General features: G+C 39.3%; 3 protein-coding genes across 5 annotated transcripts; 2 read left to right on the top strand and 1 right to left on the bottom strand.

Moving 5' to 3' along the window:
* The first annotated feature begins 28,377 nt into the window (after nt 1-28,377).
* Nucleotides 28,378-60,012, top strand: CCDC80 (coiled-coil domain containing 80). Of its 2 annotated transcripts, XM_080919024.1 has the most exons (9): nt 28,378-28,459; nt 29,005-29,330; nt 29,634-31,510; nt 37,612-37,768; nt 49,290-49,426; nt 51,029-51,177; nt 55,729-55,832; nt 58,301-58,381; nt 59,337-60,012. In XM_080919024.1, exons 3-9 carry the CDS (start codon nt 29,645-29,647, stop codon nt 59,678-59,680), a joined length of 2,838 nt encoding a protein of 945 aa, XP_080775150.1. In that variant the 5' UTR covers nt 28,378-28,459; nt 29,005-29,330; nt 29,634-29,644; the 3' UTR covers nt 59,681-60,012. The 2 variants fall into 2 exon arrangements, with proteins under 2 accessions (XP_080775150.1, XP_080775151.1); XM_080919025.1 differs by lacking the exon at nt 28,378-28,459 and having other exon boundaries at nt 28,586-29,122.
* Nucleotides 60,013-67,250: 7,238 nt separating this feature from the next.
* SLC35A5 (solute carrier family 35 member A5) lies at nt 67,251-87,444 on the bottom strand. Of its 2 annotated transcripts, none has more exons than XM_080919402.1 (7): nt 87,313-87,444; nt 86,397-86,582; nt 81,522-81,620; nt 80,348-80,481; nt 76,396-76,463; nt 69,921-70,701; nt 67,251-68,588 (listed from the first exon to the last, which is right to left on the bottom strand). In XM_080919402.1, the coding sequence occupies exons 2-7, from the start codon at nt 86,560-86,562 to the stop codon at nt 68,523-68,525; spliced, it is 1,314 nt and encodes a 437-aa protein (XP_080775528.1). In that variant the 5' UTR covers nt 86,563-86,582; nt 87,313-87,444; the 3' UTR covers nt 67,251-68,522. The 2 variants fall into 2 exon arrangements, with proteins under 2 accessions (XP_080775528.1, XP_080775529.1); XM_080919403.1 differs by having other exon boundaries at nt 69,921-70,542.
* A 208-nt stretch (nt 87,445-87,652) lies between these two features.
* On the top strand, nt 87,653-115,036 carry ATG3 (autophagy related 3). Its single transcript, XM_080919321.1, has 12 exons — nt 87,653-88,049; nt 91,376-91,417; nt 95,424-95,473; nt 98,244-98,314; nt 99,608-99,715; nt 101,979-102,028; nt 104,768-104,849; nt 109,396-109,430; nt 110,428-110,583; nt 111,249-111,376; nt 113,421-113,489; nt 114,800-115,036. Exons 1-12 carry the CDS (start codon nt 87,978-87,980, stop codon nt 114,879-114,881), a joined length of 945 nt encoding a protein of 314 aa, XP_080775447.1. The 5' UTR covers nt 87,653-87,977; the 3' UTR covers nt 114,882-115,036.
* Nucleotides 115,037-144,179: the final 29,143 nt, after the last annotated feature.

Raw genomic sequence — 144,179 nt, 5'->3', positions numbered from 1 at the left:
AGGTATGGCTTCCCAAATAAAAAATGTCTTTGTTTTTATGTCTGCTAAAACAATTGTATACAATAGAGGTATTCTAGGTAGAAATACATAGAGAGGGATCTGGAGAGATGGCTTCCTGGATCAGAGCATAGACTGTTCTTGTAGGAAACCTAGATTCAGTTCTCATTATTCATATGACTGCTAACTGCTGCCTATAACTTCAGGTCCAAAGGATTCAATGCCCTTATCTGGCTTTAACAAGGACTGAACACATATGATGAACAGATAAACATGCAAGCAAAACACATATCCATATATAATAAATAAATCTTTTAAAAAATCCATGAAGAATGCAGTTGACTGGTGATAGATAAGACATTGACTCCCATCTTCTCTGTCTCTGTATTACTCGTCTATCATTATACCATTTGTCTGGACATATTAAGTGGTATGAGATATAAGTGACTTCATTGGCAGAATGACACTCCTTGATTTAAGGGATCATGAAATATATAGATCACCAGTGCTGGCTCTGCACACCATTGTGAAGTATGACATGCTTTACCTTCAGTTCCTCGATCTCCTGACCCATATTATGGAGTTCAGGTTTGTCCAAATCTGCTTTGCAATGAGGCCATCAATCTGGTTTCTGTCCCATGACTTTGGTTCTGGAATAGGGTTCCCTAATTATGGTTTTTCTGTTCACTGTCCCAACTACAAAATTCTGTCCAAGTATCCTGATTCATTGATTGAGAAAAAGAATTCCCATGACAGTCTTGCAGGGGCAGTTGGGTTTAGAGAATTCTGAGAGACAGACAGGCAGAAATATTTTCTCAGATTACTGTATTTAAAATCACAAAGGTTTAACATATCCAGTAATGGAGTGAAATGGTGATTCTCACAGAAGGATCCATGGAGAACTATGTGACCATGTCTCTTCTCTCAAGATGATATGTAGACTGCAAATTGTAATTAGTATTAGGTATGATAGTGCTGAGACTGGAGGAGGGCTGTGGTTTGAAACCAACTGGGCTGCATAGGGATGCCTTTGCCAAACAAACTAAACTAAACACAAACACACACACAACACACAGAGAGGGGGTGCCAGGGGACAGGTAGAGACAGTGACAGGAAAAGAGACAGAGACAGATAGAGACACCATGACTGTTTCTCTGGTGAAGTGCTATAATCCTTAGAGTAGTACTTTGGAGACAATCCTGAAGAATGGATTAGGAACTACACTTACTGCTGGTATAAAAGAAAAGAAGAAACATAATATCTTATTAAAAATATAAATGCTTTCTGGCCCATATGATTTAGTAAAATATTGATAAGGATGATTCCCAAAAGAGTTAATACATTTAGGATGTTTTCACTGTATTTAATAATTGGTTTGGATTTCTCATGACAGGATAAGAAAAGTAGTATAGAGTCTGGCATTAAACAGTAAAGCAAAATACAAAGTACTCAATTAACAGTTTTATATATATAAGAAGCTACTACACAACTTTACTTAATGTTCTTCAATAAAATTCATTGTGTATATGTGATATATGTGTGATGTGTGTGTGAAGGTGTGGTGTGTGTGTGAGGGGGGTGCATATATAGAGGACAGATGACATCTGGTATCTCTTACCTGTTCTCTATCTTTTGAGGCAAGGTCTTTCATTGAACCTCAAATTTATGGCTTTTGTTAGACTAGCAGACCAGTGAAGCCCCACAATTCCTCTGTGTCAGCCTCCCAAAACTGACATTGCAGGTGCATGCCACCATGGAAGCTTTGTACATGTTGTTTGGGATCTGAACTCAGGTCCTCATGCTTTGCAATGATCACTTTAATCACGGATGAGTCTTCCCAGCCCGTCAAATGTTCATTGGAAGAGTCTTAAAAAAGAAGGTCAGGCATGGGTAGAAGCAAAGTGACTAATGGGGAAGAGAGTGCTTGCTCAGCTGCATTTCCCTAGCCATAGAACAATATGGGCTGATGTCAGAGCTCGGACGCAGCCAATGAGGGGTAAAACTCCCCTCAGAAATCATTCTCTAATAATTCTCTAATTCTGCTAATTGCAGTTACTAAGAAATCCAGGACCCTCCTCTTCCTAGGCCAGATAGAAAGACAGGTCTGAATGTAGGAAGGAGGTGGTGGGGTTCCTTTTGCTATCTCAGACTTTGACCAGAGTTAGGGCATTAAGTGGTACCTATGACTGCTGCATTTAATCATGACCAGTAGTAGCCTAGGTGGTGTTAGAGATATGCAATTTTAAAAATCCTGGTTTTTCATATAATTTTTTTTGTATACATCTTCTACCTAGATATAAATCCCCTTAATTGATTTTTAACTTAGAGTTAAATTTTTCAAAGTACAAGTTGAGTCAGGGAAGTAACATGAACCAAATATAGACATCACAACTCCGGTAGCCTCCTCCACCTGCCCGTCGCTGGGAAGGAGAAGCTGAGAAAGGAAAAGGGGTTCTGTGTGTTTGTGGGAAATGCCACGGGACACGGAAATGTGGCTGAAGTTTCTTGTTTCCATGTGCTGAAAGCCGAATCTCAGTCAGTTCCTTAGCAGGACCGTGATCTCACAGCTTGCCAATGGAGGAATTTACAGATTGGTCTATGGACCAGCATGTTCTATTTACTTATTTTATTTCCCCTCTCTCTGCAGAATCCAAACCCAGCTTTCAGCTTCCATGGCTTGGCTCAGACATTTCCTCAGGTAGCCTGAGATCATGGCTTGAACCGGATGCACCTGATGAGAACTGAGTGTACCAATTTATGAACAAATAGCTCCTAACCCACAATGTCCAGAAAATCCAGGACACAATGGGAAAACCACACCTAAGGATAATAGGAAGAGGGTGAAGAATATCAACTAAGAGGCACAGTGAATATCTTCAACAAAACCGTAGGAGAAAATTTTCCTAGCCTTAAGAATGAGATGACCATGAGCATAAAAGAAGCCTACAGAACTCCAAATAAAGTAGACAAGAAAAGAAATTCCTCCCGACACATAATAGTCAAAACGCCAAGTGCCCAAAGCAAAGAAAGAATACTAAAAGCAGTAAGGGAAAAGGTGAGGTAACATATAAAGGCAGACCAATCAGAATCACACCCATCTTCTCAACAGAGACTATGGAAGCTAGAAGATCCTGGACAGATATCATGGAGACCTTAAGAGAACACAACTGTCAGCCCAAGCTGCTATACCCAGAAAAACTCTCAATCATCATAGATGGAGAGACCAAGATATTCCAGGACAAAACTAAATTTACACATTATCTGACCACAAACCCAGCCCTACAACTAATTATAGGTGGAAAACCAAATACCAGGAGAAAAACTACATCCTAGTAAAAACAAGAAAATACCTAAGCAAGAAAACCAAAAGAAGAAAGACACACAGGCACAAATCTACCTCTAAAAGCAAAAATAGCAGGAAACAGCAACCACTATTCCTTGATACCTGTTACCATAAATGAACTCAGTTCCTCAATAAGAAGACATAGGCTATCAAACTGGATACATAAAAAGAATCCAGCATTTTGCTGCATACAGGAAACTCATCTCAGAGACAAAGATAGACACTATCTCAGAGTAAAAGGTTGGAAAAAAAAAGTTAAAAGCAAAAGGCCCCAACAAGCAACCTAGTGTGGCCATTCTAACATGGAATAAAGTAGATTTTCAACCAAAAGTTATCAAAAAGGATAAGGAAGGACACTTTTTACTCATTACAGGGAAAATTTGTCAGGAGAAACTCTCAATCCTTAACATATATGCTCCAAATACAAGAGCACCCCTATTCATTAAAAAAAAAAAATACCATGCTATAGCTGAAAAAATACATTGCAGCCCACACAATAATACTGGGAGACCTCAACACCCCACTCTCACCACAGGTCATGGAAACAGAAACTGAACAATGACACAATGAAACTAGTAGAGGTTATAAACCAATTGGAATTGATAGACATCGATAGAACATATTATCCTAAAACAAAAGAATACACCTGCTTCTCAGCACGTCACAACACCTTCTCCAAAACTGACCATATAATCTGTCACAAAACAAGCCTCAATAGATATAAGAAGATTAAAATACTCCCATGCATCCTATCAGATCAACATGGTCTAAGGCTGGTCTTTAATAACAACAAAAACAACAAAAAGCCCATATACACATGGAAACAAAACAATGCTCTATTAAATGATAGCATGGTCAAAGAAGAAATAAAGAAAGAAATTAAGAACTTTCTAGAATTAAATGAAAACAAAAACACAACATACTCAAACCTATAGGATGAAATGACAGAAGTAATGAGAGGAAAACACATAGCTCTGAACGCTTCCAAAAAGAAACTGGAGAGAGCATACACTAGCAACTTGACAGCACAGTTGAAAGCTCTAGAACAAAAGGAAGCAGATACACTCAAGAGGAGTAGACAGCAAGAAATAATTAAACTCAGAGCAGAAATTGACCAAATGGAAACAAAAAGAACCAGTCAAAGGATCAACAAAACCAAGAGCTGTTTTTCTGAGAAAATTAACAAGATTGATAAACCCTTAGCCAGACAAACTAGCGGGCAAAGAGAGAGTATCCTAATTTACAAAATCAGAAATGAAAGTGGAATCATAATTACTGAAACTGAGAAAATTCAAGAAATCACCAGATCCTACTACAAAAGCCTATACTCAACAGGGCTGGAAAATCTGGAGGAAATGGATGAATTCCTAGACAGATACCAGATACTAAAGTTAAACCAGGATGAGGTAAACCATCTAAATAATCCCATAACACCTAATGAAATAGAGTCAGTCATCAAAAGCCTCCCAAACCCCCCCCCCAAAAAAAAAAAAAAAAAAAAAAAAAGCCCAAGTCCATATGGGTTCAATGCAGAAATTTATCTGACATTTATTGATGACCTAATACCAATACTCTCCAAACTATTCACAAAACAGAGTCAGATGAAGCACTACCTAACTCATTTGTCGAGGCCACAATAATCTTTGCACAATAATGTAAACCACACAAAAACCCTACAAGGAAAGAGAACTTCAGACCAATCTCACTTATGAACATTGATGCAAAAATACTCAACAAAATCCTTGCAAACCAAATCCAAGAATACATCAAAACAATCATTTACCATGATCAAGTAGGCTTCATCCCTGGGATGCAGGGATAGTGTAATATACAGAAATCCATCAACATAATCAACCATATAAACAAACTCAAAGGAAAAAACCACATGGTCATCTCACTAGATGCTGAGAAAGCATTTGAAAAAATTCATCACCCCTTCATGTTAAAACTCTTGGAAAGAACAGGAACACAAGGCTCATAAGTAAACATAATAAAAGCAATATATAACAAATCAATAGCCAACAATATACTTAACGGTGAAAAACTTGAAGCAATCCCACTAATATCAGGGACTAGACAAGGCTGCCCACTCCCCCCACTACATATTCAACATATTACTGGAAGTCCTGGCTGGAGCAATTAGACAGCAAAAGTAAATCAAAGGGATTTAAATTGGAAAAGAAGAAGTAAAAACATCACTGTTTGCAGATGACATGATAGTGTACTTAAGTGACCCCATAAATTCAACCAGAGAACTCCTACAGCTGATAAACAAGTTCAGCAAAGTGGCTGCATACAAAATTAACTCAAACGAATCAGTAGCCTTCCTCTACTCAAAGGAAAAACATGTGGAGAAAGAAATTAGGGGAAAGATATCCTTCACAATAGTCACAAAAACTATGAAATGCCTTGGTGTGACTCTAACTAAGCAAGTGAAAGACCCGTATGATAAGAACGTCAAACCTCTAAAGAAGGAAATTGAGGAAGATCTCAGAAAATGGAAAGATCTTCCATGCTCATGTTTTGGAAGGATCAACATTGTAAAAATGGTCATCTTACCAACAGCAATCTACAGATTGAATGCAATACTCATCAAAATTCCAACCCAATTCTTCATAGAGTTGGAAAGATCAATGTGCAATTTCATCTGGAATAACAAAAAACCTAGAATAGCAAAATCTGTCCTCAACAACAAGAAATCATCTGCAGGAATTACTATCACTGACTTCAAGCTATGTTACAAGGCAATTGTGCTAAAAACTGCATGGTACTGGTACAGAAATAGGCATGTGGATCAATGGAATAGAATAGAAGATCCAGAAATGAGCCCTCACATATATGATCACTTGATTTTTGACAAAGGAGCTGTAAACATTCAATGGGAAAAGGACACCCTCTTCAACAAATTGTGTTGGTCCAACTGTCAACTCAGCATGCAGAAAAATCAAAATAGATCCTTTTTTATCTCCTTGTACAAAGCTCAAGTGCAAGTGGATTAAAAATCTCCACATTAAACCAGGCACACTGAAATTATTAGAAGAGAACATAGGGAAAACTTTAGAACACATAGGCACAGGAGAAATTTTCCTGAAGAGAATACCAATGGCTCATGCTCTAAGGTCAAATATTGACAAACGGGACTTAATGAGATTGCATACTTTCTGTAAGTCTAAGGACACTGTCAAGAAAATAAAACAGCAGCCAACATATTGGGAAAAGATCTTTACCAACCCCACATCTGATAGATGTCTAATATCCAAGGTATACAAAGAACTAAAGAAGTTAGACACTAGAGAATCAAACAACCCTATTAAAAAACGGGGTACAGAGCTAAACAAAAAGTTCTCAGTTAAGAAACATGGAATGGCTGAGAAGCATCTAAGGAAGTGATGGACATCCTTAGCCATCAGGGAAATGCAAATCAAAACAACCCTGAGATTCCACCTCACACCACCCAGAGTGGCTAAGATAAAAAATTCAGATGACAGCAGATGCTGGCAAGGATGTGGAGAAAGAGGACCATTTCTCCACTGTTGGTGGGGTTGTAAACTGGAAATCAGTCTGGAGGTTCCTCAGAAAATTGGACATAGTACTATCCGAAGACCCAGTTATTCTACTTCTGGGCATATACCCCAGAGAAGCTCCAACATACAACAAAGACACATGCACTACAAAGTTCATAGCAGCCCTATTTATAATAGCCAGAAGCTGGAAAGAACCCAGATGTCCTTCAGTCAATGAATGGATAAATTTGTGTTATATTTACACAATGAAGTACTACTCAGCATCAGAAACAATTTTATGAAATTCTTAAGAAAATGGGTGCATCTAGAGAATATCATCCATAGTGAGATATCCCAGTTACAAAAGAACGGACATAATATGCAGTCACTGATAATTGGATACTAACCCCAGAATGCTCTGAACACCGCAGAAACAACTCACAGTTTATATAAAGTTCAAGAAAAAACAAAGGCCAAAAAAAAAAAAAAAAAGAAAATGAAAAATCATTATGCTTAATCTTTACATACTAAGAAAACTTTGACTATTTCCAGGTTACATCTTGTTTTACATGTACTTTATGCTCATTGTAAGTAGTAAGATTTTAATGCATTCTATCAAACCTTTAAAAATATCAATTCCTGACAAAAATGTATACTTTTATGCAAAAATGCTTAAAATTTGTACATTTATTTTTGCTTTTTAAAATAAAGTTGTTCAATTAAAAAATAAAGTATTCATGATGATTCAAGAAAAAATTTAGTGGGTAAATGGGTGAAACTAACAAATAATCTATGATAGAGGTAACCCAGGTCCAGAAGACAAACACTATTTTTTCTCTCTTATGTGTAGAGCTTACCTCCAAACATTTAGGTTCCTGGGCTTATATGAGAGTGGATCTCTTTAGAAACCAGAAAGAAAAAAAAAAAAAAAGAACCATTGAGCACATGTAGGGAGTTTGGGGCGAGGGGGTTGTTCTTGGGGGATTATGAAGGAAAGGTAAGATGAAGATAGAGGGTGGACAGTAGGGGCACAAAATTTGAGAAAGTAATCTGAGAGGATATAGGGATCTGGTTTGATTCTGTTGTTGGGATAAAGCAGTCTGGACAAAATCACCTTAGAAAAGAGGGCTAATTTGGCTCACTGGTCTAGGCCACAGTTTGTCTTGTTGGAAATCACAGAATCTCAAGCTGGACCCTTAGCAGAAATCACAAAGGAAAATCCACCAAGCCTACAGACACAGTGAATATCAAACATGCACAGTTGACAGTGGTTACCAAGGGAAGATTCAGGTAAAGTTATAATATAAAGAGATGTTAGAAATAACATATGAAGAGATGTTGAGGGAAAGATGGCTGAGTGGGTAAGACCCTTCCCTGTTTAAGTATGAAGACCTGAAGAGATGTTGAGGGAAAGATGGCCGAGTGGGTAAGACCCTTCCCTGTTTAAGTATGAAGACCTGAGTTCCAATCCTGAGCATTCTTGCTGTGTAGCAGCAGATGTGCCTGCAGCTCCAGCAATGTCAGGGTGGAATGGACAGAGACAGGAGTGTCAGAGGGACTTGCTGGCCACTGGCCCAGTTCTAGGTTCAATGATGTTTTGAGACATGCTACCCTGCAATAGGAGTACCTCTGCCATGTAGATCCCGAGGATCCAGCCTTGGTAGTGAGCACCTTTGCCCACTTAACCATCTTGACAACCTTCAAAAAAAAAAAAAAAAAAAAAACACATTGTTAACAAGAATGAAAAATAAAAGTCAATATATTTAATTAACAACAACAAGTAGATGCTAAATGTTTAATTATTACTTTTAAATATTTTATTAACCAAACACAAAATTTCAAGTCTAGTGATTCAACAATCAACCACAATGTAAAGATACTACAAAAGAAGAAACAACAAAAGCAAAACCCCAAACAAACAAAAGAATATTTAAGGTACTAGAAGAGAGTATCTTTCTCCAAAGTTCACATAAGGAGACACAGAAAAGCTTAATAACTCAAAGAAAAAGAAAAAAAATTATTTGAGCTTTAATAGAAAAAAAGTAACATTTCCTTCGAATAAAAGAAGTGAGGTCCTTGATATGTCTTTTCTTCTTTATTTTTATTTTTGGAAAGCAGACCTCACATCATAACTTTGGCTGGCCTGGAACTCTTTCTGCTGTAGCCTCTATGCCTAGTTCCTTTTTAAAAAGAGGTTATCTATCTGTCTGTCTGTCTGTCTATGGGTATGCGTGATTTGACTACAGATAAGTAATTTACAAGCATTGTAAATGAACCTGCCTGGTGCCCAAGGAGGCCAGAAAGAGGAGCCCAGATTCCCTAGAACTGGAGTGAGTGGTGGCTGTGAGCCACCATGACAGTGCTGAGACCCAAGCCTGAGTCTTCTGAAAGACAGCAATCCATCTCTCCAGCTCCTGCTTAGTTCACCTTTAAAACAGGTGAGCCGTCTTGTCTGTCCTGTGTGTTCCTTCCCTTAGATAGAGTCTCGGTTTGACACAGTTGCTTTTCCTGCTCCTTTCGTTCCTTTAAATGAAATAGAAAACAATGTAACAATAGGTATTCTTCCAGGCAACTTAGCACAAAATAAAATTAAGGTGGAAACTATCTATTATCTACTCTTATGTCAAATAGTTGTTTCTTATAGAGGAAACCACTGCTTCTCCTACTGTACAACGAGACTCTTGGACATATCTTTGGTAATAAAAAAAAAAAAAAAACTACTCCTTTTTCAGTTGCTTGGGTGTCTGAAATGAACAGGGAGGAATATTTAGATTGATTTTTTAAAAAGTTTTGGAGGGTTTTGTTTGGGTTTTTTTTTTTTTTTACCTTTTATACATTTGTAGCAATTAGAGCTATACCCAACAAAATCAAAAGACAATTTAAAGCAATTGATGGGAATCTGATAATGTGATGGGAAAATGTGTGGTGTCTATGGCCCTGAGAGTGGGTTTTCATTTCATTCCAAGACACAGATAATATGTGTCTTGGAAACATCATTTTTAGTTGTGAAGTAAAAATACCTCTAGTAAAATTAAACTAGTTCACCGAGGCACTGGCTACTTTATAGCACTCGTGTGTGTGTGTGTGTGTGTGTGTGTGTGTGTGTCTGTCTGTCTGTCTGTCTCTCTGTCTGTATATGTGTGCATGTACATATATATTACTAGAAACATATAGAAATTATTTACTGGAAATATAACAGTAATTAATGAACATGGCTCCTTCTTCCATAGACTTTATCAGTACAACAGACAAGGCAAATGATTGTTTAAAGAGGAGCTACTTTCCCTTTTCTTCTCATTTTTTCATAGAAAGAATACCTTTTGTGGGAACTAATGATGACTATAGATCCACTCTGTAAATCTTCAGCTCTCTACCATTATTTACCGATGTGCTTATGAAAGGACTTACCAAGCACATACTACTTAGAAGAGTCCAAGGGATGTAGAAAGGTGACCTAGACAACTAGCCAAACCATGCCTGCCCAGGATGAGGAAGACAGGGAAATGAGGCACTACAACCCGTTCCTTCAGGTGAAAATACCAGCAAGTACTTCGAGGGAGGGATTGGAAAGGAATTGGAAATTTGGAGAAGGCCAAGAACGGCTCAGTTCAAAGTGTTCCCAGAGAAGGCTCTAAAGTAGCAGACACACACCTTTGACCTGGGTCTGGATGATCAAGGAGCCAGTGGAATTGAAATAAGTGAAGAGAAAAGGTGATGGTGACATTGTAGGAAAACAGTGAGTTTCTCAGCACTCACTTAGGAATAAAGCAAAACCACAGGCTATGCTGCAGGGGGCTCTGACAGCAGCAGTTGGCTATTGAACTCCAGAGGATCTTGAGTACTGAGTTACCAGTTAGAGTGTGAGATGTTTTCAATAGTGGTGAGCTGTACTGGTGACTCAGCAGGACAGTAGCCCAACTGACACTGTGGGTCAGGAAGAGGACTCTACTCCTGGGTGCTGGAGGGACTGCCATGGCTCCCACTGAAACCCTGGTGAAGAGTTTTCAGACAGTTCTGTACCTTGGTCCTCCTGTGAGCCAGGGGTCAGAAGCTGCCACAGTTGCTGTGGTCTAGGAAACATGAAGAACTTTTGAATTCAGGAGCGCTGAGGTATGCAGAAAATAAACTCCCTCCTCCAAATAGTATGAAACTCATAAGACAGATGCAAATAAATCACTTCCTTGGTGAAAAGAAATGAGTATTCACAGCCTCAGCACAGTTCACTTTATCTGTAATTTCAGATCACGGAAATAGGGAAGAGAAAAACAGTTTCTCTAAACACTAATCTGCTATGACTCAAAACCCCAACGAGTGCGAGCCAGACTCTCCTTTTCACCCACTCAGGGCTGGGCCTTTTACATTTGGTAACAGCTGACCAGAGCATCTTCATGTGACATTGGCCCTCCTGAAACTCCCAGGAGTTGGATACAACAAGCTGATCCAGACTCTTTCCTCATCCAGAACCAAAAGAGCTGTGGGAAAATGAGTGGCAGCCAGCGAGTCAGTGGACGAGTAGCTGACGGATTGCAGGTTTCAGTTATGACTCACAGAGAGGCAGAGAACGCCAAGTTGCCCTGCCCAGCTGTTCTAGAGCTTCAAGACTAAAAAGAGGAAAACCAGATGTTCACTTTAAAAAAAAAAGGAAATACCAACTACAAATGCAAAACATAATTTTGCTGCCCAAATGCATACCAAGGAGTACTTGTAGAATCAGAACAGATTTTTTGCTTGCCCTCACAGGGAGTCTGGAGGACAAGTATAGAGAAAAGGGAACATATTTCTCATCTCCCTTACATATGTGCTGCACTCCAGGGAGTATGAGACACTGTCTTGGTATGCCCTACAGGGCAGCAATTAGCTTGTGTTTCATCTGTTTAGAGCCAGGAGCAAACATAGGAACGACCCGCCTATTCCCAAGGCAAGGATACCAGTTAAGCAAGGGCAAGATAGGTAGCTAAAAACTTTGCCCTGTGACCTCAAAGAAAGGTTATCACATCAAAAAGCAAAACCAAGAACAAATGAAAAACCCATCTGGCATGAATTTACCAACATAGAGAAAAATGCTAAGATAGATAAGCTTTAGAAAAATACTAAAATTGTTTTTATTAAAATAAGCAATTGGCTCCTGGGGCTCCCCTTCTGGTATAAATGTTATAATGAAAGCAGCCAGAGGCTAAGCCCTTTCTCCCAATGCTGAATAAGTAACCAAGGAGCATGTACCTCCAGGCCCTTTCTTCAAAAGCTTTACTCTGATGCCTCAGCCTAACTGTAGGTGGTTTGGAGTCAAGATCTGAGTTCATGAATTCTATAAATGATAAAGAAGGTACTAGAAAGGTCCCAGTATCCAAGAATCACCTTTAGACCATATGCTGCACTTTGGCTCTGTCGTACCTGAACTGCATCCAAAATTTTCACCTCAATTATGAATGACTATTACCCTTCCCCATTCAGTCCAAGATTTCTTGACCCCCTGGTTCTTTCCTGGGATATCACTCTATGTATAGGGAAAGATTAATGGAGGCTGAGTGAGTCTAGGGCATCTTTCCTTGGTAATCCACTTTGAAGATTGCTGAGTGAGACTTATTTTAAGACAAATTTAAATGGGGTCTCTGAGGATTTCAGGGATGGACATGAACTCAGATAAGCCTTCAGGATGATGTACTATACTCCAAATTCTGGAAGTAGGTCAAGAGGCCAGGGTGAGAATTCATGGAACAGAGTGGAACAGAGTTCAGTCTCAAAGATGGAGCAGATATAGCTCAGAAGCAAACATCAGAATCTCGGTACATCAATTTTCCTAAAACTCTAACCCATTCTCATCCAAAAATAACAGTCAAAGTGACCAGTCTCCAATGAATGCTTACAAATCTGCAAAGGTTGCTTTGTGTTTAATCAAACAATCAAATTATCTTAGATTAATAAGATAAAAAAGCATACATTTTCTTTAGTTGGTATTTACTTATTTGCTCTTCTATGGGATTGTACAGATAATTTAAATAATTTCTTTAAAATTATTACTATAATTGAATAAAAACTAAATAAATAAAAGGAAAGGGCATGACTATTTCTAGGTATGGTAAAGAAGAAGGTTTATTGTAAATATGAGGAAGACCATAGCGGAGGCAGGGACATCTGGGAGGGTTCAGAGTGGATTTGACTAGACTGAGATGCTGTGTGAGCTGATTGGGGAGGGAAGTGGAAAGAGTCAGACCAAAAAGGCAGAAAGGTGAAGAGATGCCAGGTAACCAAAATGGCTGGATTATATAGGGCTGGGTGGCTGGAGGAAGGGCAGCCCCGCCCCTGGGCTGAAGAAGTTTGGGATGGGGGTAGAGTAGCACAGAGAGTCCTGTAACTGATAGGACTGAGGGATGCTGGGGAAACCTGGTAGCCAAGTGGCCATGGGTGGTACCTCCTGATTCCTACCATGTAATGCTATTTGCTGATGACTAAGTATTCAAACACAGGAGCCTATGCAAGGAGGGGGAATTCTTATTCAAAGTACCACACCTTGTGTCTTCTTTCTGGAGCTTATGGTTTCTGTGTTGTCTGTAGTCTGTCCATTATGTGTCTATTTATACCTGCCTGATGTGTGACTGTGGATATGACCGACTGTCCCTCACAAGAGGTTTTGCTCTGCATTCATTGAATAGAACAGAAAGCGCCATAGAGGGAAGAAATGAGGGATCCCTTACAGAAGTCGTTAACAGAGTTTTACAAAGGATTAAATTATTTACCCCAATGGACCCCGACATATCCATATTGGAAGCATATCTTTACCAGGCACATACGTACTCTACTTTCAACATTTATGGTAAATATCTGTTGTATAAGGTCACTTGACTTATTTGCTATTTCTTAAGAACACAGATGCATTACTCTCTCTAGGTCAATCATATAGGAGAGTGAACGATTTAAAATTAAAGGTGTACACAAATTTCAGATGTAGAAGTAAATTACATAGAAATCTGTGGTGGTAAATATTTAAAAATATATCCTCAAACCCTCACTATTGCTGGCTGGCATCGTCAAGCCATTTGGCATTAACAGGGTATATTCATCTCAGCAACAGCTGGTTCTAGAACACCACACCATGCTACCCACAGCTACTCTCTGGCCTGGGCAGTCTCTCCACCCCTATTGCTAGCCACCCTCTCTCCTGCCTGTCTCTCTGCCAGTCAGGAACTCTGCTCACAATCCCTGCAGCTCAGGAAAATCAAGACTCTAGAGGTCTCAGCAGTAGCTGGTCCCCCACAGCTATGAAACCTGCTCTGGTCCCAGCAGCGGATGCCCTCTCTTGGACTTTGCACACACTCCCAGCAACCGCTCCCTGAGGTCACTGTCACAACTCACACCAGCCCAACAAAATAAAAACTCCAGAAACTAGTAATTTAACAATCAGATTTATCTCAGTAATTTATCTCAGTGAATTTACACTCTACAAAACTTCCATATGATAAGCTTAGAGCCAATTGAAATGATACAATTTGCCCACCTAGACAAGACAAATGGTCCTATAATAATCTGTCTGTTATAAGATATTATATCTACCTGTTGCTAATTAAAGCCACGTGAAGATTGGTCCTCATTGTCCTCCACTATCTTCTCTCCTTCTCCTGGTTTCTTTCTCTTTTCAAAACTCTGTGCCTGTCTTACTGTTTCCTTGCCCAATCACAAGCTTTATCTTATCTTGTGCCTGCCCTCCTTGCATATCACAATAGAAATCCAAGGCAAGTAACGTTGGTTATTACGCTGTTCTGCTAAAACAGCAGTTCTCAACACGTGGGTCACTACTCCATTGGAGGGGTCACCTGACCCTTTCACAGGGATCTCCTAAGACTACCAGAAAATAAACATTTACATTATGATTCATAATAGTAGCAAAATTATAGTTATGAAGTTGCTATGAATTATGAAAATGATTTTATAGTAGGGGTCACCACAACATTAAGAACTATATAGAAGGGTCTCAGCATCAGGAATGTTGAGAGCCATGAACATATAGCAGCATATCTGATTGATTATATAGTCATAAATGACCTCCATGGATATTATTATCTGTGAGGGCCAGTGAAAGTTCCAGCCTCTTAGAATGTAAAATGTATTTTCACAAAAATAACATCAATACACCAGATCACCATGAATAGTTGCTCATATGTCCTGCCTTGAACAGTCATCTGTTTTGAGAAACTATCAAATAAAAAATAGAATTGAAGCCACAGTCTTTTCTAAATGAGTAAGTTATTTTGTTTTTAAAAATAGAAATTCAAACCACTATCTTCTTCCTGGCTGAAGAAAAAAAAATATTCATTCTTAAAAATGAACCAGGATCTTCTTCCTGCCTCAAACAAAGCAATGACACACAAGCTTTATGTATGGCATGTCATTTAGGACCAATGTGGCAATCACAGATCTTTTTACTCAATGTTATTGAGGTTTAGATTTAGGCAAAGGTTTTACATCATGTTGTTAAAAATTCTTTATCAATGGAATCGCTGCTGATGATACTTAGTTGCCAAATCATTCTAGTTTGCTCCCTAGTCTGTTTTCTCTTCATATGCAGGGATAGTCACTCTTCTATACTTCATATAGAAAATGAATTATAAAATGTCACATTCAATATGCATTTATGTTCTGATACAGCCTATAACTATACTTTGTAGTTTTAAAAATTATTACACAGTTGTTCGCTGTAGGAAATCTGAAGGATAGAAGAAGAGGTGAATATGGGTTTAAGAGAATTGGCTGGCTTTCCAGAGGTTTGGTTCTCAGCAACTATTATATCACAACATCTGGAACTCCAGTTCCCAGAGATTCATACTCTCCTCTGACCTCTGAGGGCACCAGGTATGCACATGGTAACCATGTACATGAAAAAAGAGTCATGCAAGACCCAGGAATAGACAATTAAAAAAAAAAAAAAAACAGGAAAAAACACATAATTGACCTCAGCTTCTGAATCTCACTTTCACAATTGTTTGGACTTGGCCATGTTAGTTTCTTAAACCCTTTATATAATCTATCTAACACACACATAATAAATCCCACCTGTAGATCTACACGGAGACAGGCATCTGCTGAGTGTTGACTGGAAGCTTCATTTCTCCATCTCAGGGAGCTCACTCTGGGGCTGTTGGCTTTCCTGGAGTGGTGGGCTGTTGGCTTCTTTGGGAGCAAATTATTTAAGAGAAGGAAATCCAGAGGTTTCAATGTCTTGTATTACATTGTTCTGCTCAGGAAATCACACCACTCCATTTTAAATATGCTTGGGTACATGATTAATGTTTGAAAGGCCTGGGTAAATGGCCACAGAGCAGAAAAGTATTTTGTAGGTATGCATTGAGGAGGAAAAATATTTCCTGAAAGTTTGAGAAAATCATTCAAGAATAACTGTGTGTGTATACATGCATGTACATGTGTGGTACATATAAGTATATTAGAGTGTATATGCATTTAAAATGTGAGTTACATAGACATAAAATATATTCAAATGAGACAGTTACACAAAATACCAATAGGTATAATCAGAGAGTCTTACAAATATATTAGATGGTTATAAATGACTGTTTAACCACTGCTTTCATTTTCTGATTAAAGTAGAAAACAAGTTACTTTTCATTCTGAAATATTGTTTTGAATGAGAAGCTTATGGATTTTTATGTTTTCCTTATATCATGCATTCATTCAGTAGGTTTAAATTGATACTTTACTGACCTAGTTCCTGAGGACATAGTCTTTGCTTTGTGCAGCTGCTTAGTGTTTGTGGTAAGGGGACAGACTGAAGACAGGATATACCAAAAAGTGGACCCTGAGTGTTTTCAAGCAGGTACAGAGAAAGGTTTCAACTTCAGTCTGGAGATGGGTCAAACAGTTATTTCAAACGTTATGGTATTATATTTGAGCAGAGTCTAGAGTGAGTTATAATACACAGGTGGGTGCAGGGAGAAGGGAGAGGGCCATTCCAGAGGACAGAATTAAGCAACCACAGATTCTGAGACATGAGAGAGGAGGATGCTATGTACTGCAAATGGTAAAGGCGCTAGTCATCAGGGTTGGCATGGGCGTAGAACAGATCCTGGAGGGCAAGCCTCACTTACAGGCTGAAATTTAACTTGTGGGCCATGAGAAAACTGCTAAGGAATTTATGGCAAGAATACAATACCGACATTTCAAGGAAAGTATGATAGTGACCATTTGGAGGAATGATTAGAAAGGATGGCTCTGGTGACCCCAAGAGCAATAACCACAAGGCAGTTAAAGTCACAGAGCTGAGAGCTAACACAGTGTGCGTCATCTGCTCTGTCACTGACTTAGGTGACAAATGGGCACTGCAGTACTTTGTAGGAGCATCTCTTGTTTTCTAACTATTCATCTTTGTGTTTGGTACTTAGCACCTCTGTCCGTCTCCCGCCTATCCCGTCTCTCAATGGTCTTTTGCTTCAGGCTGGTAGTGAGTGACGTCTCATGTGGCTCTTTCCCAAGCAGCTGAGTTTTTAGATGGTTGCAGGCCTATATTTCACACTGTGAACATAACCACTCCTGGTTAAATGCAAAGATACAGAAAGCAGCAGAGTTCTTATTGGGCACTGAGAGAATAGGAGAAGCAGGAAGGTCGTGTTTAGTGAGCACAGACCTTCAGCCTGTGAAAACGCAAACCTCTGGAGACAAACAGTAAGGATGGCCGCAGAGCCATGCCAGTGCACAGCGTGACACCGAACTGTGTGTGTGTGATGACTAAAAGGTATATTTTACATCGTCCTTGTTTTACTGTATTAAGGACAAAACAGAGCAGAACTATAGCAAATCTACACAGAACAATACAGAAGAGTGAAATGCTGAGTCAGGTGAACTGAAAATTTCCCGATCACTTACTTCAGTTAGCTGTGTTTTTTCCTGTTATTCAGACCCTGTGACACTCTAAGAAAACAACTTTAGTGGGGAAAAATGGCTCTACTAGTTTTTTTGTTTTGTTTTGTTTTTGTTTTGTTTTGTTTTTCCTTTCTTTGAGACTGAGGCTCACCATGTAACCCTGGCTGGATTCAAACCCATGATGATTTTTCTCCCTGGATTTCCCAAGTGCTGGGACTACAGACGTGCACCACTATACCTGGTGACAACATTATATTTTTAGGGAGGAATAAACTGAGAGTCAGGGATGTTGACAAACCGTATGCTACTTTCTCCCAGACAAAACAAATCCTGGCCGCTACATGAATAGATTCTCCAAATAGGGAAAGAATCTCCAAATATAGGGCAGGGGCTCTCTAGTTAGGGACTTGTGCTTTTTAGTATAATCTGTTTCTCTTGGTCTTTGGTAAAGTTATATACTTAATGTTTATTGGTTCCAACGCTGAATTTTTCTGATAGTTTATACATTCTGATGGTTATATTGTACTTGAAATCTTTGCAATAGACTCTTTGTTAAAAGCATTTCAAGTTAGAATATAATGTGGATTTTTAGTAGAACTTAATTGATGTGATTATTAGCCAGTGTGACCTTAGAAAAAGAGCAGAGCCCAACTTCAAAGCAGCCATCTAAAGAGACTGGAGATAGTGATGTTCAAAGTATTCACTTACTGGAACACTTATCCAGTGGCAGGAATTCAAAGCATACTTGAAATTCCTTCCAAACATTCTCTCCTATGCTAGTTAATGAACTATGCAGGAAACTTATTATTATGCAATCATATGGTGACCCCAAGCAGAACTAAACAATTTGACTATTTATAAATTTATAAATATATGAATTTCTGGCCAAATTCATAAAATTTGGCCTCCAGAGGTTTCAGACAATGACTCAAAATTTAAAGACCACACAACTAACGTAATTGAAGCTGTACCCAAAGATTTTCTTGCAAGCTAGACACCAGTCAGCTTCCCACCACTGGGGAACTACTCAAGACAATCAACCTATAAAAAAATGTTAAAGTTTAGTTGGTTCAGTCTTAGATGTTTCAACTTGTGGCTATTTGACCCCATTGCTTTGGGCCTGTGACCTGCAGAACATCATGGCAGGGAGTGTGGTAGAGCAAAGCTGTTCCCCTCCTCACGGCCCATCACAGCCAGCAAGCAAAGAGGCAGAAGAAAGATCTGAGGTCTCAGTATATTCTTCAGGGCACACCTCCTTTCGCCTGCCTCCTCTAACTGGACCCCACAGCCTAACGCTTCCACCAATTCCAAATAGTAATGTCAACTGGGATGGGCACTGGGGCACCACTTTTGGAAAGCATTAGAGATCTGAGCCACAACACGATGGATGTGTGTTCACAGGGGTAACCCTCCAGAGTATCTAATCCTGCCTATTCTTCTACTTGCTTTCACGTTTCCCTGTGTTGTGCTTGCTTTTCTTCAGAGTACTTATTGGTACCTGCCACAAACCACGCTCCCCCATTAAGAAATGTACTTACCTCAGAGCACAGCCTCCATCCACAAGTCTGTTTCTTTCTTTATAACACTAGAATGAGATCCACCTGTAGCCAGTCTTTGAATGAATAATGCATGGGTAAAATCAAAACTTACAGTACTTTCCTGAAGTGATTTGCCTCAGTTTCATAATTCTAGCATGTGATGAAAATATTTATTTTGGGGGTTGGGGAATTTTTACAGTGGTTCAGATTAGTGCCTGGTCATTCAGAGAACCAGGATTCCATTACCAGCACCCAACATAGTTCTTTACAATTCCATGTAACTCCATAGGATCTAAAATCCTCTTTTGGCCTTTGTAGAGAACAGACATAAACATTATAAACAGAAAGAAAGAAAGAAAGAAAGAAAGAAAGAAAGAAAGAAAGAAAGAAAACTTTATTTAAAATATTCACTCACAGTGGCAGCGGCACATGACTTCAATCCCAACACTCAGGAGGCAGAGGCAGGTGGATCTCCAAATTTGAGGCCATTCTAGTCTACAGAATGAGTTCCAAGATAGCCAGAGCTTCACAGAGAAACCCTGTCAATAAAAAAAAGGAAGAAAGGGAGGGAAGAAGGAAGAAAGGAAGAAAGGAAGGAAGGGAGGGAGGAAGAAAGGAAGAAAGGAAGGGAGGGAGGGAGGAAGTAAGGAAGAAAGAAAAGGAGGGAGAGAGGAAGGGAGGGAGAGAAAAGGGAAGAAAGAAAGGGAGGGAGGGAAGGAGGGAGAGAGGGAGGGAGGAAGGAAGGGAGGGAGGAAGGAAGGAAGGAAGGAAGGAAGGAAGGAAGGAAGGAAGGAAGGAAGGAGGAGAAAAAGGAAATGTTTGAAATGTTCACTTTAATGTTGATGATTGGCCATGCCACATCTTCTAATTTTGTTACTGTTGTTTAATATATATGGAGAAAAAGGGACCCTTTGTTTCATTAGCAGTACAGACTTTTTCTTCTCTTCAGTTTTTCTTTAAAGCGACCATTCACAGTTAGCTGGTCTTTTGGGGTTTGCTACGTTCTGCCAACTGCATTTGATTGTCATAGACTTAGAATTTTAATGCCAGTGCTCTGTGCTGGAGTAAGAAAAACAGAAGAGCTTCAGAAGCTCAATCTCTGCTGTTGAAGGACAAGAACTATAGTGGACAGATGGGGAGAGAGAGAGAGAGAGAGAGAGAGAGAGAGAGAGAATCATGTGGGTGTGCATTCTTAGAAACCCTTCTCTGAGAAGGAAGAGCACAGAGAAGAGCTTTTCGGAAATCCTGAGGGAAACTTATCCAGAGTCTAGACACAGATTAACTATGGGCCTCTTAGAACATCACATGCCCTGCCCCTTTTCCTGCCTCTTTTGATGCTCTGTGTTTCCCCTCATCATCTAACTGTGCCAAATAGAGGCCTGTCTACATGGCTACCTGTACTCATTCCTCAAATAGTGACTTTCTACTGTTGTGATTGAACTAGACCTCTAGATTTGTAATACTAGTTCCCCATCCTATTTGAACCCCTTGCTCCCTCTGTTGATTTAACATCTGTACCAAGCTTCTGACTAGAAATTCAAATATAGCATTTGTTTATTCTCTGTGCCCTAAAGTGTTCTTGTCAGCCTTGTCTACAAAATACATGTCACAGTAAGATGATTTTCTGTACATGCCTGCTATGAACACCCCCATTTAAACTACCATGTCTTTTTTTCCTTGTACTGATACAGCACCCTCCTATAGCTCTCCCAGAAGTCATTTTTACCTTCATCCTCATTTATAGCAAGCATCCATAGCATGCCTAAAAAATTGAATTATAGATTTGTCGTGTCTTTGATGTAAGCCTTCAGCTCATTCTTCTAGGACACTCTTACGACACACCCTCTGTCTTAGGATCTGTACAATTCTACATTCTCACCTAGAACATTCCTTCCCTTTCTACTACATGAGTAGATTGTTCCCACTATCTCTACGTGCATTATCTTTAGCCAATGATAATATTAGACCCTGAAATGTTTTCATATGCCTACACAGGTTTAATGTCTTTTCGAGATCAACTGAACATCTGTGTACAATTCCCAGACCTTCTGTAGTATGAGCATGAACTTTTCATTAGCATAAACCTTTTCCTCATAATTTCAAGAGGAATTGTTCTAACCACAGTCTTGTTCATCTTCATGTACATTAAAAAACAATGTATCATCCTAGTTTCTTCATTGCTGTGATGACATAGTGACCAAAAGCAACCTGGGGAGAAAAGGGATTATTTGGCTGAAACCTTAGAATCCATCTTTTGGGAAAGCCATGGTAGGCACTAAAAGCAGAGGTCACTGAGCTGAACCACTCAGCTTACTTTTCATGTAATCTCTGATTACCTGCCCAGGGGTGGCACTGCCCATAGTGGAATGGGCCTTCCCACGTCAATCATTGCTCAAGTATGTAGTTTAAACCCTACTTTTAATGATGGTTCTTCAATGTTTTAACCTCCCTTCTAGCTCACCACCCACCAGAGTTAGTGGAAAAGCAAGGATATGGAGTAAGTGGACTTTAAAAACTTTATTTTTAAACTTAGAAATGCTTCTTTGGAGCAAATCCCATCAGTGTCATCAGGAAATCAGCAGATCAGTTCACAGGTCAGAGGCAGCAGCTTGATCCACGTGCAAAGACTTCATGGGTACACCAGCAGTTCAGTTTGGTACAGCTGGGGTAGCAAACCTGTGACATAGAAGAAACAGCCAGGCCTCAGCCAGATGTGTAGGAGTCAGCAGGAGGGATTAGGACCAACGGGGACACCAGGAGAGGTCCTCGGCTGTGCCTGTCTCAGCAAGCAAAGATCCATGAAGACTCAAGACTAAGATCCGTGAAGATTAGAGTCCAAGAAGCATTGCACAGCTAGCTCTACAAGTAAGCCCCTTTCACAGTTCGCTGAGATCTTATACTCTCCCCAAACATCATGTGTCTTCCATGAGTCTTGCCTCACTATGTAAATGTCAGCACAGTTATCTGACTTAGCAAAACTTCATGTGAGTCTGTGTCAGCTGACATCACGTCACCAACCAGCCTGAAGAAGTGGCCAGAAGCTGCAGCACATCACCAGAAATGTTTTGGTGTGATTCTCTCTATGGAGTTCTGACAAATGGAACTCAACAACACTTGTCACTTGAACCAATACATGCTTGTCATTAGCAAAGAATCCTTCATCACAGGTCCTTTTATGTGTTTGCTTTAGCAAAACATTCTTTCATGTTTCATGAAGGAAAAGACTCTTTCATATGTTTGCCCAAGCAAAACACCATCCAACACAACTGGCTTTCCAAAGAACCCTTAAGTTTCCACTTCACAAGTCCATACCTTGATTAATATTTGCCCACAAGCCAATCTGATGGAAGCATTTTCTCAGTTGAGAGTCCCTATGCTCAAGTTGACAAAAACTAACCAGCATGTTTATTGAGTTGGGAAGATTCATCTTTCTGCCATATCTCAATAGCAGGTATCACTACCCAAGAAATCTGAGTGCGTTCAGTAAAATGTGAGTTATTTTAATGCAAGCATTGTGGGACCAAGAACATCACCACTGTGGCTCCAAAAAGGCTAGCATATGGCTTGGGAATATACTAGAAAAGGAAGTGATCCACCCTTAGGAAGGAAAGAGCTAGAGAGTATAAGACTTAAACCTATTACTCAGAATAAAATAGCATGGAATTTAAATAAAAATATAGCTTTATTTTTAAACTTCATTTTCCCATAGGCAATAGACTTTAGAAAGCAAAAGTTCTTGAAGGGAAGGCAACCACACTTACTTTTTTTTTTTTTTTTACTTCTTATTTTTTTGCTTTCATTATGTTTATTTCATTCTTATGAGCTGTTTGCCTCCACCAACATGTAAGCTCACACTTGTATTCCACAACAGTGCCCATGAAGAAGAAATGAACTGTGGTTTTGTTGGTTCCCAATTGCTGAGGAGATGACTATCTGAGGTCTTTTGATCAAAACTCGGAGGGTGTGATCAGTGCAGTGAAGTGACCAGAGGAAGGGTTGGGGGAGGGTCATCCTGCCTAGAAAAGCAGGGGTAGGAAGCAGAGCCTAGACCATAGGAATGAGGATGGAAGGATAAACAGGCATCCAACACAGCCTGCAGGAGTGTCTGGAGACTCATGCATTCTAAGACCAATAGGAGATTCCAAGCAAGATGGACCAGATGCTCTGTAATGTTCTCTGAATTCTCTGTGGAAAGCCTGTTTTAGGAAACAAAGAAGCAATGCCTGTCACAGGGGTGAACCCCATAATTGACCATAGCCACTATTGGTGTTGAGATTTACATGAGGAGGAAGTTGGCAGAAAAGCATGAAGACTATAGTGTGTGCCTATTGTCACACAGACAGAGCTTCTAGGAAAATATGCTATCTGGTTGATTGCTAAGTCTGATGCAAAAACTGCACTTTGGGCAAACACGTGAAAAAAAAAGGCAAAGAAAGAAAAGAAAAGAAAAAGAAATTGGATCTTTTCCATCTTGGCTATACCTATGGGACACAGGAAAAAAACAGCTAGAATGTTCTCCTTCAAATGTGATTGATAGAAATCTTGCATATGCATTAACTGGGTAATGGTAAAGGCTTTGAAACCACATCTCCTTAACCCAGGCATGGATCCTTCAAGCAGCTGATTCATATTTAGATAGGTTCATTCTTTTCTCTCAGAGCACTAAAGATTTAAAGTTTAGGTCACTGACCACAGGGATTTTAAAAGAGCCATTGGACTGGAGAGATTGCTTGGTGCTTAGAAACACTTGCTACTCTTGCAGAAGTTTCATATTTTTAGTTTCCAAGAGCCACAGGGCAGCTCATAATTGTCTGTAACTGCAATTCCAGGAGATCCATCTCCCCCTTCTGGACTTTGAAGTCACTCAGTCTGCATATGGTGCATATACATACACACATTCATACATGTCAAACAACAATGTTTCAGGCAACATTTAAAAAATATATTTTCCTATGTATTTTAAATTATATTTTAGGTTTTTAAAAATTAAATAATTTTTAAAATTTTAAATAAAATATATTGACATAATTTATCCATCCCCTTTTCTCCCCCCTCCAATCCTTCCCATGTAGCTGCCTTGATTTGTCTTAAGATCACAACCTCTTTTCCTTTAATTGTTATAATAAATGTGGGTATATCACACACACACACACACACACACACACACACACACCGAAATAAATACAAGTTTCTCAATTCATTTAGTGCTGAGTATCTAGGAGGTCAGAGCTGAACACTTGATATTAGATAATCAATTAGGGGTCTCATCCTTGGGAAAGGCCACCTCTACTCATTTCAGCATCCCTTGGTTGCATACAGTTCTTTGCCTAAGGGTAACGCACCATGAGGCCCCCCTTTCATATCAGACTGTCTATTGGTGGTATACTTCTTCAGGTCTTCTTTAGGCAGCCACTTTTTTTTTTTAGAGCACACACACTGTTTTCAAGTTTAATTTATGTATGTGGTATTTGGTTGGTAGTTTGAGATCAATTTCAAGTATTTATTTGCTTTGGGGTTATCTTTTCTGAAAACCTTTCTGGGCTTTCTTCAGCATCCTGAATTAATAGTCATAGTGGGGTTTCCCCTTGACCTTTGTATCTTTTTATTTCCCCTTTATCTCCTCCTGTACTGTGAATACCAAGAAAGGAGAGTTTATTTGTATGCTGAAGAACACAATTGTGGCTAAAGAAGACTGTCTGATTGAAGCCTGAGAATGGAAAGAGAAACCACAACCATGTCTACTGTGAGACTATTTGGTATGCACCTCAAGGTATGATCAAATAGCTCTGTCAGCCTTCCGGTTGGCAAGAAGAGAATCCTAAAGCAGGGGGAGGTGGCTTTCCTGTCCTAAGACATTGATATGCCAGGCTTTCTTTTTCTCTTTGTGCCTTGCCCCATAATGTTTAGATGCTGGGTTGTTTTCTTCCCTCTTTGTTTCTTGTTTCCTTCTAAGCAAACGATTTTCCAGGCAACAGAAGAGTGTTTTAAATTGAGTTCAGTGGCATCTGTAGAATGTTACTTTGTGCATAAAGGCTCTCTGCCGGTGATGGGAAGCCTGGGTTCTCTGCCTGGGATAGGACATTTCTATGAATGTGGGTTCAGTCAGCTAGTAGCCTCCTTTCTTGGTGTGTTTCTCTTGCTACCCACTTCTATTTTCATTTGATACCAACATCTGTCTTAGTTAGGGATTCATTGCTGTAAAGAGACAATGGCAACTCTTATAGAGAAAATCATTTTGTTGGAGCTGGCTTACAATCTCAGAGTTTAATCCATTACGTCATAACAAGAAGCATGGGGGCATGCAGGCAGACATGGTGCTGGAGAAGGAGCTGAGAGTTCTCCACCTGGATTTGCAGACAACAGTAAGATACTGAGACACATCTTCCAACAATGCCACACCTACTCCAAAAAGGCTACACCTTCTGACAGTGCCATGTTCTCTCACCCACCATAACCTCCTGCCCTCATTTTTCTAAAGCAAACCTCATCACCCTTTCCTTCCCTTCTATTCAATTACTGTGCAATCAAAACCAGGTAGTTTCCTGTCACAAACTCTCTAAGCTGGCATTTATAACATTTACAATTGGTAGAGGCATGGAGGGTGCACACCTTTAATTCTAGTACTTGGGAGGCAGAGATAGGCAGATCTCTGTGAGTTTGAAACCAGGATACCCAGGTCTATGTAAGGAGACACTGTCTCAAAAGACCAACCACCGAACTAAACAATCCCCCTAAGTTAATCTATGTATATAATTTTCCCTTTGGCCGAGTATGCATCACTCAGCCCCAGGATCTCCTCTGTATCTTCACACCCCTATACAATTCTTCCTTAGACATAGGAAAATGGACTAATCTAAATGAGAAAGTTTCAAAGCTAGAAATTCATATCCTTGTAAGCCACAAATCATTTTCGGTCTCCCCATAAAGGCGTAGATGTGAACTTGTTTTTTTTACATTGTTCTTCCTAGATGCCTGCATCCCAGATATCCCTAAAGGGCTTTTCTGAGGTCCCAGTTAGAGTTTAGACTGCAAGGTGTTAAACTGAAGAAGCAGAAGAAATCCCAATTGGCCCCTGGTTTGGGCAGATGCTAAAAGGTCTGCATGTGTGTATAGTGCACCACCTACTGACAGAGGGAGAGCCTGAAATACCAGGAAGAGAAAGGCAGCTCAGGGTTGTGGTGGCATCACAACTGTGTCTCAACTTTGTTCCCTCTCAGAGCATGGGTGTCTAGTGTTCACATGGGTTGGCTTCGTGGAATACACGAAAATTCAGGAAATAGGATGAGATTTTTTTTTTTAAGGATCTACTGAGAAAGGCAAAAGGTACATTGTCCAATTGTTTCAGAAAGCAGAGCTCTGAGAGGATACTTTTGTTCTAGTTGAACAAACCAACAAGAGATTCTTTGATGAAAATGGGAAGCACAAAGGAACTGGGAGCATATTTTTAAAGGAAGAGTGTGGGCAGAAAATGGAAAATGAAGGCAGGAAACCCTGCTGCAGGACACCACGTCTGAAAATCAGCCCCACCCCACCTAATCATTTGTGTGATAACAAGAAAGGTGTTGAAGCATCCCAAAACTCTGCCTAGGTATAAAATGGGGAGGGAGGGCATCATATTACTGCCCAGTTATGTTAAATAATCGTCCACAAAAATGCCATGCCCATGAAAATACTTAGTAAACTGGTATCTGTTGTCACTCAGTGAAGGCAGTGTAGAACATACCAAAAAATAACGAAAGTAACATTCAAGACTCTATGACTGGGCACGAGGCACTGGTGAACTTTACTGGGAAAGACGGAGCTGACTGAGGGATAGATGTAACTAGGGGTGAGGTTTCCACCCATGAGAGAAGCCATTTGCATGGCTTAGTTCATGGGGTTTTGGTGGACCCTGGATTGCCACAGTTGTTGACAGTTAATACTAATTTGGAGAGGGTGGGAGAAACACCCATGGAACCTGAGAGATCTTCTCTTCTCCCCTAAAGCTGAGTTCTTATGACAGACCCACAAGGTGGGTGGGAAAGCTGCCACAGTCTCTCCTGTAGAGCCTCATACAACTTTGTGTGAGCATGTTTGTGTGAGTGTGTGTTTTATGTGCATATTTTCGCGTGTGCACACAGGAGGTAGTGGAGCTCAAATGCTGACATCAGTTATATTTCTCAGTCACTACCTTATTTATTTAATGTGTATGAAAGCTTGCCCTTAACGTGTGTGTGTGTGTGTGTGTGTGTGTGTGTGTGTGTGTGTGTGTGTGTGCAATGCCTGGTGACTGCAGAAGTCAGAAGGGTCCTTATTGCCTGGAACTGTAGCTTTGGATGATTGTGGGCCACCATGTGGTTCTGGAAATCAAACTCAAGTCCACTTCAAAAGCAACAAATGCTCCAAACCAGTGAGTCTAACTACCCCTCCACCTTACTTTTTTGAGACAGGGGCTCTCACTGAACCTGGAGCTTGTCGATTCAGCTAGACAGGCTGGACAGTGGGCTCCAGAGATCCACCTGCCTCTGCTCCTTTTCCCTAGTGGTGGGGCTACAGCCTCATTGCCCAGTTTTTATTCTCATGCTTGAAAAGCGAAGACCTTATTAGCTGAGCCATCTTCCCAGTCAAGCAGAAAGCTACTTCTGGGGACTGACTACAGACTTTAGCTTCCTAAAGCATCTGGGGAGCTGAATATTGTAACTCACAGACATACACACACACACACAGAGAGAGAGAGAGAGAGAGAGAGAGAGAGAGAGAGAGAGAGAGAGAGAGAGAGAGGGAGAGGGAGAGGGAGAGGGAGAGGGAGAGGGAGAGAGAGAGGGAGTCTGGGAGTCAGAATGCTCATTCTCTGATGTTCAGTCTCCAGAGACAGCAGCCTTAGCCTGTATTGCTACCCTTTTACCAGCTTCCATCCATCCCAAGGAGAAGTAAGGACCAAGAACACAGTAACATGAGCCCCAATTAGCATAATATAAAAACAACTTAGTCATGTTTTCCATGGGCTTTTCCAACCCCAAACTCAAAAGCATAAAGCAGGCAGAACGAGATAAAAATACACACGTGGAACTATGAATAGACTCACACTGCCTCTGTTAGCAACGACAAGTTTTCTGGCCCAAATGAGCAGCTGTCTCTAGTAAACCCAGTCAGACGGAGCAATCTAAGGATTTTCCCCTTCCAAGCTATAGTGTGAGAATCTACAGGAAAAGAAGGCCCCGCCCTGTGGCTTGGTATGGAAGGGGTTAAGTCCTCCGTCATCCTATTCTGAAGTGATTTACGATGATGTGTAGAGTTTCAAAACTTTCCCCAGCCCAAGCACAGCTCTCTCCTTCCTCGCCAGGTTCACGGACTCTCCATGTACTGAAAGGGAAAGGAGGCGTGTTTTGCTGATCTGTTAAATTCTTAGTGAAATTGTCTTGATTTCCGTGGCTGCTGTTGTTTGAGTTTGGTTTGGAGCAAACCTGAAGTAGCCCTGACATTTCTGGGATGGAGTCCAGATGAGGAAGAAATAAAAGGAGAAGGGGGGGAAAGGAGAAAAGAAGGTGGGGAGAAATAAAGGGAGGAGAGACGGAAGGAAAGGGGGACTTGTCCCTTTTCACGTTTACCCTCCTCTGTTTTCCCTCAGCCTGGAAAACACATTAATCCCAGTGTTTTTAAGCTTGGAAACAAAGGGACTCAGCCAGACTGCGGGAGGGGAAGGGTGATAAGAAGTTCTGGGAAGTCCAGAGAAGGGAAGAGCGCAGCGGTTCAGAAAACACTAGGACTTCACTTTTAGGAAAATCCCCGTGGCAGCCAAGGACCGGCACACACAGATCCAGGAGGAGCTGCAGACAAATGGAGAAACAAACAGTCCCAAGGACAGCAACGTTCACCTCATCCCACTGGACCAGAAGGTAAAAGACCCAGCCAGAAAAGGGAAGCAGCCCAGGCTGGGCTCCCTGGGGCTGCTTTGCAGACAGGAGGGGCAGCCTTTTGTATTGCTCACACTCCACGAGGAGACAGAGGGCAGGAAGGAACGGATCTCACCTGGGTAACTGTCCTGAGGACCAACCTTCAAGTTTCTTCAGAAAGCCTCTGCATGCCATCTCCATGAACCACTGTGTAAGTGTGCAAACTTTGCTCTCTGGTGTTTGTTTCCTTGTTGCTTGATCGCAGGAATGAAGTGTGAATGGGGGGTCATAATTAGAATGCTCAGTTTACACGGTCTCTGGTGCATCCGGAGCACAGCCGAGGCAGAACAAGCGACAAGCGAGCCGTGCCCGCTGCCTGGGAAGCAAAGCTGCCCTGCTTATTTAATGCCCAGCTCTGCTTGCAATTAATGATTCTTTTCTTTTCTTTTTCTCCCTTCTCATTTTATTTTATTTTATTTTTATCTTTGTATTATACTCCCTCTGCGTCCCCAAGTGGATAACACAATGATGTGGAAAATGGGACCTCACTTCACCATGCTCTTGGCCATGTGGCTGGTGTGTGGATCAGCATCTCATTCTCCTGTCTTGGATAGCGATGGCCACACAGGATCGAAAGTACCTTTGGCTTCTCCAGTCAACAGTAAGTCAGCTCGATATCTGAGGCACACTGGGAGCTCTGGTGGAGTTGAGAAATCCACTCAGGAAGAATCAAATCTTCAGCCTTTCCAACGGAGGAAGACTGTACAAGTGTTGAGATTAGCTCACCCGACCGCGAGACCACAACACTCAGGTATCAGTGGCGGAGTCCCAGTCAGACCTGAGTTGAGGCCCATAGTTAGGGGCTCCGCGCGTGAGATGGTGCGAGATGAGGGGTCCTCTGCTCGGACAAGAATGCTGCGATTCCCCTCTGGATCCAGTTCTCCCAATATCCTGGCCAGCTTTGCAGGAAAGAACAGGGTGTGGGTCATCTCAGCTCCTCACGCCTCAGAGGGCTACTATCGCCTCATGATGAGCCTCCTGAAGGATGATGTGTATTGCGAGCTGGCAGAAAGGCACATCCAACAGATCGTGCTGTTCCACCAGGCAGGCGAGGAAGGGGGCAAGGTACGGAGGATCACCAGTGAGGGCCAGATCCTGGAGCAGCCTCTGGACCCTAATCTCATCCCGAAGCTGATGAGCTTCCTGAAACTGGAGAAGGGCAAGTTTAGCATGGTGCTGTTAAAAAAAACTCTGCAGGTGGAGGAGCGCTACCCTTACCCTGTCAGGCTGGAAGCCATGTATGAGGTTATTGATCAAGGCCCCATCCGCAGGATTGAGAAAATCAGGCAGAAGGGTTTTGTCCAAAAGTGTAAGGCCTCGGGCATAGAGGGCCACGTGGTCCAGGAAGGAAACAATGGTGGTGGAGGAGCAGGAAGTGAAAGCCAGGGCAATGACAAGAGGAAAGAGGAACCAAGGAGAACACAAGTCCACCCCACCAGAGAGCCTCCGAAAAAGCAGACCACCACCAAGGCAGCCACTCCTCAACCTCCCCCAACTCCAAGGGCCACCACCCTCCCTCCTGCCACAGTCACAACAGTCACTCGAGCCACATCCCGGGTGGTGACAGTAGCTGCAAGACCTACAACCACCACTGCCTATCCAGCCACCCAGAGGCCCTGGACATCCCGGCTGCATCCTTTCTCAGTCTCCCATAGGCCTCCTGCCACAGCTGAGGTGACCACTGTCAGGGGCCCCTCCGTCTCAGAGCAGCTATACCCTCTTCCTCGGAAGGAACAACACAGAGAGAAGCCACAGGCCACCAGGAGGCCCACCAAAGCCACCAACCATGGTAGTTTCACAGCCACCCCTCCTACCACCCTTTGGGAAGGCAGCACAAGAATTGTGGGCACAAGCCGTTTCCGGGACAACCGGACAGACAAACGAGATCATGGCCATCAGGACCCAGGTCCTCACAAGCCAGTAAAGGGGAAGCTGCCCAAAAAGAAGGACAAAATTCTCAGCAATGAATACGAAGCTAAGTACGACCTCAGCCGGCCCAACACTTCTCAGGGGGAGGAGGAGCTGCAGGTGGAAAACATTCCCTCCCAGAATGCCAAGGAGTCCAAAAAGCGTGAAAAGCTCGAGAAACCTGAGAAGGAGAAGAAAAAAAAGGGGAAGAGTGCAAAGCCAGACAAGCTGCTCAAGGGTGAAAAGCAAACGAAGAAAGCTGAGAAAAAGAGCAAGCAGGAGAAAGAAAAGAATAAGAAGAAAAAGGCAGGTAAGACAGAGCAGGATGACTATCAGAAGCCCACCGCAAAACATCTCCCTCCAACTCCCAGGAAGTCAGTGGCCGACCTGTTGGGGTCTTTCGAAGGCAGACGAAGACTCCTCGTAAGTAACCTGTTTGGCATTTTCCTCGGTGTGCTGTGGTGCGGGCATTGACGTGTTTGTTGTATATGTGAAATCATTCTTTGGACAACAGACTGGGGCAGAGTCTGCTTCATGTTCAAGAGGGTTGGGGGCAGGGTGTGGTGGCTTATGCCTTTGATACTAGCTCTTGGGAGGCAGAGGTGGATGGATTTCTGTGTGTTCAAAGTCAGTCTTGTCTACACAGTGAGTTGGTGGTTGTGAAACTCAGAGACACCTTTAAAGCCCTTGGGCAAGATATCTTTTCTGTAGGAAGGCTACCTCCTCCGTTACTGTCCCAATTACTAGAGAGAGTAGAAAGAATCTCAAGGTGACAGGCTGGGGTTATTTGCTCTGGTTTCTAGTCCCCCAGAGATTTGTATGAATTTGGAGTCAGATGTCAGTTTCTTCTGAGGCTGTATTGGAAATGAGCATGTGTGCCCAGGTTGGGGAAAGGAGATACTCAATCCTGAGTACCACTAATGCTGAGTGTGTGCATTCATCTCAGGAACCTCCTCTTTGAGCATTATTTGCCATTGTCTATGAAATAGTAATAGGATCTAGATAAATTGAAAGACAGAATTTAGCTGGGGCCAAGCCAATCCTAAAGTCTTTCCTCGTCAAAAGAAAAACCATAGCTTCATCTGTTTACTCCTTTTGCATGTACCCAGAACTCCAAGATTTCTACCCTAACCTTGGCTTCTTAACACCATGATATGAGCCCATGCTGCCAAGGAGAAGTTTAATATAGAATCATACTACATAACAAAAGATCAGCAAGTTCATATTGGGTGAGCCTTTCCTTAGATATTGGTTGAAGGAGCCATGTCAGGCCAATGGGACCACACCCATCCTTCTGAACACAGGAGCTGACTTCTGGCCTGCATCCATCTTGCAGGCCAGACAGGCTATGTTCTCTAGGGTGTTTCTCAACAGTCTTTGGTTTGTCCAGTGTGGCCTAAACTTGGATTAATGACTGAGTAGGGAGGCTCTGATGACTGTTTCTTCAGTGGCTACAAATTTAAATGCACATTTGAAATGTTAACCAGGGCAGATGCTTTTGTGAAATTTGTTCTGGGAGAAACATGTCCTATATTTTCTTTTAATTTCTACCAATAGTAATGTTAGAGATGAGAACAAAACCTAAGCTTTGGATGTGTGGTGGGGGGGTGGAGAAAGGGAGTCCTTTTGGTACTTTCTGTAGGTCGATGACATTTTAAATCTGATTTTTTCAAATGATGGTTAAAATATGATAAGTTATTTGTTAGTCATTTTATGGCCACTTGTCTATTCCCAGAATCCATAAACCAAAATGGAAATGTCCTAGCTAGTGGCATAGGAATCACTGATTTCAAAGCAGAACTCCAGCAGGTTCCTGAATGTTTGTCCGGGATCCATGGAGCCAAGCTGCTCCCTTAGGGGGCGTGGGAAAGCATTAACACTTGAGCTGTTCTACTCTCTGCGTACCTGGGATGTTGTCCAGCCCACTAAAGCACCCTCACACCCAATTCTGTCTATTTAGCCAACAACGCAGGCAGAGTGTTCCTCATAGCTAGGTTTTAAACAGAAAGAAGTAATTAAGGGTAAAATGTCAGGATTGTAACTGTGCACCCGCCTGACAAATGCCCTCACTGCTCCACACAGCTAAGTCAAAAGAAAGGGGTTTTCATACGTCACCCGTGATGTTAGCTGTGCCTCCAATTTCTTTTGCCTGTTCCCTGCTCTCTCTGTTAGAGATCGGAAGGCCCAGCTGGGGTTTCTCTGCTTTTAACAGTATCCATGGTCATAAATTGTTATCAAATAAAACTCAAAGGACAGCTTCTGCTGATGTCATAGGAAGCAAAACAGAAACCAGCTGGGGTTGCCTCTGCCTATGTTGGCTCTTTAGAACTAGCCAGAGAATCAGGTTTGTTATTAGAAAGAAAATCCCATCGGGAGAAGATTCAGTCTGTCAGGCCTGTGTGTGACCAGCTGATCATATCACTGGTGTGTTTTCTGGAACACTAATGATGTACGAGGAAAGAACGAAGTAGAAAAGGTGAGATGGAACTACCCGGATGTCAAGACAATGGTTCAGGGTGAAAGGCATCACCGGTGCACAACTCCCTCCCAACTCACTTTTTCCATCCAGCTCTGCCAATATCATCCAGGAAGTGTAGTGAGTTAATTAGCATTCATTAGGCTTAACAGTCTCAGAGCTGTTAAAACATTTACTTCTAGCCTCTGTTCAACCCGGTGTGCTCAGTTTATGAGTGGGGTTGCATTCCAAGAGATGGTGTACACTTTCTTCCTCATTTTTCCACCTTTTTAGTAACCAGATCCCTGACTCAAATTTATCATAAGACCCCTGGTGCTTTGTATTCATCCATACCATTCTTTAGCTGTGAAAACATCACATAGCTGTTATTTAACTGATTACTTGGAGAAACCCTAGCACCAACTATATAAGTTGTGGTAAGCAAATGGCTTCTTCTAGGCCTAGCTTTGATGTGATGAACTACATGAATTCAGACTCCCATCGTAACTTTCTTTGGCAATGAAATTGCCCATAATCCACGTGGGTTAATATTTCCAACAGTGCTTAGGAGATTTGGGTATAGAGATGACAATCTGCTTACTTGATTTAGTTTTAGCAAAGAATTTGAGGTTCTGTTTTACAAGGCAGAAAGCTAGTTTATGGAATCCTCTTAAAATGTTTTGGGCCTTACATACTACTTAGACTAAGCAAAAACTTAGTTTATTCCAAAACTTTCTCAGTATCTTCTGGTTCCTGTTTGCCCCCTTAACTTATGTAACCAGTCTTCATCCTCCTCTAAGACTCACTGATCCAACAATGTGAAACAGAAACACAAGTAAGATCTTGCACACATAAATAAATTCATGAGACATGTCCTGAGTTACTGCCATCAAACTAGCCAGAGGCCAAATGACAGGACCATTCACTGGGGAGTGCTGGGAACTCTTTCTAGGAAGAGGAAACTGGGAACAGTTACCATTTTTAGCACTGTTAGAAATGCTGCCAAGCTAGAAAATGGATGTGACAGAGATGTCAACACACAGGGAAAGGCTCTGATGTGTCAGGTGATCAGCTGCTCCCCTCTCCCTGTGCAAACTCCACCCATCAGCAGATCAAGTGTAAGGAAAAGGTTTTTCCATCTGGCTTCTGAGCTCTGCCTTGTCGTAGACAGGGATCCTCGTGTTTCTGAGTTTCCCATGCCTCTCATAGGGATGGACTGATTGAGGAATATGTGATCCTTGTGTGGATCACAGGACGGGGGCAGAGTCTGAGATCTCAGTGTAGGAAGGAACATGATGTCAACATCAAAAAAATGTATAAAAGAGATGCAAAAATCCCATGTGAAGTGTACAGATGACTAGAAGTGAAATTAAAAGCAGTGAGTGGTAGAGCTATGGTAGTAAGGAAAGTGTAGGAGGCTGGAGGACATGGAGGACTAGTCAAATGTACTTGGATGCCCGTACGAGTATCTACGTGCACTGCTCAATTCCTGAGACCATGAAGTTTGTGTAGAGGTTGTTCTGTGGCCAGGATGACAAAGGTGAGAGGCCACAAAACATCCGAAGGCTGAGCTAAGACAAAATGCTAGGTCTCCCACTTTGACGTCACCTTTTCCTCCATGACACTCTGCCTAAAGTTGCTTTTATTTCACAATTGAGATTAGTCTGATGACAAGGGTCAAGAGAGACTATAAACCCAGGGAGAGAGCCTACAAGGCCAGTACTCAGGAAGTGAATCGTGCAATGTGAGCATCACCTCCCTGATGAGTTAGAACATCCCTGGGCAAAAGCTCCAAGTTAAGATAAGCCTGGGAGAATTTTGTTTCTCTGAGTTTGCTTCTGGGCTCCCATGGCCTCGCACTGCCATATACATTTGTGAGAGAAGCTGCCATTCGGGGGAGAATGGGCAACTCCGAGATTACATATTGTCTGAAATTCTTAATTATACATGCCCCAGAGGAGAAGACTGGAGGAGACTTTGAGAACTTTTAAAGTATGGTCACGGAGCACAGGGCTCCATGACAAAGCATGAGACAGTGAAACGCCGCCTCTGTATGGATATGAGAGGACAGTAATTATCATTCGTCCAGTGTCTGTGCTTTCAGACTCTCTAGAATGTATTTTAAATATGGACTAGGAGTTCAAAATCATGAGCAGCCCGTCTTTTTATCTTTGTCTTCACTGTTTTATGTTGTCACTTAAGCAACATTTTGTTTATTCCAAATGATCTATTACAAGCAAAAGACAGGCCAAAAAGGAAAAAGTTCAAAATTCATCCTTCCCTATCAAAACATCTAGCTAACTAAAAACAAACTAACAACTAAAAATATGGTCAACATATTTTTTAGAACTACCCTAATTTTTTTTTCTTAAGGCTAAGTCATAATCAGTGAATATATTTTAGACGTGTGAAATTTTTATACTTTTTTATGCAGATTACATCTTTTAAAACATATTTCCTGGCCACTATGTCCATCTAAACAGGCATAAAATGGAAAGTCAAAATTAACAAGAACATATCTGGTTTAAATGATCAGCTAAGGAAAAAGAAACATTTTTAAAAGAAAAACCAAAAACCTTTGCTAATATTCCACTCATAGGCTTCCAGACGCATTTGAAATTCCCAGAGGGAGTATTTTGTCAAGCACAAAAATTTCATCAGGGAACTCTAGTAGACATCATAAACAACTCTGATAGAGAAAAATAAAGAGCAAGATAAATTCAGAGCCAAATTTACAGGCTATTTTTGATAAAATATTTGACAGAGATTAACAACGCACTAACTCCTCCTGCCCAAAATGCTGCTAACCTTGTGGACACAGACTTTAGAAAGAACTCACAAATTTTTGATGGGTAAATGGAAGAGTGACTTTCAATTTGAACATGGCTTAATGCAAGAAAATATTTACAAAGAAACCCATGGCTTGTCTCTAAACCAAGGGGTAAGCCAACAAAGGCGGTCTGGACAAACTTCTCTACAGACACCTTCCCTGTGCGTTTTCCCAATTCAGAAGATCAAGAAGGGTCTGGCTATCATCAGAGAACATTTTATGGCTTCCCACTTCCAGAGCAAGCAGCATGTTCCTGCCCATTCTCAGTGTGGGCGATGGTTTGGGTTTCAGCTCGGAAAATCTGTGACACTGAAGAAGGCTCTAAAAAAGGCAACTAAAATGACCAGAGGATCAGAGAAGCTTTCGTGTGAGGGTATATTGAAAACAGGAAAACATTCTTAGAGGATACAAGAGAGCCTAAATAATTAACTAAACTCATAAAAATATACATGCATATATATATGTGCATACTTATGCATAAACAAATAGTGCATATATTCATAAATAGAATAATCAAAGACTACTTGCTTTAACTGAAACAAAATGAAATACAGCTTCTCAGATGGCTAGCGATCAAAATATCTCTGTCTTTTCTCCACAAGAGTCATAAAATACCGATTTAAAAAAAAACCCAGATCTGGTTAAAAGAGGGCTAAAGTAAATCAGTTAGAGCCATCTGCTAGAGTAGAGCTGGGCTCAAGTATCAAAATTCTCCTCTTTGGGGCAATGAATAGTATCTACATGGCAAAATACAGCCCCATAAGCCATCATAAAAACTGTTTGCAAGGTTACCTCATAAAAATTCTATTCCATAATTTGCAAGGCCTGGCTGTGAAGCTCTTCCAACATTATGGAAGTGAAAATAAAATCATTGAGTTATCCAGTGTCTAGTTAGGGTAGATCTAAATGAGGGAAGGTGGGTAATTATTGCATGTCAGATCTTTATGGAACGTGACAGACTTGAAGAATAAATATTTCTGTGTTCCCACAAATAGGAAAACCACGTTACACATGAAAGGAAGGCTAATTAGAGAACTGAATAGAGACATGTAAACTATTTGGACTAGTTTTTATTTTACTTGAAAGAAAAAGACTGCCAAAATGGTGGTTTGGGTCTTGATTACGCAAGTGCCCAAGAAAGCCGTTGACCGGTTATGTGCCCTCTGCTCTCAGTTGTCTCTGGGTTTGGCATCGTGACTTGAGCACTGAGTACTAATGCTTGTCCTCCCATGCCTCCAGCTGATCACCACTCCCAAGGCTGAGAACAACATGTATGTGCAGCAGCGGGATGAGTATCTGGAGAGCTTCTGCAAGATGGCTACCAGGAGGATCTCTGTGGTCACCATCTTTGGTCCTGCCAACAACAGCTCCATGAAAATTGACCACTTCCAGCTAGGTGCTCTTCAGCATTTTATTGTGTTTGTTTGCTTGTTTGTTTGTTTGTTTGTTTTGCCTCTTATCTGTGGTGGGACAGTTATTATTCGAGAGGTCTTCAGTGGTGGTTGGAGGAAGTCAAAAGAAACAACGGGATGTTTGGAGGGTCCTTTGGTTATGGTGACAAAGATACTGTCTGTCTGTCTATCTACCATCTCTCTACCTGTATCTCTGCCTATCCAGCAACACCAGGAAATTCTGGCTTAAGAAGTTAGCATTTCAAAACAAATGTATGAAAAGGAAAGGGAAATGAGAAAAGCTTTACATGATTGGAGGTAATCAGAGAGGTGTATGGCCCCTCTCCTCTTGGTTCCTGGGTTTCCTTGGTTGTGAGCAGTACCGGTTGACATGCCTACAGACTTTATGCTACTAGCAATTCATCGTGCGCAGGGATCTGCCAGACCCATAGACACTGGGAGCCTAAAGAGGGAATTAGCTAGAGTTACAAACTGTTGAGCTAACTAAAAAGCTGCTGAAAATACAGATTAAACTTCTCCCAAGTCTTTTTCGAGAGAAGAAGAATTTGGCTGAACATTAGAGTTTTCACATTCATGTGTGTAAGGTGCATGAGGTACAGCCAGCTTCAGGCAGCAGAAGTGGGATATGTAACAATTCCCATGATGCTGCAAGATTTACTGATGAGTCCAGTCTCACACTCAGAAGGCTGGAACCATGGGTGATAGTTTCTTATGGTTCTTTTATCTATAAAACCTTCTATGTGACAGTGTGTGTGTGTGTGTGTGTGTGTGTGTGTGTGTGTGTGTGTGAATTTTGGTCATCTTTTTACCCCAGTCACTCTCTCATAGCCCTCCCTCCCCCATTGAAACCTTTCTTCTCACCAAAAGTTTTCTTTTCTTTTACATCTTTTCGTAAACATAGTTTACTGCTTTTGTTGTTTAGCTATAATTAAAGTTCTCTAGATTTATTCTTCTTAATCTTCATTATCCTCTATATTTTTCATAAAATACATTCTTTCTGAAAATATCAGAAAAGATATACAGGTGTTTCCCGTGTTAGTTAATATTAACACAAAATACTGTAGCCTAGTTCAGATTTTCCTGATGCAGAATCTTGGTACATCTGTCCTAACTATGTCAGCTTAATTTGCATATGGACTAGTTTTTTAGACCATTCACGTTTAATTGTAGCAACCATCCTCAGCATACGATCTCTTGTCTTCACAAACCTTTGAATGTAAAATATAGTGGTCTAATCAAAGGTACAGTGCTACACAGCAGTTTTCTGGAACATAGCTACACATTTTCAGTTATACATTCTCTTCCTCAGCTCACCACTCCCCGAGGTGACTGCAAAGGGTACCTAAATAGCAGCCTTCCTGTGCCCCATCATAAATTACTATGTATTAATAACTGGTTTTGAACCTCTATCCCTCTGCTATGTGCTTGTTTGGGGGGAGAGAATAGTGTTCTCAATCAACAACAGCCTGATATGGTCACATACATCTCTTATCCCAGCACTTGGAAGAGGCAGACAGGTCTTTGTGAACCTGAGGGAAACCTGGCCTACATAGTGATATTCTGCCTCAAGCCAATAAAAACAACAACCAAATAAATCAAAGGGGGAAAACCAGTTTGGGAGGCTAGTAGGTCCACATCCAAATTTATAATTTATTTGTTATGTAATCTTGTGGATATTGTTTGGTTGTGAATGTAGCTTTTAATGGCTGACCCATCTCTTCCACCCAACTCTTAAGTCCTAGAAGAAATCATGCTTACTTCAAAGGCTGTGGTGAAGACGAGATGAATGTGTATGCACACCCCGGCTGACGATGGGCTCTCTTCTTATCGATATTCTTATCACTGCTGTTGCATCTAGTGATCAATGTCGTTTGATCCAAGTAGTTGGAGATCAAAGGTGCTGTCACAATTGTCACCAGGAAAACAATTGTTACTGCTTTCTGCTAATTACAGGATGCTGACTTGCAAATGCTTTTTCTGGTCGGATTGCATGATTGTATTAGTACTCTTGATGATAAGTGAGAAGCCCAAGAGGCCAACGACATAAAGGCGTATTTAGTGATTAACAAGGATTCAAACCATTTGTTTCCTGGAGTTTCACATAGTAGCTCGAGCCAGCCTGCTTCATGATACTCCAGATGTCTAGAGAGGAAACAGGCATTCAATCCAGCACAGCCTGGTGCTGGCAAGTGATAAAAGTCTTCCTCAGCCAGGTGTTCGGTGTCAAATGTGCTACTACCAACTCTTCTACTAAGTGTTCCCATTGCTTGGTTCAGAAGAGTTTGGGAAAGTCATTATATCTGCTGCCCCAATCTTGGTATAGTCATATTATAAGCATCTGGTACCGCCTTGGAAAATTTTTAGCATTATTCTGGTGTTTTCTAGAAATCTGGATTGAATATGAACTGTAAGGGATGAGGGTTTGTTTTGTTTTTGTTTTTGTTTTTGTTTTTGTTTTTTTTCCTTTTTCTGACTTATTGAAAACCAGGTCTTGCAGTTTGTATCTTTGTTTCAGAGTGGCAGCACTGGCCTTGTTCGAAGGGGGCTGGGGTAACATTTTTAGTTTCATCTATTTCCTGGAAGGCCCTTCCCTCCCTGTGTCCCAGGTTACCCTCCTGAGAAAGGCTTGTAGCTCTTCCAGCCAAGGCTGGGATTCAGTGATGGGAAAATAAAACTTGGCATGAGCCATAGTCTTAGTGAACCAAATCCCAGCTTTGTCTGATTTTCAGCCTGAGATCTGTCAGTAGCTTTACTTTTCCTTAAATATGAAGTAAATACACTGTATCCCTCCAGAATTTTACTGGCTCTTCACAGCAGACACTGACAACCAGACACAATGCAGGTGCCCTCATCAGGTGGTCCATCTTGCTAACGGTAGTTAGAATATCTGCCATGGGCCTACAAACATTAGGGATCTAAATTTAAGGTTTCAGAAATTAGTCTAAAGAAAGTCACAAGGTTTGAGAAAATTCCAGTGCCCATTTGGGTTTGCCAACACAGAAGGCTATTATGTGTGAGATACTAAAATGGATTCACACATAAAGGCTTTCTCTATTGTTCATATTTAAAATGTCACTCTAGCATAAGAATATTGGTGTATATGTTAAGTTGGAAGATCATAGAATTGTCCAGTTAGAAAGAAGTTTCTGGGAACTGGTTCTTTATTAAAGGATGAAATGAGAAGGAGATAGAATACACCAGGTGGGAATTTGATTTTCCTAAAAGACATCATAAATCTGGAAAATATTTTTACATTTGTATTGCTTCCCACATATTAAGGACTAAAACAAAAAGGTACTTTAAGGCCTTCACCCACTTACTGTGTTATCTCCCCAGTTCTGATAGTTTCTTCTGAGGGAATGAATGATTAAGGGTAATTAATAAAAAGGAAGTGGAAAAATTGATGGGTGTGGAATATAAGAAGAGACAAAGTTGTTTATATAAGGAATGCATAGAGATGAATTTTAAGCTAGTATTTACAAATAAGAATGACCGAACACATTCTAGTCTAGTTTTTGTCTTTGGTAATCACCTCAATCTACTTTCCCCTTGAGGCAGTCCAGAAAAGCTGATCTTCTGACTGCAAGTGTTGCTTTCATCTGTGGTTATAGTGTCTGACAACTGCCCTAGACCACAACACCCTTAGGACACAGCACCCTTAGAAAGGCAGGAAGCCTGGGTGGGCAGGTGTCCACAGTGTCTCTGATAAACAAGGATCTAAGTGGTCTACAAAGCCCAGCACCCATTCCCGCATCTTACTCCACCCTCTGCCTTTAGCATCTAATGTATCAGTGTTAACATCAACCCTGGATAATCAAGGGGACAAAAGTACAGAAGTCAAATATGCCAAACAAGTCATTGGACAATGTGGCGAATAGGTAAGTGATTCCCTGTCAAAAGATAGGCAAATACAAAAAACAAAACAAAACAACCCCACAAAAAAAAAAAACAAAAACAAAAACAAAAAACCAAAACCATGGCTTACAAACCCAGAGGGATTTCAGTAGCGATTAAGAAAATTGAAATTTGTGGAAAAGACGATGCCATGAGAAATCATGATAGGCACAAGAAGACAGACTCATAAACACAGCTAATATTTTTTCTCATGTGCAGAAGGTACATTTAAACTTTTAAGTGTATGGTCGTACATATACACATAAAAGGTAGACTCTTCCAACTCCCATAATCAGGGGTAACACCATAAATCACACAAATACTGGGTGTTTTAATGGAGAAGCCTTGGGAAATCAAATTTATATCATTCTAATTTTGGAAACAGGAATTTTATCTTTATTTAAGTTTTAGTTCTGATACATTTTATATCATTTATATAAAAAGTTGTAGATTGAAAGGTTCTTGAATCTATGCCTGATTTTTTTATAATATTACTACTTGCCCTTTGAAGGCAACCATGTGTATTTCTGCTTCTTTGTGAAAGTACAAATATCTATTTCCTATTTGTTATATATAAATATATATTTTATGTAGAACACCCATACACCCACTCACACACACAAACACACACATACACAGAGAGGGGGAGGAGAGAGGGAAGGGAGAGGGGGAGGGAGGGAAAGGGAGAAGGAAGGGGAGGGGAGAGAGAGACAGTAAGTTACCCAGGATAGCCTGGAACTCACTCTCTCATCCAGATTGGCCTTGAACTTGCCATTCTCCTGCCTCAGCCTCCTGGGACTCCATATGTACACCACCAATGTACTGAGAGAGGTCATAGTTCCAACAATTGAAAATAGAGAGCTCAAATGTTGTATATGACGGTAGTCCTAATTGACCTATTAGGATACACTGGGTCGATAACATTTATGGCCTTATATGCTATGATAAGAGTTCAGGGTTTCTTCTATGAAATAGTGGCTTTCTGCGCTTTGAGAGCATTACAGTTAAGCAGCTCACTTGGCCTTACTATGCGTGATTCTAATGTGATTGGTATGCATTCAAAGATTGTAACAGGAAGGTCTCTAGTGATGGTGATGAAAGTCAGCAATGAATGCTACTCTTTAGAAAACTGCCGGCAAAGATATGGAAGTGCTGCAGCCACAGGAGATGACGAAATGATCCCAGCATTAGTGAAAGGCTTTATAGATGCAACTGCAGTGCTTGCCTCAAGGAAATAATGGGGTGATGATGGCCTGTGAACATGGATTTAGGTCACCTTGAATGGCATGTTTCTAGCGTGGGAGGGGTTATATGAGCTTTCATAGTGATAGAACAAAAAGAAAACTCATAAATTAATGTATTTATCAAGCACATTGGTGGAAGATCAGGTTGGTGAGGTAGAACATGTCAGGGGAATCTCTTTTACACTTTTCAGATGGTGTGTGTGTGTGTGTGTGTGTGTGTGTGTGTGTGTGTGTGTCTGTTTGTCTGTCTGTCTGTCTGTACGCATCTCTGTCTCTGTGTGTGCATGTGTCTTTATGTGTATATAAGTGTCTGAGAGCCTGAGTCTAAGTGTGCATTTGAGTGTCTGAGTCTGTGTGTGTTTGTGTGTCTCAGTCTGTGTTTCTGTGTGTGTATTTGTGCTTGTGTGTGTGCTGAGTCAGTGTGTCTCTGTATGTGTCTATGTGTACATATGTGTCTGTATGTGTATGTGTGTCTATGTTTGTGTCTCTGTGTATATGTGTCTATGTGTGTGCATGTTCTTATGTGTGCTATTCTGTGTGATGATCAGAGGTTGGTGTCAGATTTCTTCTTTAACCATGCCCCTTTTCTCCGTTCGTCCTTCTGTTTGTCCCTCCACTTGTCCCTCCCTTGGTCCCTCCATCCATCCCTTTCTCTGACTCCCCCTCGGACCCTCCCTCCTTGCCTCCTTTTCTTCTTTATTTTTTAAGACAAGGTCTCACTGTGTAGCCCGGGCCAGCCTGGAAATCTATATGTAGTGCAGTCCAGCCTCAAGCTCACAGAAATATGACTGCCTTTGCCTCTGAAGCGCTTGGATTAAAGGTGCGCATCTCCACGCTTGGCCTCCCCACATCCTTTCAAATACAGTCTCTCACTGAACTGGAAGCTTGCTGATTGGCTAGACTGGGTAGCCAGTACACACGCATGCTCAGCTTTTCATGTTGGGACTAGAGATCCAAACTCAGCTCCTTAAAGCTTGCGTGGCAAGTGCTGTACCAAGTGAGCCACCGCCTCAGCCCAGATAGCATCTTTTAACATTCATAGCTTTAGGGTTTCTGAAAATCTGCTGAGTGGCACATTCCTAAAGTTTTACTAACAGTCAGAAAAATGTTAGGTTGAAGACATGGTCTGGGAGTAAGTAGATCTTAAGACAACTAAAGATAGCCGGAGATAATTTTGTCTCTCAATTTACAACATTCCATCTCTCCACGGTTACAACGTTCTAGTCAGTCACTCAATCAGTTGTCTGTCAGTCTGTGTGCACACTCTCCAGCAGAGATATGGCACCCTTAGAGAACTTCAGTTCACAACTTGAACTTAGGGAGAGGTGAGAGGAAAAGAAGTCATGGACGCTGAGAGAGGAAGTAGTCACAAGTGGGGGTTTTAATAATGCCAGGCATACAAGGCATACAATTGTTTAATAGTTTACGACTGAAGCTAATTTTAAAGTGTCACTGTGCTATCTATAGTCAATCAAATACACGAAGAAACTTGCTATAGTGCAACCAGAATTGTGCCACTGAGTTTGGGGACTTGGATTCCCAAAGGATGAGGAACCAGACAAGTATCCCATTTCTAGGCTATTTGTAATAGTGTGAAAAGGAGCTCTCTCATCTGGCTAGCCCTTTCCTTGATAATCCCAGTCCTGACCTCACAAAATGAATGTGGATCAGCCACGGTAGCTGGATTAGGAGAAAGTTAACAGTTTATAGGACCTCTTTAAGGAATGTCTACCTGCAAGTCTTGGAGTTCTCTTGGAGGAGTGACGAGTGTGCTCAGGCAGAAGTGGATGGACTTAAGAATCTCTATTACTCTGTGTTGCTTCCCAGACTGGAGAATATTATCCCAGTTCTGATTTGCACAGAATATGAAAGATAGCAGAGACCCGTGACTAAAGCAGGCAGCCGCAGACGGGAGCTGGCCTCACATGCACCTTCTTCAGAATTTGGCCGGGTGTGGATTCGTCCCTGCTGTACAGTTACCCCCGTCCTCCTTGGATCCAGCCTTGATCAGAGACTTCATTGTTTTTCTTTGGCAGATTTTTCTCCTCAGGCCAAACATGTAGCCATTTCAGTATCCCGAGAGTGTAAAACGTTTTATTTCTAATGTTTGGCTGAATTACTTCTGAAAACATTTTCCTTGAGAGGTGAAAACAGACTGTGAAATCGGCTTCTTGCTGGTTAGAGCAAAGTTTGTCTTAGGTCTTAAACCAGGGTCCTCTTTACCAATGACTGGGAGGCGTTTGTGTGCCGGACAGAGAGGGCTACAGGGGAATAAGTTAGGCTGGCCGAATCTTGCTGCCACTTTGCTTCTGGGTAGCAGTGTCCATCCTCTTTTTCTTTCTTAGAGACCGTTATAGACCGTGTTCTCTGAGAAAGAGCTCTCGATTCTGAGTTTTGAATGTAAGGAGGTGAGTGGAGAGCTACCTCCCTTCCTCCAGTCCTAGAGGGGAACCCAGCACAAAGATGGACCAAGGGGGAGTTTTGAGCTCCAATGTGGCTGCCACTTGTGGCTGCCAGTTTGAAGGTGAACAGGATGGCTTTCATATCCATTAGTCTCACACAACCTTGTACCCACCATTGCACATGTACAAGGTTAGGCCAGTGAGATGGCAAAAGGACTTACTACTCAAAGTCTGGTGACCCGAGTTTAATCCCTGGGACCCATGTGAGGGCAGAAACAGAGGATGGATTACACAGACTTGCCCTCTGACTTCTGAATGTGCACCCTGGCATAAACACTCACTTGTTCACATTACACACACACACACACACACACACACACACACACACAGGGGGAGGGAGAGGGAGAGGGTGAGAGAGAGATAATGATAATAATAAAAACTAGACTTATTTTTTTACATATTTTTATTGATATTCTTTGCATTTACATTTCAGATATTATCCCTTTCCCCCAGTCGCATCCCCTTCCTCTTCTCATTTTCTCCATGAAGGTGCTTCCTCTCCCAACCACCCTTTACCCCCTTAGCAGCTTGGCATTCCCCTACACTGGGAAAATGAACCTTCGCTGGACCAAAGGCCTCTCCTACCACTGATGTCAGAAAATGCTATCCTCTGCTGCATATGCACCTGGGGCCGTGGGCCTCTCCATGCCAACTCATTAATTGGTGTTTTAGTTCTTGGGAGCTGTTGTGGGTTTGGTTAGTTGGTAATTTTGTTCTTCCCATGGAGTTTCAGACTCTTTCAGCTCCTTCAGTCCTTTCTCTTTAGCTCCTATAAAAGAGTTTAAGGCCATCTTCTGCTACGGAGTGACTTTAGGACCATCCTGGGCTACACAGGATCCTGTTTAAAAAAAATAAACAAAATAAGGTAACAACAAACCTCTCAAAATCATAATTCTTATGTGAAGATAAACCTGTTTATAAAGATTTAGAATGTTAACTGTAAAGGACATTTTTATTTTTATAGTTTTGTTAGCATTTTATGTATGCATAATAATGGGTTTTATTGTAATATTTCTTTCATGTTCATAATATATTTGATCATCTTAGTACTACTTCCTTGTTTTGGCCTCTTCCCATTCTCTGGTTTCCTTACTCTTCCCAGCTAGCCCTCTTTCTGTTTTTAATGTCATGTGTATGTGTGTGTGTGTGTGTGTGTGTATTTGTGTGTGTGTGTGCATATGTGTGTGTGTACCAATTAGTTTCATTAGCGTTGCTAACAGAAACAAGGGTGAGAGTTTGTTTATAGAAAAGTTTGTTTATAGAAACAAGAGTATTTATCGGTGTCTGCAGCACTGAAGAAAATGATCTCTTCCTTCCCTGTCAATCATTAGATAGAGCCAGCATCCTATAATCTGCCCCTTATTCAGCCACTAGGTGTTGATGGGCACCATCTTGTATAGGTAAGCATGTTGGCCATGAGTATCAAAAAGTACAACAGCCATGTCATCCTGAGAACTCAGCACTCATCTTTTCTGCCTTCTTCTGGCTCTTACACTCTCTCTGTTCCATCTTCTGAGACGTTCCCTGAGCCTAGCAGGCAGTGTTATAGACGGCACCTTTACGGTAGGGCATTCCGCAACTGTTTGTCTCCAGTACTTTGGCCAACAGTGAGTCTCCGGAGTTACCACTTGGAACTGCAAAAAGCTGACAACAGTGCTATCCCATGGGCACAAACAGTCATTTAGAAGGTAGTTTGATGGATTCAGTATAGTCATGGACATTTAAAATCTCCTTCATTATTATTCACAAAGACTTGTGCCTTGTTGAAATTTGAGTAGTATAGACATGGAAAGTAAGAAGTCAATGCTTCACCTTAGGTTTCCCACTTCCTTCTCACGGAGGAAGTCACTGTGAGCATCTCTGTGTCCCACAGAATGGGTGCTGCCTGCTGCGTGTTCCAATTTGCATCTTCTTTTGCCTTAAACATGTTTTGAACCAAGAATAACATTATACTGCACATTTAATTCTGCAACTGACTTTCTGTGCTGAAGAAGACATACTAAAAGTGAGAAAAACGGCTATTGCAACATACCAGTTTTAACTGTATACATCTTGTCAACAAAACCAAACAGATGTGTGATCTATACAATATGTTCTTCCATATCCACCTGCAGGTTTCAGACGATGTTTGGTTCTCATACAGTTTCTTAGGTCCTGTGTCTGAGGACAATCTCCACGAAGCACTGTTATGACTTTGGAAATGGAATTAGACTTCTTTCTCTTTTCACTTTGTTTTGTAGAAATCAAGCTACTTGTTTCTATTTTTTTCTACTACCATAATCAACTGAATGGTAGTAACAGTGTAACTGTAATTGTCTTTTTATCAGGAAGGCAATGCATACGTCCAGCTTTAAATTTTTATTTGCAAAATAGTCCCTAGTACTGCTTACTGTGTGTCTGTGTTGATAACTAAGACTCCCTGTGCTAATAGTTATGCTACACATTCACTAATTTCATTTTTCATTTATCCTAAATATGAGGGATTAATTTGAAGATACAATTTTAGGTGGAGTTGAGGGAAACACTAATCTGTTTTGAAAGTAATTAAATATACATACCTTTTTAACAACCATGGGGTTGTAACCTGACAAACCCACTGTGACCTGGAATATTATGATACAGACACACATTTGGGGCCTGCAAAATGACACATCAGGTGGAGGCTCTAGTATAAGACGTTATGACCTGAATTCAGTTCCTTGAGCCCTCGGGAGGTAGGGGAGACCTGGCTCTTGTGAGAACTAACTGTTGAGAGTTGTGCTCCACACCCATGCTGTTGAATACACACCTCGCACTGGCACACACAAATAAATACAAGTAAAAATAAGCAATGCATTTAACCTGACATTCTAGGCTGTGGTGCACAGCACAGCAATAGAGCTGACCCTACAGAGTCAGTGGCTACCCACAGTCAAACGGCTTCTGTAGCCTTTACATCCTGGGTGCTATAAGCAAGGAGGCCGAGCAAGCCAGTAAGCAGCACTCCTCGATGGCCAGGCTCCTGCCTTGTGTGAGTTCCTGCCCTGACTTCCCCAGGGATGGGCTTGGATGGGGAACTATAAGCTGAAGTCAACTCTTTCTTCCTGAAGCATCTTTGGGTTATAATATTTGAACATAGAAATAGAAACCCAAATTAAAACAGTTGGACATTCATGTTTCCCATGTCCTCAGGGGCACCTTCAGAAACTATTATTCTAAATTATAATGATTTCTTTGACTGAGAACATGCATGATGCTTAAAGCCTTCCAGAAGCTCTTAAATTTTGCTTGAAATTGTGTTTATCTGAGAAATTTGCATAGCTTCTTCCAGAGCCCACATGAACCTGTGACTACTTTTGGAGCATAGACTTTTTTTTTTTTTTTTTTTTTTTTTTTTTTTTTTTTTTTGAGCATAGACTCTTTATTTTTCTCTATCGTACATTTACTGAGCTCCAAAGTTAATTATATGCTAAAGGAGGAACAGATACAGGCTTCAAACTCAGAATTATCTATAGTGGAAGTGAGCCTTAACAAACATGTCTGGTCTAGCTTCCTGGCAATTTAAGTAAAGCCTCATACCCTGAGAGAATGGACAGTTTTTTAGTAATTCTAGACAAACTTAATGCTAACACTTCTGGTCCACAAGAACGTGTAGGCAGAGATGGGCTGTCATCTTTAAAGGTGTGGTTTTTAATGGAATTTTGTGTATTCCTTTGGTAGTTTTATACCTATGAATTCACTATTCATATAGTTTTCATTGTATTTAGTCCGCTGTAAAACTGTTCACACATATTGTGAGGTAAGTCTATAAAACTAGACAGAATGGTCTGGTTTGAGCTGGATAAGCCCCAGGGTCCCCACTTACCTCATTCAATGTTTCCTCTTTTGCCATACTCATTTTTCTGCACATTTTTGTTTTTCTTAAGATAACGAGAAACCCATGCGTGTGGTGGATGATGAGGATTTGGTAGACCAACATCTCATCGGCGAGCTGAGGAAGGAGTATGGAATGACTTACAATGACTTCTTCATGGTGCTGACAGATGTGGATCTGAGAGTCAAGGTATGGGGTTTTGCTGTGGTGCAATTCCTCGGAATAGAAACTACAGCTTCTTATAGTCAATAAGGCCACAAACTGCCCTACTGGTAAGGTTTTTAAATAGCTCTAGTATTTCAGTTGTATAATTCAGAAATGATCTCTCAAGAAAAGGAACAGGTTGGACTAAACAGACATCCCATCTACATGTCTCAGATTGAATCTTTCCATCACATTAATGTGGAGAATTTATCAGACACTAGTTAAATGTCTGTAGTGATCCATCCCCTGGGAATACAGGAGACAGTGCAGTCCTTCCTCCAAGATGCCCTACACTAACCTTTAGGGCAGTGGCTCTCAACTGTAGGGAACCCTTTAGAGGTCAAGCTACCCTTTCATGGAGGTCACATATCAAATATTCTGCATATTAGGTATTTACATTATGATTCATAACAGTAGCAAAATTTCATGGTTGAGGGTCACCACGTGAGGAACTGTGTGAAAGGGTCCCAGCGTTGGACCTCAGGATTTAAGATAAAAAGACTGCAAGAATTTTCCATTTACTTTCTTTCTGTGGCAACAAAGTATCTGAACCACTCAAAACTGAGTTACATAGTCACAAAAGTGGCAAAATAGCTTATTTTATTGGGGGTTTTCCTTACACTAAAGAACTGCTCAAACCTATATAACTCTCGTTATGTACATCTAAATTAAATACCAGTATCTTTTTTGTTTCACAGAAAATATATATATATATATATATATATATATATATATTTTTTTTTTTTTTCCCAGAATGGGTAAATAGCTTGTCCAAGTTGTTCCAGTTGGAATTAGATTTCATCCCTACAGAGGCTATCTAAGGTCCTGGAGTCTTTGGCATTGTAGTATGCTGACAGTTAGCAAACTTTCATGAGGATCTGTTTGGAGGGGTTGTTATCTGTACCATCAGAACAGCTGACTTGACCTGCAGTGGTTTTGTGGTTCTGCGGAGATATCACACCACTAATGTATTCTGCACGTGTTACCTTATCTGTCACAGGAGAAGCTGAACTAGATGATCTCTAAGGTGAAACCCCACTGGGGCAAAGTTAGAAGCCCCGCTCAGGTGGACCCTCATATTGGTTTTGCTTGCAGGGTTCATATCCAAATCAAGTGACTTTTGAAAGTCTGGGTAGCTGGGATCCAAGGAAATGAAATCTAACTGTCTGTAAATTGGATCCTTACCTGTTTCTGAGAACATGTGAGCAAATGTGACCTAATGTTAAATCAATAAGATGAGATGTGGTGGGAAAGTCAGGTTAGCAACCCTAACATGCCGTCTCATTTGCTGCTCTATGTTAGTGTACTGTCTCTCGCTTCTCTGGTGGTGTCATAAATATCTTAGTACCCGCTATATGGTGATAAACTTAGGGTTTGTATGGTAAGGAAGGCATACATTGTTTTCAGTAACAGAAGACCAGAATCACTCTTTACAAATGTACCAATTGCTTCCTGGGGGCCCAATTTCAAGCAATTAGCAGATACTACCATTACAAAAGAGTGTTTATAAACCACAAACCCTCCAAAGATTTTCCCAGATTTCACTGGAAGGTATTAATTGCATGTATCCTGTGCTTTCTTAAACAGCAATACTACGAGGTGCCAATCGCAATGAAGTCCGTGTTTGATCTGATTGACACTTTCCAATCCCGGATCAAAGATATGGAGAAGCAGAAGAAGGAGGGCATTGTCTGTAAGGAGGACAAGAGGCAGTCCCTGGAGAATTTCCTATCCAGGTACATTCTCTTTGTGTTCTCAGAAGAGGCTAGTGCAATTTTGCCTGGAGATTTTTCTTTTCCCTTTCCTTTCCTTTCCTTTCCTTTCCTTTCCTTTCCTTTCCTTTCCTTTCCTTTCCTTTTCTTTCCTTTTCTTTCCTTTTCTTTCATTTTCTGTTCTTTTCCTTTCTTTCCTTTCTTTTTCTCTTCTCATTTCTTTTTATTCTTTCTTCTTTCTTTCCTGTCTGTCTTTTTTTTATTATTAATTTGATGGTTCAATTTGATGAATCAGAATCAAAGAAACATATCAGTTCCCAAGTTTACAAGTACTCACCTTTTGAGCACCCTGGCTATGGTTCTGGTTGCAAGGCTACTCTGATTTGGAGGTTGATTTTGTGTTATCGGGAGAGGTCTCTTCTGTTTCTTTTTTCTTTTCTTTCTTTTTTTTGGGGGGGGTACTTTGCATAGAATTCAGAACATCCATGAGGATAGCTTCATGCAGTCAGCAAATCTGAAAGCTGTGAACATTACGTTACCGTTTTCTTCCACTTCCAAATGAGACAGATGCACTGTGCTTGACTTTACACTTCTTTACAACAAAACAAGGAAAGCCACACCGAGACCCTAGAAGTAGGAGTCTTCTTGACCTCACTTCAGATTCTCTGGGGAGTAGTGTTTACTCAAGCCCATTGACAGCAGGCGTTGGGGCATCCCCTAGAGACCAGCTTAAGAAAACCAAAATAACAATGTCTTCTTTTCTCTAAGTGTTTCCCACTGTTGGGTGAAAGTTTCATAGGGACTCTGAGTCAGTCCCGAAGAGGGACAAAACTGAAGAAGGTACTCTCAACAAGTCAAATTGCAGAGATCTCAACACAACACTACCACAGCTGTACTTGAGGGCTGAGGGAAATGAAACAAGTGTTTGCTGGAGGCTCAGTGTTAAATGTGAGTCCCAGGCACTTGATCTTTACTCACTGCCTGGTGTTAGGATCTCAACTTTAGGGATTAAAATGGGAAGGACTTGAATTCCTGAAGACTCAGAGGAGACTTGGGGCTCTTAGGCTATAGCAACTTAATAAATAAGTCTAAAGAAGATTTATCATTCATATGAAGATTCAGACTGTAACACATTTCCCACCTTGACCTTACACTTCTTAACTGAACTGCCTTAAAAATCTTTTCACTTTAAAACTGAAATAATGGTATCAAGGAACCCCTCCTTTATCCAGGGCTGTTGTATACTCATCCATACCGATACCAAGAACCTTCACATGTTATATGTGTGCTGCAAAATGTTGCTCATAGATTTTTATGTTTGGATGTTTTCAAATCCCATCCCCATTACATTCACTTAGATTTCAACTTGTGCTAAACTTAACTATCCAATTACACAACCTCACTTGTAGCTGCAAGCTTGTCAGTAGTAGGCCAAAGTCTTTTAAACTTTACAAGATGTGTGTGTGTGTGTGTGTGTGTATGTGTGTGTGTGTGTGTACATATTTATTTGTAGGTCTTGTGGATAGTGTCATAATCTTTATAAGTTTGTATGTACAATTGTTCTGCTGTATCTAGAAAACATTTTCCTTAAAGTTAACCACTATCTCTGAACTTAAACTATCTCTACACCTTCCTTCATGGTAGACAACCCCGCTTACTAGGTGAGGAGAGATTGACACTTGATGGTGGCTGGGAGAGGGAGAGTCGGTGTTCTTTAATGGACAGTCATGTTCTCCTAACTCTCAAGCACGATTGGACAATGCAATTATATTTAATAGCTTTTAAAAGCAATAAAAAAAGAACTGGAAGTTGAGTTGGTAGGAGGTTATGTGTGAGGAGAGTAAATTTAGGAGACTTGTCAGGTAGAGAGTATGATCAGAATATATTGTATGAAATATCCAAAGACCTAATAAAATATTTTCTTAAAACTTAAACAGAATAAATATTACTCAGAGGCAGGAATAAAATAGCTCTGAATTTGAATTTTTCTTTCTTTCTTTCCTTTTTTTTCTTTTCTCTTTATTTTTCTCACTCGGTTTTCCAATTTGCAAAATGATAATAATAAGTGTTCTTGTTAATAATACTAATAATACTTAATACTAAATACTAAAACAACTTAAAACAAAAGGAAACAATGGCCCAGGATCTAGCACAAAGCAAGTGGTCATTAAATGTTATTATAGTATTCCAGTGCATTATTTGGGTCCTATACCACACGTCATCCATCAGTGAAGCACAGTACACAATTCAGAATTGGTATCTAGGCTAAGACAAAAAAGAAAAACAGCTCCAAAATAAAATAATATAAATCCTCTGGCTATGCCAGTCCCTGAACGGGAATTTTCCTTAAATTTGCTGACTGTTCGGTAAGATTGCACAGCCTGGTTTCAACTGACCAGACCCTGAAGCCAGTCTGGTCTTTAGCACTGCACTTTAGGCTGTAATTACCCTTCCTCAGACAGAAGCCCCAAACAGTGGGCAAATGCACACTAATTTGGGATGCCAGTTAAAAGAAGCAAACACACTTAGAGCTTGTAGGGTTTCATTTACTGAGAAGCTAACGTGACAGAATAATTTGACCCAAATGGGGACCTAAGCGGGGTCACAGTTCTTGTCACAGGCCCTGGAAGTTAATTTCTTTAGTGCCCTTGAGCTGTGGCTTTGGGTCCCAGTATGTGAAGTCTAAATCACTCCTTAAGGGAAGCAACCTTCCCTGGGTTGTGTCTGAGACAGGGCGTCTCATCCTTCTCCCATCAAAACCTCATTCAGTGGCACATACAGGTAAACAAGTTAAAACAGATCTCACCAAAATAGCTCAATGGCTCCATGTAGGCCAGAGAGGCTGGCCTGGTTACATGCTGGCTGGGGGCCAGCTCTGGTCTGGCACTCCTCCTAAGGAAGCAGGAAGATCAGAGACAGAGCTTGTGACCCAGCAGCCGCCACTGTTCCTTTTCCCAGGAACCTCTGGACTGTCTCATATGCTCCTTTCCCTCTATTTGTGCCAAAATATTCATCTCCTATCCTAAGTGGAGACTTGTTTTCCTTTCCCTTTGAAGAAAAACAAGCAGAGGAAGTGAATGTAATGTCACAGCAAGCACTTCTTGGCCAGCCTTAGGAGACAGACACCCACTCAGAGCTTGTATTTCATTAGACTGTTCTTTTCCTTCATTCCTCCAAAAATGTTCCCTCCACGGGGCCATCTTCTTTGGGGTTAAAAAGCCTCATGTTCATTCTGAAGCTAGACGGAGCATAGGAAGAGAAAACCTATGCAAAATGGCTGGCCTCTAGCTCAGTGATTATTGATACTTTTTGGTTGCCTGCACCTAAGGCAGAAAGCAACACTCCTCCAGTTTGAAATAATTCCACCCAGCTTTCCACCAGGAGCACAATGTATTGCTTTACACTATACTGTCCTTTGAGGACAGCATCCTCATCCCTAAGTCTATATTTTGGTACCATACCACCTTAGATTTACTAGTCGTGAAAATTACTTCTTTATGTCTTATCAGTCATAAGATGGGGGCTTGCTTTCCTAAGCCTTAGTGAAGAACACTTACTATGCAGTGAAAGTGAGCTTTAAGATAACACACTGACACAATCAAATAGATTACCGTGTTGCATTGTCATGGGAGATGTCCAAGGTATGGTAATGGTGCAGGTTTTTAAACTTCATTTAAGCTGTAAAGGAAGGCATGATTTCCTAGTTCCATCCCATAACATACAGATGGGTTTGGGAGTTTGATTTTGTAACACCTCTTTGAAGTAGAAACTAAGATACTTTTTACTCCAGAAATAATGAAAGTTTGAGACTTAGTTGAACTGAGTGACAGGCACAAAGACATCCAAGAAGTAGCGATGACAAACTTGAATTCAAGTGTCCATGTATAAGATATACAGTCTACTAGTGCACCATGACAGCCAGGCTAACAGCAGAGGCTGGCTTTATCCAAATCCCATACTTCATAGGGGCAGTTTCAATTGCCTTTTATGAGTGATAATAAGATAGAGATCAGAACTTGCATTTGCCTCTAGAATAGCAGCCCCCTACTAGGGAAAATACACAAGATTTTCTTTTTCTGGAACTCTCCTTAAATCTTTTTACTGACTTTCCCACTTTCTTTCTTGTTGCTGTGGTCACATACTAAATTTTGGTGGTCATGCAGTTAAAATTTGGTGATCCCTTTCTAGCCCTTTCTTGTTGATAATCTCCTTTCTCAGCCCTTGCTGCACTCAAAAGGGAACTCTATAGGGACTTTATCTCTCTTCAGCATTCTTTTGTCATCTTGGTGTCAATGTTTCCTTTACAGTTTTGACTAGTGTTCCTTATAACTGAGAGCATCTGAGTGTCCTCACCAGGCATGATGACCGTGACCCAACGTATTCAGGCACACAGGAGACACACAGAAAGAGTAAGAGTCTGTGGTAATGCAGCTGAATGGCTTTCAGGAGCCGTGGAAGAGTTCTGTGGGCAAGAGATTTTTATTCCGGGAATGGAAAATCCCAACAGCCCATGTTGCCCAGTTTTCTTACACTGGCCTCTAGTGTATGAAGCAGTGACAGTGGCATCTTTTCCAGGTTCCGATGGAGGAGGCGGTTGCTAGTAATCTCTGCTCCTAATGATGAAGACTGGGCCTATTCACAACAGCTCTCTGCCCTCAATGGTCAGGCGTGCAATTTTGGTGAGTAGGAGAAACCTTATTTCTGCTTTCCCATACCACTTTCTTTCTGGATGATTCTAAAATGGAACATAAAACATTAGCGAATCCAAATATACTCCAATTCAGGTGTACATTCCCAGACACATATTCTATTATACTGAGCATGAAGTTGCTTCCAAAGTACTGTTTTAATCAACTATACATTCCTTCCAAGTGTTTGAAAGTATCTACTGCTCTACCTTTAATTAATTTTCAAAACATGTGTGAAGTTGATGAAATGCAAGCAGTATCACTTGTCTACTTGGCTACTAACATTGGGTACGCTTCCATATACTGATCTTGTTCTAGGAATTAATGCAACAGAACCTTATTTTTTTTTTAGAATCAGAATATCACTATGTAACTCCAAATCCTCCTGCCTTGTCCGTGTGCTGGAATTTTGGGTGTGTTACCTTTTCAAGACAAATCAGAAAGGAAAAAAAAGGTTTTGTTTTTTTTTCCCTACTTGTTGCAAATCTCAATATTTTGAAAAATAACATGCCACCTTATTTGTTAAACGTTTTCTGCTGGGCTAACTAAAAGCACTAGAATCATTTTTTAATCTGGCCACTGAAATATATGCACCGTATACAGAACTTATTACTAAGTTCAGTGTGACATGAGGTGACGATGAAGTCAACAGTGTCGGCGTCACAGCTGATATCATGAGCTGTGCAGCTGCCAAGGGGAGGACTTTGAATCTTAGAGGTATTTATGAAAGGGCTGCTTTCCTGTCACCGACTTAAAAATCCACCATTATAACATTACAAATCAGGACAGCCTCGATACACAGCTATAGTTATGGCACAGTTATAAAACTGTACTTGGGGGCTGCAGAGATGGCTCAGAGGTTAAGAGAGCTGACTGCTTTTCCAGAGGTCCTGAGTTCAGTTTCCAATAACCACATGGTGGCTCACAACCATCTTTGATGGGATCTGATGCCCTCTTCTGGGTGTGTCTGAAGTGTACTCATGTACGTAAAATAATTAAGTCTTAAAAAGAAAATCTGCACTTGGTTCTTGAAGGATGTTGGTGTGTTTTGTAAAGCATTACTGGGACCCAGTTCTGTCCTGGGGTCCTGTACATCTCAATCATAAGTACTTTCCAAGTGTAAGATGTGAAATGATGCCAAGGCAGGGAGCAAGCAAGAGCAACATGGCAGGACAACGCAGGACTCTCTGTTATCCTCCGTTTATCACGGCTAATGATTTAGAACTAACAACACACAATGTTTGGTTTTGTCAATATGCTGAATTGTATTAAAACTTCAGAGCTGTCAATGGTGCTGATTATGAGAGAGAGATTCTTAGAGCACTGAAGGGCTAGTCATAGTAGAAAGGTAAATCAAAACAAATCCCACTTTGGTGGCAGATATGTGTGATCTCAGCACCAAGAGACTCAAAGCAGAGACTTTTGAGTCACAGGCCAGCCTGGGCTGTGGGTTATGATCTGTGTCAAAGACACAATGACACCAAATAAAATCATGATTTTCTATTTTTCTATAAGCAAAGTTTCTTGTTATATGCAGGAAATATGAACAAATCACACTTTCCAGGAGTCATTCAATTCGTGACCTTCAGTTTCTCAAACTATGACTCACTGGTGTTTGGAAGGCTTCACCTTCTCGAGAAAAGATAGAGGTGGAAAACAAAACAAAACTGTGGGGAATGGCATTTTGCCTTGATTTTAGCTCTTCCTTAATGGAGCCCTCCCTTATAGAAGCTTTTCATTTCCTCCCTGGGCGACAAACTCCACTGATCTTATCATTAGCACGAAGCTATGACCCGGTTAAATTCTCTTTATCTTGCTGTTTTCTTTCTGAATCCCTTCACGTTTTTCATCTTCAAAAGAATTCCAACAAGCTATCAAGCATGACCTTCCCTCCTTTGCTGAAACCTTAGCTGAAGATGGGAAGCCAGCTGTGCTTGCCTGGGATTCCCCAGTGAATCCTGTGCATGAGTAAGAGCCTGACAGTCAAGTGAAGCATCTAGGTTCTGACTGACTCTAACCATCACTTAGATTTTCGTGTGGTTTTTCTCTCTGAGGGGAAGTTATCCATAGAAGGTCTGAAACTTTCAGGTTTAACTTCTTTTCCCCAGAATCCAACACTGTGCTTAGCTCATGGTAGATAATTTACTTTCATTAGTTTCCTATTTTGGTATTTTGCAGCAAGAATCGTTTTGAGAGCAAATCTATTTCAGTTTGTCTGCCTCACACACAAAACCCAAAATCCTACTTCTAAAATCTGTAACTGCTCTTGTCAGCTTTTTAAAAAAAATTTCCTGTGTTGTAGAAATATCAAAGACAGATTATCTATTGGGTTTTTGTGTTTTCTATTCTTTTCAAAACTTTAAGTAACACGAAAATCATCAGTTGTCAGGTCTATGGATGGAAAAGATATTTTCAGAATTATTTTCCCCTAATTTTGTAATTTTCTTCTTTTGTGTCAGGTTTGCGACATATAACCATTCTGAAACTTTTGGGTGTTGGAGAGGAAGTTGGAGGAGTTTTAGAACTGTTCCCAATTAATGGTAATAGTTTATTGTTTTAAAACATTATGTTTGGCTATATGCAATCAGGAGGCATGCCTCAAGGGAATAAGTATGTGAACACAAGCATGTTTGTGTGACCATGATGTGTATGGGGCTGGGGCTGGACTAAGGACTATTCTTAGTTCTGATATGAAATCACTCAAACTGACAGTAAACACATCCACATTCATAATCAAAATCATGCTTTTGTTCAATAATGAGTTTTAAGGTTTTCAAAGTAACTTATGCTCTATCATTTAATCTCATGACCATTTTATGAGGTCTTATCACCTTGATTTCCGTCCAAAGATAAGGAAATGCAATAAAAAAAACTCAAAGAACCTAAGCAAAGATGACTACAGACTGAAGCTTGCAGAAGTCATAGCCATCCTTCCTGCACGGACCCTCTGTTTGAAATAAATGCCAGTGTGGTAAATACCTGGCTGAGTGCCAGAGTAGACCCCTCAGAAAGCCCAAGTTCCCCATTTTTTTTCTTTTCACATATACTACTGGTTTAGATCCAGGCATTGGTTTTCAACATAAATGTTCTTTTTTACTCCAGACAACAAAACCAACTTTCCATTGTCTATTGAAGGGAAAACTAGAATATAAATAAGTAAGCTAATTGGTAACATACCTAGAAATAGAAAGATCATTGTTTGTTCGGGACAGATTGTAAAGATGTTAATGTTGCAGGGTTAAATTAAGACATGGCTTCTTTATTTTGTAACATTCTCAAAAAGAGATGCCATAGTTTATTCATAGTCCCATAGTTTGGCAATAACAACCTTGCACATTTAATTGCTATTTGGACACATCCAGCAAACAACTGGCTTTTGTGCTAAAGGGAACAGGCTTGTGGGTCCTCTGCTCTCATGGGGATTTCCTCTTGTTTTGTTGTATCTATGAACTCTGACTCTTTACTCCACTAACAACCATTACAATGCTATTTCAGGGAGCTCCACTGTTGAGCGGGAAGATGTGCCAGCCCACTTGGTCAAAGACATCCGCAACTATTTCCAAGTGAGCCCAGAGTACTTCTCCATGCTTCTAGTTGGAAAAGATGGCAATGTTAAATCTTGGTATCCTTCTCCTATGTGGTCGATGGTCATCGTATATGACTTAATTGATTCCATGCAACTTCGGAGACAGGAAATGGCCATTCAACAGTCACTGGGGATGCGCTGCCCAGAAGATGAGTATGCGGGATATGGTTACCATAGTTATCACCAAGGATACCAGGATGGCTACCAGGATGACTACCGTCATGACAGTTACCACCATGGATATCCTTACTGAACAGAAATATGTAACCTTATTCCCAACCAGCTTCCCCCTCATCTGCTAAAGCTGTGTGCAGACAGCTCATAAGGGAATTCCTTCATACTCTCCATACCCTGCCTTTTTCTTTCAGTGTTCTTCCAAGATTAAAGAAATAGTAAACTTTCCCCTACTCATGAGTTGTTATTAAGACATTTAAAAGAACTCTCTAACTTGAAAGAGGAAAATGTGCTGCTGAATTTTTACTGAAAAAACTAAAGGTAGTATCTCTTTTCTTATAATAATTGATATGCAAGTGTATATAAAATGTTTATACATCCTTTCTTCATTTCTTCTATCAATTTGTAAGTAAAACTTGTGTTAAGAAATATTAAAGCTCAATGGTACAAATGTTTTTGTAAAACATCTGGATAGACACAGAAACCAACAGGTGGCTGGGCTTTTCTTTTGAGACAGGATCTCTGTGTAGCTCTGACTGATCTAGAACTTGCTACGTTGATCAGGTTTGTCTCAAACTCACAAGATCCACTTGCCTCTGCCTCCCAAATGTTGGGATTAAAGGCATGTATCACCATATATGGCTTCAAATGGCTTCTTAACAATTGAAATGTCAGCCTAAACATATCTACAGCAGTTCTATGACATTTGAGGTTCTTTTACAGCTCTTAGAAAAGAAGCAAGGAGGTTTGGTGGCCTGAGCAGGGCAGGTAGCCAAGGTCCCAGGTCTCTGGTCAGCTATAAAAGCACCAGTGATGCCAGTGGTGGTGTGAGCCTTGCCAGCTAGAAGGTCCCAAGGTCTGCTTCCAGAGAGCAAATTCCCCAGGTGTTACAGCTCAGTAAAAACAGCCACTCTCATACCACCCTTGATGAAATAACTTGTGAACTTTATTCCATGTGCACAGGGACTTTATAAACACTGAGAAGGAGGGCAGAATTTAGGGGTAGGAGTTTCCTACTGGCTCAGTTTGAGATGTTAGTGATGCTATATTTGCATGGGGAAGAACTCTAGGTGTTTTCTTATGTGACTGACTGCCATTGTCCTCTCAGTGGGTGTCATGGATAAATGTTCTAGAGCAGTTACAGAAATGGGGAGAGCAGTGAGATTTGAGATCTCAAGTCTCTGAGATTCCCTCAGTCTGAGCTCACTCAACCTCACTAGTTCTGTCGAGTGCACAGTCCTACTACAGCTATACAATGCACTATAGTTTTTCTTGCTTCTTGCTTTGGACAGACAAAAGAGAACATGAGTGGACCCCATTCTAGATGCATTCCTAAATTTGAGAAGAGCAAGTTGGGAATTACTGAAAGATGTAGGTTATCAAAATAATGATTTGACATTGCCATTCTTAAACATGACATTACCCTGAAGGTTAGACTCCAGGTAGAATAAATAATTAAAATAAGTTACGCTATTTTCCATACATTCTGCTAGAATCCAGAACACAAAACTGGAAAGACTTCTCCTTATACATAAAACTCAGACAAGTAGAGAACAGTTACAAAGATAGCTAATTTCTATGGTAGGCATAGAGATGGAAAGAAGGGGGAGGAAGCACCCAAAGGGAGAAATGAGGAGAAACAGCAGTGTGGTGGTCATCTGCACGATTATACTGCTTTCCCTGCAAGTCACCCATGATCTTTCCGGGTGTCTCCCAGCGGCTCCACCATCATCATGGTCAATGGTCAATGGATTTTGGATCCTCACAATATGGGCACAGCTTCCCTGGTCAGGCCATATCTTTCTCAGCTTTAAAAAGGTGGGGTTTTTGTTTGTTTGCTGTGTTTTATTTTTGGTATCCAACAAAGATGGTGGCACTAATACTAACTCATTTATAAACACTGCCTTCTGTTCTCCTGAACTAAGCACAAATGAAAGTACATTAGAGATCATTTCATCAAGGTTGAATGAACCCAGGGGAATAGTCTATTGCCCAGGATGCCCAAAGCCATGGATTTCTTTAACCTCTACCACTGTAAACAAACAAAAAATGACATATGGACTTGGGAAATCATTGCATAGTAGAATATTTTGATATATAAAGCATAGAAAATATTAAGCTTAAAATACCAAATGCTTTGCATACTATATTAAAACTATACACACAATGAATATTAAAATCTATAAAATGTAAGTCTAAATGTAATGAAAATTCTAGTCCTTGTCTTTATAGCTGCAAATAGAGCAGAGCTTCTCTGAGGTATTTCATTTAACCTGACTGAGACTGACTTCTTATCAAAATAGGGGACTTACTCCAAAACGGGCAAGCAAACAGTCTTAGTTAGGGTTTTACTGCTGTGAACAGACACCATGACCAAGGCAAGTCTTAGAAAGGACAATATTTAATTGGGGCTGGCTTACAGGTTCAGAGGTTCAGTCCAGTATAATCAAGGTGGGAACATGGCCACATACAGGCAGACATGGTACAGGAGAAGCTGAGAGTTCTACATCTTCATCTGAAGGCTGCTAGTGGAAGACTGACTTCCAGGAAGCTAGAGAGAGGGTCTTAAGCCCACACCCATAGTGACACTACTCCAACAATTGTCACACCTACTCCAACAGGGCCAAACCTTCTAGTAGTGCCACTCCTTGGGCTGAGCATATACAAACCATCACAGGAGGGAAAGCACAAGTGAAAGGCTGCCTCCCATACAGTAGATGGCATTACTCCTACCTTTGTGGAAGTGATCCTTAAGGAGTTTGTACCAATACAGAAGAAAAGTAAACAGCCACTGTACCCTCAGTGTAAAGTTCTATAGCCTCTGTCTCTCTTCCTTTTTGAGCACCTATTTCAAAGACCATCAAACAGCATTCAAGTGAAGAGGGACAACATAAGAGTTATCTTTCTTACATCATTTCACAGCAAATAGCAGGCTCAACTGGAATGTGAAGCTGTGTTTATACCACACAGAAAACATAAGGAAATTGTTAAAAATTCAGTTCAGTAGCAGGGTAAATTAACCTCCTTTGGGGAAAAAAAGGTATGTTTGTATACAAGCAAACCCATACACACACATATTTCTAATGGTAGAACGCCTTTACCCTTCTTACTGTTTTTGCTTTCTAATTATCATAAACAATATTAGGTTACATTATATATATTTAAACAAAATGGCTGGCTTTCCCCTTACTCCTTCCCCATGCCCTTGACCTCCCTTTGTATCTTGCATTCACCCATACCATCCCATGGTTCCCTCAATCTTTGTCACCTCATGTGTACCACACTGCCTTAGCATGTTTTCTCCACATCTCATTTTTCAGCTTCTCTCTGGTTGCACACACTCTACTGACATGCACTCCTCATATAGACAGCTTAATAGAATACTTTCTAGTTTGCTTTGCTTCCCTGCAAGTCTCACTTCATTTTTCTTTATGGCTGAACAAAATCCTGCTTTTGTCATTCATTTCCTTGCCACTGAGGACAACACAGCAATAACCATGGTGTGTAGGTATCTCTGTAGTAGGGTAAGAGTCCTTCGGGAATGGAATAAACGGATCCTTTGGTAGTTCTAGTAAAAAAATAAAATAAAAAGTTCCCGTATTTACTTTCATAGTGGTTATATTGAATAAGAGGCCCTGGGTCCTGTGCTCACAGATTAGCACTTGGGGAACCTGGAATGTTAAACACACAGGGTTGTTCCTTCAAAGGAAGGAATGTATAACCTATTACTCACCCAGAAGATTGGGAGCAGACATGTTTACTAGCCTGGTGTCCTTTGCACTCTTTGTGTGGCTAGAAACTTTTCTGGAATGGGGTCCTCAGACCCTTACTGTAGTCTTGTTTTCCTCAGTTAATATGTAGAACTTACTTTTATGGATTTTGTAAACAGTTTCCCTGTAGTCATGTCCAATCTGTATTTAGCTTACTTTGTTCCTCAAAAAACACAGTTATCATCAGATCACATAGTGCTGTGCTTAAATATACCTAAAATAACGAACTCAGGGTCAGACTCCAGAAGTTTGAGCTAATACTGGCTACTTAGTTGTGTTGAGATGTCTTCTTGCTTCCTATTTCATATTTTGTTTGAAGTCCTTAGGTAGAGGAATGAAACTAGAGGAGCAAATAGGGAGACATGAAAAGAAAGAGTCAAAGTATCCTTATTCACAGGAGACATGAGTCTACACAGGAAAATCCAAGGACTCCATCAGGAAATGCTAAGGCCGATACATGCTTTCTTTCAGCACGGAACAAGTTACACAATTAATGTGCCCAAATCAGTGGCCTTCCTAAGTACCAAAGACAAACAGATGAGAAAGAAATCAGGAACCAATCCCATCCACAGTAACGCCTATCTCCAACTGAATATCATGGAATAAACGCTAACAAAGGGAAGAAACGACTTGTCCAATGAAAACTTTAAAAGATTGAAGGAAGAAGCAGAGTAAGACCCCAAGGTCAATATCATTTTCCCTACAGTGATGGTTTGAATGAGAACCCCCATACCGCAGCCCTAGCCCCAGCCATAAGCTTGGGTGTTTGAACACACAGTGCTCAATTGGTGGCACTGTTTGGGAAGGATGGAGAATGGAAGACTGGGCATGGGCATTAACAATGTACAGTCTTCATCCTTCTTTCTGTTCCTTCTGTCTACGTTGTGCTTGCATTTAAAGATGTCAGCTTTCAGCTTTCTGCAACTGCCACCACACATGCTACTAGAACCATAAGGTAATAAACTCTTTCATAAATGGCCTTTGATCTATCACAGCAACAGAATAGTAACTACTACACTTACTTACCCATGAGTGACAGTCCGTGCTGCTTTTACACTCCTGGTCTTTCACTGAATTAGGTTTGACCTGCCCAAACAATACCCCAAAAGAAAGCTAGCTCTCCCACTCTGAGCAACTTTCAGCTGCCAATAGCTCCTTAGCTAAGGTCAGGATTTTGTGACAACCTCCCCTCTTCATGTGTGGATTTGTCTGGCTTGAGCTTGGGCAGGTCTTGTGCATGCTCCCACAAACTGTTATGAGATAGAATGTGCAATGTCCCTGTTGTGTCTGGAAAATGCTGTTTCCTTGTAGCTAATCAGCACTCTGGCTCTTGCAAGGTTTCTGGCCTCCTTTCTGCAGTACTCCCCAAGTCTAGGGAGGGATTATGATACAGACATCTCATTTAAGGCTGAGCATTCCATAGTCTCTCATTCTCTGCACTGTCACAAATTGTGGGTTTCTGCTAATCAACATCCACTATAAAGAGAAGCTTCATTAGTGAAGGTTGGCTGATGCACTAATCTATGTATGTGACGATCAACTTAATACTAAGGAGACTTAGTAGAGTGTTTATAGTATATATGCTATAGCGGATGACATGTCTAGCCACAGGTTCATGCCCTGAGAACAATGATAGTTGTGGGTGTTAACATATGGCGTGGCTTTAATTCCCCCAAATCAAAAAGTGTTGATTACTCCATTGACCTTCATGCCACTCTGGCATGTTTTGACAGACTGTTATTATTGTATCTTATTAATATTATTCAAATCTGGATGAGGTAGCTGATTATGTTTCTCTTCCAGTAGCATGCATAACTCTTTCCTGCACTATGAAAACTAGGGGGAAGCTTGCAGCTCTGTATGAGATTGATACCTTCACGTTCTGTGACTCAGTTACATGGTGTCAAGTTCTGTGGTGGGAGTTCAAGAACATTGGGATAGCCTATGATGGCTGTAAGGCTTTTGGGACCTTGCTTGTCACCAACTATAAAAGACATAGATTTCATGCCACTGGAATATTCGTTAGCCTGTGATTAGGGGTACTGCTGTATCAGTATATGGTACTTATACTTGAACACTTTTAAAAATATTGTGCATGCACATACTTCGCGCTGCTCCAGTGGTCATAAGTTTCCATATGACTTCTTTGAAAGGTTTTAAGTGTTTACTTATTCTTGAATTCCTTTTAACTTCTACCTTGCCCTCTTAACCTCTACCTCATTCAATCCTTATTCTTCCATTATTCCCATTGAACTATCCAATATGTTGGCTTTTCTATTTAGTGAATCACATTTTCTGCAAAATAAAATGATTTTACTTGTTCTTTTCCTTTATGCAATCTTTTTATTCTTTCCTCTTTTCAATTCCTGTAAGACTTAAGGGTCTTAAGTTTTCCAACATCATACTGGACACAGTCACAATTAGTCATGTAATTATTATCCATATTATCCTGCTCCTTATTCACATATCTAAAGATTAATATCCAGAATATATAAGAATCATCAACAAAAAAAAAAATCAAGTCTTAAACAGCAGCACTAAAGAGAAATTCACATTAAAAATGGGCAAATAGGTTATGAGAGATAACTTAGTAGTTCTACTGCTTGCTACACAATCAAGCACCAGGACAGTTATTTGGATTCCTAGAATCTAAGGCAGAGATGAAATCCCTAATCTGTAAAAGCCATACGGATGATCTCTGCGTTCAGTTGCGATACCCTGCCTCAATGAATAAGGTGGGAAGCAATCGAAGTAGACACTGGATGTCAGCCTCAGGCATCTATATACATATGCACACATTTGCATCTACACCCCACATGTGTGCATTCACTGTGGGCCGGAAACAACCCTTTTTTCGAGAGCACAGCACTCTCTGCATTCCGAGAACTCCTGGCACATCCTCACCATGCCTGTGCCCCGGCTCTCTGCTGGTCCAGGTGGAAAAGAGCCTGTGCGTCTGTTCCCCAAACACAGCCTTTCCGGGCAGATCCCGATTCTTGATGACAAAGGCCCGGCCCTCACTGTGGGCCAGAAAGGAACTTTTTCCACAAGCACTGCCAAGCGCTCTCTGTGCTCTGGGTGCTCACGGCACGACCTCACCAGGCTCTCTGAGGTGGAAAGCCTATAAGGGGAGGGAGCAGTTAGGGAAGGACTTGGGATTTTGGTCTAAGCCACTTTTCCCTTCACAACCAGTACACATTTGTTTCCCTGCCCAGTGCTGAGAAACATGACCTGTTGGGATCTCTGTCCCGTGTGGAGTAGGGACCATGTCTATTGTGTCTGTGGTCATACAATTCCCACTCCATTAGTACCTGAGAAATGGTTTCTGGACCTCTAACCTGCACACCATCTTCTTAAAACAGTAATGTGTCGAAAGTATCTATCTGACATTTTATTTCCAGCTTAGCCCCTTCAGGGAGTGGCAAGTTAACACCAGCAAGCCTGATGGTGAACAATGGGTGTTTTCCAAAACCGAAGAACACAAAAAATAACTGTAAGTAAGAAAAGTCAAATTACACCCTATCATTGACAAAATGGTTGCTAAACTGTGTCCTGTAGGTGACAGTTTTACAATTTCTTCTGAAGCCTAGTAAGAGAATTTCCATGCTTTCACTTCTAAAAGTGAGTCCTCATCTTTAAAATGAATCACGTTGGTTGATCCCATTTCATGTAACCCTGGTGAGAACGCCTATGATAAGGAAGAGAATTTAAACATTTTTTAGACACCAAGATTTAGTCAAAGACAAAGCTTTAAGTTGCTTGAATATTTGCCTAATTCCATTGTTTTAAAATTTAAAAGCATTTCACACCACATTTCATATGACACCGTACAAATACAAGATATGAGTTTAATAATTACTTTAATTACAAAGATTTAGCAATGACTGCCAGTTATATTATTCTGGGTAGACAGGTATATAATAGTAATATCTTATATATAAATATATGGAAACTTGAAGGAATGTGCAAACTGCATAGTAGCTTACAATTCACATTTACAGTATAGGAGTTTGTAAACACATAGGCTTGAAGCTTGTTTCTATTACTATTCAGCTGTAAGACCGGGGACAAGTCACTCTAATTTCTTATATTTTAATTATCTGTCACATGACTGCTCTACCAATAAAGAGTCAATTGGCTGCATGCACACCTATCTTGAGAAATACCATGCACTTATAAGTAGGAAGTGTTGAGAGGTGACTTACTGATTACTGGCCCTCTTGGAGTAACACTACTTTGTTTCATTAAAAGTCATTATTGTTTTTATAAACAGGTTCTTTTAAAGGTGTCCTAAAAAGCCAGAGTTTTGACTTTTAGGATAGGATATTATACAAAGATAGGTAACAGTTTAAACAGTTCAATTAATAACTAAAAAACAAAATAACTTAATTCTCAGCACAGTAACTCAACATCAAAAGGTAATGATGCCAAGATTTTGTAAATGTACAAATCGAGGATGGAGCAAACAACTCCACAATGGCTTAAGTGATTTAAAATACAAGTGCTAACTATGACAACATGGCAACCAACTTCATGTAAATAAAGTTTAAAAAAAGATGATTACTAAGAATACAATGTCTTATACGTTCTTTAAAAAACCCAAATATAAATTTGAAATTTTATTTCTGAAGAATAGCTTTAAAATATTTATCACAAAGGATATTATTTAAAATCTATGGCACAGCCAGACACTTAGGTCTTTCTGCCAAAACTTTTAGAGTCTTATTGCTTTAATAAAAGCAAAATGACTATTGCTAAGGCCTGGAAATCTGAGGGACAATCTAGACAGTATGACAATGGCAGACAGAGATGACTTGCAGGCAGATGATAGGGCGTGATGATTAGTATCTGGCAGCTGTCTCCATTTGTCTATCTGTAGGGTTAAGTTAACATGATTTCTGGAACCTGGAGGCTGGGAAACAATCTGCACATGTGTCCTGTTGACTCAAGCACTCAGTTATGCAGTCTTATGTTCACGTCTCAGAACTCTGCCACCCTGTGGCTGCTATAGGTCTTGTTAATTCAGTGGTTAGATACATGTAAAGAGTATTTTGCTTTCAAACATCATTGGTTTATCAGAAAAGACAATTGCCATCAAGGCTGGAAATGTGTAGACACAATATGTGGGAGATGTCCACCAACCAGGTATGATTACAAAGTGTCCTCATCTGAGTCATCACTCTTGGGCTTAGTAAGTCGTTCCAGCTCTTCTCCATCCTAAAAGGAAACATGAAATGTGTAACTAGTTAGAATTCAAGATGTTTCAATATCTTACTGAATACATAAATCAAAGGTTTATTCATTGAATTATGAGTTTTAGTTTGTTAACTGTGTCTATAATCTGGTCAAATTAAAGAGTTGAATTACTACAGTTAGAAGCACAGGAGATGATCAAAAAGTAAGGGATGGGACAGGAGAGAGCTCAGTGGTGAAGAGTATTTACTGCTCTTGCAGAGGATTCAGGTTTGGTTCCCAGCACCCACAAGGTACTTTACAACTATCTGTGGCTAACAATCACCTGTCATCCCTGTCCTTGGGGGATGTCTTCTTACCTCTGAGGGCACAAGGCATGCAAACTGTGTACACACATGCAAGCAAAACACACATACACATATACAATGAAATAAATTTAAAAACTTGTTTTATAATGAAAAGAGTGAAGTGTATTCAACTCAGTTCAAGACTACCACCTTCAGGTCTTTCAGGGAAGTGAGTAAAGAATGGTAAATGATTTAAAGAATTCTTGGCACTAGTATGATTTTAATTCCATAAAGAGCAAGGCAAGCAGGTATTCTAAGCTCACTGGAAATAACAGAAGACTCCCTAGTTGTTTTTCTCTTTCTTTTTACTTCCTTCCTTCCTTTTCTTTCTTTCTTTTTTAAATTAATTAATTAATTAATTAACCCCAGAGATATAACATGTGAACTTTTGCCTTGAACCCAGCAAATGACAAATTTTCCTACAGATCTCATGATGTAAAACTGAAATAGTTCATTGTTGTCTGTTGATAAGGATTGTAAATTCAGAATAATTAATTATTTTAGGATATACTTTTACCTAAGAGAGTTCTTATGAAAAGCCATTTTTATGTGAAATAAGCAGATAATTATGAGGAAGATTAAGGTAACAGGTTTTCTGTTTCACATGATTTATCAGTGTAAAAGATCAGCGTTTTCCCCCCAACTACTATGTGGTGGAAAAAGCAAGGAACTATGAGTCAGATTACACAGCTCTATTACCAGTTCTTTTATTTAGTGTCTATAAGGTATTTATTTGGCTTAGTCTCAAACCATAAAGGGAGACAGGATGAGACAAGGGATGAGTACCTTTGGGTTCTGAGGTTCTATGTGATACAATTATATAGTTAACACACAAAATCCTCGGGGCACTATATTTACATAGTTCTCGCCAACATCAGAAGTCCAGTGTGTGACTTCTGTTAGTCATAGAGATCTAAGATACTTTCTGACATACTGATGCTATTCTCTTTCTTGAATACATGTGCTTTGAATTTAAGAATAAGCACAAAGTACATTTAAACCAACTTACCCCACTGGACCGCTCCCAGAGATGGCCGCTTAGCTCTCGGATCCTTTCTTGCCTAGGTGCACATTCTAGAATTTGAGGCTTGCTAGCATTATAAATAAATATAGAGAGAAGGACTGATGGGGCTTCTAGGAAAAAATCCAGGGAGGGCCTGAAGTCAAAGACCAGGACAGACACTGTTGTGATGATGACAGTTGTCACCTGGGCCATCAAGACATGAAACATGTTATCTAAGAATTTCAAGATAAAAGCCACTGAAAGGCCTTGGAAGGCTGTCACGAAAATAAGGATTACTGAAAATGCATTGTGACCATAAAAAAACCCACAGTTCTGAATCTGATCACGGTTACTGCTCTGAAGGACCAGGGTCAGCCCATTAAAAACAATGCCAAAGAAATACAGCTTGCTATTCTGTATGAAGATGCTCTCAGTGAGCTGTGTCCCCTCCTTCAGGATCTTCTCATTATAGATATTGGCCATTGAAGAAATAAAACACTGAATTATAATCAGAACATGGCCCAAGCCCAAACGGATGTGACTAAAAACTCTGGCTGTGGTGTTCCACTGGACTTCGCTGAAAGTCCACTCCTTCGATGTACAATTGTCTCTTAGGGAGCAGTCTCTCCTGAAATGAAGGCAGGAATTAGATGGGGTGAAGAAGGCATCGTGATGAAATCCATGTCCTGCCAAGTCGTGTTGTGATGTTTTGGTACTGGCAGTCAGGGCGACGATAGACAAGAAGAGGATCAGGAGGGAAGCCCACTGGACCCAGTTCAGATGACGCCTACCCAAAAGGGAGAAAACAAGATTTTACTCTATCTGTGCTTGGGTGATGTATAAACAACAAAAATAAAACAAACAAACAACAGGGGAAGGCTCCTCTTCCCGTTAAATGTTCTACTGGAAATTTGAGAGCTTGGATACTTGGTTGAATAAACTATATACGCCGTACAATCCAAGTACATTATAAACTTGATGGTCCTGTGTTTCAAACTCAACCCCTCTATTTACATTCAGAATGCTTCAGGGACATTTTTAGCTTCTCCTTTCTACAAATTACCTTGAACATGTAGGTGTAACACAGCCTCCTGTCTTTGAGGATTTTCTTGGATTTTTATTGTGATAACTTGTAAATTCTGACAAAGGACCTTATCTCAGTTTGCAAGAATCAGAAAAAACAATATGGATAAGCTTTGGTAATTGATAGGCAAATTTTCTCAAAGAAGACTAGATTCACACATTGTTGAAGACATTAGCTCCTGGGTCAAGGGCCTAGTAATAAGCCACCATAAAACAAAGTACTGGAGCATAAGGAAAGAAAAAAAAAAATTAGATTTGGGTAGTATTTCTTATACAACCCAACAAGGCTTTACTCACCAGCTTTACCTGATAATACATTGTGAACTGTAGAGGATTTGTACTGTCATTCTACTTGGTCATTTACTCAGCTCAAAACATGGAATCAACAGGCAAACTGGACAGATAAAGATCTGCCCTTCCTCCTGAGGGAGCTTACATTATAGTTAGGAAGAGCCATGGAATTAAGTGATGGCAAAGTTGAGACAAACAATTCAGGGGGCTCTACTGAGGCAGGGGACTCAGAGAGGGAAGGCAGAAAAGCAATCATGCAAAGGCCACAGAGGTGCATCTCTCAGTCAGGGACAGTCTGTAAGGCTCCTGAGAAGATGTAGAAAGCCAAGCAAAAGCATAAGTGTCAGAACTGGAAGTGATAAGAACGCTGTCAGTAGAGGATCTATAGAGCACCTAGGACACTGTAGGCAATTCCTGCTCTTAGGGAAAAAGCTAAGTGAGAGGTAAATGATTTCCTTGCTCATGTGTTCATAAAAGAATAAGAGATTTGTCATGGCTTTGCGTATCTTCTTCCTTCTAGATAGCTACAGCTTTTACAACTCACCGTAAACTCCCAGGACAGTGGCAGAAAAATGAGTCTGAGCTCAAGTCTACAGTTTCATTCTCTGAAACTGCTAAACACCTATGGTAGCTTAGGAAGCAGCATCTCTGTATATCATGCCTTCTTATGCATAATTTTTACATAACTAGATTTTACATAACAGATGACAGTGATGGGGTTAGTCACAGCTTTACGACATGGGGTGAAACCATGAAGAGCCACAGCAATGCCGAGGGGCAGGGGGCACGGTAAGCAGTAGTCATGAGTGGAAAGAAAAACTGTAGACAGAAAATGGACATCTAATTTATGAAAATAATTACAATGAGTTACTGTACATGGCAGATGAGGAACTCTATAGTTTTTCATACTGGCAGGTATAGATTTTCTGCCAATACTGTGAAGAATCTAAAGGAAAATCCCTGAAATAAAGTCAAAAGTAGTCACTGCAAATAACTATTGATTCAAGCTAATGCTGTAGGGAAGATAAGAATGACCAAAAATTTGGATGAACATGGGTTATTCTCGGAAAAGAAACATGACATCCCATACATTCCTCAGCTAGGATCTGCGCCTGGGTGCTGACTGACCCCACAAGGCTGAGTTCACTGGTGAGGTGGTGGACCAGCAGGGCTCACTGAGCAGAGCCCGCCACTGTCCTGTAGGACCGGCTCAGAGTGCAGCCTGCTCTCATCAACATTCACTTATGTTTTAGATGATCTTTTACAAAATGATCTCATAGCTCAACATATAAATGATAAATTATGAACAGACATTCACTTAAAATCTTTTACTTTTTTGTGTGCACATGCATGTATACGCATGCACATAGGCACATGTGAAGGTCAGAGGACAACTTGCAGAAATGGTTCTCTCCTACCACGCGTGTCCTATGGACTGAACTCAGTTCATCGGTCTTCATAGCAATCACTTTAATCAGATGAGCCATCTTGCTAACACTAAACTTTAATTGTCCATTCTGTGAGGAGCATGACAGAATCTCCTCTATGTGACTTAGCCCTCTGCCCCGTGTTTCTATGTGAGTGTGACTTCCCTGCTGGTCACTCAGCATCTGCCTGCGCTTTGATAGACTGCTGAGGTATCAAATCTTGGCAGTGAAGTTACCCTTACTTTACTTAATAGCCCCAAAGTGCAAATGAAGTGTGGTACTGACAGTTTAACCTTCTGAAGATGCTGAAAAAAACTTCCTCTCAGCAAAATGCTGACAATTTTCAACTAACGGGGAAAGGAGAAAAAATATGTTAAGGTTGTTAAAGTCTCTTGAGAAAAAAAATCTGTTCATGAAGTTGAAGAAAAATGAAACCTATCCCAATTTTGCTGTTACAAACTATAAAACAATCTCAAACTAGAAGGTTACAGTGATGTATGTGGCTATTTGTTTAGTTCAAATGAAAATGAAATTTGCATGTGTGCATATATGTGTGAGTGTTGGGGGTGGGGAACGAGCAATTTGCAGTGCTTAGTACTATTCGAGCTTTCAGTTAGGGTACTGACATATTCCTCATCACTAAGATTAACTACTGTCCAGTGAGCCAAGTTGTATATCCACAGATTTACTGGATTGAAAGTATGTGAAAAAGATTTGGAGCAGAGTTTATTATTCCTAAAATAGAAATATTTACATTGTATTAGGCAGAATAAATAATTTAAAACTATTTGTACAGCAATTACATTATATTAGCCATCATATGTAACATGAAGGACTTAGAAAATGTGGCAGATTACATGGGGATATTACACATTATTTAAGGGACTTTCATATAATTTTTGGCATTCTAGAAAAAACCCTATGGATTTTTAGAGGTAATTATACATAATTTACCATGATTAGCTTACCTATTAAATGAGAATTTAGGTTAAACTGTGTCAGGTAAGAGCAGTTTTATTCTGTTTCTACTCTATTTAAAGCAATGCAGAGAATAAAACAATAAAATGTCTCACCTGACTGCTTTCTAAAGAAAATACAAAAGATAAAAGATATATTTCCTAGTAGCATTGAGTGAGTTCCCAGAGATACAGAGTTATGATGATCATTAAGATTTCTCTAATGAATACTTTTAGAGAAATTATTGTATTAATGAATAATACTTCTTTTGGTTCTATTGGAGAAAACTTTTATTTGTTAGATAAATTATTATTGACCATTTTTAGTCTTTTTTTTTAAACAACTTTATTTTACAAAACAAAGATAAATGTAAAGATTTTAAGCATTTGACCATTTTTAGTCTTATCCCTAAAATCTAAACCCCCAAGTAAGGCTACTTCCCAGAACCAAGTAGACAGAACTATGTAAGGAGGAGCACACCAGTGAGAGAGGCTCTGAGAAACAATGCCTGCCATCGGCTTCCACTGGAACAAATCTGGGCAGTGGGATGGATCAGTAGGTAAACTAGCATACAAGCCTGACAACCTGAGCCTGACTGTGAGACGTCACAACGGAAGGAAATAAACTAAACACTTTCCAAGAATTGTCCTCTGATCTTCACCAGTGCTATAGCACCACACATGCACACATTTGTCATACTCCCTCCTCTCTCTCTCTTTTTCTCTCTCTCTCTCTCTCTCTCAATAAAAATAATTATGCTTGCATAGAGTTCTTCAGAAAAGATACAAAAAAAAATTAGCTGATTTCTCTATGTCCTGTGAATGAAGCACATGGTGTATTCAGTGACACTCTTAGTGCAGTTTCTGGAGGGGACTCAGGAGCACTGGCAGGGCCTGTAATGCCTGGGGATGTTCTTGTTTGCTTTCTATTGCTATGATAAACACATTGATCAAAAGCAACTTGGCCAGTGAGAAACCCAGGCAGGGCAGAAAACTAGAGGCAGGAACTACATAGAGATCACGGAGAAAGGCTGCTTACTGGCAACCCCATGGCTTACTTAGCCTGTTTTCTTTCACCATCCAGTACCACCTGCCAAGGAGTAGATTGTTGGCAGTGAGCTGGGTTTCCCCAATTCCTTATCAATCATTAATCAAGATAAAGCCCTCAAAGACTTGACTACAGGCATTGTTTCAAACCAAGGGTTCTCTTCCTCTCAGAAGAGGTAAGCATTCCTGGGACTTTACTTTTTGTTAGCTTGCAGTGTCTAGCAGGGGTATCGCTGTCACATTACATGGTAATGCTATCTAGACTCATACACCTATATATGTATATATTCCAGGAAACTTCTACAGTAGTGTCCACATGACTTTTTTGAAGGTCTTTGGTGTTAGTTAACTCTCTCCATATTACTCCTCTAACAGGCCCTCTAATTCTCTACCCTACTTAACCCTTTCTATTCCCTTCTTCCCCTTTAACTCTTATGGCACCATGTTGTATCTCATCTTCCTTGTGATTCCTTTTTCATCCCCTCGAAACAGCTCCGTACTCTTTCCTGCCTTCTATGCAAGCTTTATACAGGCTAGCTTTCATAGTGCTGGAAGGTGCTATACATGATCTACCTACCTGAGCCGGCTGGGAACCCTGAGAGATACAATAACCACCAGCTTAGCGATACATCCGGGCTGACACAATAGTGAAATAATGTCACAGAAGTAGCATTCAATTCAACTTCTTCTCATTCCATTTAAGGCCCACTCCACAAATTGAAACCTATACTTGGCACTGTTATCAGGGACAGGAACCTGTGGCTAGACAAATTGTAGGCTCTAGAGGAGTATCTATTACCATTATTCTGTTAAATGGGCACACTGCTAAACTAACTCCTAATGATTTATCATTACACTTGTAGATTGATGTATCTCTTAAACCTCATCAGTTTTGTTTTGCATTAGATGGTCATTAACATAAAGTCATCAAAGTTCAGAGAATAAGAGGTTGTCTGTGACTTCCTCTTCCCAAGGCTCAGGGCTAACTGGGAGGTGGCAAAAATGATGTGAGAGCCAGAGATAGCGAATAATTTTAAGGAAACTGTCTTCTGGACACAGTCAGGCAAATGTGTGTATGAGCTCATGGCTGCAACTGTGACAGCATACACAAGACCTATGCAAGCTGAGGGAGAAAGAAAATCCCAGCATGGAGCAGGCGGGTGGGCACACAGTCTCATCCCTCCATAAGGAACGGTTAGGAATCAAAGGCCTCTAGAATAGGCAGAGTTAGTGTTCTTCAAGGGTATAGCCCCTTGTAGACTGGATGTGGCTAGTTATCCTAGCATTTGGGAGGTTGAAGCAGGTGGACTATCAGCTCCAGGCTATTCTGAGTTACAAAGTAACATCTTGTCACAAAACACACACACACACACACACACACACACACACACCACAAAAAAACCCCAAAAAACACTAAAAATTAAAACCCTAACAAATGGTAATCAAATGTCTTACTTTTGGAAAGTTTAAGATATCCCATATACCTGATGGCAGAGGATTTAAACAGCACTAGAGCTGCTTTCCTCATTGGATAAACACGGTAGCTGATATACAAGGCTAATGAGAAATAAAATCATGGCCTATGGATTCTGAAGGCTCAGCATTCTGCTTAAGTTATCTAAAGCCAGACTGGCCCACTTTAAAGGATGGCAGGAGCTTCCATTCTGAATTACTTACTTCAGCACTATCCTGAATAGAAGAGCTGTTGTTATAATGCTAAAATTCGAGAAGATAACAGCCATGGCCTAGAAAGAAAGAGAAGATAGAATTACAATCCAAGAGAGGCACTGACCCCAGGACCTCAGCTTGCTAGTTCATCTGACACAAAAGCTTTTTAGTCACAAATCCTAGGGTTATTAGGGCAGCTGTTTCCCTGGGGGATTAAATTTCACTTTCATTGTTTGTTAAATTTATGCAGATATAATCAAGTTCATTAGTCAGAATTTGACAATATGTGTTGAAGTTTGGCCAAGGCATGTATAAATGACCTAAATGTATATAGATCAATAAATACAAAATCTAAAGGTAAAGTACAGCATACTTTTTTTAATAGCTGTCAAAGCACTTTAGAGACTTCTTAAAAATTATTAATTTTGTGTGTAGTTCTGGGAATCAAGAGCTGTTCAAACCTTACCACTTAGCTGTAACCATACTCCCCTTAAAATGATATGACTTAAAACATAATTCATATTAGACAGTACTTTGGATCAATCCGAATTACTCTAAACATTTAGAACTGTATTACCTAGATTTTGTAGTAGTGTTTTTGTAAATATTTCTGTTTAAATTGAATACAACTCACATACATGTATTTGTATTACTCGGAATATATGAAAATCTAACATTGTTAACATAACTGGATCTGGCCATACTAATTTTTCTTAAAGATATGCTTCACTTTACTTCTTGCTATCACTTTAGGGTGAATATACAGGGAAGCCAGATGTGCTGTTATCCATCTTTAGTTTTCCCATCCAGAAGGCTAATGCAGGAGGATCTTGAGCTACTGTGTGGCCTGTGACATTGTAGGACTCTGCATAAAGAAATCAAATAAACAAACAACAGAAACTATCAAGTCCTATATAACCACTAACACAAGCAAACATAGCTACAACAGTTCAAACCAAAAAATGAAATTGAATAAAACTAGTTGTAATTCTAAGAATATAATAATATTTTTCTATTGAATTTTGTAGTAAGAATTAGTTGATCATATGCATTTAGTGTCACTAAAACACACGTGTTTGTGAGCTTCATGTTGAGGGAAGAGGAAGAGATGATGAGGAAAGTGGGTGGTTAGAGGAGGGAAGCAGGGGTGCTGAGCAGTCAGACAGGAGCAGTGCAAATGCACATATCTAGTCAGTCTGGCTGCTTCCTGTGTCAACACCAGAGACTGCATCTAATTATGTTCCTGTCCTAAAACTTCTATCCTTCTTTATTTAATTTCTTAAATAGAATTAGGCAAGAAATATAAAATAAATCATATAATCTATTTCATAATATTTGTGGTTATAGCTGCTTGGAAGAGCCAAGCAATAAATATGGAAGAAGAATAAGGAAGTTGCAATTCTGCTTAATACTGGGCATGTAGGAATGAATTTAAATGTACAGCTCATTTGTTGGTTTTCAATAAAATATAAGTAGTATTTACTATTAAATACGAATAATAACTTTGCTGTGATAGGAATTATCAAATCTGAAGAGGTATAAAAAATTAGAAGTAGGTATGTTACATAAACTGAACAGTTACTATCATTACAAAGCACACTGAAAAAAAAAATAGACATCTGGGGTGGATGGAGAGAAGGAACTGGGTAGGAAAGGGGCTAGGAAGGGGAACAAGAGGAATCAAGTATAGGGAGGATGCCAGGAGAGAGAATTAGGAGAACTGGAATCAGTGTGTGTGTGTGTGTGGGGGGGGGGGGTGTCGTGAATCGCTGGGACAAGTTAGAAATCTAGGACAATAGAAACTCCCAGGAATCTATAAGGGTGACCCTAGCAATAGGGAATGTGGAACATCAATTACCTCCTATAACCAGACAAGACTTCCAATGGAGAGAATGGGGATACTGACCCAGATTCCAAACCTTTCGAAGCACATTTTTTTCTGCCTATAAGAGGTGCAGAGAATAAAGAGGGAGCAGAAAGTGAGGGAATGGCCGGCCAAGCAATGACTGGTCCAACCTGAGTCCCAACCATGACAGGGAATCCACCCCTGATACTATTTTGCTATACTTGCAGACCTAGCATAGCAGTCAGATTCTAAGAGGCTTTACCCAGCAGTTGATGAAAACATATGCAAAGAGACTCAAAGCCAAATACTAGATGGAACACAGGGAATCTTGTGGAAGAGAGAGGGAAAGACTGAAAGATCCAGAGAGGCCCAAAAACTCCACAAGAAAATCTAGAAAAACTAACCTGGGCCCATAGGAGCCCACCAAGACTGAACTGCTGAACAGAGAGCATGCATAGGATGGACTTGGTCCTACACATATGTAACAGATGTACAGCCTGGTCCTCACATGGAAGCTCTAGTAGAAGGAAGGGCTTAGTCTGACTCTGTAGCTTGTCTCTGACTCCCTTTCCCCTAACTAGCTGGCCTTATCTAGCCTCAATAGGAGAAGATACACTTTTTTAGTCTTATTGCAACTTGATATGCCAAGGTAGGTTGATATCCGTGGGAGGTCTTCACATCTCTGAGAAGAGAGGAGGGCCTAAGGGGGAAGGGAGAGGAGAGGGAAGAACTGGCAGGAGAGGAGGGGAAAAGAAGCTCTGATTGGGATAGTAAGTAAATAAATTAATGAAAAACAAAACAACAAACAAAAGAGAAAAACATCCCCCATATCACAGAGCAGACGAGAAGACTGTTTGTTCAGTTGGCCTAAGCACCCGCCTTTGAGCTGGTTTAACAGTTTTTCTTCTATTTACAGACAGAAGAACTGTGGCAGAGGGCAGCCAGGGTACATACCCAGTTACACAGATCTCCATACCTGAAAAGGCACCAAGCTCTTGATTCCTATAGTATTCTATTGCTCCCTCTCTGTCATCTGTTTCTAAAGAGATCAGGGAGCCTTCCCATAAAGGATCAGTGCCAATAAAAATACTACTTACAATTAAAGAATTTAATTTTATTATCTTTTAAAAAACATAACAGAGGCAATAAAATCCCTCACTTTAAAAAACACTGGGGGAAGGGAGCAATGGAACTCTAACTACAGGTAAAAGTAGAAAACAGATTTTCTTTTTCCTTTTCATTTTTCAGTGAGGATCTTTACATAGCCCTAGCTGTCCTGGACCTCACTATGTAGAAACAGTCTGGCCTCAAATTCTCAGAGATCTGCCTGCCTCTGCCTTCAAAGCACTAGCTAAGACTAAAGGTGTGAGTCAATACCCAGGCAGAAGACTTTTAGTTGTGATTACCAATGCCTTTCCAAATTAATACAAAAGATGTATCAGAAGTATTTTTAGTATTATTAGCTGAACTGATATAGTTCCACACTCTTGAGGAATCTGTAGATAAGATTAATTTAGAAAGGGGTTAGCAAGATGGGAAAAGGTACTTAGAATCAGTCGATGACCTGTTTGATTGATCTTGGGACCCACATAGAGGAAGGAGAGAACGGATACCCAAAAGCTCTGGTCACCACGTCCTGCCATGGCAGATGTGTACATACATACATACACGAACACGCACATAAATGTAAAAAAAGTAACAGAAAGTCATATTGTAAATATGAATATAAATACTTACGAATAGTAAATGGATAAACTATATTAAAACAGGTAAAAAGAGGCCCATCAGCTGTTTTATTTTTTGAATACTGGAAATCTGAGTGGACGTCTTGAATGGTCATTAGAGAGTTTAAACTAAAGAGAGACTGATCATTTACACAAATCAGGGTGGCTTCAAAGTCCTTATGCCTGAGGCAATAAAATCCCTCAGGCCACCAAGAAGCCAGTTCAGAACTCATTAACAGTGTGAAGATCTGGTACAGACAGGTAAATCAGTATTCAGATGGTTCTAGAGAAGTGTCAGGAAGGCCAGTGGAAAATGAGGAAAAGGAAGATCAGTTTGGGGATTCACTTCTTTGTGTCTTAATGGAATTTCCTCTGTTACATTGTTACTTACAGGTTGAAGATAGGATAGGACATAGAAGACAATCAAGTTATCCAGGAAGTACAGAAAGGCAGGAATGGACCACTTCATGAAACTTGAGAATTCCTTCCAGGAAGTACATCTCAAATGTTTACTTTGATGATCTTCTGAAGAAAGAAATATATGAATCATACAAAGCCACCATACAAGCTAACACTCTTCAATGAGAATGCTTATGTTTCTATTGAAAGTACAATAAACTTGATTACTAGTATCATTCTATAAACTGGGCCTTATTAAGTTGCCTCTGTAAGTGACTTCAGGCTTACAGATGTAAAAGATAATATGAAATTTATTAGTATCTCTTTTTTTCCCACCCGTGTATCACTGAACAATTGGCCAGACCTGTAGCAGAAACAGAACCATAATCTTAGTAACTCAAAGCAACTCCAGATAGACTTGTCTGTTTTACTTCTATCAACAAAGTTAAGTAGGAAAGAACAATGAAGCTTTATGGCTTTCACTCTTCCCTCAAGGGTGGTCAGAGAAGGGAACCAGTAAGTGAAAATGTCTATGTATGGACTATGAAATGGATAACTTTTACTAATCCTAGTTTTAACTATTATTCCTGCTCCAGACTTCCAGTACTTTGGGAGGCATGCCGTGATAGAAATAAAATGCAAAGAAGGAAGGAAGGAAAGAAGGAAGAAAGAAAGAAAGAAAGGATGAAAGAAAGAAAGAAAGGGTAATTTAAACTCTTTAAGCAATGCACACATTTCATGAAATTATGAAATGCACTTAACTGACTAGAAACTCATCACAGACTGAAACTGTGTGGTGTGAAGACTTCCTGTGCAAGCACTTATATGCTCTAAAAGCTCTGTTTAGTTCACATGAAAGAGTAACATGCTAGTGCCAAAGCCTATAACTGGGGGAACTGAGATGTAGAGTTCATGAAAACCCATGGAGTAACAACACACTGAGTAGATCTAACCCAGGAAACAAGTGATGTGGAGCAGGGCACTGGGAAATAAATTGGAAAAGCTCCTAGCTCCCCTCCTTCCAATAGAACTCTCCTAACATTTTTTTTGATTCTGTTTCCCAACCCATAACGTACTCTTGGACTAGACCAAATGATATAAACGTGGCACCCGTTCTAATGTTTCTTGATAGCACGATTGAGGAAGTATTCAGTGTTAGCAATTACCTTTCTTTATAACGCAGAGCGACACAAGCATACAGAGAACTAGCTTCATCAGCTCTGAGCACACATTCACAGTAGTGGGGAGGTAGTCATACTTGTTCTCTGAAATGTAACAAGAAAATTTAAGACCATCAAGTTTATTCTGTATGCTTTACATGTAATTAATATATTTTAAATTTAAAAATCATACTAAATGCTTTTAGCTGGCACATTTTTTTTTCTCAACATTTGGATAAATATATTGGGAGGTCAGGATCAAGAGCAAAGAAAGCTCCATGGGAAGGAGACAGAGACCGACGTCTAGACAGACACTTATCATTCAGCACCCAACTCATTAACAGTTATGGGTTTACCAGCTAAATTAGTATTTATCCTGACTTATTTGCCTTACAAAAATCAAGGTATACTTTGCCAATGACATGTCTTTAACTCAGACTTTTCCAATCTGGTTCATATCATAGTACATACAAGAACACTGCTTGGTTCCTGACCCCTGGCATAAATTGTAAAATGGGGTAGAAAAAAACTATCTGGGCAAGAACTTTGCTATTTTTAAGCCCGAGAGGCAGTAATTATGGGTCACTACACCTATTGACAAATTATAAAACATATTCTAAGTAGCAAGTTCACAGAATTAAGAATAAGGTTTGGTTAGCATGCTTTGGTCTTAGTAATAACCTGTTTATTTTTTCTCTAAATAACAACAACTTGCTTTATAATAGTGACAAGAACAAACAGAATATTAAGTTATATTTTTAGAAATGCATTTCTCCTTTGCAAACACTTGGTTGCTTCTCTTAGTCATACCAAAACTTGGCAAACATGGCGGGTGGTTTGCCAACTTAACCTTCTCTCTTTGATTTTCTCCCTCTTTGTTGTAGAAACCCTTGAACATTCAACATCTGCCACACTGACTACTTGTCTGTTTCTAGGTACAATCAATTTATCAACCTCTACAACAGCACTTGACAAGCTATGTTATAATTATTTATTATGCTTATGAAAATCTTAGAAAGTAAATGTCCTATGACAAATGAACAGGCATTGGTCACGTTCATATAACTGGTAATTAATAAATGGCCAGCTAAATTTAAGTATTTGCTTGTTCAACCGTATGTACCATTCAAAGACTAGTTCAAATACCTTCTCCCTTTACTCATTCACTAAAGACAGACTTAAATCACACTATTACCCTTAAAAGACACGTTTCATAATCTTATCATGATATACAAATGAATAAACTAAAGTGAGACACAAGGCTTAATTACAGTGGTAAATACTGTGTTGATGTTATTTAGCTCAGTTTTGCCCTCTTATTAGTTCTTTCTGGTATTCCTTTCACAAATAGTCCAAACTGTGTGACTGTATGCCAGGCCTCAGTCCACGGATAGTCCACACTGTGTGAGCGTATGCCTGCCTCAGTCTACTTCCCTCTTACACATCCTTAGGGTGGCTTTCCTCTAGTTCCAGAGATTCCTGTCGGAAGCTGTTCTTCTCAGGATTAGTTTCAATAAATACCTATTCTGACTTCAGCATAGCTCCTTTATTCCTCTATTAATCTGACTTTTAGCATTTGTATAGCTTAAAATTTGATAAATGAAATGTAAGACACCAGGCCCTGTCATATATTTTCCTCTCCATAAAAGTCTGTCAACATCCACTTGGTTTATTACTTTATTATTGTACTCAAATTATTCATGTTTTTCTTTTTTCAAGACAGGGTTTCTTGGTGTAACTGACTGTTCCAGAACTAGCTCTATAGGCGAGGCTAGCCTAAAACTCAGAGAGCCTTCTCTTTTGCCTCCCAAATGCTGGGATCAAAGATGTGTGCCTCTACTGTCTGGTTCAAATATCTGATAAACACCTTCTAGTTACAAATGCTTTGGGGTTTGTCTTAATTGTTATCTTCAATTTTGTCTTACCTCTTTTGGTTAACTGGTTAATCTTCATTGCTATCTTTATTAGAGGTGGAGTCCCGTGAAATGCCTCTAGGTGCATTTGTAAGCATGTTTCCAGAGAGCTTTTCATGAGGAAAAAAATCATCCTGAAGGTAGTGAGGCAAACTACCCTAAGTCCTAGGGCCCAGGTTGAATAAGAAGGGAGAGAATGAGCTCTCTGGCAGGCTTCACTTCTGATTCCTGTAGATTTGGTATGACTAGCCGCTGTCTCATGTCACACTCCTACCTTTAGGCTTTCCCTGACACTGCAAGCCAAAACAAAGCCTCCCTTCCTCAGTTTCCCAGCTCTTTTACATTCTAAGCAACAAAGTAACTAAAACAGGATTGTGGGGGTGGGGGCTGAGGGGTAGGGGTGGGAGTGTCCCCACCTCTTTACTTTCCCAACTCTCTTTCTCTTCCTGTCCTCTTGCAAGCTCTGAATGTAGAACTTCTCCTGCCTTCACCTCCAAAATCCTGGGACTAAAAACATCAAACGCATGTGAGCCTCCTAACTCTAATGAATTCTTAATGTTCAGAATGTTCACCTTGCACTTAATGTAATTCTCACTGCTCTCTCTTCTCATCTGCACAAGCTGCTGCTCCTAGAGCCTAAGAATCAGTTCAAGAATCAGAGATCTAAATCCTGTAACATTTAGTTTAAAGCTCACCAAATGCATCTATAAGTAAGCAGCTCCTTTTACTCCTTTACTAGGTATTATCTTAATATTTGTGCCAGTCACTGTAATAATATGCTGCAGTAAATAGGGCATGCCTCCTGGTTGCATGGAAGGTAATTTTTCCATGTGTGACCCAAACTTTTCTTACCAATAGTCCCCATATTTCAGGTAAGAATACTATCAAACTACTTGCAAATTGAACCAGAAAGATTCAAAATATCCGGTATTTCATCTTCTTTAATCTTTTAAAATCCTCATATTCAACACACTGTCCAATTGTGTATTTTTGTGTTTTGAATATTTCTTGACTCTATCATCTATATTCTGACAGCAGGGTTGGTTAGTCTTCCTCATCTGTGGCTTGACTTTTAACAATCTATCTAACTAGCTTCTTCCAGTCCATTCTACTGGCAAGCAGCTATAATCCTTCAAATGTTGATTTGTCCAGGCCCTAGGCAGAACACCACAGTTTGGCATATGAAGCCAATGCATTACTTCTCTTTTCAGTCAAAACCCCTTTGTGACCCAATATTTTAAGGGTTTTGCTCAATAATTCATATTCTCTCTCTGTTTACTTGATTTTTTTTCAAGATAGGGTTTCTGTGTGTGTAGCCTCGGCTGTCCTTAAACTTCATTTGTATGTAGACCAGGGTAGCCTTGAACTCACAGAGATCTGCCTGCCTCCCAAGTGCTGGGATTAAAGGTGTGGGGACCACCAACACCTAATAAATCTTAATTATATATTCTCCTCCAAGTGTTTATTTTTGCTTTTTGTTTTGCTTCTGTTCCTTTTTATACATTTCTGTGTTTGTTTTCAATGCCCCACATACCTAGTCTTCTGGGGGAATCAACTGGTGTCTAGTCAGAAGTGGTCCTGCTTCCTACGCAGTACCCACCATCCTTTCCCAGACATACGCAGTACTTTTTCATAGACTATCTCTGCATCTTGGACATAGTCTTTTTATTCCATTTCTTATAATAGGTGTCAATAACATATTTTCATGTTTATCTCTTCTAATAAACCAAGTTCTCAATATATGGTCTGTATCTTATGCACTTTGAACTCTATGACTGTGATGATTAATACTACCAAGGATCTAGAATCATTTAAGAAACTTGGCCTCTGGTCATACCTGTAAGAAATTATCTCAATTAGATTAGCCTCTGAGCATGCCCATAAAGGACTATGTAAATTATCTTGAGGTGGGAAAGACCGACCCTTACCTGTGGGAAACAGCATTTCATGGGCTAAATAAGGTGATAATGGGATGAAAGTGGCATTTAAAAATTTTTTTTTCCTGTAATATCATGTGAATGGGTGGAGGAACTCTAGCTAGGTGGCAGTGGGCTACAGTGGAAGAAGAGTATTTAGGAGGTTTGGGGAGAACATTTCAACTTTCTGGGATTACAGGTTTAGTTAGTTTTGGATTGCCATGTGGAAGCTGGGAACTGAACCTAAAGACTCCAGAAAAGCAGCCAGTGTTCTTTGCTTCTGGGCTATCTCTTCAGCCCCAAGCACATTCTATCTTTTCATGCTTGAAGCTTGTGGGTGTCATGTGAATAGCTGCTACAAGCTACACGCTTCTGCTGCCGTGGTGAACTGTACTCTCAGGTGATGAGCCCAACCTTTACCTTTAATCTGCTCTGGGCAGGTATTTTGTCAGAGCTGCGAGGAAAGAAACTAATACGCTATTAAAACTGAGCCTAGGGCCTGAAAGATAAATATTATCAGAAGTTAAGACTTACATTCACAGGTAGGAGCCAAGTAGGCCACTAAAAGTCATAGTGTCATGATTTTACAGTTGTCAATAGTTAAGTAACCAGTGCAGGTTTGTGGAATTAAATATTTGCATAAATCCTTACATTAAAAACAGGTTTCTTGAGTATACATACCAAAATTTAATTTTTACTGTCCCATTAATAAAATACTTATACTGACTCACACAAATGCCAATAAACTAAACAAATATATTGTATTTCCAAATAAGCTACAACTGTCCGCTTTGCTAGAGATCCAGAAACACTCCTTGGGTGAAGTATAATCAGATGTTATCATACATTGAGCTTTATTTTGCACTTGAATGATCTAAATTTTACCCAGGGTCAAAAAATCTTGCCAAGGAACACAAGGTTAAAGTTTAAAATTGAAATATACTTCATTGGCACAAAGCATAGCATTTTAAAAGGTATTATGTATAATTTATTCATTAGGACACCAGACAAATGATTAAAAGTACTCCGTATACATTTGCATTTTAACTCACCTTCATTGGCAGAATATTTTACCAGTAAGATGCGACTTGAACTTAGAGTAATGAATATAATGCCTAGCAGGAATGTGTACAGTGCTGGTGGGCCTAGCCCAGGGCGCTTGAAGCATTTTCTTTCCATTCCTCCCGTTTTTAATTGTCTTAAAAAGAATACTTTCATGAGCAGCCCTGTTGGCAGACCTGAGGATGAAGCACATGCAAATACTGAAGACTGTTCATAACAGAAACTTGTAGCTGTTTGGCCACAAATGCAACAGAACTAAGACATAGGAGAACAGAGAGAACTTAAGAGGAAATGAACGATACTGCCAAAATCTGATAGGCGAGACAATTAGACAGAAAGGGGATGATGACCAGATTGGAAATAAGTTAGGAAGTGCTTAACTGGCAGTTTGGGAGCGCAGAAAAGCACTTTATTCGTATTAACTTTGGTTCGTAAGGAATGGATTTTGGAATGGGCTTTTTCGGGTACGCTTAATAGCAGCTCTTCTCTCTGAGTAGAAAAAGAGCTTACTGGGAACGATTCTTTTACAGAAACGACCTAAGTGCAAATAGCTGAAACACAGCTAATGACTTTTACTGAACCAGGATGGGAACAGAAGGCTCATCTTGGGTCAGTGAGCCTAACTGGTCAGTCAGTGACAGATGGACACGACACTCCAGGCAGGGTAAATACTTGCCCAAAGTGCACAAGTAGGACGGGCACATAGAGCCCTCGAGGGCCGCAGACATAGGCCCAAATTAGAGACCCGGTGGGCGCAAGCGTACAGAAGGCTAATGGTCAGCTCTCCACTGCCAGGTTTCCCTCGCTGTCAGGGAAACCCTCCCACACATGCGCAATAGGAATAGCGGGCGGCTCTCTCGACCCTAACACGCTCGAGCAGCACTGTGCCCGCGGGGGCGCGGTTACCTCAGTCGCTCAGGGAAGGTTCTAGTGGAAGAACGGACATCATAGAGCTGAGATAGTGACTGCCTAGCTCCGTAGTAGCAGCAGTAGGTTTTGAAGGCCCATTGGTGGGGAAACTATGAGCCGGGAACAAGGGCGAACAAAACCCCCTTCTCCCGCTGCCATCCAGGACTGGAACACAAAGCTGAGAGGCGCCGGCCCGGGGAAGGGCGGCCTGCGCGCCCATTGCGCAGGCGCGCCCGTTCCGGCGCTTCCGGGGGGCGGGCCGGAGCGAGGAGCGGCCTGTCCCACCCCCGCGGGCCTACTTTTGTCACGTGTCCCGGGAGAGTCGAGTCACGTGAGGCCTAGGTGGCGGCGGGGCTGTTGGGAGAGTGTGAGAAGAGGAAGGGGAAGTCGGAAGGTGTTTTGAGTGGAGCTTGGGGACGAAACCCAGCTTCAAGAAGGCCGGGGGCTGCGCGCGCACCCGTGTCTCGCCCAGCCGGCTGGGCCTCTGTGGTGGCGTCCAGGTGACAGCTGGGCCGGGCTTCCGCGTGCCGCCGCCCCTCCCCCCGGCCGGGCCAGTGCCGCTGCGGGGTTCGATGCCAGTCGGGCACGTCCGGGGCAGTTTTTGACTCCCTGGCCGGGATTGCGACAATCCCTCCGTGCCTCATCGCTGCTTCAGCCCCAGGATGCAGAATGTGATCAACACGGTGAAGGGAAAGGCTCTGGAAGTGGCCGAGTACCTGACCCCTGTCCTCAAGGTAAGCGGGGAGGGTCTGGCTTGCTCTGCACTGGCCACCCAAGTTCGGGGTCCCCAGCGTGGAGGGGCGGGACGCGCGGCCGGGTGCTGTCTCTTGGCTTGGGCTTCTGGGCCAGTCCCACGGCTTGCTGGCTTCTCCGCTTCGACTAGAGTGAAGCTCCATGCCTGCTGTCTCCACTCAGAGCCTTGGAGTGCAAGGCAAGGTGGTGTGGAGCAGAGGGACGAACGTCCTGAAACAGGCAAACTGGCTTAACCTTTGAGAAGATGACAGCTTGGTGGCTAACATCATGCCACTTTTCCTTCCGAGTTTCATAGAAAGTTTTGATTTTCGGGTGATCTAATTCCCAACTTCTTTAGGTTTCAGAGGAACGTAGTAAATTATAACGCGTTAGTAACTTTGAGCGAAGCTTCTAGTTTCCCAAGCCTGTAAAGTTGCCTTAACTGGTTATTAATCTTGGACTTGAGTGATCCTACAGCAGCAGTTCGGCACTCCCGGTTGTATGTTGTATGGATTAGAAACACTATAACATTTTTAGGTGGAAAGGTTGTGGTAGGCTTGCTGGTAGCACGGACTGGATTACTTGTTTTCAAAAGCCAGTTTCCAGAGCTTCATTCAGAGCTTTCTTACACCTTCTAGGCTATCCGGGAAATGAGTTTGCTTTGCAAAAAGCAAGCAGTAAATAAGAAGCAGATAATTTGAGTAGTTTTTTGATCTGTATTTAGCTTTCAGTTAGACTTTTACCAATCTTAGTGCAGGGGTGAAATCTGCTGATAGGCCGACTAGGCTGTTCGATCTTTCCTTGACAAGGGGGAATGCTTTTCAATAATTATTTCTAAGATACTTTGGACAATAAAACATTTTTTGGATCAAGTTTGATGAGTGTGGAACAGTTGTAAAAAGAATCGTGTATTGTTTATATGCTTACTGTGACAGTCATTTTAGTTAAGATTTACTTATTTAAGAATTTGAGGGCTGGAGTGATGGCTCAGTGGTTAAGAGCACTCACTGACTGCTCTTCCAGAGGTCCTGAGTTCAAATCCCAGCAACCACATGGTGGCTCACAATCATCTATAATAGAATCTGATGCCCTCTTCTGGTGTGTCTGAAGACAGCTACAGTGTACTAACATAAAATAAATAAATCTTAAAAAAAAAAGAATTTGAAAATAATTTTAACATTGGAATCAAATGCTTCTTTTGTATGTTTTGTTTCCAGAATATTGTATTCGCCTAAATTTACAGTGTTTTAATAATGTACCATCAGTTTAACTTTTAGTCTGAGGGAGAGATGAACAAAACACCTCTCAATTAAATATAAAGTGGCTATCTTGTATACCACTTGCATTTTGTTGAACTTGTAGAACTGTTTTTGCAGAATCAAGTATATATACAGTGTAGACTTATTTGGTCTGGAACTCACTGTGTAGCCCAGGCTAACTAACCTGAATTCTTAGAGATCCTACCAGGTTCTGAGGTTGAAGTGTTTTGCTGCCATGCCTGGAGGCAATGTGTGGTATGTTTTTAGTATAAAAGAAAGCAGAATTAATGGCCCCTCCTTATCCTCCTGTCATGCCTGCAAAGAGAATCTTTATAGATAACCTCCTGGATGAGGGAAGGCAAAGAGGAAAAAGGAAATACCCAGAAAGAAATGATGATGTTTTGCTAGGAAGTGAAGGTTTAGAGATGGCATGTTTTGTTCAGAAGACAGCTGTGTAGTAAAGCCAAAATCCTTATAGTGATCTTGAAGGGCCTCTTTGGATACTAGAAGTCCCACCTCCTTTATCTTTTGAGTACTTTGGCATAGCTCCCCTCCTTAGTATACCATCAAGCAGACTTTTGCTTCTAGAATTTTTTTTTTCTTCCCTTGGCCAGCAGTGTTTTTACTCCAGACAGCCTTATGGTTTAGTCTTTTGTCTCTCCTTTATTTATAAATATATTTTGTTCTTTTTCCTTGAGAATTTCATACATGTGCACAATGTATTTTGATTATACCCATCACTCCTTTCTCCCTCCAATTCCTTCCAGATCACTCCCAGCATCTACCTCTGCCACCTTCATGTTTTCTTTTTAATCCTCTGAGCCCAGTCACTGCTGCCTGTATGTTTGTGGGTATAGGGTCAACCATTGGAACATGGACAACCTACCAGGGGCCACAACTTGAAGAAAACAGACTTATCTTTTCCTAGCAGCCATCAACTGCCAGACATTGGGAGGACTGCTTTCAAAGTATCTTTTGGAGAACGATACACTCAAACTCAGTGTGCCCATGACTACCTGTAGACTATCAAGCTGACCAAAGTTTCATTGGGCACTGGAAGTGCTAAGTTGAGCCCCTAGCTGAGGATTTTTTTTTTTAATTTTTTTATTTTAATAACACCTCTCCCCTACTTAATCTTTTTTCTTCTTCATGGTATAAAGATGAGTTTGATTTATTTTTCAGGTGTATAGCACATTGTCTCAAATAGTACTGTCATGGAGTGGTAAATATTTGTTGAATAAATAATATTCACAAATTTTTTTTTTATAGACTATACCACAAAATCATGTAGGTAAAAATATGGAACAAAAATTAGTCAATAAGCATTGTTGCTTCAGAGGAAGAAATACTGTTAAAAGTTTAATGAAGCTGGACATGGTAGTGACACAGTGCCTGGAATTCCAGTGTTCTAGAGGCTGAAGCAGGAAGCTTTTGAGTTATGTACCAATCTGGAAGAAAATACATCTGAACGGGCTGGAGAGATGGTTCAGTGGTTAAGAGCACTGACTACTCTTCCAAAGGTTCTGAGTTCAATTCCCAGCAACTCCATGGTGGCTCACAAACCATCTGTGATAGGATTTTATGTCCTCTTCTGGTGTGTCTGAAGACAGTCACAGTGTACCCACATACATAAAATAAATAAAATCTTTAAAAGAAAAAAAGAAAGAAAACAAAACAAAAAATTATGATGGAAATGAGAATAATGGGAAATATTAAATATTAAGTAATTTCTTCTGCTGGTTTCTAATATAACTCAATTTAAATAAAACATTGTCTGTGATAACGCTGTAAAATGACTTGTTTACCACCCAGAGATGAGCATACCTTTCTAAAACCGTACTGATCAAGTTATACTGTAAGTTACTTTTTTGTAATTCATCTACATCATACCTGTTTGTCTTTGTTAGCAAGAAGCAGTGTTATTAAACATAGTATATTTAGGTTTTAGTGTTTTGTTTGTTTCATAGTATATTATTCGTTGTCTAGGAGAGGCAAATATTTGTCCCTAAGACATTTTTTAGTTAAATGTGTACATGGTCTAATATTTGTATTCTTTCTGCCCTCTTTAGGAATCAAAATTTAAGGAAACAGGTGTAATCACTCCAGAGGAGGTGAGTGTTGAAGATGCCCTAAAGCTTTTATATGTTTACAATTATTTTAGACTAGTGCCTTTTCCTCTAATAGAAAACATCTTGAATCTTTTAGTAAGATTATACTTAGGTAACTATACTAATTAGGTTAAGAGAATTTCTACTTCTCTTAGCAGATGGTATAGACTATCTTTTTGTTTTGCTGCTTCTCACATTTCTCTGTAGTTGAACTCTGTGGAAGTGACTAGGAAGAGGAGCTGAAAAGATAATTGTGTTTACTTATCTTTTATTGCTGTGTGAGGATATACCCTGCTGGCTCTGGCATACGCTGTCTTGGCTCTGTTTAGACCAAATGTGTATTTTATGACACCGTTGAAACTTTGATAGTGATTTTTATCCTATCATTTAGCTTAATTTCACATAGTTGACACTGAGTATTTTACCATGTTTTCACTTTGTCTGCTAAACAATGTGTTAAAAGTTAAATACTGTTAGAACTATGGGGATTTTACCTGCTCTCTATATTTTTTAAACTTTTCAAATAGGGCAATAATTTGAACTTCATTTTATTTGTTTAACAAGTTTGTATTAGTAATGATCTCATTCATTTAGATAGCTCATCACAACCCCCAGACAAATTTATCTCAGGGACTTCAATTTTATGAAGTTATGTTTGTATTATACTTGTTCTTAATAAAAGTGACAGATTTATTTAAAATTGATCTTCAGTTTTCACTGAAAACATTATTCATTAGCAATGAAATCATATTCCTTGTTTTGATATAAACATAAAATTAGCTATGTTGTATGATGAGGCTCTGGCTCTGGTTATAAATTAAAAGGCTTTAAACCAGAGAATTAACAAACGATCTTTCACTTTCCAGGTATGGTGGCACTCTCTTCAGTCCAGTTCATTTTGAGGCCTAATAATGGCTTGCTGTACTGCTTGGACTTTTTTTTTTTAACTGCCTTTATTCTTAATTAAGACATGGGATGTTGTGGAAAGGGCCTATGGGGTGTGCTTTTTAGAACCATCTGTCAAATTTCTCTTTAGGCAAATCAGCTAGCTATATATGTTGAGGCATCATGTTTACCCATCTGCAAAATGAAGAGTTTGGAATAGAAAATTTTAAAGGACTTACTTTGCTTTATATGTCATGGGTGTAATATTTTCAGTGCCAATTAAAGGTCAGTTTTGTTTTTAAGGGTTTCATTAATTGTTCTTCCCAAACAGGTATTGTTTAGCTGTGGCTTTTTAATTATCTGAAATCAAGAGCAAAGAGCAAAGGATAATCATATGCTGTGCTTGCATACTTTGCTATATCTTTACTGTGTGAATATAACTGTTGGCTGCACTTCTATAGAATCAGTCTGTTTTCAAACAGTAATTCATCCTAACATGAATAAATCAGTAGCCTCATTTAGTGTGAATTTTTCCTTAAAAAAAAAAAAAAAAAAAAAAAAAAAACTAAGGCAAAACTAACTTAATTTGATACAAAGCATGTAATACTAGGCTCAGATAGAACTTAATTAAAGGATTAAGTTAAATTAGTATGAGCCAGAGGGAAGACAATGGGAAGGTATGACTTGCTTGGGATAAATACTACATACTGAATTGAGTTGTTAATTTGTTTCTTCTTATTTCTGGGCTCTTACCCACCAGTTTCCAGCTCTCTTTTTTTTATTTTATCGGGAAATGTGGAAATATTTTTGTTTCAAAAGAGAGGCAGGGTGATATTGTATCTGTTGGGGAAAAGCAAATGCTAGTAGAACTAGTTTAAATAGTGATACAGGAATTAACTTCATTTGAGGAATAGTGTTTGCTAAAATGCAAATATTGGTTCTATCCTGTTGGATGCAGTACTAACCAGTATTATGTATTGAGAAACATCACAGAAGAATATTTACTATGAGAAAGGTACTATAAGCAACTGGTAATTTGAAATTTGACTGTAACACGTTCTTGCACTTGAGTTTGGAAACTAGTAATAATGGCTTTTGCTAACAAGGACAGACATCCACATCTCCTAATTATTGGTGCAATTCTGTGGGTTTCATTTTTCAATTTTATTTTATAATGTTTTCTTATATTTAAATAATTAATATCAAGAGACCACTAGATAAAACTAATGTCTTATGACTTGAAGCCAATATAATTAAAGAATTTTTATTTTTAATAATTTCTTTGGCTTGCAATTTGTTAACTTGTTACTTTGTGTTGATAAATTCCTGACAACCACATAGCTAAAAGCAACACTTGGTTGTCGTTACTCCCAAATGCATTAAATGAGTTTATGTTTAGATAAAATTGCCATATCTTTGGTGATATATCATCTTTACTCTCTCAGTTGAAAATGGACTTTTGCACAGACTTTTTCAAGAGGTATTGAGAATATGAAATGTATCCTAATTTTGTTCCCTGTACCCACAAATGGTAGAGTTCTAGGTTAGAACTGTTGTGAAATGGAGGCGATTGGGAAAGCATTGTCAGATCTTTCCAGTTGTTACAATGTAGCTCTGCTTAGGAGGCTCTTGTTTTCTGCAGTTAAAGGTAAGCAATGTTGGTATTCTTCAGTGAGATTACTTTATATTCATGTGAACTAGAAAATTTACAAGTATTAAATTTTTTTTCTTGTCTAATTTTTGTGATGAAAAGTGAAAGCTTATATAATGTTAAGCCTGCTCAGAAAGCCCAAAGAACCCATTAGATCTTTTCTTTTTTTGCCTCTTCTCCCTCTATACCTTTCCCTCTATACCTCTCTCTCCAAAATTTTTTGGATGGGTCTCGTGTATCCCAAGCTAATCTGGAATGTACCCTTGAACTCTTTGGTTCTCCTGCTTCTGCCTCAGAAGTGCTGGCATGTGTGTGCCACCAGGCTTGGTGTGATGAGGTGCTGGAGATCCAACCTGGACCCAAAGCCTGATTTTGTAGATGTTTTCATAGTTAGTTCCTCCCAACCCCCAACCCATGTTGTTTGTTACTATACTATAATTGACTTTTTAATGACATCTTTTAGGAATATAATAAAGATTTCTTTCAATATTGGTCCAGGGCTGGGGGAGACACAGAATGCTTGTTTAATATACCCCAGGTTTGATTCTCCCAGAACCACAGATGGCTAAAGTATTAAGATCACTAGATATTGCAGAAAACCTGAGTGTTGTTTCCAACCACATGATGGAGCACAACTATCATTTAACTTCAGTTCCAAGGAACCTGATGTCCTTTTCTGATCCCTGTGGACGCCAAGAATGCAAAGACATACATGCAGGCAAAACAGGATGTGCCTAGTCCTGAAGTGACTTGATGTACCCTGGTGGGTTGTTACCCAGGGGTCCTCCCCCTTCTCAGAAGAGAAGGGAATGGGATGTGGGGGAGGGGCTGTGTGAAGAGGGCCTGGGAGGAGAGGGGGAGTAAAATGGTAAGTGATCTGGATGTAAAGTGAATAAATAAATAAATTAATGGAAAGACCTAAGAAATAACACAGGAGGAAGAAGAAACTTCCACTATAATTTAGTGAAATAGGTTGACCATAGACCTATATCTGTTTATTTAAACTTCTTCCTTGAGTTTCCAGTTCTTAACAGGACTCTAGATTTTGACACTTAAGGGTTATTGCCTTGCATTTGGCAATTTCATGTCAGGGTTGAAACATGATTTGATGAAAACTGAATTAAAGATAACAGTGTTTGCCGGGTGTGGTGGTGCCTCACTGGGGCTCAGGAAGGTGACAGGCCAGTTAGTCTACAAAGTGAGTTCCAGAACAGCCAGGGATACACAGAACACAGAACAAAATAACAATTTTTTTCTTCCAAAATTGAGGCTTTATAGGTGCTAAACAAAACTTTTCCAAGTTTACTAATTGAAAGTCTTCAGGTTGATAAAGCAGGTTTTGTGCTATTTTCATAATTGATTATTGGGCCTCAGTTATCCAGGGTGATCAGTTTGCTATTTTGCCATCCTGTACTCAGTGATGCTCAATGTATCTTTTCTGCATTTTCCATATTCCTTTCAATCCCTCCATAGTTTGTGGCAGCTGGAGATCACTTAGTCCACCACTGTCCAACATGGCAATGGTAAGTAATGCTGAGTGAGGGTTGACACTGCTGAAGCTTTAGCATGGCAGGCAGTTTGTAAACTGGTTAGCACAAGGGCTCTTCTAAAACACAGTGAAGCGCCAAGGACGAGGGTGCGGGGTGGGGAGAATAGGTGCCATGTGTTTTACTCTGCTCTGTTTGCACAAGGGTGGGTATACTCAAATCCACTCAACTTCCTCTGCTAGTGTTTGTTCTTCCAAAGATCTGATCTGAGATTAGGAGTTTAACACATTTGAACATTTTTATGATGAATGCAGAGATTTTTATGGAGTTTTTATGTTTTTTAAGATTTGATATCTGAACTTTAACATCACGGGTAAATGTTTAGGTCCCGCTTTGGAAATCAGCTGGGACTAGGCCCATAAAGAACTATAATTAATTTTTTTCACTAACATTACTTTTAAATACTAAAGTAATTTAACACAAATATGCTTTAAAAAGAATGAAAGTTTATTACTTTTTAGTACTAATAGATTTTTTTTTCCTAAAATGTTATTTTAGTACTGACTGAACTGTTTTGTTTACGGCACAGTTGTCTGTAAATAATCAACTATTTTCATGTATGTGTTGTATGGGTGTTTTAATAGGTTGTATCTTCTGGTTAATGATGTTTTTCAGTTATATTTGAAAGATACAGTTTTAATTATTGAATTCTAGGATGACAAGGTTGAAATTGGTTCCAGTTTCCTTTTTAAAATTGAATCACCTGAATTATTTTAAACCAAAGTTAGAAAATTCTTTCATTTGTGACCTGTTTTAGTTCCTTCCATTTTTGTTTTTAACATGTACTTGCAATAGTTGTCATTGGCTTTTATCATTTGCTGTGTATCTTATAGGACATTAATTTTTATGCACCAAGAAATGGCAGATTGCCAGCTTCATTTATTTATATGTGTACACATCTGTATTTTTGCTCTAAAATTTAAAAATTCATAGAAGCTCTCTGATTTAACATGTTCTGGCTTTCTTGCTATAATTAGGTTTTGGTGTATATTTATAAACATGCACATAGCTCCATCCTTTTCAAGGCAAAAAAGTATAGAAATAAACTAACACTTAGTTAGAAGAACTTATTTGACTTTTCTTTAATAGGATACACCCATATTTACTTGAAGTTTTTGTTGTTGTTGCTGTTGCCTTAAATTATCCATGTAGTTAAGTTGCAGGTATAGAACAGGGAGGAGGAGCTGGATATAAATAGGCAGTATCTTAACAGGTATTTACAGCTTTTTAAAAAATTACTCTTCGTGTGTGTGTGTGTGTGTGTGTGTGTGTGTGTGTGTGTGTGTGTGTGTTTGAGTGCAGCATGCCAGAGCATGCATGTGGAGGTCACAGGATAATAAGTGGGAGTCATTTCTCTCCTACCTCATGGATGCCAAAGATTGAATTCAGGTAGTTGCAAGCACTCCTAGCCACTGAGATACCTTGCCAGCTTCACTTTTGTTAGGAATTGTGATTGTTGAAATAATTAAACTGTAACTGAGAACCCAGTCATACTCCATGCCAGGGACTACACTTTTGTCTGAATTGCTGGGGCCAAGGAATATTAATTTTAAAGTAGTCCCAGAAGCAAATATTTGCATGCTAATATGTTTGTAGGTAAGCCATCAATGGTCTTAAAACTTCTTGCTTCCCTTACAACTTCAGCCATTGGTGTTGAATCTGATAGTTGAGCTTATTGAAAGAATATCACAAGGTTTATAAGTAATATTCCTGGCTTTATCTTGTTCTTAAATCTGTGGGGTTTAAATCGAAGAAGCTTGAAAAAGTAGCATAACTTCAAGTTTTGTGTTGAACTTGTGAAGGTACCATGTGCCGGCTATGTTCTGGCTAGGTCTAGTAGATGGTGCACAGATTCTTAGGTGCTAGAGCACTCAGAATCACTAGGTCCTGACTCATAGTAGGAGTGGTTGAAGAAGAGTACTACAGTCACTTGACTTGATCCAGGCTCTTCCAGCCTCTTGCTGATTGTGAGCTTTCTGGTCCTTTTAAACGTTAGTTTTGTTATTTATAAGGTTATAAGTAATAGAAGCCTTGTGTTGTAGAATGTATTGCTATTATAGCTCATGTCGGAGCTGGAGGTCCAGTAATTACATGCTGCAACAGGATTTTGTTGTTTGCTTTTAAGCATTATTTTCAGTGCTACCATCTTTGATTCAATACTTTTCAATTTTTAGTTTCAATTATAAACAATAGTAAGGAGAGGGATTTTAAAAGATTTTAGTGTATAGTCATTTTCAAAATGATATGTATTTATGATTTTTATTTTTTATGTAGACCATATTCAACCACTACCTCCTTATCCTCTCCAACCCATCCCCAATTCTAGAGCATAAACAATCTTGCTAATTGTGTACTTTTTATGTAATATCATACAACTTTTTCCATTCCTTGCCCTTATTTCAAAATGAGCTGTACTTTGATATTGCCCATCTTTAAGGTTGTATGATGGGATATAAACAAACTGCATTTTAGTTTTGTTTAGAAGCAAGTATAATAGTTTACTAGTTCTATTCTACCATTTGAGCCTAATATTAAATACAAATTCCTTCTGTCTGCATCTTCCATTATATTTTACTCATGTTAGTATATGCTTTCTGTTCCCTTACTTAATGGCAGACTTCTAACAGTCTTAAAACAATTTCCACAGAAATACAGCATTAATAGTCTTGAGATTTTCATGTGATGTCTTGCTACACATTTGACTTTACAGTATTTTGTATTTTTGTGCTTTCTGCTGTTTTTAAAGGGCTACAGGGGAAGAATTGAAAGTGAAGGCATATCTGCCATCAGGGAAACAGTTTTTGGTAACCAAAAATGGTAAGAATTATATCATTGTATACATTAGTGAATTTTGCATAGTATATTGAAACAACAAAATTCCAATAATAGTTAATTGATTCTAATTTGTATCTGGAGTTAGGCTTCTTGCAGGTAGAAATATGAAGATTTTTATTCCAGTAATGTTTTCTGATTGATTTTTATCTCTTCCTTTTTAGTTTTTTTTTTATCAAAAGATGTAATTGTAAAATTTATGAAATCAGTTTTTAAAACATCAGAAGATCATGATAGTCTTAAAATAACCATGTAACAATACATTGACTTCTATGTAATTTAACCTAAACTTGGAAAGCAGATAATATTGTAACAAGTAGCTGTTTTTGCAGGTGTGTGCCTGTGTGCATTTTCTTGCATATAGGGATGAAAGAATGCTATCTGGGCTCATAGTAAGTGCAAGGTCACCTGAGCTATATAAGGAGACCATGCAGTCTCCTTCAATTTTAATGATTAAAATTCCAGTTCAATTCCAGTGGTTAGAAGAGGTGAAATACCAGTTCTATGGTAGAGGATTGTTCAGCTCAAAGCCCTGTGTTTGATATAGGGTATCAAAAACAAACCATATCCAGACATTCTTTTTTTACAGTGTATATATTTTTAAGGTTGATAATTTATATCCTGTTTTTTAAATCAGGAAGTTAATAATGAGAGCTTGAGCATAATGTTTGTACCACATAATATCAATAATTATAGGTTTATGAAATAATAGTACTTGTTAATTAATACCACCATATGAAAAATTTGGTGCCTTTATTAGGAAGTAAAATTTATCAGGTTATTGAATTTTAATCTGTTTGTCCTTGGTAAATAATTGGAATTTAGACATGAATTATGAAATTTATACTGACAGTTACTTTAGCCTTGCATTCTAAAGGTCACCTCTACCACCTCACAGTGTGGCAGGTGGTGTTTGCATATTCTGAAACCAGAGCCATTAGTGTGAAATATTATTCATTAGCTTGGAACTGAGCACCATCATCTGGCTTCAGCCAGCTGTTCCTCACAGATCATGGTAAAGGAAGACAGAGATGCTCACACCAGAGCCTTTTACTTGTCTTCTAATAAAGCAGACTGGGGAAGGAATAATGGGGCTAGATAATGATATGTCTGTGGGCTGAGCATAACTCTGAAATTATCAGTCTCACTGGAAAGGAAGGTTTACTTTATATTGAGGTTTTTATCCCCTTTTAAGATAGGAATCTTCTCTTTCTAGTGGATTTATTATTAGTGTGTTATATACTAGTAATTACATTTGGCTTTTGTTTGTTTTAATAGTTCCATGTTACAAACGGTGTAAACAGATGGAATATCCAGATGAATTGGAGGCTATCATTGAAGAAGATGATGGTGATGGGGGATGGGTAGATACATACCACAACACAGGTGAGAGGTTTATAGAATAACATGTATTTAGTTGAAATTATTTCAAAGTTTTTCATAATATTGTGAAAATATAAGGCTTGATTTAAAATTTAAAAGAGGATACATAAGGTACAATTTTGTCCCCAAAAACAAAAAAGAAAAGGTAGTATCTGCTACTTCAACCTCAATTTGAAATATTCACTTATTTTCATTATTTCCAAATAGAAAATAAATCCAATAGAAAGTACTGACTGTTCATATGCATTTGCTCAGAATCTCTTGTGCTACAATCTAGAGGCAGTGGTAGGTTCAGCATCATTTTAAATGCATTCCATCAGTCATTCTCCCCTGTTTCATGTTGTTAGGCTTTCCCGATCCTTCCAAGAATTTTCAGTGCTCTTCATTAGTTTTTTCAAGGCTGGAAGATACAGGTAGCAAGCATGTCAGTAGTAAATTGCCTGTTGACTGACTAGAATAATTATTTCTAGTGTGGTTTTCTTTGAAAAGCTGGAGAGACACTTTGTTTTCTAGTTGTATTTTATTTTAGAAACACTATCCTAAAATTTGAACCTATATATAGGGTCATAATGCATAGAGCTAAGTAGGTGTTTGTATGCTTTGACTGGCAAAAGTCTACAAAAAGTTGACTGCTAATAAGTATTTACTTAAAGATATAGAACAAGTAACATAATTTTCCTCCTTGGAAAATAACAAGAGTATTCTTTTTCAATTTATTAAATGCATATAATAAATTCTGATCTTTAGAAGAGGTACAGAATTATAACTTTAAATTGTGTCTCAGGGTAAGGAATTACTCCCAACTTGAGGCAAGTTTCCCTTGCTTCACCTCATCCAGGTTTCATTGTTGCTTGTTTCTATTAGTCAATACTTTAAAGATCAGAACCAATGGGGGTACATATGACAGGAGAAGTGGAGCTTTCTTTCATGCTAGAGGAAAACCATGGGACATAGGAATGGATTTATTTACAGTTCTGGCTAGACCTGGGAGAAGAAATATCTCTCCCTTCTTTTCAGTGATTCTATAATTTTACAGAAGAGATGTACCAAAGTCCAGGAAATGTACTATGACATGAATTGTTAGGTCTGAGTGAACTCTTTCCTTCTTCCTCAATAGCTAGGACTTGAATGTTACTCTCTCCCAGGGTAGGATCTCTTGTGGAGATTTTCATTGTCCAGTGCCCATCCTATGAGGATCACTGTTAGACTCTAATAGAAGTAGACATATTTTAAGGAATTGGCTTATATGACAATTGAACTTGGCAGGGTGTGCTCCAACAGGCTGGAGGACCAAAGAGTGGTTGTTGCTGCAGGCACTTGTTAGCTTTCACTTTCTTTCCTCTCCTTTACTTGATTGGATGCAGTTTACCTACTTTTTGAAGGATTTGCTTTATTTAATACTGGTTTTAATATTTATTCAAAGTCTCTTTAAAAGTTCCTTCACTACAACCTTTGGACTAGTTTAATAGAAGCTCACCATCCTTTGGCTGAGAAATGTTAAAGGCATGCCAATTTTAGGATAAGAAAATATGCTGGATTTATTGGGAGCTAAACACATTTGAATTTAGGACTTTAAATCTGTAGTAATATTAGGCGCTCTATCTTACTGAGCTTCCATTCTGGTTAAACTTTCCTTTTAGAGCTGATAGGTCCTGGGACGGAAACACTGTGCAGGGCTGTCGTGTGGTGCTGCTGCTTATCTGCATTGACCCTCAGTGACAGGGGCTTCTGTGGATGTACCCACTGGGTACAACAGTGAGAACAGTTAACCCAAGTCTATCTGCCATCTCCAGTTCTTATAGGGAGATGTTGCTCTCTTTTACAGTTGGAAGTTCGTAAGGATAAAATGTAGAAAAACTTGGTAAAGTAAAAGGCTCATGAGAGTGTGGTATGGTGTTACTACGTTCAGAGGGCCAAGATGGCAAATAGTATATCAACATAACCAAAAACCTAATTTTGATGCAGGTCAAATTAAAGTGTAAATAGATATCATATAATCTCTTGATTATAGTGTATGTTGTGATAAAAATTCAAATGAAGAATTGGCCAGGTCATGATAATACAGATAAATTTCTAAATTACAAATTTTTATAATATAAAAATATAAACAGGCATATTTTTGAAGGTACCTCTGGGATTATTTGTAAAAGTTCATTTGTAAAGATTCTGTCAATATATGCCTGTTTCAGGGTTGTGAGAATTTAAATAAATGGTTTATTCACATAAATGGAATGTTTGTAGCTTAATTTTAGTTATTCTTTAACAGGTATTACAGGAATTACTGAAGCAGTTAAGGAGATTACCCTGGAAAGCAAGGTATTGCTTAACATATCTAAAGTCAATGACCCTAGTTTTTGCTTATATATAAATTTTAAATTGTATTTATTTTGGGTGTGTACACGTGAAAATGTGTGTATCAAAGCAAGGATGTTGAAATCTGACAGATAACTTGGGGTAGTTGGTTCTCTTTTTCTATCATGTGGGCCCAGCAGATAGAACTCAGGTGATCAGGCTTGTAATTGTTAGGAATTACAATGAGAGTACTAGTTTAGGTACACTGAATAGTAAATGGTTAAAAGGAAAATTTGTGACAGGTACTAATGTTATATTAGTATTACGTTTTATAGTTTATTTTAACCAATTTTATTATTTTGTTTTTTAAATTACTGGTAGTAACTTCTAAAAATCTGTTTTTAGAGGTTTCACTGTGTACTTTAGTATCAGCCAAAATGGTGACGCTTTGAAGAATCATTTAAGTTTGTGTAGGTAAACAGAAGTATAATTGGGAGAAGCTTTTGTGATAATACATTTACATTTGGTTAGGATAGCTCTTCTCTCAGAGTGATTGTATCTGCTCCATACTTTATATGATTGTTTGAACGAATACAGAATACTTGATGTTTTTCTTATCTTTTTTTTATTAAGACAGTATTTCTCTCTGTAGCCCTGGCTGTTTTGAAACTCACTAAGTAGAAGACCAGGCTGGCCTCGAATTTAAGATGATCTACCTGCCTCTGCCTCCTGAGTGCTGGGATTAAAGCTGTGCTTCACCATGGCCAGCTATTTTTTCTTTTTTTAAGGATTTATTTATTATGTAAACAGCATTCTACCTCCACTATGCCTTCAGTCCAGAAGAGGGCACCAGATCTCATTATAGATAGTTGTGAGCCACCATGTGGTTGCTGGGAAATTGGGAATTAAACCCAGGAACTTATTGTTCTAGTTTTAATATGTGTATTACTGTTCCATTACCCTTCCATCTCTTCTCTCTCTCTCTCTCTCTCTCTCTCTCTCTCTCTCTCTCTCTCTCTCTCTCTCTCTCTCTCTCTCTCTCTCTGTATTTGTGTGTGTGTATGTGTGTGTTTATTCTCAAATTTTTAATAGATCTCTCAGAGCTAGAATATTTGGCTAGAACAACTGTGTGTGTCCCATTTATTTTTAGGAAACATTCACTACATAAATTACTAATTTAAGGCATTTTTTGTGTGTGTGTTTTAGTCACTGTATCTTTTAGGATTTAATTACTGGAACTTAAAGAATAAGAAAGTAAAATTTGCTTTGTTATTTGGGAGTGATGGTTTATTGGCCTAGGAATTTATCCTTTTGATTTTGAACTTTAATTTTTTCTGCTATAGACTCCGAGATAGCTGAAATTACCTGTTTTAAGCCAGCAGGCCTGCCTAAAAAATTATTTTAACAAATACAGTAATGGTTATTTTGATACTTAACTTTCTTATTGTAAAAGAGGAAGTGGTGAACTAATTGTTTTTAAACTAGGTATATACCTTTTCTAATTTTCTATAAATAGAACTGCTTTTATTTTTTTGTAATTTAGTGTCTACAGTATTCTCCATCTGAACTCTAGTATTTTTCATTTTTATTCTTTTGTATCCATGTCAGATAAACACTGGAAAGTTCATTAAGTAATTACCCAAGTACTGATGATCTTTTTTTGTTTACATTTTAAGTGTAATAGCGGCTTATTTGATTTGTTTCTAGTGGTAAATAAGCCCTAAGTAGGGTCTCACTGGCATTATTCTTTCTTAGACAATATTATTAATAAGATGGATAAAAATATAATAATTGTGAGCTCTCATATTAGATTAATTCAACTAGAATATTCTTAGTAAATTAGAATATGATAAAGCTTTATATTTTATTTCAAATTACAAATGTATTTGGCTTATAAATATATAGTTTTTCTTTAAGTTGTAAATAAGCAGGTTAACATAATTTTCAACTAGCCTTTTAATACCAACGTACTGGTAGTTAACAGTAAAAGTGCTGGTAGGGGCTTGTGAGATGATTCAGTGAGTGAAGGTGCTTACTGCCAGGTCTAATGACCTGAATTAATCCCTAGAACTCACATTGGTGGGAGGAGAGAACCAGCTTCTAAAAATTTTCCCTGAACTCTGCACATGTATACATACACAAAATAAATGCTTTTTTCTTTTAAAGTATGTGCTGTTGCAGTGAGAGTTTGGCTGGAAATGACTTATAAGTGGTCATCTAAGGTCATTTCAACCATAGCATTTAGCATGTTACTTCCAGTGATTGATTTATGGGTTGGTCATTGCCATTAATTTCTAGGGAGTACAAACTGCCTGATTAGGTGACATTGATGTTTACTGTGGTTAGTTACCGTTGTGCTCAGTGCTCAGTATGCACATTTATGAGAATAGCCACACTAATGTCGGACTTTCTATAACATGGTATCTTCTGTAATGTCGACGCTACCTTAGTTACACTCCTCTGTCTTCTGTTGGTGAAGTCACCTAACAGTGATTTCTCAGAATGTGTCCTCATCACTAAATGATGCATAGTCATAAAACTATTCACAAAAGAAGCATGGGCAGACAGCCAGGGAGGATCCTGATGCTGTTTTCTTCACTCTGTGTCACCAATTCCAAGGATAGAACCATGTATGTGACAGGCTGTGTAATAATGTTTTTTTAATGAAGTAAATACTGCTGGTAAAAATTTCATGTTAGATATGTTTAATATTGAACTATTGAGCATATACTTGCATAACATTAAGTGTAATTAATTTCAAAGGACAGTATAAAACTCCAAGATTGCTCAGCACTGTGTGATGAAGAAGAAGAGGAAGATGAAGGAGAAGCTGCAGACATGGAAGGTATTTCTGGTTTAGATTGCTTTAATTCCATTAGACTGTTGATTCTAGAATGTTTATACTATAATTCTTTTCTGTTGGTTTAACATTTAAGGGCCTTGTGAATATTTAGTTTATTTTAAATTTTATCAGGTTAGGATAGAACTTATTTTGATTTTGTGTTCTTCTGTTTTAATTAAAATGTGATTTTGACACACAGAATTAATTCTACTAGAATGACTAGTAATAAATCCCCAAAGATGCACTAAACAGCATTTTGTTATATTATCTTGGCTCAAAATTCTCCCACCTCAGTCTTCTGTGTCGTGCATGGGTAAGAAAGACTTAATATCTACTTAATGTGGACATTAGAGCTGTGCAGAATCCCCTTTCATTCCTTTAGATTTGGAAATACCCTTGGTCACCAGATGAGAACCATCATCAACAACACAGCCCCCACATCTAATACTCAGAAAGGGTGGAAAGATTATAAGAGCCAAAGGGTTAGGAAGTTTGCTTGAGATTGTGTCTTAAAGTAGTGTTAGGAGCTATATCCATTTAAAGTCTCATCAACATGACTGCCCAAACGTGAGCTGAGCAAGGATAACAACCATAGACATGGTAAGTCGGTGGAGGGAAAGCCCAAGAGGCCTCAACCCTCCACAAGCACTACAGACAGCTAAGGAATGCTGAGAGTGGGAGAAATAGTCTTCCCCAGGAAAGAGCACAGCAATTGGTTATCCAATACCAAAGAGTCTTGCAAATATACTTTATAAGTAACGTTATACAGACATAAGCAGTTTATATTCTGATATTTATATTTGTTGCTGCATATAACAACAACAGTTAATGAGAAAAGAGCCCATGAATTTGAAAGAGCAGGATAGTATATTAATGAAACATTACAAAAGATCAAAATCATTCTGACAGAATAATGTATTAGTTACTTTTATATCACCATGATATATGATAGAAGCTTTCAGTTCATTATTAGTGGGAAAAACATGGTGAAGTTGACCCTGTTGGTATGAGGGACATGTGGCAAAATGGCTGTTTACACAGTAGCAGGCTAGGAAACAGCAGGCTAGGAGCTAAACCAAGGGCCGAGCTACAGCCTTCAGAAACCCACCCCTTCTGACCAGACTCCACCTCCTCAATGCTTCACAACTTCCTGAAACAATGTGATCAAAACAGGAACCTCTAGTGGAGGCACAGATTCTTAGCACTGCGGAATACTAGGAGCCTTTCTAAATATTCACAATTCCTATTTTATCTTTTATATTTATTTATCTGGTGTCTATGAGTGTTTTGCTTGGATATATGAATGTGCATCATGTTCATGAAGAGGATTGATGTTAAGGTGATACATGATTGTACAGTGGAGAGGTAAGCTGAGAAAAGGTAGGAAAATGGAAGAGCAGCAGAAAAGGGGAGAGAAATGAAGATGGAGCTCAAGAAGGGTGGTCTGGACCCAGGTGAACTTAATTGACCCTAGGTAGATAATGAATATGTTAAGGGATTCTATAGGTCTTTTATCTCATATCTAGAAGAGCAGTTTGTATCTTTATCCATTGGATACAATCTTATTGTATAGAGGGTTTGTGGATTGAAAATTTAATATATAAACCTACCTTGAGAAGCCATTGGGCTTTGGAGTGATGTTTGTGCTGGGTGCTGGGGTAAAGAGACACGCCAGGGCAGTTGTGTCCACCCAGGACAGAAATATCAGGGCAGCAGAGTGAACCCACTGGGAAAGGAATCCCCCAGGAGAGGGTTGCTTGGACCGAGTGACAGAGTCTGTGCGCTCAGCTCTGTACTAAAGCGGCTTCCCAGGAGTGAGGCTGCAGAGGCTGATAAATAAGCTATCCATTTTTAATATTTACTGCAACAGGTGTTGGATTCTAGAGTTACCAGTATGTGAGCCACCATGTTGATGTAGGAAACTAGGCCCTAGTCTTTTATGAGAGCAGCTAGTGCTCCTAATCATTGAGCTACCTACCTCTCCAGGCCTTCTGTTTCATTAATCTTTAATAGACATGAAATCCCAGATAGTTAAAAATAAAGGAATTGCTATCACCATGTGATGACCTCCTTGTAAAGACAATCTTACTGTATTTAGTGTCTTTATTGTTTGGTTGTGTTAACACATTCTTATTTTTTCTCCCTTTATTTTTGTGACTGATTTCTTCTCATCCTTTTATGTCTTCCATTGGGCCTTTTATTCTTTTGCATAGCTGTTAAATACTACTATATCATTGTTATCCTCTGTTCCTCATTTTTTTAAATAGATGTATGTTGAGGTACCATTTGGGGCTGGACATCAAACACGCATGATCTTTGGGATTCTAGTTTTAACTAGATAAAAAGAAAATAGATAAAATGAAGTATATATTGTGCTGGATTGTTTTCAGTGGTAAGAGAATAGATGCCTTGTGCTAAGTTAGTCAGGGAATATGCTCTGAGAATATATCTGCAGTGAAGGGAGTAAACACACTTCATGCTGGAATATACTACGAAGGTCCTGAGGCGCGAACATGTGTTCCAGAGCTAGAGAGTAATAATAAGATAGTAGAAAGTGGAATCAGACAAGGAACTGGGAGCCAGATGATATAGTGTCCTAACTAGAGAGAAGCCACTGAATCAGTTTTCTAAGTAAAATGAGTTAACATTTGAACAGAATCACTGTGATTATAAAATTTGGGGTTGTGTTAGTCAAAGTTCTCTACAGTAACAGAGCATATAGAATGAGTCTGTATCTGTCAGTTTGCCTGTCTGTCTGCCTATCTATCTGTCTGTCTACCCGTCCGTCCGTCCGTCCATCCGTCCGTCCATCCATCCATCCATCCATCCATCATGTAAAGGACATTTATTAGAATAACTTGTAGGCTGTTTCAGATAATACAACAATGGCTGTCTATGAGCAGACGGTCCAAGACTCCAGTAATTGTTGAATCCAAGAGGACGCATGTCTCAGCCAATCTTCAGTGTAAACAAAATCTTGGGAGCAGTAGGCTCTAATTCCAGTGAAGGAGTGGATTTGCTATTAAGGGTGAGAGCAAGCAGGCAAAAAGAAGGAGCAGCCTTCTTCTGTCTTTTATATAGGCTGTTAGCAGAAGGTACGACCCAGATTAAAGGTATATCTTCTCACCTCTAAGATCTGTATTAGAAGTGGGTCTTCCCTGTCAGATAATAATAATAAAAAAATCTGTCACAGGTGTGTCTAGCTATCTCAATTTTAGTTAATTCCATATATAATCAAGTTGACAACCAAGAATAGAATTATAATGAGAGGAAAAAGAAAACAGGAAACTTTATAACATAGACTAAATAAATAAAAATACAAAATAATAGTAGCTTGGACTAGGCTCATCATAATATTGGTAGCAGTGAGAAACAGAATAGTGAAAATATTTTGAGGGTAGGATGAAAGCAATTTGATGCTGGATTGAATGTAAAATGGAAAGGCAGGGTAGGCAATGTGATCTGAATGTCTGGAGAAATGCCATTAACTGAAAGTAATTATCTTGAAAGGAGTCAGGTCAGTTTTAGATACATGATTTGTAATTCCCATTAGTCATCTAGTGTTGTTGGAAAACAAAGTTTGTGTCCATGTTACACACCCTAAACTTAACCCTAATGATTTTTTTGGGGAAAAAAAAAGTCATTAAGTCTGATGAGTTTATTTTTAATGGCAGTGTGTTAGAGAAGACAAAGGTTTGAAATCTTTCCTACTTACAAAAGTATTAAAAGTGCCATTTCTTTTTTGTTTTGTTTTGGTTTTTTGCTTTTTGTTGTTAAGTAGATACAATAAAAGAAGCAGAGTAGAAAATACTGAGCAAGTGTCAGGAAAGTTAGGAGAAAAGCAATAAAATATGTGAAAGAGTGTTTCAATGTGCAGAAATCAGTTACATGTGGGCTTTGAGTCCACAGAGGTGAAAACATAGTGAAACCCAAGCCACTTTCAACTTAAAGCACATGTTCCTTGTAGGTGGCCAGCTGCAGTTGCTACCTTATAACACAACTTCAGGGGTCTCAGTACCTGCCATCAACTGTCATGAAAATGTTAACTATGAAATTAATTACAGAAATAAGACAGTTTTAAGTTTTGAATTGCAGTTTTCTGAGTAAATTGGTTACCTTTTATGCTGGGCAGTGTCTTTCATCCATTATACATAAACCATCCCTCTGTTCAGCGTATCTGTGCTGAATGCTATTGGCTTCCATTTGTAAGCATCCCAATTATATCATGGCCATTGTAATGGTATTGCAGAGCTTGTGTTCAAATAAGGCTGGCTTACTTAACAGTGGCTTCAAAGGGCACTTTATGCCACTTGAATATGTCTGAGTGAGTCTGGAAAGTACTTTAAGTGAGAAGATTAAAGCCCATGATTTGGGAAGAAGAATAAAAATTCTTATACCGAGGTTGTAAGTTCTATGGTAAGAACACATCTGTTTATTAAATTTCAAGAAGAAAAAAAAATCATGCTACTTTGCTGAAAATATATCAAACTAAAAAGATTAAAGTCTTGAAACATTAAGTTAACTCTTTTCTTTTTCTTTTTTATGTAAGAATATGAAGAAAGTGGCTTGTTGGAAACAGATGAGGTTTGTAAATTTGTTGTATCTTTTTAAATTTTGTAATTATATTTATGTACAGAAACCTTAGTATACATTTAACCCAGTTTAGTGGCAAGTTCTTTAGCCTTTGCCTTTTCCAGCTTGGCAATGAGAGCCACAGACTTAGGGCCCAGGACGTTGCCTTCCCAGTGGTGGCAGATCTTGTCATATCTGTCATTATAATTGGCCCTAATAGTTTCCACCAGCTTAGCCAGATAACCCTTGTCTTCTGAGTTAACCTGTATGAAGGTAACAGGGGTGCATGTCTTCCTGTGGACTAGGTGCCCCAGCTTGGCCTTTCCCTTGATTATGCAGTAGAGCTCCCCCATCTTGCAACATAGGGCAGGCAAGAAAAGCCTCTAGCTCATTGGGGTCTATGTCATGGGCAGTCACTACCAGCTGAGCCTTTCTTGTTCTCCACCAAGGTGGTGACTGTTTTGACTCCTGCACGGAGGACAGTTGGTCTCTTAGTTGGGACATCCCCTTTGCCAGCAGCTTTCTTCTCAGCACAGACCAGTACCCTTTGCTTCTTCTCTTGCTTTGTCTCTGGCCTGTACTTGTGGGCAAGCTTAAGCATCTGGGTAGCTGTTTGCCTGTCCAGGGCCTGGGTGAACTAGGTTAAAGGCAGGAGGTACTTTGAGCTGCTTATAGAGTATGGCTTTGTCACTGCAGCCTGATGTAGTGGGATCATTTGATGAGGAGTGTTAGATCTCTTTCGGACTGCCCAATGCTGAAGTTCTTGGGCCTTTTCTCAAAAGATTGACAACTTTTTTGGCCTTCTGTTTCTTGACAACAGTGGGGGCTGGACCCACCTTCTTCCCATTGGCTTTCTTTGGGCACCTTGCTCGGCTGAAGGAGAGAGCAATTTGATGTATTTTTAAGATAATTTTTATGAGTGAACTTGGGAGTTAGTGTTTTCAGTAATGACAATAGTCTTTCAGAATCATTTTTAATGGCTCTAAATTTTTTTAATGTTGTGTGACAGGCTACCCTAGACACAAGGAAAATAGTGGAAGCCTGTAAAGCCAAAGCTGATGCTGGAGGTGAAGATGCTATTTTGCAAACGAGAACTTATGACCTGTACATCACATATGACAAATATTACCAGACACCTCGGCTATGGTTGTTTGGCTATGATGAGGTAAAGTAGAAAGAAATAGAAAGTAAATACTTTATATTGGTGCATTTAATTCAATTTCTTTATCTGATCCATAAGTATATATGGTCTTATAAATTTTTGAAGTCATTTTTTATAGTTTTATGATTATTAAACTTGATTCACATTTAGAATAAATTACTTGGTGTGACAGTACTAAGTATTCAATACAAATACCGTGTTGTATACTGACTCCTGAGTCTTTCTCTAAGCTTATTGCTTCAAAATTCAAGAAGTTGAACTTTGTATAATTCCCTATACTTTGTCAGGAAACATTTACAAACCAATTATGCCATATAGTATTTCCCTTAGCAATTTTTATTTTGCTAATATTGGATTAGAGGATAATTGAAGTAAGATCAACTCATTTAACTTGTTAAAAGAAAGCAAAAAATGAAATGGGTCTAAGGGATAAACGCTTAAAATTTAAAAATATTTGGCATCTATAAACTTACCTCTTTGTGGCATCTTTTCAACATTAATGATGGCTGTTGTTACAGAGCGTGAGTGTTCAGAATCCTTTCTCAACAATCTGGTCATCCAAATCTCTGAAATTGTAAATTACAAGTGACTTTAGAGAATTACTATTTGTAAATAGGTGTATGCTACAAGCTTCAATAGCAGTTTCACAGAGCTTTTTATTCTTGCAGCAACGGCAGCCTTTAACAGTTGAGCACATGTATGAAGACATCAGTCAAGATCATGTGAAGAAAACAGTGACCATTGAAAACCATCCTCATCTTCCACCACCTCCTATGTGTTCAGTTCACCCATGCAGGTCTGGGTGTATATGCATTTGGGGAAAGAGAGCGTGTGTTGTTTGCTGTGTCAGCTTCATCAGTTTATTATTTGGGGATGTGTAAACATCAGTAACAAAATTTTACCTTATAAGCAAAATTCTCATCTTTAAGAATGTTCTTTTAGTTAAATATCCAAGAGAAAGGACAGTGTTATTGATTTATTTTAAATATAGTACTAAGAATTTTGTTTTGGTTTTCTCTGCTTAGTTACAGATTAGATTTGTTGATCATTTTCGTTTTATCAGCTTAGGCAGCTTGTTGTAAGCTCATAGCACTCATCTTTTAAACATGGTGTTCAGTGTTGTGAGGGCCTCTTTCCATGAATGTGGAATATAAGGCCTTGTTTTAGGAAGTCTTCCTTTAGCCTTCCCAAGGCAATTTACTTTGGAGCTTTGGCATTCTCTGTCAGTGTGTTTCCATGAGTCCAAGTAAAGTCAAACTGAATGGAGATACATGATTTGTCTCCAATGTTCCTTACAGAAAAGCAACATGCTGTTTGCTTTTTTGGATTAGTATTTATAACAAGTAATATACTGAGAATGCTGATCTATTGAAAAATTAGATGAGAAAAATTAGATGAGAATTTTAAAACCATATTTGTTTAGGTGAGCATGGTGGGTTACCCTTGTAATCCCAACACTTACTTGGGAGGCGGAAGCAGGAGGATTGCAAATTCCAGCCCATCGTGGGCTGCACAGTGTGTACCAAATCTAAAACTGTTGATGGTGTTTTTTTATTTTATGCAACCTTTTAGTTTGCTGAACTTTTCAACTCAGAGAAAGCCTGCTTCTACTTTTCAGCCAAGAATTTTAATATTTCTATAAAGTAATTCATTAGGATTTTATTGTTGTTTCATGTTTGGTTTTCTTCTCCTATTTCCCCATTTATATGCACCATGCACTAGACTTGGGTTAAGTGTATATAGGTAGATTTACTTTGCCTTCTCTTTCTCTAAAGTGAGAACAGCCTATAATAAGCACTAGGTAGCCTACTTTTAATTTTAATTTACCTAAAGCTGATTATTTTTTGAGAGTCAATCTGTTCTATCAGACTGAAATTTTAATAGGTTCTAATTGAGTGGAATATGTCTGTGGCATAAGCTTACTTTATTTAGAAGTGATAAGTACCTGACAATTCCATTAAACATTTTAATAAAACAAATGTTTATTGTATGAAGTAGAAAGATAAAATAAAAACCTGAGGCCTTATACAAGAAATGAGGACATTTTTAGGACTGCCTTGAACTGCTAGTTTTCTGAGGATCTTCCTCTGTGTAAGTAAGAACTGAAATAGCACCGTGTAAACTAGGGAGTGTATAGAGAGCTGTTTGTTTTTTCCTTTAGTTGATGTCACTCAATTTGCAGTATAGGAGAGACTTGAATTATGTGTATGATTATGCATAGAACAGAACCTTGTAATATTGTACTGTCTTCTTGTAAATCCCATTTTTTAAAGTATAATCAGATAAATAACACTCATTAATACAGTGGGGAAATATAAACTTGGCTCTGATTCTTAGATTTTATTGAACCTTTTCAACTATAGGTTTTTCCTAAGCTAAACAAATATTTAAACATTTAAGGGCTGGTGTGATGACTTATTGGTAAGCTCTTGCTTCACGAACTTTGGAACCTACTAGGGAAGGAGAGACTCAAGTCCTGAAAATTGTCCTCTGACCTCACATGTTTATGGTATGCATATACCATATTCGTACCTTCACACATGCACACACTGCAGCAATCACAAACATTTAAAGTCCCAAACCCTGTTAGTTATGTTTCCAGAGCAAATAGCCCTACCTTCACATTTGCCATTTGGCAGATTTTCCCTTGTGGTTTTCTGCCTCTATTATCTGAAAGCTAGTTGGTGCTCTTGAGTTCATGGTGATGATTAGAAGGTTTAGAAATCCCTTCCAGTGAAAGTGTTTTCATGGCTCAGCAATTATTTAAAAATTTTGTTTTTAAATAAAACCTATTTTGATTAAGTTGACCCATGCTAATAAGGTTTGTTGTTTGCTTTCAGGCATGCTGAAGTGATGAAGAAAATTATTGAGACAGTTGCAGAAGGCGGGGGAGAACTTGGTGTTCATATGTATCCTTACGTGTATATGTGTCGCTGGCCTACAGAATTTTTGTTTTTATTTATTTTGGAAATTTAGTGTAACTTTCATAACAGAACCTATAGTTTATTTTAGCTCCTCATGTATGGAAGTTCTTGTGAAAATCTAATTTTTCTAGGGTGTATTATAGTATGAAATGTAGGCCATACACTCAGTGGTTATACTTCGTTTGTGTGTGTGTGTGTGTGTGTGTGTTTTAACTCTACCTTGTTACAGAGGTAATGTTAGTACAATGTGTTCCTTTCAAGTGATGGTAAAGTTAAGGTTGTTTCAACTTTAGCTCTCCCTGAAGCAAAGAATTCAAGTTAAGCAGGTTAATTAAAATTAAAGTGCAGCTGTCCATTTTTCTCCTGTGGGAACAAATCTGATTTTGGTTTTCTTGCTCAGCCTCTGGGTGGACAGGAAGCACAAGTGAGTATTAATGTCTGAGCAGTTTGTCACATCTCTCTGAGATGTGTTCTTCAGAGCACTCACATTGAGTGGTGACATGTCATGCAAACTGAATTAATTTGGAAATAGGTTTGTATTGAATTTTGTGATTTATACCATTTAGTGAGAGACAGGGTCACACATACCTCAAATGTATGATAACCTGTGTGTTGCTAATAAAACATGTTCTGCAGAGGAACTTTGGGTTGATTTGTAGTGGAAACAACAAGTTTTTCAGTAAGATTTCTGGAATCTTGATGCCCATTAATTTCCACATTTCTCTATGGTGAAGGATAGGTAGCAGCTTGAATAGGTGATTCTTAATAATTTTCCTGTTGTTTCCTAAGGTTTCTTGGTACAACAAAATAAAATCCCACCATTTTATTAAATGAAAATAGTATAATATAACCCATTCTGTGGTTGTTAATTGCCCCTAATGGATTCAGAATCACTTATGAAGCATTTGCATCTGATTTGTGTTTCATTTGCTACAGTGTTTGCCTATGTGTTTCATTTCAAGTTCGTATAAATTCTAGAAAATTTGTAAGCAGTAAAGGGACAAAGTAAATGACTAAGTTTTATATTTAACACATTAAAGACAACTTTGCCCTATAAATATTGTGGTAATTCAACATATATGAGTTTCTCATTAAGAAATTTCAAATTAAAATATTGGAGCAGATAGCCAGCCAGTCAGTTGTAGTGCACCTCTCTTACAAATTTGCTTGGCTAGGAGACTTAATAGAGTCAGTATAAGATTTTATCATATTTTTGATAAATAAAGTTGCTAATTATTATGGATTTAGAACAATACTATTTACAAATCTTATTTTCCTTAGCTAAAGACATTCAGGTATCTTTTAATTTTTTTGAAATTTGTTCAAGCTGTCATTCCAACAATAGAATATGACTACACAAGACACTTCACAATGTAGTGGAGAGGATATAGAGTCTATCCTAATTACTGCTTCTGATTTTTAAAGAATTAATACATAGATGTGACCATTGACCATATTTACCAATAAGAATAATTTCTCTAATAATGGGACTTATATGTTTATGCATTAAATAAAAAACTGTTCTACTACCAGCCTTATTTGTTTAATAAAAAATGTGTGTGAAGAAATGTTTTCATTTCCTATCAGAAGGTTATAGTAGGGTTTCTTTCCCGTCGGGATGATGGCAGAGTAAGGATGCTTTTGAACATCTACCAGTGTCAGAGCTAACTCTAGAAAACCTTCCACGCTGGGCGGTGTGTCCCTCCCTGTCCTTCCTCCTCCGCTCCCTGCTTGTCCTCTCCCTGCAGCTGCTCTGTGCTTGTAGTTCATGTTTCTGAAGTGCTAACTGTATGCCAAGAAATATGCTCAGAAACATTACTTGTTTCCTGATTTATTAAGGATGGATACAGGGATATTTTTCCTAACAAAATTGCCAGTAGAATAGTGCGATTTGAAGGGGAATCTTTTGTTGTGTTGTGTCATTTTATAAATCTGGGCATGGGAGTTTAAAAAGCAGATTTCTCTGAAACAACATACTTTAAGCTGTAAAGGAGAATCCAGATCTTTGGATTTGTTTTTTGATTTGTTTTTAACCTTTGCCTTAACTTCCTGCATTGCCTCTCAGTCTCTGTTTTAGTTTGTGTAAAGTGTAGTGTCTTATCTTGCCTTTCATTTTGTTTACATCATCAAGAATTTCTCCTTTAACTTTGAAACCTTCGAAAATGTCAGGCACATATGCCAGGTGTTTTGATTTGACATCCCTTCCATACCTCCCTTTAATTCCCCACCATTCCTCCAGGACCCTTTAACCTGTCTTCATCTAAAATTCAAATAATCCAGTTAGTATTGGCCAGATTTAGGCTATCCTCTGGGGCATGGGCATCCTGTTAACTGGCCATAGGAAAGTGACCCTTCCTCGCCTGCCAATAACTGTGCTGACAGGAGTGAGGCCTTAGCAGCCCTGCCCTAGCCTCACTCAGGTTTCCACTGAGTTGACATCTTGCTTCTGTGTAAGCAAACATAGAAGTTATGGGGTGATGCTGTGAGGTCTTAGCCATGCCATGTCTAAAAGACAGCATTTCACAGCTCTGCCTAGCATCTTTGAGGTTTTAACATTCTTTCTGTCCATTCTCCCATCACGTTTCCTGAGCCTAGGTGCGGATGGTCATCTAGGACTCATACAGCTGAGCATTCAGTCTTTTATTCTCTATGTTAACTGCTGTGCAATGTAAGAAGTTTTTTTGACCATGGCTGAAAGCAGCATGTCTATGGGTGTGGGCACAAACATACATATTAATGAGGAGGCTTGGCTGCTTAACTATTTAGTGAAACACTGTAAGTTACCTCGTACCCCCAAGGCCTAGGATCTTTTAGCCAGGTTAGTGTATCAGACATCAAATCCAGTTAGAAAGCTTGCTTATCCTCCTAATGCCAGTATTGTATCAGCGAGTACCACCCTCCTGGTAGGTTAGTAGTATAGTGAATCCATGGATGCCCTTTCTCTGGCAGTAGCAAGCACCTTCCAGCTATGAAACCTGCCTTCTCAGTGTATAGAAACCAGAGTGGATTGTCTTCAGAAATAGCATTTTACTGTTGTGCAATGCAACCAAGAGCAATGCCAGTAACAAGTTTTAGATGTCTCAAGGCCTCCCCGGCCAGTAACTCATAAGGGAGGTGTCCTATGCCTGGCACTTAGATTTTTCATTGAACAACTCCTGTCTTTTGAGAGCATAATTTTCCACCTTTGCAGGGTACCTCTGCCCAATCTTCTTTCCCCCTTTTCTATGTTTTAATTAGCTTATGAACTAGTGGGTTTCCATAAGGCATTATAGATCTTGGTTTGATTAACCCATCTCTAACCATCTGATTTTTTTTTAATCCCCCTGCTCTCATCCTCACCTAAACCTGTAACCCTATATCCCTGCTTCTGTTCTTTTATGCTACTAGTGTGTTTATACCTCTGCTTTTTAAAGTTGCAAAGCATGCATGATCATCGGATTCCATATGGCTTTTTCATAGCAGGCTTTTGCTTAAGCCTTCTCCCATCCCATCCCTGTTTGAACCTCTCCATCTTTGATATTCCTACTCCACTTACATTTTATCTCTATTTTATTATCTTACTGTAATGCTCTACTCCCAGTGGTCTGTTGGTAAATTACCTGGCACGTACTTTGAGATAAACATAAAAATGATTCAAGGCTGGAATCTACATAACAGAGAACATACAGTATTTGTCTTCTTGATCCTGGGTGCCTTAAGTGAAATTTATTTTCCAATTTAATCAAGTTACCTGTAAGTTGTATGATTCTATTTACTCTGAAACTGGTAGAGGCTAGAGCAGGAAGGGTGGGTGATTCAACTTGTAGATAGAGATAGGACTTTCTGACTAGGACTCTGGAATGTTGGAAGTAAAATCAGCTATTGACAGGATCTCATGTAATTAGATGGCTTCTGTATAACAAAGGGAACTGTTTTGGAGTGAATACCACACACAGAATTGGAGAAAATGTGTTAACTATAGATCCACCAGAAGATTAGTGTCTAGAATATGCAAAGAACTAAAGTATTTAAACATGAAGAAACAACCCAATTAAAAAATGGGCTATGTGGGGCTGGAGAAATGGCTCAGGTTAGGATTACAAATGGCTTATAAACACTTAAAAAATGTTTAAAAGGGCTGGAGAGATGGCTCAACGGTTACAAAACTGACTGTTTTTCAAGAGGTCCTTAGTTTAAATCCCAGCAACCACATGGTGGCTCACAACCATCTTTAATGGGATCTGATGTCCTCTTCTGGTGTGTCTGAAGACAGCTACAGTATAGTCATATATAATTAATAAATAAATCTTTTAAAAAATATGTTTAACATCCTAGGCTTCAGGGAAATGCAGATAATTTTTTTTTTAAGATTCTGCCTCATCACAGTCTGAATGGCCTTGATCAGGAATGCAAATGACAGCACATATTGGCATCGATGTGGGGAAAATAACACTGTTATACATTCTTGGTGGGAATGTGGAGATCAAATTAGAAATTTCTCAAAATGAAATAGAACTACCATATGACTTAGTTATACCCCCTGGTAAATGTCTTAGGGTTTCATTGCTGTGAAAAGACCATGAATACGGTAATTGGAGCTGGCTTACAGTTTGGGGTTTAGTCTGTTATGGCAGGAAGCATGGCAATGTGCAGGCAGACATAGTTCAGAGGAGCTGAGAGAATTACACACCTTGTGCAGGCAGTAAATGGAGACTCTCAGTGGTTGTACTTTAAGCATAGCTACACAATGATACTCTTCTTCCAACAAGGCCACACCAACTCCATCGGGGCTATATCTCCAATCGTGCCATTCCCCCTGGACCAAGCATTCAAACACATGAGTCTATCCAGGCCATACTATTCAAACCACCACAGTAAGGAAATGAGAGGATTTTACATCCCGAATTAGAAATAACTTGCTCATCCAGGTTCACTGTTGCTCTATTCATAATTCCTAGGAAATGGGGTCTATCAAGTGCAGCTGATGAATGCGTGAGAGATGTACATGTACTTAATGGATGTTAGTCATGGATGAGAAATGTGCATTTCACAATGGATATCACTCAACTGTAAAGAAAAATGAAGTCTACCTTTAATGCTTTTGCTTTTTTCTTTTAAAGTGCCATTCAAATCTTATTAAGAAAAGTCTATGAAGATAATGACTTAATGGGCATAATATAATGCTTGTTATGGTAATACAATCAAGACTTAAATATGGTGGGCACCATTTTTTTCATCTAGCCTGTAGGCTAGGCTCCTTTCTCTTTGAACCTTTTAAAAAGTTAACATAAAAACCAGATTTCATTATGGCATTTATAATTCATACACATTGCTCTGTTCTCTGAAAATTATGTCTTCCTTAATTTTCCAAACTGATTTTACTGGAGTATTTTTGTTTTAATGCTTTTATTTTCATACCTTATCATAAGGTGTATGTAATGTTAGATGTTACTGGCCTGTTTTCTCCCAGTTAAGACAGTTCTCATGAGAAAGTAGATACTTTCAGTTCCTTCTTTTAGGTAATTAGCTGGTCATGTTTATCTTAGAAGTTGTTAGGCGTACACACACGCGTATATAGTTTCTTTTACACCTTCAGAACTAGAAATTTTACTCAGCATCCTCAGTTTTCAGTTTGTCCGGTGTTTTCAGAGAGTAGTTTGGAGTAAGGAATTTTGGAGACTACCGCAGTAGTAGTTGCCTGTCCTTCGTACTATGTCAGGTGGGTTCTTTTAATTGTACTCTTAGTGTTGTGCATTGTTAGACATGATTCTGAGCCTTTCAAACATTTCAGAGGTTATGGGTCATCAGAAAGAGGGACTGATCTTTGCCTCTAGAGAAAGGAGTTTCAATGTGGTCTATGGTAAATGCTCCATCACAACCATTAGACTTTGGGGGACTGACCTTGAGTTACCAGAAGTACTCAGTTTGTAGTTATAGATTTGTTCAGTAACTCTTGCCTGAACATCGGAATTACTATCAGGTTTTAATAATATATTCATGTTTTGGCCTTACCCATACTGCCTGATTTAATGCAGTAAATCTTGAAACTGGGTAGTGTGAGCCTTCCAACTTTTTATTTTAAACAGTTGTTTTTGGCAGTTCTAGATTCTTTGCTTTCACGTGTAAATTTTAGGATAAGTCTGCATATACAGTAGTTTTGCTGGGGATTTGGTAGAAAGTGCATTGAATCTATAGAACAAGTAAGAGAGACTTCAAACAAAGCAATCTTTGAATCTGAAAGTGTAGCATTTTACATTATTTTGATCTTTTTTAATTCTTTATATATATTTTTAGACATACTTTTATGGGATCTAGGTATGATTTTATCTTTTTCGTCATTTCTAATTCCAATATTTTATTCTTATATTTACTGTGATAGGCTTCAGATGGTGTACTCTTGTTAGAGTAATACTAAATTTCAAAGATTATAGGTAGACCGACACGGCCTTGCAGTTAACTGTTGGTTTTGCAGTGCACCGAGTTTGGTTCCTACCACCACCACTGGGCGGCTCTCTTACAACTGCTGTAACTCCAGCTCCAGGGGCTTTGTTGTCCTCTTGTCTCCTTGATGGGCATGTGCCCTCAGTGCATCCACACCCTTCCCACACATGTTAGTAAAAGTAAAAACCTTTAAAAATTCTAGTGTTTTGCTGTTTATCCTTTGGGTCTTCCTTTATAGAATATTGTAAAATGCAAATAGTTTCACTTTTTAAAACTATTTTCATTTTCTTATATTCAACTGTCTAGGAACTGTCAAGTAGGAGTGATAAATAAGACATACTTGTCTTTGTAACATTTTATTATTCATTACATTATTTTATCAATTCTGTAGCATCAATTCATTTTGTATAAATGCCCTTAAACTGAGAGTCTCTGTGAATACTCAGTTTTTCCTCTTATTTATTGAAATGATCATTTATTTTAATTTAGTAGAATACATTGATTATTGAAACAACTTTGTCCTTTTTGGATAAATTGCATATATGTCTATATCTGAAATATATTACTTAAATTCAGCTTCCTGTTGTGTTGATGAGTTTTGCATCTGCTCATTTGGTCATGTTGGTCTGTGGTTTTCTTGCATAGTCTTGGTTGACTTTGGTTTGGGGATAATGCAATTATGATTTGAAAAGTCTTTTCTAGGCTTCCAGAAAAGGCACAGTAGTTCTTGCTGCTCTTCAAGAAGACCTGATTCAGTCTCAGCACACACATTCAGTAGCTCACAACTTCCTGTAGCTCCAACTATGCCAACTGTGTAGGGAGTGAGTCAACACCCTTGCTGGGCTTTCCAGACACTAGTAAACACATACATTATATTATATATAAAATATATAATCTTTGAAAGAATCTTTTCTTACAATTTCTGAGTTTTTAAAAATTAGAACTTACTGGTAAAAGCAAAGAAAAAATAAGCTGATTTTAATCTTTGTATGTAGTTGAGAATGGTCTTAAAGTTCTCAGCGCCCTGTCTCTGCCTCTAGAATTCTCTGATTACAGCTGTACACCACTATGCCTATTTATGAAGTGCTAGAAATTGAATCCTTGGCCTCTTATATTCTAGGGCAATTTCTTTTTGGGTGAATTTGGTGATTCTTCACTCCCCAGAGAGTCTCCCAAATACCAGCCTATCTACCCCATTGTCCATTTAACATGGACTACAGTGCAGGGAAAAAGATGAGTGTGATTATGCCAAAATTATTCTTTTAAAGACACAACGGATATTTTGCAGACAAATAGTTGAGAAGGTATTTGTAAAGTCCAAACCAGATGTCTATTTTACCTTTATACAGAGAATTCCTGAAAATCAGCAGTGAATTCAGTGAGATATTAATCTATCTGTATAAAAATTATCCAATAGCTCAGTAGCTAGAGCAATGTCAGTTAGAATTCTGTGGTGGGTTGAATGAAAATGGCCCCCATGGGCTCATATATTGGAATGGTTGGTCATCAGAGAGTGAATGACACTACTTGAGAGGGATTTAGGAGGCATGTCCTTATTGAAGCGGGTGTAGCCTTGTTGGAAGTGTGCCACTGGGGGGTGTGCTTTGGGGTTTCAAATGCTCAAGCCAGTTCTAGTAGCTTTTCTTCCTGCTGCCTGTGGCCTAGATGTAGAAATATCAGTTCCTTCTTCGGCACCGTATCTGTGTGCTAACATGTTTCCCACAATGCTGATAGTGGACTAAACCTTTAAACTGTAAGCAAGCCCAATTAAATGTTTTCCTTTATGAGTTGCCTAAGACAAATAATTGACTAAGACAAAGCTGGAGCTTCGAAGTGGTCTCACATATTTTTCTGGGTCAGGTCACATGTATCACTCATGTAGCCATGTTTGCTTAAGCTGCCAGTTTCCCTTGCAAAGGCACCATTCATATAATAGGTGTATTAGCTTTTGTGTTACTGTGATTAAATAACATGAATTGATGGGAAAATGAGAAAGAGGAGGCCTAGCATCATGGCCCACCAGGAAACAGAGGCAATGCCAGTGCTTGGCTGTCTCTTGTTATCATTTCATCTAGGCCTCCAGGGTATCAGTGTATGACACCAACCACATTCGGAGTGTGTTGTTTATTTACTATCCTCTGCAAATATTCTCACAGACATACCTGGAGATGTATGTAATTTTCCTCTGGTTCTAGATCTACTTAAGTTGACAAGATTATTACAATGGGCAAGTTGGTGATGGTAAGGGGGTAGTTTGTTACTTTTGGGACCTTCCTAGATAGCTAGCTGTTAAGTGTCCCCAGACACAGAAACTTATCTAAGAGAGTGAGAAAGAACTCACAATCTCTCCTTTGACCTATTCTTAGAATTCACATACTGCATGTTCCCCATTCCATTGGTTATAGAGTCCAGCCTACTCAATGTAGTTGGAAAATGTACTTTCATCTGAATGCCATGCAGCAAGGATCATAGTTGGCCACCCTGAAGGCCTACTTCCACGGTCAGAAATTTCAAATTTAATGAAAAATGAAACAAGAATAGGCAATTTACAAAAAACCCCATTACACTCATTCCATTACCCCCATGGTGCACAGCTAGTGCACAGTTGACTGGTACAGCATTTTGGGGAAGAATTTCACAGTATCTGGTCATGAAGTCCTGCTCTAGGGCTTACATCCTAAAGAAGTGGATGAGGAGCACCATAGGGGACATCCAGGAGGATGTTTGTGGTGGCATGCGCGGGAAGACTTATTAATCACATGTAGTTTTATTTTTCATCTTGGCACAAAACATTTTAATTTGCTTTGAAAAATTACTATCATTTTACAATGAAATAGTAAAAAGGAAAACAATCCAACCATTGAAACATGCAGGTGTCATAGTAGGTACTATATAGAAGCTGAAGCCATGACATAGTATGTGTAGCTTAAGATTTCTCACTTTTCAACTTTATAGCTGTATGAGCAATAAGACATGTTCCCACCAGTTCTTCCCTTCACTACAAAGCACCCACTTGAAGAGCCAAGTCTAAGCATCCTTGTTAGTACCCCCTCTTTCTGTACCTCACTCATACTCTATTCCTACACAAGTCCTGCCTCCCTGTCTCAGATATCCCCCTGCTTGGGATGCTATATGCATAGTGATGCCAATTCTTGGGAGTCACGGGTCACACGCAGAAAAGCATCTGTCCAGCAGAGGGCAGTAGAACAGCACAAAATTTGAGCATGTATACTGAGTCTCAATCTGGTGCCTCTTTTGCTCTTCACATTTAGCCCAGAATCCTTACATGTCCCCTCATAAAATCAGGGGAATGGGCTAAACCAGTTAATTTTCTCTGGTGATATTTTTAAAGTCCTGTTTCCAAGAGCACTTGGTGTTAAACTACATTGTGGATTCTAGAAATTGGAGGGTTTCAGTTCTCTCCCTACTACTATCTGCCAAGAAGAATATGTTATCACTTGATATATTGTACTTCCTTATAGCATTTGGGGAGAGTTTTCTACATCAAAAAATAGATGCATGCAGTCTCATCAACATTTTCTCTTGAGCCATGTTTTATTATTTGGTACTGGTACTTGTCTGAACCCAGAGCCATGTACGTACTAGGCAAATATAGTACTGCTGAAACAAACACTCAGTTCTTCTAAGCCTACTGTTTATGTGAGACAGGGTCTCACTGGGTTGTTCAGTCTGGTCTTAAACTCACTCTATATAGCCCAGGCAGACATTGAAACTGGCCCTCCTCAGCCTTTCAAGTAACTGGGTCTAGAGGCAGGCACCACTGTCTTTTTTGTCTTTCATCATAGTTGTCTGGTTCCTTTTTATTTTCTATAGCAAAGGGCCTAAAAATTGATACTTTATAAAAAAAGTCAGCTCGTGTAGCTTATAGTTTTTGAAATTGAAGAGCATAGTATTTACAGTTGCTGGACTCCAATGTGGGTCTGGTGATGGATGATATTAGTGGCAAAAATGTTTGTGAAAGAAAATGTCTGGTGAGAAAGAAAACACTAGGCTCATGCTTTAGAAATAGCTCATTCTCACAGGAACCAAACAGTGATAATGAGACTAGATCTAAGCTCACAAAACAATGTTAATGTATTCCTATGACACTCCAATTTATTCAGGGTTTCTTTTATGCTGGGGACAAAGCTTTAGCACCTTTGGAGAGCCCAAACCATTTTTAAGCTGTAGAATTCTCCACTATAAGAACTGTGAGATAGTAAACATATTGTGGTCTGGGTTTGAGTTAATGGTGATCGTAAGCATCTCTTCATTTACTTCTTGGCTGCATGGCTTGTTTGAAGAAATGTATTCCAACTGTGCCCATGGATTTTCATTGTTGAGATTTTTTTCAAAGCAATTGAAACACTTAATGTTTTAATGAAATACTGATTTGTAGAATTTCATCCATGCACACAATGTACTTTGATCACATTAGCCTCCTACCACTCCCCCTGATCTGATCCACTCCCTCTCAACTCACGTCTAATTTTTTAAACCTACCAAGTCCAATTTGTGTTCTCCATGTACGCGTGAATGTGAGCTATCCACTGGAGCATGGTCAACCAACAGACGCTGTACACTGAAAACTGACTCTTTCCTCACCCTGAATTGGTCAACAGTCAATAGCTTCTTTTTGTGCTGAAATGTTGATTGACTTGATCTTGTGCAGGTCTTGTGTAGACAACTACAGCTGCTGTGATTTCATAATTTTGTTTTGTTGTGTCACCCTGGTCTTCCAGACCTCTGACTCTTTCAATCTCACTGTGCCTTCTTCCATGGTGGTTCCTAGCCTTGGAGGGAAGAGGCATGGTAATACAAATGTTCTGTTTCTAGATGATGCTCTGTAGATACTTGTATATTTCATTTTCACCAGTTGTGAGTTTGTATGTCAACCACTGTTCACTGCACAAAGAAACTCATCTGATGAGGCCTGAGAGCTATACTAGTCTGTAGGTACACAGATGACTAGGTCAGTTTAGCAAAATAATAATAGTAGGTTGCCCCCTGGGCCTATTAGCTAGACCTAGCTGTGGGTTCTTGTCTAGCTTTACAATACCAGCCATTTATTTCCTGTGAAGAAAGCCTTTAAAAACTGTCCATATTTACATTACATTATTTTTTCTGTTGAATTGTACACACCTCACATATTTTGGACATAAATTACATATTAGCTAAGTGGGTTAAAAATGTTTTTTTCCCAACTCTATATGTTGTCTTTTCAGTCTTAGTTGTTTTGTTGATAGTTTAATTTTTCTCAAACTACATATCTACATCAAGATAAAACAGTTCTAGCTGAGAGTGTTCACGTCCCCTCCTAAATAGAAAAAGTTTTTTAAAAAAATGTATAAAAGAATGTTCACAATGTTTTCTTTGAAAAAAGGTGACAACTGGAAAAAGCCCAGGTGACCTTATGGGAAAATTAATAAACTATAGGATTTAGCATAGATTGCATTCCCACCGAGAATGTTCAAGAGATGCAGTTGCTACAAAACCTCACCAATATCTGGTGGCATTTGTCTTTGTTGTTAAACATTTTCTCAGCCTATAGTAGTAACCTGTGGTCTCCAATTTGCATTTCCATATTGTGGTAACCATAATTTTTATATATTTACTGCCCCCTCATGGTTCTTTTAAAAATTGTTTATGTAACCATATTTCCTATTTTTCAGTTGAATTTTTGGTTGTTGTTTGAGGTATTTATTTGTTTGTTTTTCAGACAATATTTCAGGATGTAGATCAACCCAATATCAAACTCCAGAGGTCTTCCAGTTCCTGACATTTGAGTGCTCGAAGTAAAGGCATATACTACAATGCTGGTCTTCATTTTCTTAAATGTAGTTTTTGAAGAATATTTTAATTTTATCTTTTGTGTTGCTTTGTAGTCTGCCTCAGAAGTAATTCTACACTCAAATCCTTAGCAATAAGAAAAAAAAACCCATAATCATCCCTATTACCATGTAAATTATGGTCCTCTCTTCAGGTTCTTAGTCTTCTTAATAAAAGAACTTAATAATGGAATCAAAATAAAAGTTTGAGAATTTTTTTTAGAGTTTTAAAAATAAATGAAAGCAAGTAAGCCGCAAATCTTATTTGTCTAGAGGAGGTTGATAGAAGATGAAGAGAAGGAAAGGGAGATAGAGGAGAAGGAAGGGGAGGGAGAAGGAGAAATAAGAAAGAGAGGAAGAAGGAGGAAAAGGGCCATACTGTTTTCGCTAAGCCATCATGAAGATCAGCACATAGTAAGGAGGGAAGCCTTAAAGAATGAATGAAAGCCAATGTGTTCAGGAAAGCATGGTTAGATGAGAAGAAACATACCTCCCAGAGTCTGCACTAAGACCAGCAGAGCCTCATGAGCCTTTCTTATGCTTCTTAACTCCTTGAGCCACTGAGAGTAAGAATGCTGGGAAGGGAAAGTGCATTATGATCTCACTAAGGGAATACTTATTCCTCCTACCTCTATTTTCCCCCTATGAAAATGCTAGATTTAAAAACTTGGTAAATTCAGTAAGAAGTACTTGTATATGTAACACAAACTTTAAAAATTTTTTATTGGTTATTTTGTTTATTTACATTTTAAATATTATCCCCTTTCCTGTTTCCCCTTGGAACCACCTCCCCTCATTCCACTTCCCTTCCCCTTCCTCCATGAGGGTGCTCCTTCACCCACCTATTTCTGCTCCACCGCCCCAGCATTCCCCTATGCTGGGGCATAAACTTCTATCCAAGACATGGCACCAAGACCCAAAAGAATGCTGTCACAAGGAAACCTCTTAGAAACAAAGAGCTTTGAACTCTCCCCAACCTTGGTAAACCAAAATTTCTGTTTCACCAAGTGCCTCAGATGACCCGAATTTTACTTAAAGCTTGAGTGAGATCCTCTGGTCTAGAGCAGCTGTTCTGAAATGCAGATTTTTCCTAGGGTATGATCTTACTGACATCAGCCAAGGTCCAAAGATTATCATGACTATTATGACCAATAATGGGAAAAACCATTGTAGCAAGGCAGGTATAGTCAAGTTCCTGTTGAACAATGGAAGGAAGGTTCTGAGTACCATTTGATCATTTAAAAACATTCATGGTAACATGTTTCTGTTTTATCCTAACAAGTATTATTTACTGAAAGACAGAAGTTACTGAAAATGGACAAATCAAGAATGGACAAAGTTACCCAGAGATGATTTGCAGATAGCAATGATTTTTTTTTTTTTTTTTAGTTTGTACTTTAACGTTTACTTAAGATATAAATAAAAACCAATATTATGTTCATTAAATCTGCATAATCTAAAAGAAATTCACTTCTCCGTCTGCACAATATCCAGGTTATCTGACACCTTCTTCTGACCTCCAAGGACACCTGCTTCCATGTGCACATACATACCCACACACAGACATGTGTACACATGTGATTTAAAATACAATTTTTTTTTAATTTTAAAAATAATTTTCTATAAAAATGATCCCCTTAGGTTTTTAATTTTGATTGTTTTGTGTTGGTGGATGTATTCAGTAGAAAAGTAACATTTAAACAGTGGGGTTGTGCTTCATTACATGAATTGAGTGTTGAAATGGGCCTGGCAAGGAATTAGCTATTTTGAAGAAACTCTTGCATACCTTATTTCGGCTTCTAGACTGTTAAAATGAAAGGCCCCAAGAAATTGGAATTCTCCCAGGGATCTCATGCTGGGAAGAGGAAAAAAAAAAAAGCCTAAAATGCTTGTTAGAAGGTAAGCAGAAAGAGATTCCCCACTGTTAGACTGCCTTACACATGACACCATCATTGACCAAAGGATGTCGGTGGGGGTGGAGCAGGACCATGCTGTACCAGGACTGTTTAGATACTCTTACCTTTGGCTTTCACTTCAGAATGCAGAAGATGGGCTTAGGGTCAGGTTATCACTGTTATCCCTTGTTCCTCTTCCCAGTGTGGCCACATTGAATACACCTCCCTTTTTTGCTTTTACTATTAAGTTTGGCTGTTCTAATTGATTTACTGAGGATGGATGGCAAACCTAACCTCTTGATCTAAAGACTGACAACAGTATAATTTATTCTCTAGGACTTCTATTTACTTTGGTACTTTTTAGTTTTCTCTTTCTAAATATTTTTAGAATTATTTAATTGATTGCTACAATATTTTAAATTATAATTGTTAAATTCTTATATAAGTTTCCTTAGTTCATCTGTTTCATTATAGAACCAGAGAAGTAAATTATATACTAGGACACCTGGGAAGACAAATGTTGAGTTGAAATTATATAATTAACATAATTTTCTTTAGATTTTATGTTAAAAGCATTCATTGTTTCATTACCAGCCAGGTTTCTTGTTACTGTGAGGTTTCATGTTACTGTTTCTGTGCACACAGTCGTAAATTCTTCTTTGCTATGGGCTATCTTTTCACGGACACTTTACAGAGTAAAAAGCTGTGGCAGATACAGCATCTGAAGAATAAGGATGTTTTGTTCATTATCCCAAATAACAAAGACATTATCTCTTCCTCTGGGCAGGGTGGGGCATAGTCAGTTATTGTTTATCTTGAGAAAATCTAGTTCCTTTAGTTCAAAATTCTGTAATATAAATCATCTGGCATGCAAATATTCTCTGGCTCTTGTGTTACCTTCTGATAACTGAGGCTTTGGAACTCTGACAAGAAAATAAAATTAACACTGCTTTTCCTACAAAACAACTGTCCTCACAGTTGCCTCATGAGGCTTATGTCTTCTGCCAGCATCTGTGAGGTGTGGCAGACTAATTATTAACTTATAAGCAGGACAAATATTTTCAGACTCGGTTCATGCCAACAACCTTCTTCAGACTGAAAAAGTTCCCTTCTTATTACAATTTGATGAGAGGCTTTATCCTGAATTAATGAATTCTGCCACATGCCTTTCACCTGTTAAAAAGATGCTTTTTACTTTAAAAATATTTTACTAATTATATTGAGTTTTGAATGTTAAACTGCTTTGATGTTTCTCAAACATACCCTAAATTTGTTTGCAATGTGTTATTCAGTATTTTTCATCCAATATGTGCTTTGCTAATATTTTGTAAAGTACCTTTTACATCTATGTTCTGGGAATTTTTTTTCCAGGAAGATTTTTGTTACATATTAAATCTCTTCCTATAGGCTTATTCAAAAGATGCCAAATATGCTTGCATAAGGCTATTCACTATTTTCCATTACCATTTTAATTGTGGAAGCTGTTGGCACACATTCCCTTTCATTTCTTGTGCTGTACTCTCTAACCTCTTGGCACCAGATAAATCAGTTTTATTAATCTTTGCAATAGATTGAACTGGCTTTTATACCTTTTGTTTTTGTTTTGTTGGTTTTGTTTTTTTATTTTATCAGTTTTTCTACTCCTGTGGGCTTTTCTCTTTTTGCTTAAATTTTTAACCTGAGCATACCTCATTAATTCTGACTTTTATTTCTTTTTAAATGAGCATTTAATGTATAAATCTCAGGGCTAGAGAGAGTTTTCAGTGGATAAGAGTGTCTGCTGCTCTTGTAGAGTGGATTATTCTGAGCACCCATCTCAGGAGGTTCACAATAGCCTGTTACTCCAGCTCTCTGGGTTCTGATGCCTCAGTCCTCCAAGGCTGCTGTACTCATGTGCATATAACAACATACGGATGTGGACACGTAATTAAAAATGAAATAAATCTTCATGTAAGCTGTGGCCTCATTCACAGATTTTTCGAGGTGCTGTATTTTACTTCTTACTCAATTTATAATGGTTTCTTCACCAAGGCTTAAATTAGTTATTTTTGACAATAAAATTGTGCGTATTTATACCGTACAGTTAGGTTTTAACATATTTCTTCATAATGAAATGACTAAGTCAAACTCATAGGCATTCCCCTTACATTACATACTTCTTTGGTTCTTGCTGTAAGAACATTTGGTGTTACTCTTTTGGCAATCTAAAACTATCCAACTGACTTATTCAAGGTAGTCACCATTCTCTACAGTAGATCTGCAGAACAAACTTATTTGTTCAGATTCCAACATTCCAGGGACTTTAGTTTCTCTTAAGATTTTCTTGCCCCATCAACTATTAAGACATCTGTTTTATTTATTTTTATTTGGGTTTTTCCAGATCTCTTAAGACTGTTCTAAGTTATTGAAATAAAAGTACACACTTTATGATTGTAATAATTTAGAAGATCACTCTCATTGTAGTCTAGCATTCTTGCTGGTGTTCTTCCATTCTTTTCTTTTTAAAATATACTGAGTCATGTTTTTTCTTTTATTTATATGAGTACACTGTATCTGTCTTCAGACACACCAGAAGAGAGCATCAGATCCCATTACAGATGGCTGTGAGCCATGATGTGGTTTCTGGGATTTGAACTCAGAACTTCTGGAAGAACAATCAGTGCTCTTAACCACTGGTCACCTCTCCAGCCCCATGTTCTTCCTTTCTAGGCACGAAAACTGGATATCACTTCTTCCTTGCAGTTAAGTCAACCATTTGATAGTTCTCGTCAGTGAGATAATATGAAGTAGTGAAAAGCCATGGCTAAGCCATTCATCTCTCTGCTCTCCCCATGTGATAATGAGAGTCCAGTTAGGAAATCCTGAACGCCTGTTATTCCTGAATGAGTCTTACCTTCCATTCATTTGGAATTCTGCAAGACGGTGCAAAGGTGAGACATACATATTTGTTAAGCCACTATGGTTTGGAGGTTGCAGTTGAATTAAAGTCTAACATTCTCGTTAAAACAGAAAAACCTTGAATCCTAACTCAAAAACTTAAAACTCTGAATCCAATTACTTTTTTGTAACATCTTTTCTCTTTCACTACAAGCACAGGAGTTAGGGTGGTTCTAGTAGGAGCCAGAGAGACAAAAGGTAAAGAAAAAGTTGCTGAGGTCAAGTTAGACAACAGGCTTTTGAAGGAAACTAATCACTCATTCATTTATACACTTATTTGGAGAAACAGTCCAAATGTGTCACACACACACACACACACACACACACACACACACACACACACACACACACACTATTATAAATAACCCCTGGCCAGTCAAGTGTGTGGGGGATGGTAGGAATACTGATGGATGTGTTCAATACTGACACCTAGGCATCTGGAATGAGTCACAGGTCCTGTTATGTAAGCTGGTGTCTAAGGTTCAAGGTAATGCTTTGTTGATGGTTTCCTGTGGTTTTTAGAAAATCTGTGATTACAGGTTAGCTTAGCTTAGTTTTCCAAAATAAATAAATAAATAAATAAATAAATAAATAAATAAATAAATAAATATTGCCCTTTCAAGGCATTAGTAAATTTCTGGCCTCCATCTGTAACTTGTTACTGAAAAGTGTTGGAGTCAAAGACAGCAAAAACTCCAAAAAGGAAACCCTTCTGTGGCAGAAGGAAGAGAACATGGGCACAATGATAATTTAGTCAGGCTTACAAAGTTGGAAGCACCTGCAGTACAGAAAGTTTTAGGGCATGTCTAATCTTTATTTGTGAGCAATGGAACTTAAATCCAGAAAAGGTCAAAGGGTTTGTCGATTGTATCATCAACATAATAGATGACCAACCCACCATCATTTCACTGCCACTGAAGTGTAATTGTGCTTATTTTTATGAACGACAATGAAAACATAGGAATTATAAATGAGTTTGCAGGAAATTTTATAGTAATCTATAAAAATTTGATCATTTTTTTCTATCAACTGTTATTGAATTCTATACTAATATTGAACATGATAAATTGGGAAGACAAATGTTTTTTTCTGCACATGGGCTGAAAAGCACTGCTATGTAGCACACTCTCCGAGGCAGTGTCTTGTTGGATGTCCACACTGGCTGGCGTAGTTGCATCTCTAGCTGTAGCACCTGGAGACTCTGGCGTGAGCAGAACACTGTTAGGTCTCTTCTTTCTTCTCCATCCTTGTCTTCTGGTTCCATGGAAAGGATGCTTCTCTTGAGCTGTAGAGATTTGATTGTGACTCTCTATTGGGGCCTGATGGAGTCACCAGTGGATATACAAGTAAAGGCAACAATTTTCTCTTTCCCTGGACCCAGCAGTAGGAAATAGTTCATCAGTGCATGGAAGGACTCACTGAATCCCCACTCTGTGCATACCTTGTTGCTGGGCCTGTTCTGTTGGTTCACTCAGTGCATTGATCTGCAGTTGAAAGTTCACAATTCTGTGTATTTCCCAGAAGATGGCACTTCACAGCTCTTTTTCTATGTTCCAACTTTTACATTCTTTCTGCTTACTTTCCTGAGCCTTGGAAGGAATGGCATAAATGTCTTATTAAGGATTATTTCTACCTTTATATGTGTATATATATATATATATATATATATATATATATATATATATATATATATATATATATATGTTATTTTTATATACAATTGGTATTTTTGTCTGTTTGCCTCTCCTCCTACCTTCCTTCCTATCTTAATTAAAAAACTAAGGATCAAATGTGCCTTCTAAGTGTTTACTTACATCGGAATTTCAAATTGTGTCCAACTCCTACCTATATCCCCTTTTCCAACGACTTTATGACAAATGTTCAAGTTCTATTTGCTAATATCTTATCTGGTCACAACCTTGCTTAGCCTTCCTGAGAACAGTCTGAAGTGATAATACTTCTCTGACATTGATCTTGAGCTAATGAGAGTAGATGTATGAAGAACAGAAAAATGGTCTACCCAAAGATCATAAACCTAATCCTTCAAACTCTGAAGGTGTTTCCTTAATGGCTACAGATACTTGGTAGATGGAATGAATCCTGGCCTTTAAAATGGATAGCCTGCATTATCCGTGTGGGCTCAGTTCTTATTATGGGCCCTTGTAAATAGATGAAGGTCATCATAGTCAAAGGTAAAGCATTAATTAAAGGTAATTAATACTGTGCTGCTAGCTTTTAGGATGGACAAGGGATATAGCTGCTCAGATATACAGGTGTGTACTAGAAACTGCAAAGGCAAATACATAGGTTCTCATTGGAAGCTTCCAGATTCTTCAAACCCTAAAAACTGTTCTAGTAAAGAAGGTCTATTTAGAACCCAACTGCCTTTTCTCAAAACTGAACAGCTATAACCATAGAAGGACAGAAGGTCTGATGTTATGTGTTTAAAAGAATTCCTCCAAAATTCTTTGAATAGGAGCTAGCTTTGGAGAAAAGACCATTTTTAGAATTAACCTCCCTACTTACAAATTGACCTCGGATGGCTCTACTAAAACGGGAACAAGTGGCCAAGTAGAGTGCAGTGTTTAGTAAACCTCCACAGCTTAAACATGCATGGGAAGGCCTTTGACAGAGTTTAATACCCTTTATAAAAAAAGCACTGAAGACAGTAGGAATTAAAGGAACATCCTTCAACATAAGGTGTATATGCAGTAAGCAGATAGCATTTCAATCAGGGAGAAACTGAAAGCATTACCTCTAAAATGAGTAAAAAAACAGGGATGCCAACTCTTACTGATTCTGTTCAATAAAGACACTATCAGTACTTTTAGATTTGATAATCACAACAGTTTAGTGGGATACAAGTTAATGTAGAACAAAAATAAATAGTTTTCTTTTTAAAGATAATGACATCTACATAAAGATGTGTGTGTGTGTGTGTGTGTGTGTGTGTTGTTCCAAATGATCCAGCTACACCACACTGGGTACCTGCCCCAAAGAATCAGACATATTAGGACTGTGTATCCATAGTTATTTTGACACTAATGATAGTAGCCAAGGAATGAGATCAATCTAGGAATCTATCGGTATATGAACAATAAAATGTCTTTTATACACACACAATTTTTATTGAGTCACAAAGAAAAATTGAAATTATGTCATTTTCAGGAATGCAGATGGAAGAAGAAGCCATGTGATTGGTTTCATATGTAAATCTATGCATGTGAAATGAAAGTAGAACAGGAATTGATTTAGAAGAAGAAAGGACAATCACATAGGGAGCAGGGGAAAGGATTATGGGGACTGGATATGATCAAAGAACATGATATATAAAATGTCATAATGAAGCCCATTAATTTTTAAATTAATATATGTTAAAGATAAGAAAAACATTCCAGAGTGCAGAAGCCTAGATAATTTTGGGAGAAATAGAAGATTTCATGTAGTTTTATGACAGGCTAGTTACTGAGCAATGGTGTTCCTGTTACCCTGATGCCTTTTTCTGAATAGGTAGGTGTGGGAGCATGTGCATGTACATGCCTGTGTGTACACACCCATGTGTGTGTGTGCGTGTTTCCTCAAACTGGAAATTTCATATTGACCTTTCCCTTTAGCTAAAGGTTGCATTCTATTTATTGTTCAGCAAAGATGCATCATTGCAGGAGAAGATGGACAGAACTTTATCTTACTCTTTTTGTTTGGTGTGGTTTGATACATTGAAGGGGAGATTTAGGAAGACTAGAGTTTTGGTTTTCTCATTTCTACAAAGTCGAAGATAAGGTACCTGCATATTTGGTACGAATAGGGCTGCTCCTTGCTTTGAAATGGTGCCTTCTTGCCATGTCCTCTCTCACATGGCAACAGAGAGACAGGCTTTATCTTTGAAGCCTCGTTTGTAAGGGGATTGATCCCAGTTATCTCAAAGGCCTACTTCCTATTGGTATCACCTTGAGATTTAAGTACTAATAGTTTTAAAGATGCCAATATTTAAAAATCTAGCAATTATTTTTATTAAAATAGACAAAATAGTATCTAGTTAGAACTGAGAACTGCCATTCAAGAATTATATGTTAATTTTAGGAAATCAGTTGTTCTAAAGGTGTGCTTTCCTCATATGACATTACTACAGATAACACTTCACTTGGGATTCAAAAACTGGTAATAAAATTTGAAATCCTGATGAAACTGTTGAAGTAATAGAGTCTGTTACTTATCTTACGAGCCTTGTGATACTGCATACAGATCTGATAGGAAGAGACTATGTCTTGCAATGTACTGGCAAGGTGAGCTTGATATCATTCTTTTGTGTAAGGGAGTGAGTTCTTGGGGGAAGATAATTGTGTTTGGATGTCATGTGTATGGGTATATATGTGTGTGTGTGGGGGGGGTGACCTTTAGTAGAGCTATTGGTTCTTTTTTGAAATGGTTCCCAGATAACTTCTCCTGGCTGGTCATATGTCCATTTCTTGAAGCAAAGTGACAGAGTTGTCATATGTGCTTAGTGACTTTTAGGGATCAAATTTCCAGAAAGCTTCTTTAGTGACTGCTATGCACCACTGAGGGCCTCCATTTTTCTCTTCTCCCTCTTCCACCTAACAATGGACCACAAAGCACCCTGCAGGATGAATCTCAGAGTTAAGATGGAGAATCAAAAAGGCATGAGGAAACAAGATTGCTAATCAACAAGGAGGCCCCAGATCAGCCCCATGTTACTTATCTCAAAGTCTCTATTTCATTTGTAAGAAATATTTTTCAACCCTATTGTAATTGTCACTGCTTTGCATTCATTTCAGTGTATACAGTCAACTTTATCCAAGCTAACAAAAAAATTCTATAAGACCAGACTTAGACTACTTTGAGGTTTTTTCTTCCACCCTTCTCCACCTACCCTTTCAACCCCCTAATACTAGATAGGAGAGAAAAAAAGGATAGAGAAGAGGCTGATGTTATTGTTAGACTACTTCCTGCTGATTAGGGTGCTGAATTCTTTGAGGGGAAGTTGACCTTCACTGTCAGGATATCTAATTTCTTCTTGTTGTATTTTCTATGTGCACAACTGTGTAACAAGCCATGACCAACAGCAACCAACCAACAACCAACAACACAGGCTGCCTCTCAGGGAAATATTGACCCTGAGATTCCACCTCACACTAGTCAGAATACATAAGATCAAAACCTCAGGTGACAGCAGATGCTGGCAAAGATGTGGAGAAAGAGGAACACTCCTCCATTGCTGGTGAGATTGCAAGATGGTACAACTACTCTGGAGATCAGTCTGCTGGTTCCTCAGAAAATTTGAAATACTTTGACTTAAGGACCCAGCTATTCCACTCCTGGGCATATGTCCAAAAGATGCTCCAACATATAACAAGGACACATGCACCAATATGTTCAAAGCAGCCTTATTTATAATAGCCAGAAGCTGGAAAGAACCCAGATGTCCTCCAACAGAGGAATGGATACAGAAAATGTTGTACATTTACATAATTGAGTACTACTCAGCCATTAAAACAATGGCTTTATGAAATTCACAAGCAAATAGATGAAACTAGAAAATACTATTTTGAGTGAGGTAACACAGTCACAAAAGAACATACATTGTAAGTACTCAAAAACTTGGAATACCCATGATACAACTCACAGACCATATGAAGCTTCAGAAGAAAGAAGACCTAAGTTGGATGCATCAGTCCTACTTGGAAAGGGGAACAAAATAATCACTGGAAATGGAGGGAGGGAGGAACCTGGGAGAGAGAATGTAGGGGGAGGGAAAAGGGAGCAGAATCAGGTGTGGGAGGAGATGCGGGAGAAGCACTAAGGGTCAGGAAATTGAACAGAGGTGTGTAACAGTAGATGGGGGAGGGTCCACTAGAAAGTTCCAGATGCCAGGGAAACAAGAGACCCCCCAGACTCAGTAGGGATGACATTAGCCGAAATACCCAACCAAGAGGAGAGAGAACCTGCAGAAACCATATCTAGTGGTTAGGCATGGCCACTGGTAGAGGGGTGGGGCCACCCACTCATCTCCAAAATATTAATCCAGAATTGTTCTTGTCTAAAGGAAATGCAGGAACAAAAGTAGAACAGAGATAGAAGAAAAGGTCATCCAGATACTCTTTCACCTAGGGATCCATCCTATTTGCAGACACCAAACGTAGACACTATGGCAGATGCCAAGAAGCACTTGCTGACAGGAGCCTGGTATAGTTGTCTCCTGAGAGTTTTTGACAGAACCTGACCAATACAGATGCAAATGCTGACAGCCAGTCAACAGGCTGAGTGCAGGGACCCCAATGGAGGAGTTAGAGGAAGAACTGAAAGAGCTAAAGGGATTTGCAACCCCATAAGAACAACAATATCAACCAACCAGAGCTCCCAGGGAATAAACCACCAACCAAAGAGCACACATGGAGGAACCCATGGCTTCAGCTTCATATGTGGCAGAGGATGGCCTTATCTGGCATCAATGGGAGGGGAGGCCCTTGGTCTTGTGGAGGCTCTGTCCCAGGGTAGGGAAATGCTAAGGTGGTGAGGTGGGAGTGGGCGGGTGGGTGGGAGCACCCTCATAGAAGCAGGGGAGGGAGGACGGAATGGAGGGTTTGCAGAGGGGAAACCTGCAAGGGGGATAACATTTGAAATGTAAACCAATTTTTAATAAATGGACAGACAAAAAAGTCTCTAGAACTCCAAATATTACACAATTGCCAGAACTATCTGCCATTGGAAAAAAACCAGGCAGTTGTCAGGTACCTGAGCTTTGCAGAAGGTTAATTAAGTGTTAGAATTTCATACCACCCGTGACATTAACTCATTTCCCCTCTTCCCTCCATTCCTCTCCCCTCTCCTTTGCTTTCTTTTGTCTCTTTTCTTTTTTTCTTCCTTCTCTCCTTTTCTTTCTTTTTTCTCTTCTCTTTTTCCATCCCTCTCTCTTTCCTCCTTTCTTTCTTCTTTTCTTTGTCTTCATTCTAAAAAGGACTTTTTAATTGAAGCACAATTATACCATTTTATCTCCTCTCTTTCCTCATTCTAGCCCCTCCCAGCTACCCTCCAGCTTACCTGTCCCAATCCCCTTAAATTGATAACCTTTTGAAAATTATGCTACAAATATGCACAAGCACACCTGTATTCACATGTGCACACACTCACATATACACACAGTTGTTGGTTATCACTGATATATGATTGCCATTTCTTGCACCTTCATGCATATCTTGCTCTGATAGCAAATTATTGTGATTCATAGGTATAGCAGCTGGGTAGGAATATGTAATTGCTTCCTTTCCTAAGCTACTTGCCTAGTATTGTGTGCTATCATGGAAGGCAGGTTGCAAACAGATCCAGATCTAATCACCAAAGTTCTTTGTCTTAGGTGTATTGTGTATATAGCAATAGGAAGCCACTCTCAACGTCTGAGAGACAGCAGGGCTACATTTATAATACATTGTTTTGTAAGCCACTTGACTACCCTGACAGCAGTTCTACGGGATGTTTCCCATACCTAGCACTGGGCTTCTTGTTCCTCTACAGGCCTTTTAGGGAATGTTGTCAGCCCAAGCAGCATCCTGTCCCACAGATATTTGCTCACCATTGCTCATTGCTGGCCTACTTACAAGAGCTAGGGATGGGAACAACTTAAATATCTTTAAACTGATGGATGATAAGAATGTGGCACATATACTACGGAATAGTATCCAGTGGTAAAGAAAGCTGAGATCACACAAGTAAATGGATTGACATAGAATATTGTCCCAGAAGGCAAAATCAATATGTTCTCTCTCATCTGTGGTTCCCAGCTCCAAATTCTCTTCTACATGGAGTAAAGACAAGAAAGTGTAGAGGGATTATAGATGTGTGGTGGGGAGGTTTGGAGGAGGATACAGGATACAGAGAGGGTTGAAGATAAATAGGATGGGGGAGGGACAAATAACACTTAAGTTCTTTAATAAAGTCTCAAGGAATAATATTATTTTTATATTTACCTAAAATTATATACCACACACATTAAATTAAATTCCACAAAAGGTTTGTATGGATACACATTTTTTTCATGGAAATTTGCTGAGAATTGGACATTTACTAGTGATCCGGTGGTGAAGTATAAATAATAGCACTGTCTGATATTCGTTGTTATGGCAACAAATACCTACAGATTTAGTTTCTTAAAACCTAAGCATAGTGTGATAATGAGAGATCAGAAAACAAGTGAATCTTATGAAAATAACATTAAATACCAGAGTTAAACCTCTGGATATTCTGTGGAAACATATGCTCTTTTCTTTCCATTCTGAGAGCATGTTGGTGGCCTGCATGCCTGCTGCTGCCACAGTACCTGTGCCTCTAGCCCCATGTAGCAACCTATGTCTTTCTTATAAAGATAGTTACAAAATTGTGGTTTGGTTTTGTTGCTCTTCCTCCTGGCCTTCTCTCATTTCTTCTTATGGCTCCTCTACCCCCAATCTCTCCTTTTCTGCTTTTGTCTCACGTGTGACCTGTTACACAGCTCTTATTCCCCAGCATTTCTAATTCAGTGTCCCACAATCGTACCCACATATACATGCATGCATTGAAATTAAATAGCTAAACTCCACATGCGAGCAAACATGTGAGCAACGGCATGTACTACTTGTCTTTGGTACCCCCATTTAATGTAATAATTTCCAGATCCATCAATTTTCTTGAAAAATCCATTCTTTATGGCTAAAACCTCCATTGCATACGTATTTTCTTTATCTATTCATCACTTGAGGACATACAGGCCTATTTTATTTTCTTATTATTGTGAATACAACTACAGTAAACAAGAATATGCACTTAACTCTGATAGGGAATCCTAGAGGTAGATGCCCACAGCCATAGCTGTCATAGTCCTATTTTTATATTCTTGAGAAAAATTTCATCCTGGTTTTCAATGGTCTTTAAGTTACTTGCATCTCTAAATTCTCTATCCCTCCATCTCTCTGTGATGTGTGTGTGTGTGTGGTGTGTGTGTGTGTGTGTGTGTGTGTGTGTGTGTGTGTGTGTGATGAGTTGTCAGGGTCCAGATACTGGAGCCCCTTGCTCAATTACCACCCTTGTTATTGCTGCATTTTTCTCCCTCTGCCTTTCTTCTCCTTCTCCTCCTTTACTCCCTGCCTCTTCCTCTTCTTTCTCCTTTTCCTGCTTCCCTCCCTTCCTCCTCCTCCTTTTTCCTCCTCCTCCACCTCCTCCTTTTTCTATTCTCTAGACAATCTTGCTATGAAGCCCAGGCAGGCCTTGAACTTAGATTCTATTGCCTCAGCACTTCAAGTCCTGGGATTACAGTTCTTTACCAGCAATCCAGGCTTCAATTTATTTTATGCCAACAGTAACATACTTTTACCTTAGAAAGTAAGTGACATTTTAGATGAATCTAGAACTCTGTGAAGTGTGAAGTATGGTGCACAAATGTACAAAACTTTGAAGGCCTGAAAAGGACTTTTGCAAAAAAAAAAAAAGAATATAATTTTTTGTTATAGATGAACGAGTCTGTGAAAACTTCCTTCTGCAAGATTCTCCTCTCAGAATAATTTCATAACTTTTGACCCTAGGTTTTTACTGAAATCTCAAAGTTAAGACATATCAAATTATGTATATATCCATAAGAGATGAAAAAGTATGTAAATCAGTCCTAATGTTGGTTGCACAAGAAGAGCAATGAAATAAAGATTTACAGTGATGAGGAGTGTGTGTGTGTGTGTGTGTGTGTGTGTGTGTGTGTGTGTGTGTGTGTGATAGAGTGAGAGAGTATGAAGGGAGACAGCTGGAATTATGATTACTTTGAAGAGGGGTGGAAACCCAGTGCAGTGGAAACTTTTTAGAATATGTGACAGTGACCTTGTAAGTGACTTCTAGTAAAAATGGAGGATACTAAGTCTGAAATGGTTGTCTTTTGTAGCCAGGGAAGACTTCCAGTAGTGGCACTTACTCAGTTGAGCTGTTGGCTGAGAAGGACCTATGAATATCCATAAATAACTCAGGCTGGTGCTAAGTAAAAAGGTTGGTCTCTGAGTACTGAAGGTGGCACGGGGGGCATTGCTGAGGACAACTTCCACAGGACTCATTAAACATAAAGAGGTCAATTTAGTACCTTTAATTTCTATGTTCTAGTCTCTTTGGTATGGAAAGGTACTCTACAGGTTACAGAAAGAGAAACTTGAACATCAATCCAGTCACAAAAACCTCAACCTACAATCTATCATGCTTGCAAGACATGCTGGGGTTATGGTGGCATAGAACTTATGAGAGTGGTGAACCAAAGTTTGGTTTAACTTGAAGCCCATGCCATGATCCATGAGAGGGAGTCCTTACCCTACACTGCCTGGATGGCCAGGAACCAGAGCCTGGAGAGCCCAGAGACCAAGGGTAAAACCAACTACAACTGTCAAAAATAAACAAAAACAAACAAACAAACAAAAACAACCAGCCAACCAAACCAAACGAAACCCCAAAACGATCAATGAAATGATTCCTAATGACATTCTGCTATACTCATAGATGGATACCCCGTCCAGTACATAGATGGGCATTCTGTTATCAGACACGAGAGAGGCTTCCTCTGGCAGCAGATGGTAGTAGGTGCAGTAGGACAGAGTCTAAATTAGAGGTCACTCCCCTTGGAGATTGTGAATCCCTTGCAAGAGTGGGAAGAAAATGTTTAGGAGTTAGAGAGGACAGAGGTCACCAGAACGACGTCGCCCTCTGAACCAGTTAAGCAGGCCTCACAGAGACGGAAGCAGCAAGGAAGGAACCTTGCCTTGGTCGGAACCTTTGTGTAGATGTTATACTGTCACCTTAGTGGTTTTCTGGGACTCTTAACAGTGGAAACAGGTGTGTTTCTGACTCCTTTGCCTGCAATTGGGGCTCTTTTCCTCCTGTTGTCCACCCTTGATATGAGGGCTTTTGCCTTGTCTTATGGTATCTTGTTATGCCCTGTTGGGCTGGTATCCTTGGGAGGCCTGTTCTTTTCTGAAGAGGAGACAGAGAGGGAGTGAATTTGGGGAGAGGTGGAGGAAGGAACTGGATTGGCAAGGGAGGAGAAACTGTTGTTGGGATGCATGGTTTAAGGAAATGATCTATTTTCAATGAAAAAGTTATTTTTTAAATCAATGTTAGACACAATTTGATAAAAAAGAGAAAAGCATATACCAAATACACTTTACATACATGCATAGGCTGTGAGAGAGCAGGTATTGAGATTACTAGGGATCCATACCTATGTAAATAAAGAGGTGAAGCAAGACTGGGAACAGGGAGAAATGAAAGGGTGTTGCAGGTCTGACACCCTTGGTCCAGATCAAGAACTTCCCAGCAGCATCCCATGTTGGGTGAAAATAGCAAATGCTTTGCACACTTTTCTTGGTCCATGGTTGCATGCAGCACAGCAGGAAAAGCAGGGCCTAGAATAAGGCAGTTCTCAGTGGAGAGCATGCTGAGGGAGTTAACCTCTGAGGCTTATGTTACCTGCCACTCTCAGGCTAAGAGGAAACATCTGTAGAGGACAATGTGTGTGGGGCATCTCTGGGTCTACTTTGGGTTTTAAAAATTAAAAAAAAAACAATTAGTGAATATCATATATGTGATGCCACATCTCAAAAGTTCATCAGCTCAACCATTTCTAGTCATCCCTTTATTCCAATATATCAGAACTATGTTTGCACACGTTTTCAAAATAGGACTCTGGCCATATCTCTGTGGGATCTGAATTCTGTAGGGTAAGGGCAGGATCTAGGCCCCACAGTCATTTTGTAACACGCATTCTGGCTGGTTTTACAGGCACCACCGCTGGCGATAACATTACTGAGGAAGGTTCCTGCGTTAGCATGGCAGTGTGTTTAGATGAAGAAGGGCACTTCTGGGAGAAGCTATGGACTATTATTTGGTACGTAAGGGGTTAAAAAATCAGGACTAAAGAGTGTTTGATTATGTCTAACATGGTTGTATCTAAGTTTGTGATTACTGCTCTTCGGATCACCTGGAGGAAATATTGCAGAAAATAAAGTAGCTTTATGAATCATGAAAACAATGGAGTCAGCAAACGAGTGGAATAATTTGCGATGCAAGTGGCTCTCAGGGTTTTGTAAAAGTAATTTGCATTTTTCCAAATTCTATTTTACTTTTTGTCATTCAGCATAAAACTGGCGATGGACTTGTGTTTTTAAAACTGTCCCTAGTATACAAAGAAAGCATTTCTAAGAATGCGGCGGTAAACTCGTTCAGTTTGTGCATTGACATGGAAATGATAAGTTTTAGATCAAACAACACATGATTATAATGGGATAGTTTGAGATAAAAAGAAAAAAAATACCCTAGCTATTAGATAAGTCATAAACACAAAGCAAGACAGACTTACCACTGAGCAATGCAGTTTTTGAATCTGGTTTCTTTCAATTCTTCAGCACAAGAGAAAGAATCAGAGTCAACATCTTTGTATCACTCCCAGCACTCGCAGTTGTGCAGGGATAAATAGCCACATGCACTGATGAAATACCAGAATGGACATCACTGGAAATTCAGTAGATGTTTTATAAGATTGTTCCAAATGTCATCTATTTCTTATGGATTCCTTTATATGAAAAGAAAATCATGAGGCTGGGAAGCTGGCTCGGTCAGTAAAGGCCCTCCTGTACAAGCCTGAGGACCGGAGTTCAGATCCCCAGCAGCTGTGTAAAAGACTAGATATGGTCATACCTTTAGTATGGGGGTGAATGACAGGCGATTCCTGGAGCTCATTACCAGTTACTCTAGCCAAATGGATGAACTGGTAATGAAAGTTCAGTGAAAGGCCCTGTTAATAAAATATAAGGGGCAGAATCATTGAGAAAGAAGTCTGGCCCCTGCACACATCCAGCAGAATGCACACCGCATGTTCATACACCTACATAAACATTTACATGTGCCCACACACACCAAAAGAAGGAAGAGGAGGAGGAGGGAGAGAGATAAAGGAGGATGAAGAAGAGGGGAGAATGAAGAGAGAGGAAACAACCACCAGAGAACTGAGAAGGTCTGAGGTTGACAGAGTTTACTTGTGGTACAGATGCTTCCTCGAGCTTCAGGATTCATGGCTTTTTTTCTTCAAAACCTCTCAGGCCATTTTAGAGGTACACTGAGCTTTGCTGCAACTGGCAGCAGGAATTTTGCACCCCATTCTGATGAGGGGAGGGGAATGAGTAGTATAAAATGAATTAGAGCAGGGTGCCTCCTTGGTCAGCAGTGCAGATTCTAGGAGCTCTGCAAACTATCACCAGGCACAGGGTCCGTGGGCATCAGCACTGGCTGGGTGAGTTCCTTACATTCAGGAGCACTGTTCACTCATGTTGGTAATCCAGCCACTGTGGCTTATCTTTTTTATTTAATTTTTCATTGGATATTCTTTGTATTTACATTTTAAATGTTATCCCCTTCCCCCGACTCCTCTCCCCCTCCACTTGTTTCCACGAAGGTGCTCCCTCTCTCAATGACCCACTCCACCTCAGCGCCTTGGCATTCCCCTACACTGGGAAAACCAGCCTTCACTGGACCAAAGGCCCCTTCTCCCATCGAAGCCAGACAATCTGTTTGAAGGAATAACTATACTG

The sequence above is a fragment of the Micromys minutus genome, assembly GCF_963924665.1.
Source record: "Micromys minutus genome assembly, chromosome: 7".
In the NCBI taxonomy this organism is placed as follows: domain Eukaryota; kingdom Metazoa; phylum Chordata; class Mammalia; order Rodentia; family Muridae; genus Micromys; species Micromys minutus.
Note: the sequence above shows the minus strand (reverse complement) of the source record. Positions and strands in the feature narration are given on the sequence as shown.

Bases quoted from the DNA above. Each gene is read 5' to 3' on its own strand.
- CCDC80 (XM_080919024.1), top strand. From the start codon at position 29,645: ATGATGTGGAAAATGGGACCTCACTTCACCATGCTCTTGGCCATGTGG. The intron at 31,511-37,611 runs GTAAGTAACCTG...CCATGCCTCCAG, and splicing joins AAGGCAGACGAAGACTCCTC to CTGATCACCACTCCCAAGGC. The intron at 55,833-58,300 runs GTGAGTAGGAGA...CTTTTGTGTCAG, and splicing joins TGGTCAGGCGTGCAATTTTG to GTTTGCGACATATAACCATT.
- SLC35A5 (XM_080919402.1), bottom strand. From the start codon at position 86,562: ATGAAAGTATTCTTTTTAAGACAATTAAAAACGGGAGGAATGGAAAGA. The intron at 81,621-86,396 runs GTGAGTTAAAAT...GTTACATTTCAG, and splicing joins AAAATATTCTGCCAATGAAG to AGAACAAGTATGACTACCTC. The intron at 68,589-69,920 runs GTAAGTTGGTTT...GTTTCCTTTTAG, and splicing joins TCTGGGAGCGGTCCAGTGGG to GATGGAGAAGAGCTGGAACG.
- ATG3 (XM_080919321.1), top strand. From the start codon at position 87,978: ATGCAGAATGTGATCAACACGGTGAAGGGAAAGGCTCTGGAAGTGGCC. The intron at 104,850-109,395 runs GTATTTCTGGTT...TTTTTATGTAAG, and splicing joins AGAAGCTGCAGACATGGAAG to AATATGAAGAAAGTGGCTTG. The intron at 110,584-111,248 runs GTAAAGTAGAAA...TTATTCTTGCAG, and splicing joins GGTTGTTTGGCTATGATGAG to CAACGGCAGCCTTTAACAGT.